The sequence below is a fragment of the Anopheles cruzii genome, chromosome 3 (assembly GCF_943734635.1).
Source record: "Anopheles cruzii chromosome 3, idAnoCruzAS_RS32_06, whole genome shotgun sequence".
NCBI classification, from domain to species: Eukaryota; Metazoa; Arthropoda; class Insecta; order Diptera; family Culicidae; genus Anopheles; species Anopheles cruzii.
The window spans coordinates 40,536,483-40,678,470 of NC_069145.1; the positions used below are offsets into that span (position 1 = coordinate 40,536,483).

At 48.7% G+C, this 141,988-nt stretch overlaps 9 protein-coding genes across 10 annotated transcripts in view; 4 read left to right on the forward strand and 5 right to left on the reverse strand.

The window, feature by feature from the left end:
• Positions 1-5,422: 5,422 nt before the first annotated feature.
• On the forward strand, positions 5,423-14,894 carry LOC128274957 (heat shock protein 70 B2). Of its 2 annotated transcripts, XM_053013312.1 has the most exons (3): positions 5,423-5,448; positions 7,055-7,108; positions 12,986-14,894. In XM_053013312.1, the coding sequence occupies exons 1-3, from the start codon at positions 5,426-5,428 to the stop codon at positions 14,892-14,894; spliced, it is 1,986 nt and encodes a 661-aa protein (XP_052869272.1). In that variant the 5' UTR covers positions 5,423-5,425. The 2 variants fall into 2 exon arrangements, with proteins under 2 accessions (XP_052869272.1, XP_052869271.1); XM_053013311.1 differs by lacking the exons at positions 5,423-5,448; positions 7,055-7,108 and having other exon boundaries at positions 12,975-14,810; positions 14,844-14,894.
• A 622-nt stretch (positions 14,895-15,516) lies between these two features.
• On the reverse strand, positions 15,517-19,971 carry LOC128272837 (CSC1-like protein 1). The gene is made up of 2 exons (XM_053010720.1): positions 19,903-19,971; positions 15,517-18,435 (listed from the first exon to the last, which is right to left on the reverse strand). Exon 2 carries the CDS (start codon positions 18,411-18,413, stop codon positions 16,149-16,151), a length of 2,265 nt encoding a protein of 754 aa, XP_052866680.1. The 5' UTR covers positions 18,414-18,435; positions 19,903-19,971; the 3' UTR covers positions 15,517-16,148.
• Positions 19,972-20,678: 707 nt separating this feature from the next.
• On the reverse strand, positions 20,679-23,063 carry LOC128272317 (ADP-ribosylation factor-related protein 1). Its single transcript, XM_053010103.1, has 4 exons — positions 22,966-23,063; positions 21,407-21,555; positions 20,900-21,324; positions 20,679-20,830 (listed from the first exon to the last, which is right to left on the reverse strand). Exons 2-4 carry the CDS (start codon positions 21,497-21,499, stop codon positions 20,743-20,745), a joined length of 606 nt encoding a protein of 201 aa, XP_052866063.1. The 5' UTR covers positions 21,500-21,555; positions 22,966-23,063; the 3' UTR covers positions 20,679-20,742.
• LOC128272316 (uncharacterized) lies at positions 22,226-23,557 on the reverse strand. The gene is made up of 2 exons (XM_053010101.1): positions 23,197-23,557; positions 22,226-23,120 (listed from the first exon to the last, which is right to left on the reverse strand). Exons 1-2 carry the CDS (start codon positions 23,411-23,413, stop codon positions 22,657-22,659), a joined length of 681 nt encoding a protein of 226 aa, XP_052866061.1. The 5' UTR covers positions 23,414-23,557; the 3' UTR covers positions 22,226-22,656.
• A 1,220-nt stretch (positions 23,558-24,777) lies between these two features.
• On the forward strand, positions 24,778-27,058 carry LOC128273407 (kanadaptin). The gene is made up of 3 exons (XM_053011361.1): positions 24,778-25,825; positions 25,976-26,109; positions 26,183-27,058. The coding sequence occupies exons 1-3, from the start codon at positions 24,778-24,780 to the stop codon at positions 26,987-26,989; spliced, it is 1,989 nt and encodes a 662-aa protein (XP_052867321.1). The 3' UTR covers positions 26,990-27,058.
• Positions 27,059-27,604: 546 nt separating this feature from the next.
• Positions 27,605-44,719, forward strand: LOC128275704 (unc-112-related protein-like). The gene is made up of 7 exons (XM_053014294.1): positions 27,605-27,708; positions 28,612-29,085; positions 38,261-38,409; positions 41,502-41,894; positions 41,991-42,562; positions 42,625-43,315; positions 43,392-44,719. Exons 2-7 carry the CDS (start codon positions 28,959-28,961, stop codon positions 43,590-43,592), a joined length of 2,133 nt encoding a protein of 710 aa, XP_052870254.1. The 5' UTR covers positions 27,605-27,708; positions 28,612-28,958; the 3' UTR covers positions 43,593-44,719.
• Positions 44,720-45,708: 989 nt separating this feature from the next.
• LOC128273501 (uncharacterized) lies at positions 45,709-46,831 on the reverse strand. The gene is made up of 5 exons (XM_053011473.1): positions 46,576-46,831; positions 46,431-46,505; positions 46,294-46,377; positions 46,077-46,227; positions 45,709-45,934 (listed from the first exon to the last, which is right to left on the reverse strand). Exons 1-5 carry the CDS (start codon positions 46,673-46,675, stop codon positions 45,880-45,882), a joined length of 465 nt encoding a protein of 154 aa, XP_052867433.1. The 5' UTR covers positions 46,676-46,831; the 3' UTR covers positions 45,709-45,879.
• A 1,384-nt stretch (positions 46,832-48,215) lies between these two features.
• LOC128271899 (putative mediator of RNA polymerase II transcription subunit 26) lies at positions 48,216-66,138 on the reverse strand. Its single transcript, XM_053009581.1, has 6 exons — positions 66,060-66,138; positions 56,833-57,017; positions 53,617-53,833; positions 52,985-53,545; positions 50,874-51,544; positions 48,216-50,804 (listed from the first exon to the last, which is right to left on the reverse strand). The coding sequence occupies exons 1-6, from the start codon at positions 66,103-66,105 to the stop codon at positions 49,242-49,244; spliced, it is 3,243 nt and encodes a 1,080-aa protein (XP_052865541.1). The 5' UTR covers positions 66,106-66,138; the 3' UTR covers positions 48,216-49,241.
• Positions 66,139-129,191: 63,053 nt separating this feature from the next.
• The window catches only part of LOC128272546 (protein hedgehog), a gene marked incomplete at its 5' end in the record, with an annotated part of 23,088 nt that continues 10,291 nt past the window's right edge, over positions 129,192-141,988 (forward strand). The window contains 2 exons of the mRNA XM_053010372.1: positions 129,192-129,231; positions 132,546-132,853. Coding sequence (XP_052866332.1) covers positions 129,192-129,231; positions 132,546-132,853 — 348 coding nt within the window. The remainder of the gene's footprint in view (positions 129,232-132,545; positions 132,854-141,988) is intronic.

Genomic DNA, 141,988 nt, shown 5'->3' on the forward strand with positions numbered 1-141,988 from the left:
TTGCTGTACTCTCGGATCCAATTGAGCGTGTAAATCACGTCTTGTTATATCACAAGCTTGATCTACTTTCGGAGTAATGACCAGTGTTTTTGTCTCAAGTTTCCCTACATCAGTCTTGGCTACGTCATTTTTACTATATATGGGATGCAAGCTATTGCCAACCTCAGCCTCTGCATTACCCTTGCCATCCGCACTAACTTTTCCCTCGTCAAAATTATTAATAATAGTTTGAACTTTGTTCTTACTATTTGTCATCTGATTTTTTTTGGCCGTCACTATAGCAAACGTCTCAATACTTTCACTGGTCTCGCTCCGTGAAGGCACCTCAATGGCCGCCTTTGATACTGGGGCTCTCAAAGTGGTGATAGTGTTGCGTATAGTTGTCTCCAACTTACGCTCCAATACCACATACAGGTCATTTTTAGAGCCTCAATGCCCTTTTCTAATGCTTTTTCAATCCACCCTTGAATGCCCTTCTCTAATACCTGTTCTATACACTCAATCACCCTTTTTTTAAATCCCTAAGCGGCAAATCACTTGGGTCCTTGCCACCAACCACATCCTTCTCGCCCGGCTTCTTAGGTAACGCATTACATGCTTGCCATTGGCTTGGTCAGGATAGTGCACCGCCGATGAAATTGGCGGCCACACTCACCAGTACATACAACTGGGTCATCACTTATCAAGACGACCTTGGAGCACTTCGCGCACTCCGTCGTCGCATGCAGCAAATCCCGGTCAGTGCGCTCAGTGCCCGGAATCAATCTGTATCCGCACACACACACAGCGTATCACACAGCGAGGTACGCAAGCGCACACACAATAAAACGAAAGCGACCGATCTCTCTAAGTAAGGAGCGCCGCTATCGCTGAGCACAAGTCCCACGATATCACCAATACAGGAGCTTTGCAATGACAAGCACAAATTTGATCCCTGCTAACGCCACCAAGCCGTGTCGCAACAGAAGGCTCAAAACATGAAAAAACCCAGCAACGGGCTGCTCATGATCACCATACACAATGCACAACAATGACTAAACACACAATACACATTTACGGAACAGAACCAAACACGAAATGCGGCACCATCACCGTAAAAAATACAATAAGTCACGAGACACAGACTACGCGTACTGTACTCCCCAACAGTCACTCACTCACAGGTCACAGGTTCTGCAACTGGTTCTTGGGTCTGTTTTCATAAACCCTCCAAAGTAACTGCTTCACGAATTTGTAACTAAAAGGAAGCGTGGAATCCACTGGAAGAGATTGGAAACAGAACGAACAAAAGTTAGGGTCGGTTCTAGAACCGACGAGCGGATTCCAGTTTATTATCTTCAAACACCGTGTAGTTATCGCTGCGGTACTCGTAACCTGGCCCAACCTCCGCACGTCTTCGCTTCGAAGATTACCCCTCCTGGCTCGCACGCCGTTTGTTTGCTTGCTTCTGAGGATACATGCTACGCACAATACGCGAACACCGTTTGTTCCGACGCACTGATTGAATTACACTATCAAGACCAAAAGCACGACTGAACGTTTGAAGACAACCGGAAAAGGGAGAGGTGAACTTACATGAATTTGGTGTTTGTTGCAATTGAGTTTTGCTGGAAGAGCCTGATGGTTGTGAATAGTTAGCGGGCGAAGGGAAATGTCACTTGAATTTGAATTTGCGGTTGGCTCTAACAGTTGTGCAAACATCCCTTTTGTATAGATCGCCCGACATATCCTTCCCGTTCCGTTACACATCGAGTCGCCTTTGGTTAAATTTTCTGGTATACGTTGGGTTGTTTTCGGGTGGTACAGGTTCACGCAGCGCATGTTATTCAGAATCGCGGTCGGTCGCAATAATAGTGAAAACCTATTAGTAAAGGCAGTCATAAAACTAAAACAATTGTGTCGTTTCTTGAGACTAATTATTTTGTCTCCTTGCGGGTTCTCCCATGCACAAGTACCTATGAATGTGTCCGTAACCAACTGCCTTATTGTTCTTCTTATAAGGCACATTTGTTCCTTTTCTTCAATTTCTACTGTTTGTTTTGTTTGGCTTTTTTTGGCTTTTTTGCCTTTTTTTTTGTAGTTCAACCTACCTAAACTACCATCCTTTTTCTTAGACTTTAATTGCTCTATTAGTTTAGCACATAGGATTAAATTACTTTTTTCTGCATGTTTCTGTAGCGTAATAAGCTGTAATATGCTCGTTACTGGTAACTGCAGCTCTGGCTCCGGGGAACCGACTTTGTTAATCAACGGTGGTGGTTGATTCGTTGTTTGGGTGCCACAACTTTTTGTGGCAGCCCCCCAATCACGGTGGCAGGTGCCAAACGGTTCAAACAATCCGTTTCACCAATTTCAATGCCTGATTCGTCATGTTCCATGGGAATAAGCGTCTCTTCGACATTATCATATTGTACTAGGCTGACCGGTGCCAAACGGTTCAAACAATCCGTTTCAACAATTTCAATCCCTGAATTATCATGTTCCGTGGTAGTTTCAATTTCCATCGCCTCAGCCAGCTCCCCCTCCCCTTCGTCCTCTTCTTCGTTCAGGGAAAGCAGAGGGGAGCAAATGGTTGTGGATTCCTCCTTATCGTAATTTGAGATGGCAGTACGCTTCTTGGCTTGCTAAAAGAAACAGAATAAGAATTAGTTAAATTAATAATCATACTGTGGAGCCACACGGCGCGTAACTGTATCACGTAACACGTAGCTTAGTGTCAAATCTGTTACGCGCGTGGATTTGCTTTGGTTTCTTTCGATTCGCGTCCATGTCCAACTGTGTTTATACACTGTTCACTAAAAGAACCACGATTTTCGGGTAGATTTTTGATAAATTAAACAGAGCAAATATCGCAACGTCTCGATCACTGGAAGAAACTCTGCTTTTGCCGCACGAGTACATTTGCACTCAACTGTAACTTTGGAGTAACGGTTAACTACGATTGCTACGATAATCGTTGCTCAGAGTCAAACACATGTCAAACATTTGTAAATTAAATTACTTTAGGAACAATTGTATATTAGTTTAGGAACTTTCGTAAGCTTCCTTATTTTATTTCGAGATTAGCATTGCCAACTGGAAAGCGTTATTGTTGTGAATGGAAAACCTGAAAATTTCCTAACGTTAGTTTTAAATAAACGTACTTGTACGTGTACTCGTACATTGTTCACCGGAGGCTATACAAACTGGGTCTTACGTACTAAGGCCTTAAGTGCTAGGGGCGGCGAAGGCGCGAAAGCGGGAGCGGACGGTGGAGACGGGGAGGAGAAAGTCGAACAGGGAGCTTGCGGCATTGAAAGACCCGATCGCCCGCAGGAATGGGTCGTTAGATCCGAAGCATGACCGGCGGGGGGAATGAGGAACGGGGGTCTGTCGCGAAGGCGACGAGATGGGGCATAGAATGGGAGTGCAGAAAGTAGGGAGGGAGCATCCGTGTTATGGAGCAGGAGGTTGGCGATGAAGAGAGGGATTGTGCAAGAGAGTGGTGGGACACTATTGGAGGTAGCCCCCAACATGCGACAGCGAATGTCGTATGAGGGCAAGGTGGAAGCAGAGGCACCCAGGAGCCCACTAATGGCCAGCCTGGTGAACCGACGTTGCACTTTTTCTAGCCTATCCATAGAGGAAGGCGACGAGGGGGACCGACAACACAGGCGTATTCGAGGACAGGACGGACCCAGCAGCAGAAAAGAGCCCTCAGGCACCATGGATCGCGTATGTCAGGGCGTATGCGACCAATGAGGCCGAGGGTCTTGTTGGCCTTAGCCACAGTAGCTTCGATCTGTGGCGTAAAAGTAAGTGCGCTATCGAGGCACACGCCGAGGTCCTTCAACATGGATGCTCGAGGGAGGGGAGTGTTGAGGAGGGAGTAATCCCAGGATAACGGGGAGCTTAGGCGTGAGAAGGAGATGACGCAGCACTTATTCGCGGACAAGCGGAGGCCATTGGACGAGCACCACACTGAGAACTCGTCAATAGCTCTTTGGAGAGATCGAGCGTCGTCAGGGCTGGAAACAGGGAGGGGAGATCTTGACGTCGTCGGCATACATAAGGTAGCCTTCGGGAGGGAGTACGCCGGAACAGTCGTTTATGAACAGTGAAAAGAGGAGGGGGCTCAGGACGCTGCCTTGAGGTGGTACCCCAGAGGGGATAGAGGACGAAAGAGAAGTGGAGGAAGGGGTCTTGACACAGAAGGAACGTACGGTTAGGGAGGACTGAAACCAGGATAGGAGGGGATCACACACAGACCCATCTGCCGTAGCTTAGCAACCAGTAACCTATGTGAGATGCAGTCGAACGCGGCACTAAAGTCCGTGTAGACTACGTCCACCTGTGAGCCAGAAGCAGCGGCAGGGTAGATGCGTTGCATGAGGGACATAAGGTTAGTCACTGTAGACCGCTTAGACATAAAGCCATGTTGCTTTAGAGCGATGGAAGAAGAAACGAGAGAGAGAAGGTAGGAGTGAACGACTGGTTCCAGGATTATTGACATGGCACAGAGGAGGGAAATACCTTGGTAATTAGAGGTAATGTTGATTTTTGTTGTTATTGTGACGTGCCCTATTTCAATCGCGACCGTCTGTCTACGTTTAGCCTTGCCCCCGAACACAAGCCGAACGCTTCGGTCGTCTCTCGGACCCGCTCGATTTTGGAAGGAGTAGTGGTGATTACTGAGATATCGTCAGCATATGCATTGACCAGGTCGTCCTGATCGCAACAAATGCTTTCGATTTCAGTGATAACGGGATGGAGGTAGAGGACAAACAGGTGCATGGATAGAAGGTCACCGTGTCTGACGGAACGTTGGATGGAAAATGGAGAGGACAGCTGCCCATTCACCAGCAGACGTGAAGAAGACTGCTCCCCAAATAATTTTCCAATCAGCCGCGTTGCATTCAAATTAATAGAAGCAATATTAAATGTAACGTTGCTTAAATTGTTCATCACTAGGCAATTTTAAATCAATAAAGTTACGCGGATAGGAATGAAAGAATCTAGGAGGATAGGAGATAAAGATAGTGGCTTAAGCCTTCGTGTGCTTCGGCGGACAACCAGGCAGCCTCTCCTGCACGTTCGCTTTGACCGTTTTCGACGTGGTAATGATGGTGTTTTTAGTTGGAGCTCTCTGGCTGCGGAACGTGCGTCCGCTTAAGCACACCCGCGTACGAGTTCTCGGCTCTGTTTTGTGCGCATTTGACTCCATGGTGCACTCGTTGCTCACAGGCACGGCAGGTTTTAATTTGGTCGCGGTAACTGACCTGACGGAGTCATTTCGCACCAATAGTGATGTGTGACGGAATAGACTGGCTTCTTACCATCCTCACCACTCTAACTCCTGAGCTACGAGGCTACGAAAGATTGTCTTTCCCTGCGATGGTCGCATCCAAGCGCACCTCCCGCCGAATACATCCCGCAGAAATTGTGAATGGTGTTTATGGTGCAGATACTGTAACAGCTACGCTACGTGCAATTTTGATTTTGTGAATTCCGTTTAGACATTTTTGATGTTAAAGACACGCGATGTTAAAGACACGTCCGTCATCAAATATTTCTATAATAACACAAATAGAAGATGAACGGCAAGCAGCTCAAACGGTGTTGTGCGACACCCCTGCAAGCAGGTCCCCGCGAAGGAAGGACCTCCTAGCTCGCCTCCTGATCGTCAGCAACAGAAAGAGAGGGTCTCCGCTCGTTTTAAGTACTCGAATGATGTTGATTTTGTTGGCCTAATTCGTCCGCTTGTCGGTGGATGGCGGGGATTGGCCTGGGGATTGGATGGCGAGAAAGTCGGTGCCACAAAAGTTCGGGTGGGATTTGTTGCTGGAGCCGATGCGGGTGGTGGGTAGCCCGAGAAAGTCGGTGCCGGAGAAGATCGGGTGGGACAGCTGCAGATAATATCACTAGGTAGATCTCTGTCTGCGTTGGCCTGTACCTTGCATTGTGAAAAGGATGTCAATTCCTTCACCACTCCGACCGAAGTACGGAGCCGGAAAAAAGCCGCAGGGAGACGCCCTATCCGGAGATAGTCGGGGTCGGAGATGATCGGGCGGGAGTTGTTGGTGGTTAACCAACTCCTGATCAGATGGAGGATCTGTCTTGGAAAAAAATTGTTCGTGCAACATTATTATATTATAGAGTTTAAAAAATAATCATTTACCTCTTTGCTGGCGTTCCCTCCGGTGACTTCGGTCGCGTTCTCCAAAGTGGAGGGAAAATTGGTGAATGTGGAGACGGTGTGTGCACAGTAAGTGTGTTGTTTGCCGCTGCGCACAATCTAATAGAAAGAAATTAATAATTCAATTTCAATCTATAATTACACAATTGCATTACCTGTGTCCTTTTGTGGAGGTTTTTTGCTAGTCGTTGGCATTGTTTTTTTTAAACCGACTCCTTACTATCCAACCTTTTTGGTTTTAATGTGTTTGCAGGTTTGTGCTGATGTGTTTCAAGGAACTTTTTGAAGGAAAGTTTGGGAACGGCCAATGACTAAAGGTTTAAAACAAACCAGGGTGCTATAAACCTCATGGTCAAGGCTAGATACCTGGACTACAGCTTGACCCGTGGCAGAGAGAAGTTCTGGCATCCATCAGCAAGGGCAAATGAAAGTACAAGGGAAACACTTCCTCGAGATACAGGAGAAACCATTTCAAATAACCTCTCCAGTCTTTCACAAGAACCGAGCCAAACTAGTGAAAACTCCGTATCTTTCTGTGTGCAAAGTTCAGGATCTGGATCACCACAGAAAGATTCACCGCAAGTTATTCCAAAACTCAAAATAATTCTTGTAATTGGCAATTATAGCCAATACTCAATGCAACACAAAAACAACGATAATAATACATTTGATGACAATTCCGCTGTTTCGAATAATGGAGCTAACAGTCGTCCATCGGGTCCATCACCAGCCACGGTAACGTTACCTCGAAGGACAAGTAATTTGTTTCGGTATTAATAATCAGCCGACATTGACGCCAAACAATGTTCCACTAAGCAGCGATCCAGCCAGATTGTCAGCTGTTCCGGTCGTGTCATTGCAAATGGCGGTTTACGCTAGTGGGTGTTCAGTTGAGGCCGCACCTGATCAGCGAGCTTTTGACACGGGAACCTTCGCAAGGCAACCTCCACCCTATCAGGTTTACTCCGATAGTAGCGAACCATTGCACTTACCTAACTATCAGCTGACGCAAACTGGAGCAAATACGTTTACGATCCAACAGGATTCAACGACAACACCTCGACAGCCGACCACATTTTTGGGAAGACCACCTGCTGCCTTCGACCTTGCCGTCGACAATCGATGAGGGAGTGGAATGATTTTCGACGAATGTCGGGCTGTTGCCTTCATTTACACAGGCGAGCCCAATTCCCTCCATCGCTTCCACTGGCGAAGTGTCCCTCCTGTCGTTGCGTGGACATCTCCAGGCGGTATGCCACGCATTGAAGTCACCCCCCACCACTATCTTGGGGCACCCTCTCAGTGGTATGTCTCCTTAGCATACTCCTGTATTCCATCCAGGCGCGCGTAACAACTGGCATAGGTGATACCACAAACATCCGCCACCACTACTCCGTCTGCTTGGCATCTCACTCGTTGAATTGGCTGCCTGCAACATGCATAAATGACAGAGCCTAAACCGATTGAGGACTTCCACGCTTCCAGCTTTCCCCCCGAGGGAGTCTGCAATCTTCTGTTTCAAGTCCGCACTCTTAACGGTGGGTGGAACTTTGATCAGTATTGCGCCGCGAGCCGTCTTTCGTTCGAACTGCATGACTTCCCTACTCGGGAGGTCCGTTCTGAGCTTCTTGTAGCTCTCTGTGAAGGTGACGTTTTTCGCCAAGGTTACTTTGACAACGTCCTTTCTTGGGCTCTTCCACATCGAAAACCCCTGCTGGTGTTGATGGTGCGGCTGCTGCGACTGATGATGTTGCTGGTGCACCGTCGATGGTGTTAGCGGTGTTATAAGTGTTTATATTCGCGTTGGATAGGGGGTCCGTCTTGATTTCCCGTCTGCCCGTCGGGTCGGGGCTTCGGAGCATTTTATAAATTATGTATCGGGCACTTTACCTTAATCGTCGTCCGATGGCGGCTTAGTGGCGTAGTTTGTCGGCGTCGGCGATTTCGAGGCCCTTTTATGCTGTGGGTTGTTATCGGTATGCATCTCCACCGGAGAATTAGATCGATACCTTTTTAAATCGATCGATACCTTAATCGATTATAAATTGATGCAGAGACCGAGGTTTTGGTATTTGCTGATTGAAGCTCGTACCAGCGCGGTCTCTGCAGGAGCAACCCGTCCAACAACACTTTGTTCAAAGTTTCCTTATGAAGCACGAATCGAAAATCGTGAAAAAACTGTAGTTTCCTTACTAGTGCACTACAAAATACAACGATCAACACTAATGATGCTTATAACAGAGTCAGCACCCATATTGATGCTGATGGTGTCGTGTTACACTACAAAATTGCGGATCACCGGAGCTCTTTGCAGAATTGCGGTACCCTTTTCGCAAACATAATGTAACCTATCTACCAGCTACTTGTCCATATGATGCTTCCCTGCTATTGTGCTTATAAAGTCATAAAATTTGCAGTGTGTCCTGTCCGTCAATTAATTAATAATGGGAACCACCTTAAATACAATTTATGTACAACACAACCTGAAAAATGATTTGTATGCAAATTGATTAACTACAGCCGGTAATAGTAATTAGTAATCGACATCCTAATTGAAAATCCATCCAAGATCAAATTATTTATTATGAGAAAAAATCAACCCTATCCAATTTAATTTATACAATCAGTCATGTGTCATTTATGCAATCAATAGTTTCGAACGAATCACTAATGTAGCTAGATAGGTTATGCCGTAGGCAAACTAGGAAGCGCACCGTAGAAAGAAATGCGAGTTAAAAGTGTATTAGAAAACGTCGGTAGAGGTAATATTCATGGTGATAAAAAACAAGTGAACGTTACGCACACCATCTTTTGAATATTTTATTTATTACAGAAGATTATTACAGAAGATTACAGATGATTACATATATTTCTGAATTATCATAGAAGCTTGCACAAACGTTCAGTTTATTTTTCCTTTTCATCCGTGTAGCTTAACATAAAGTAGTCCGTCAATATTTTGGTGGAACTGATTTGTCGTCACTACGCATTGTGCATTAATATTGTAAAGAAGCTACGCATTGTTAAGCATTAATATTGTTAAGAAGCTACGCATTAATATTGTTAAGAAACCATGTAAAATTTATGATATAAAACACGACATATTTGTAAGACCAAGACAAATATTTACCAATACAAATGTATAATAGATATAAGCTACCCATATAAAATCGGGAAATACGTGACGCCAATACATGAAAACGAAAACTCTTTAGCTGTAAGAGTTAACTCAAATAAACATGTTACTGTTGTCTTTCTTGTGTATAATGTGTGTCTGTGTCAATGTCTTTAATGTATTTTCTTGAGGTAAGTGATTCAAATGATAAGGTTATTTCGTTCAAATAATCGCACTTGTGCATTTTGCTCTCGAAAATAATGTTCTTCTTATTCGGCAACAACCGCTAAGCGGTCTTGGCCTGTACCAAAGACAACCAGACAACCCCCTGTACCAAAGACAACCAAAGACCAGTTGCACGGACCTACCTTGCGGTCTAAGGATCTTGCAAAGCTTTCCAATGTGGAAAACACTTACTTCTTTTCACGATCGGGCGGACTGACGAACCTAACACATCGCTCAATAAGTCCGTAGGATAGCTTATAAAACAACAATATTTTGATATAATTTGTATTTATTCATCAACATAGTCTCCTTTTAAGGCGATACAGTCAGTTCAACGCTTCTCTAACTTTTCGATACCATGTTTGTAGAACGATTTATCTTTCCCTTCAAAATATGCCTCAGTTTCGGCGATGACCTCCTCATTCGATCCAAATCTCTTTCCCTGGAGCATCCTTTTGAGATCCGAGAACCGCCAATAATCGCTGGGGGCCAAATCTGGCGAGTATGGTGGATGGGGCAACAATTCGAAGTGCAATTCATTCATTTTCACCATCGTTTGCATTGACTTGTGACACGGTGCATTGTCTTGATGAAAGAGAATTTTTTTCTTCTTCATGTGCGGTCGTTTTGCGTCGATTTCAGCCTTCAATCGTTCCAACAATGCCATGTAATATTCGCTGTTGATTGTTTTACCTTTCTCAAGATAGTCTATGAACAATATACCATGACTATCCCAGAATACGGAGGCCATAACCTTGCCAGCAGAAGTTTGAGTCTTTGGGCGCTTTGGGCGGCTTTCACCGGCTGGTGTCCACTCAGCCAACTGCCGATTTGACCCAGGAGTGAAGTGGTAGATCCATGTTTCATCCATTGTGACGTAGCGACGAAAGAAATCCTTTTTATCACGGTTAAATAGGGCCAAACATGCCTCAGAATCATCGATTCGTTGTTGTTTTTGGTCCGGTGTTAGTAAACGCGGCACCCATTTCGAACAAAGCTTCCGCATACCCAAATGTTCATGCAAAATGGTAAACACACTGCCTTCTGATATCTTTACGGCTTACGGCCAATCTCCTTCAATTTCAATTTGCGGTCGGATAAGACGATTTTGTGGACTTTTTGTATGTTTTCTTCAGAAACTGCCGAATTTGGGCGACCGGAACGTTCAGCATCATCGGTGTTCGTACGACCACGTTTAAAGTCACCAAACCACTTCTCAACCATTTGCCTCGATGGAGCAGAGTCCGAATAACATTTGTCAAGCCACTGTTTAGTTTGCACGGTATTTTTTCCCATCACAAAGCAATGCTTAATGAGCACATGAAATTCTAATATTTCCATTTTTTTCAATTTACAAAAGTTGATTGAATTGTTCACACTGTAACTTGCTAAATAATAGTCCGAATGTCATGAAACTTTGACAGATATCGTTTGAAGGTTGGTACTATCTAAAAATCATAAGGATTCTGTATTTGTTTCGCCATCTACTAGGTGTATGCATGGAAAATCGGGAACTTAAAAAGATGGCTGTACCTGCCGATTGGGACTTCCCAGTTTTGCTGTTCTTTCATCATTACCTTGTGTTGACATCAGGTAAATGATTTCAGGTCTAAAAAAAAATTATTTCGGTTTGCAACCCATCATTGAAAGGGTTAAACTATGTCAATTTTTGTGCCTGAAAATGACGTTTTGCGGGGATTATTATTTTTCTGCCCCTGTTGAAGAAAACTGCTTCGGAATCGCACCAAATGCTTGTCGGGACTTGTGTTTGGAAGATCACAGTGCTTTAAGGGTTTAAAAACTTTTCAAAATGGCGATTTTGACTTTACAAAAAAAAGCCTTAAAGGACTCCAAAAAACGAACTTTCTGGTGGGACAGAAAGTTGTGGTGTTTCACAAGCTCCTAAAATCTGATGCAAACGTTAATTCCGATCGCTACTGACAACAAATGATCAATTTGAACCATGCATTTATCGAAAAACGACCAAAATGCAATTCTAGGGGGTTCCAATGGGGGCGCCTGGTGGCCCGTGGAAACAAGCACGAGGCCCCCAAAAAACAAAACTGTTTGAGGATACTATCAAATCACTTGGATGGGAGTTGCTATCCCTCCCCGCGTTATTCACCAGACTTGGTTCTTTCCGAATATCATTCATTTTCCTCGATAGGACACGTATTGGCTGAGCAGCTTTTCGTTTTTCTACGAGGAAGTCGAAATTGGATGACTAACTAGTTTACTTAAAAAAAAGAAGAATTCTTTCGCCTGGGAATCCACGATTTAGCAGAGAGATAGGAGAAATGTATAGCTAGCGATGGCACATACTTTGAATAAAATAGAAATTTGCATAAAAATTTTATAAACGTTTTTTGTGTGATAACAAATCCCGATTTTTCATGCATACACCTAGTATATGTCATCCTGCGAACTTATTGAGCGATCTGTTAAGACTTAAATGATGTTACTCGTCGAAGGTTTCAACTTAACAATCAGCACGCATCAACACTTAATCGGTAAGCATGTGTCAAAAGCTTTGTGGCTCAGCGGACCCTGTAAAACATAACACATAACACGTAACAACGAGCGTTTGTTTACAAACGTAAGTAAGTAAGTAAGTATAATGTAAGTTCTTATTTGTGAAGTTTTTTTTTATTTTAACTATAAATTTTTATTATATTGACACATGCTTACCGATTAAGTGTCAAATTTTGTTATGTTATGTTATATGTTATGCATCGTGTGGCCTCCCAGTAAAAGATTAAATAAATCAACATATAATCAGTATGATTTCTAAGCATTATTTGTTTTCATTGAAATATTGGGCTATTGTTAAACTGACCTTCGCTAAAATTTAGAAACAACCGCGCCCTTCAACTTAGTTCCGGAGATCAACTGACGATTGAACGAATATCTATCCTTTACATTCTCGAAACAAAACCAATATCCTCTCCCACACCTTTCCACTTGTCCGTACTTCATCCACACTTCTGAGAGCCGTACTTTCTTCACACACATTTCTCTGAGAAACACTACGGCAATCTAAAGCGTCCAGCAGTTTCCAGACATTTCCACCGCTAAACAATTATCCGAGTAATCTTAACTCGAAAAAGCAGGGACACATGGTTCGCGTGTTTGCTAGAGTTGTCATGCACTTTCTAGAGCGGTACCAGAAGCTGGTCGAACATTCGAGAACGAGAAGCGTTTCATATAAATACCACTGAATCGAGCAGCCACCGTCAGACGCAGTGCAAACAAGCAACGCAACGTTACAAACAAGTTATCGCGCAAGAGAAGTGAAAATACGCAAGTCGTTTAAAGCAATTGTTCTAACGGAAAAGTAAAGTGACGAATTAAGAAGATTCAGGAAATTTGAAAATACCGAGTGCAGAACAGTTCGAGTCGTGATTTCGAAGTTTCGAAGTTTCGTTATTTATTTGGCGATATTACAACAGCGAACCAAACATGCCATCCGCAATCGGAATCGACCTGGGAACCACGTACTCGTGCGTTGGTGTGTTCCAGCATGGAAAGGTTGAAATTATCGCTAACGACCAGGGCAACCGGACGACGCCGAGTTATGTTTCATTCTCGGACACAGAGCGGCTGATCGGCGATGCGGCCAAAAACCAGGTTGCCATGAACCCCACGAACACCGTTTTCGATGCAAAGCGACTGATTGGACGCAAGTTCGACGATCCGAAGATACAGGCCGATATGAAGCACTGGCCCTTTACAGTGGTGAACGATGTCGGCAAACCAAAGATCCGTGTGGAATTCAAGGGTGAGCGCAAGACGTTCGCTCCCGAGGAGATCAGTTCGATGGTGCTGACCAAGATGAAGGAAACCGCTGAGGCGTACCTCGGCCAATCGGTGAAGAACGCGGTCATAACGGTGCCTGCCTACTTCAACGACAGCCAGCGACAGGCAACTAAGGACGCCGGTGCCATCGCCGGTTTGAATGTTTTGCGCATCATTAACGAACCGACGGCTGCAGCCTTGGCGTACGGTTTAGACAAGAACCTGAAGGGTGAGCGCAACGTACTGATCTTCGATTTGGGCGGCGGAACATTCGATGTATCGATCCTGACCATCGACGAGGGATCCCTGTTCGAGGTGCGCGCCACGGCCGGAGATACTCACCTGGGCGGCGAAGACTTCGACAACCGAATGGTGGCCCACTTTAGCGAGGAGTTCAAGAGGAAGTACAAGAAGGATCTATCGAAGAACGCCAGGGCCCTGCGACGACTGCGAACGGCCTGTGAGAGGGCGAAGCGAACGCTGTCCTCAAGTACGGAGGCGACCATCGAGATCGATGCGCTGATGGACGGAATCGATTATTACACAAAGATCAGCCGGGCGCGATTCGAGGAGCTTTGCTCGGATCTGTTCCGTGCGACGCTGCTGCCGGTGGAGAAGGCGCTGTCGGACGCGAAGATGGACAAGGGCGCGATCCACGATATCGTCCTGGTGGGAGGCTCCACTCGCATTCCGAAGGTGCAGTCACTGTTGCAAAACTTCTTCGCCGGCAAGTCGCTGAACCTGTCGATCAATCCCGACGAGGCGGTAGCCTACGGCGCGGCAGTGCAAGCGGCCATTCTCAGCGGTGACAAGAACGAGAAAATCCAGGACGTGCTGCTGGTGGACGTGGCTCCGTTGTCGCTTGGAATCGAAACGGCCGGAGGCGTGATGACCAAGCTGATCGAGCGCAACTCGCGCATCCCTTGCAAACAAACGCAAACCTTCTCGACCTACGCCGACAATCAGCCGGGGGTGTCGATTCAGGTGTTCGAGGGAGAGCGAGCGATGACGAAGGACAACAATCTGCTCGGCCAGTTCGACCTCTCCGGTATTCCACCGGCGCCACGTGGCGTGCCGCAGATTGAGGTGACCTTCGACCTGGACGCCAACGGAATCCTGAACGTGGCAGCGAAGGAAAAGAGTACTGGCAAGGAGAAGAACATCACCATCAAAAACGACAAAGGCCGTCTATCGCAGGCGGACATTGACCGAATGGTGAATGAGGCCGAGAAGTTCCGCGAGGAGGATGAAAGGCAACGGGAGCGCATCGCCGCTCGCAACCAGCTCGAGGCTTACTGCTTTAACCTAAAGCAATCACTGGATTCGCAGGGAACCGGCAGCCGGCTGAGTGATGCCGACCGGCAAACGGTTCGGGACCGATGTGACGAAACCCTGCGATGGATCGACGGCAACAGTATGGCGGAGAAGGAAGAGTTTGAGCACAAGATGCAGGAACTTACGAAGGTCTGCAGTCCCATCATGACCAAACTGCACCAACAGGCGGGTGCTGCGCCCACCAGCTGTGGACAGCAGGCCGGAGGTTTCGGTGGACGATCGGGGCCAACGGTTGAAGAGGTGGACTAATAAGACATTCGGGAAAGATAACATACCAAAGGAGAGATGATTAAGACTTATCTGGTTTTGTAAATAACACTTTTAAATCTTCAATAAACGTTTGAAGACTAAATCTTGGGGTTTTTAAAACATTCCGAATCGAATCGAAAGAAAACTGTTATTCTCAATATTTTGAAAATGACTGTGAAGCGATACATGTTCAGTGAGTAACAGGATTAGTTCATTTAAGTTGAATCGTTGCGGTTGAGACTGTAAAGACGCTATTAAGTTTTATTTGTTTCTTTCGAAGAATCAGGTTGATATTAGTATCGGAAGTTGTGTATAGTAATACTTCTATTTATCATCCAAAACCCAAAAAAAAATTCACTGGAATTTTATAATATACAAGTGTGTATAAAAACGAAAATATTAACCAATGTCTAAACATTCTGACTTTGCAAGGACTCTGAAATTGAGACTTTGTCTTCAAGTACATTCGAGAATATTCAAGTGTAATTTGCGGAAGCTGAAAGTAACGTCCATTTGTGAGCAATGCCAATACACCCAACACCTACGTAACCCAATACATATTGTGTGATGCGATAAATAATCGTGCGAATGGCTTTTGTGGTTAATAACTCTTTTATTAGTGTCCTTAAATAGGGTGTAAATCTCTTACAAATAACATATAAGTTCCGTACAGCATAATCTCCACTAGAAAAAAAAGCCGCTCGGGGGAAAATATAACATTTTGCCCTTTGTAATGTTAGGCTCGCCAGAGTAGATGTAAAAAAATCTGTGGTTCGGTCCAGTAGTGCTTTAAAATGGAGCTCCTTTTAGGAGTTACTAGCTCGTTAGGATACTAGATACACGTGGCTTTGTAGTCACTGGTATAAAACAAACACATCGCCAGTTATCTTCGTCTGGTTGGGACTGTACGAATTGACAGACCCCGTGCGAACAGGAATGGATTGCGTAACGCAGAAATCTGTCTTACAGGCATCCAAATTCTACTCGACGGAACAACTGGCTGTGGTTGCTCGAGCTGCTTGCCGAACGCCTGGGAACAGTTCTGCGAAGCGAAAGCGTACCCGAAATTGCCTGACTTGTAAGGTGATTTAGGTTGCACATTTGGTTTCGATTCGAAGGTTGCGCGGCATAAGACATGGAATACTGCAGTGTACGCCCGCAACTAATCTTAAACATTTAATATCACTTTCAATCATCATCCTGCTAGAGCCTTCCCGGGAAGAACGAGGGACACATTGACAGGGCGAAGACCGTTTACGCGGTCACGCTAAACCCGGCGTCGTCCATCACAATGTTCATGGTGGTGTCGGAACCGTAGCTCAGATGGGACGGACTGTCCGACACCATGCGCCGATTGATCAGTACGTCGGCAACGTAGATCGGGGCGGGCCCATCCGTTTCAACGATGCGCAGCGGCTTGGTAGTGCACCGTTTAATCGGTGACATGCAGGCAAATATGACGAGCGTGAGACAGAGTGCCAGAATCAGTACGACACCGCGCAGCTCAACCCTTCCGGTGCGCACCGTCGCTAGGGCCGCCATAATGAGCAGCAGCAGCACGACCGCAAATTTGGTCATGGTCACGGCGGTGCTGTGGATCTTGCCCCCGCTCCCCTGGCTGATCATGTTGGACGGGGCGAACGCGAAGAACAGATTATGCTTATCGACAAAGTGCTTCAGCGTGATGTAAACCATGGCGAACGGCATGATCAGCGGACAAGCGAGACTGTAGACGGTGCTGGTGGTAAACACCATCACCATCCACGCGTAGTGTATGCCGAACGGGAACGTAATCAGGATCGACTTGCGAATGAATGGTGTTTCGGCGCGGGACTTTGCTGTAGCCAGCTTCCACAGGTAGCAGATGAGATCGGGAAAGCGAATCAGCTCAAGTGCCGTGCCGATGAAGGCGGCGGTGATGATGTAATTGACGAAAAAGGCCCCCTTGTCCGGGAGAAAGATACACTCCCAACGGTACGTTTCGTTCGATTCGATCGTCCACTGCAGCAGCGCCTGGGCACTCGTAAGCCCCAGCGACGGCAGTATCAATATCATGAACAGCAGGTAACCGAACGTTTTGGTCATGATGAGATAGTTCTGCCGCGAGCGTGTCCAGTGTGACAGCCACGTGTCCGAGTACGCCACAATGACGGGCATTAAGGCCGACAGCGACCAGAGCAGCAGCGTCGGCAGGAATTCCGACACCAGTGGACTGATTTTGCTGATCTGCGTCGTGGTGTTCTTCGTCAGCGAAAACGTATCGAGCTGATTGACGATGATGACGGGCGTAGTGAGGAAAAAGAGGAACAGAAAGAGGGCAAAGTTCACTGTCGCCCACTTGCAGTACCACTGAGCGGTGTCGATGTTGAGGTTCTCCCAGAAAATGTCCGACGGTGCCGGGGCAAACGAGAGGTTCCACTCGCGATACGTGCCCGGCTTAAAGTGTAGCATCACGTGCTGCGCTTCGTGGGCCGAGTTGAGCGTCACGAACGCAATACCGAGCGGTTCATTGAGGGCTGACGCCCGCAGTCGCGCAACCTCTCCCGCTAGGCGCGCTTCCACGTCTTTGTAGTACTCGAGCGCGTCCACCTTCTCACAGCTGAAGCAGGACGGTTTCGCTTCGATCGCGTCGCGAGTGCGGTGCGCCTCGCAGTAGATCCTCGCTTCAACAGTGCGCTCGTACTCTTCGGCCGCCTTGATCAAACTCGATATGTTGTACGCCAGCTGAATGTCCTCGATCGTAACGTCCGGGAAGAGCTGCGTGAGGTACGTGCGCACCACCGTTTTGCTACAGTCACCTTGCAAAATATTGGTTGCCATGATCGTGCGCGTCGGAGCCGTCTTGAAGGCATTCCGGCCGGAAGCGCGGCGCATGATGAGCATTACCATTGGCACGTAAGCGATCGCGAACAGGACGTGTGCCCATGTTGACGGCGAGTCGGGCTCGAGGTTCGAGATGGTCGTGTGCCCAAAAGAGTTCTTGTCGCCGCTTAACGTACCGGCAAAGTTGATCGGAAGGATGATGGCGATCGAGATGACGGTCATGATGCCCATCACCAGCATCAGGTGCCGCTGGAATGACAGGTAGTGCACCGCGTCCGGGCCGCTGTGCGTAAGGATTTGCTCCTTGGTCAGCCGAAACGTGGCCACAATCCACGAGAAAAAGCCCCGATCAATGCTAAGACTGTTGAGTGTGTCAGACGTTTCGCTCGCCCCGCTTCCCCCTCCGGGCACATTGCCATGAGCGTAGAAAAGCTGCGTCCAGCGCTTGTTTTCGCCGTGACTGTTGACCAACGCCAGGCGCCCATAGTCCCAGGCCTGCTGGCGCAGCAGCGTGAACAGCAGTATCAGAAAGAACCACGCTATCACGTTCAGCAGCAGCGTTTCCGGGATGCCTTCGTACAGGTTGATGAGAATCTTTGTCTTGTTCAGCACCAGGCACGCATCTCGGTTCGGTGATTCAATAAGCGATAGGTTAGGAAAGTTTGTGTAATCCATTTCGTTCGCCGCAGCTGCCATGCAGACACCACCACACCCGTCGCTAAAAGAAGAAACATGTCGTAATTAGTTGAGGCTTCCACGCTACGGGTTGTCACAGAGTTCTTGCGCGACTCGGCGATAACGGAGAGCGTGCGATACTGCAAACTTCAGGAGACCTGCCCTGTGTCACCTAATGTCGATCTATCGATAACCCATGCGTCGCTGGCCTATCGCGGATCGATGTCGTCAGCTGTACGCAACTACGAGTCGAGCGAAAAAACTCAAGAAGAAAAGAAACTCAAATCAGGGAACGACGTAAGGCCGCAAATTTCGGGTTTGATGTGTCTTTTGCTGTTTGTACTTTTTTCCTCTGTCTGTCTCTTTCCTGTTTTCCTTTCTATAATAACGTGGAAACAAGGGTACGGTCAATGGAAAGTTACATTGAAATGTTGCCGAAAAATGACGAAATGGCCTAAGAAACCGGCAACTATACAAACAGGTGCTGGATGTTCTCTTAATTATCACTGGTATGTGATAGTTTGTAGAACCTGTAATTAAAACAAACGGCACATACGAACGAAACCTGCCAGAAATTTATCTGTACGCGTGTTATTGATCAAGCAGGATTCCATGTTTGTAAAGCGATAAGATTGTGCGATAAATCATCGCTTCTAAATAGCGTAGGACCAATTGCGATTTCGTCGTCTCTTCATGATCGTTTTTTGCTGTTACTATTGTCGTTCACTCGAACGGAAAATGAAAGCGCATAGTTGGTGTCCACCCCGAGTACACAATCATAGTCCAACCATAGCAATTGCTGTTCCCGCGAATTGAAGGCATGAGTCATCGTGCAGCGTTCCGTAGCGCAAGTAGACAACATAACACACATGCACACCACTACCTTCTTTGTATCCTTTCACCGCTTCATAGCTACGATGGACGGAAAGATTGAATCAAGTAATTCAACCGTTCAATCAACGCCGCACTTAGAAAGGGTGGGACATGATAAGCTATGGCGATCTCTCTTTTCTTCGTAGCGTCGAGAGTCATCAATCGAAGCGTCCACTGATGCGGGTTGAATTGAACGCACGACCGTACTGAATGCGCACATTAACAAGGAAACTGTAGTTCAATGCAGAAAGGGAAATAGAAACTGCTTTTCTCCCACAAAAATGACAGTTTATCGCTTATCACACTAACTGACGATCGTTATTAGTGGGTTGAAAAGTGGTTTAAGGTTTTGGATGTATACCTGTTTATGATATAATAGGATCGAACACAAGTTTCAGAGGAAGGCAGCAGAATTATGGTATTAAAAATCGATGCTTTGCCAATTTCCATCACATTTCGCGACAATGTAGCCCCCACCAGAATTCCTTTTCCTTCATTTCCGTCGTATGCTTCGAATTTTTGCTGCTCACTTCTCTTAAGTACACCCATATACCATTTGCTGATTTGGCACAGTTTGGCACGATTTTCTAAATTTCTGAGCCCAGAGCTTCAGGTGGAAAGCGCCACTGACACTTACACGTCTTTCTGTTTTCCTTCGGATTTTCACTGCCTCGGCCGGAGATTCGACGGACGGTCTTTAGCGACTTTTCACAACGAGCACACGGGAACGACCAGGCCGGGCCAATAACTATTTTACTGCAGAGTTGTCTTCCGTCTTCAATAAGCGGAAATACAGCAATTGTCGGTGTACAACTCTTCCTTCTTGTGGCTGATGCTGTTGCTGGCCAATAATCGCTAAAGTTGTTTGATCCCCGTATGTTTTGACTTTCTGCTAGCGTATGACACAAATGACGTAAGGAACAGGGCAAATTTAACGTTTTGAAATTCGGCTCTCATTTAGCTCAGTTTTCGTAGACGAATAAAAGCGAACAGGGATAAACCAATTCGATCAAAGAACTATTTAACTATTTTATTTTATTTAACTATTTATTTTGTATGATTCGTGATGGAAGCACATTAAAAATTAACCGTTGAACCCGCGTTACTCAAGTATGCTAGACTAATGATAAATTGTAATAAACAAAGCCTAACTAAAACGGCATAAGGAGAAAAAGTAGAGGTTTCTGACGGTCATAGAATACAATTTCTTATGATTAAACCAATAAGGTGAAATGGTGTTGATTTATAGTTTTCGTGAAGTTGCTCTCGATAACAATACGCATACAACATCCGCTACAATTCCAAAAATGGCCGTGTATATTCTTACAGCTAGATATTTGGATACCTGAAAACACATATGAAACAGGATTTGTGGATTACATCATCAATTGTTTTTATTGTGGAGCCTGGAACCACATAGCAATCAGACGTGACACAAGATCGAAGTAAACCAGGGTTCCGATGGCGAAAAACATAATCAAGTATCTTCTGTTTTCGGAGGGCGCACAATAGAGTTGCGTTTGATGGATTCGACCAACCATTTGATACCCTCATCGACACCTTCCCTGAAAGACAATGGAAACCAAAATACAATAATCAGCTGTCCTAAATTGTTTGAACGCAGCGCCACATACCCCGTGAGGGCGGAAACGGGCATCACGAGACAATCGCGACGACCGATCAGATGGCCCGACTCTTGAAAGACAGGCTTGATTTCACGTACGCCCATACAATCTGGCAAATCCTGCTTGTTCGCAAGCACCAGCAGCGGAATCCCGGACAAATACTCGCTGCTGATCATACGGTTAAACACCTCGTTTGATTCATTCATACGGATGCGATCATTCGAATCGATCACGTAGATCACAGCGTGGGATTCGGAGTAATACTTATCCCACAATGACTGCAGTTCTTGTTGCCCACCCAAATCCCAGAAGCTCAGCCGTATCCCAGCAATGTCGATCTGCCCAATATTCAGTCCCACGGTGGTTGTAATTTTGCTCGGGTTCATCCCCTTGTAGTTTTTAGTGAACTTTGTCTTTGCTGCTTCCAGGTATGTCTGAAACAAAGGAAGACGAGAAATGCACCAGAGGTATTTCGTATTTTTGGAAGTCTCTGCAGCACCACAGAATCATACAAACCGTTTTGCCAGCATTGTCCAGCCCTAGTATCAGTATGCAATATTCGTCTTTTTGTGTGAGATATTTGTAGAATCCGCTCAAGAGGGTGTACATTTCCGTATGCGTTTGCTGATATCCAAATAGTTTTTTTTAAACGAATAGCTGTCGATCTGCGGAAAACGACAATTTCTTGGATTTATTGTAAAACTTCTCGCGAGCTCTTCCCTGTTGCTGCTGTCGTGTTTTATTTACATATACTTTGTTTTGCTCGATTGTTTTGACAGCTTCAACTGCCACATCTTTGACTGAGTGAAAAAATGAGCTCCTTTAGCTCATTCAAAGGGAATATTTGCAAACCAATGTTATTTGTAATTTTTAGTTTAAAAATTATGAGTGTACCGTCAATGTACAGCATTTATAGACTCACTGTTACCCTTTTCAAAAACTGGCAAACTGTAATAATACTGAAGGATGCGTAAAAACATGTTTAAATACTTAAATTTGTTCTCCACGCGTAGAAATCTTTCTGCGCAAGTTTGGTTTGTATCGTTACTTGGAACACGGTATTGAAGAATGTATTCAAGGGTATTTTTTCTATTCTTTGATAAAAGGGACGCAAACATTACATAACGTGGATACACCGGGAGTTCTTGAAGTAATTTTGGATGTCAAAGGCTTGATGTTGTACATTTCAGCCTTTCGTGAAAGTACAAATGAAAGTACCGATGGCATTAATACTGGAATGAAATTACCGAAATTGTAGGCAAACTGTGCAAAGTTACTTTTAATTAATTGATTTTTAATTTCATCAACTGTACTTATTTCTCAATAACATACGTTCACCATCAGGCATAATTTCAATTTATTTCCTATGGTAAATCCTTCACACCCTCATACTGAAGGTCTTTTCATACTGAAGTGTAAAATTAAGTAAAATTACATGATAAAAAGAAGGAAAGTGTTAAAAATATGCACGATATTAAATGTTCTTCGTACATACCGTAAACCATGCGAATTAAATTATGCTCCAACGCGGTTTTCCTGGCGACTGATGATTCATCAATTTGTCTTTAGTTCAGCTTATGGCGTGATTTTTAAACCACCTTTAACTACTACTTAATCTACATTAATTGGATGCCGGAAATAAAGCATCGAGAAAGCATTAATTTACGAATATGTAGGTGGCGGATAAGGAGCTTAAAATCAGTGATACTGAGTATTGTAAAAGAAATAAAATACGATCCCGTTAGATAAAGGAGCTGCCTAACTTATCAATACAGCATAATAGCGCCTTGCATCTTATCGTCGGTGGCTGGATGTGAGAATTTTTTACGCTCCCAATGCTCTAGACGAGTTGCCAGTATTAGCAATATGAGATTAACGATCACCAAAGCAATGCCGGCGGAAACGAAGTAGAAGCTGGATCCTAGCATCGTCAACCCCGTGCTGTACCAATTGTTGTTGCGATCCTCCAGCAACAGTACGTTATGGGTAAGATAGTTGTAAAACTGCACCAACCAGCAAACGAAAGCGATCGTTTGCGAAATGCCCGCAAGCAAATTACTGACAAACAGTACTACCATCGTTCCGGTTTTCTTTGACGCCGAGGCTGACTTCAGCACAGCACCGATAGCACCGACCACGCCGCCGAGTACGCCTAAACCGGTGCCGACCGCCGCGCCAAGCCAAAGCCAATAGCTCATCACTTCGGGCTCGTTGCGAATCATGGACGGAACTGGAAGTGGTTGGATGATATTATAAAGTTATGAACTAAACGTTGGTACGCTATTCCCCATCCTTCAACAACCTACCATCTATTTTATAGTTGCGCCATCCTAGGCCGACGTTCAAATTTCGGTGGCCGGCAAACAGTCCGAAATTGATCTGACCGATCGACTCTGTGAAATTGTGGCGCTTCGCGGATCCTTGTACCCAATTGTTGGTCGTGAGGCTGGCCACCAGCAATCCAACGATCAAACAGCTTGTGAAAAAAGTCACAAACACGATGCTTCTCGTTTTCAAACTCATCGCTGTTCCTTTTGATCTGCGACAGTTTCTTCAAGGTTATGGCAGCTTTTTTGTAAGTTCAACGTTTTCGATTAACGTTTGTGTAACTCCCATGGATTCAGTTACCACTGGCGTAAGTCTTCCTGGATTGCGTTCTTGACCGTTTCATTTGGTTCCTGTGGGGCACAAAAGGTAGGCAAGAATGTCATTGTAAAAAATCATTCAAAAACATAACCATCGCAACAATAAAACACGTCCCAAAATGTACGAACAAGTAAGTAACATGTTCTGGATTATTTTCCACTGTGGGCACGTCTGGTGAAGCGCTTGTCTTGCCAATGACAAAACAGTGAAAAAACTAAAACAACGCCACACACCTTGAACACGGTTTCACAAATTCTGCAGCACAAGAAGCTCTCGCAAACCAGGACAAACGGCTCGACTGTCTGCTTTTTTTTCTTGTTTCCAAGAGAAATCCTAACGATCTTCGATCTTCACGCGTAGAAAGTGAGATAAAAAAGCATACAGCCACGCATAATCTACACACAAAGCTTATGCATCTGATCAACACTCATTGACACATTTACGATCAACAACAGAAGGTTCGTCTATTGGTCATCAAAATAAACCAAAATCGTATTTTAGCTTCGCAGTACGACATGGCAATGTTCCAGAGAGTGAATAGGTAAATTTTGTTGATGATGCTCACTCTTTGTCACTGATTAAATGTTATTTTGGGCTTCTATCGAACATCGATTGGCCCTAGCGTATTTTGCAATGGCACGATGAGCAGTTTGTTTGGCAGCTTCACAAAACAGCCATCAATGTTCAACCAGTACGGTTTGTTTGGTTTCGGTGTTTTTCCCGTGCTACTTGGAATCTCGATATTGACCGCATCCACTTTTCTAAACGAGTAAGAATTTCTAAAACAACTTGTTGAAAGTTTCACTTTTTCCCATACCTTCTGCAGCATTCAGCGTTTGTCTGCAAGTCTGCACAGCGCAGGACTATGGGAAATTTGTATATAACAGGCGGACATATTTTACTTTAGAAAGAAACTACGGACTTCAACGTTTTTCTTTTCTTTCCGATCTTTTTCAATAAATTCAACATTTTATGTGTAATACACGCGTTCAAGTATAATAAAGAACCTATTGTATTATCATTATTGATCCTCGAAATCATTATTTAAAATCATACAAACTTTTGATAGATACTGTAACTGAACGTCACCATTCGAGCAGTGATCGAGTTTGACTGTTCGAGCAGTGGTCGAGTTTCGTTCGATGTGTCAAAGTTGAATTTAACTGTCAGCAAGCTGCGCTTTGTTTTGCTGCGCTCGTTGCGTCTAATATTTTAATACATTTTCACCGCTGCAGCTGAAAATGAGTGAAAAAGCGGAATTTAAAGTGCCCAAAGCGGATCCGAAGTTATTGGCTAAAAGTAGAAAGCCAGAGCCGGTTCCCACCGTGCCGAAGGCCGGCGACGGGACGTTCGAAGAAAACGCCGCAGAGATTCCTCCCATACCGTATAAGGAACCGAAATGGTCTGGAAAATGTGACTTGGATCGGGATTACAGCTTCGAGGTGGAGAAAAATGGGGTTATTATTGAAAGGGTGCGGCAACTGCAGAACAAAACGTACTGGCTGTTTGGCCGGCTACCAAACTGTGATGTGAACATGGCGCATCCGACGATCTCACGGTATCATGCTGTGCTGCAGTATCGGCCTCCACCGTCGGAAGACGCCGACTCGGAAGGGAACGACGAGCAGGACAGCAAACGACCTATTCATACTACGGTCGAGCCCGGATGGTACTTGTACGACCTGAATAGCACCCATGGCACGTTCCTTAACAAACAGCAAATAAAACCGCGAACATATGTGCGAGTGCGCCCCGGTTACATGATCAGGCTTGGATCGAGCTCACGAACCTACATCCTCGACGGTCCATCGGATGAGGAGGACGAACCGTCTGCCTTGACGATCACGGAGCTGAAGGAGCATACCGCAAAGGTACGAGCATTGCAAGCCGAGATGGCCGAAATTGAGCGCAAGGAGAAGGAACGTTTGGAACGGTTGAAGGAAGAGGAAGGTATCAGCTGGGGGATGGCGGAGGACGCAGACGAGGAAACGGATCTAAATGAAAATCCTTACGCTGCTTCGAACAACGAGGAGCTGTTTTTGGACGATCCGAAGAAAACGCTGCGCGGATACTTCGAACGCGAAGGTTACGAGCTGGAGTACAAACTAGAGGAGGTTTCTTCCGGAACATATAGCTGCAGGGTGGAGCTACCGGTCGACGATGCTGGCGGGCTACCGATTGTTGCCACGGTAACGCACAAAGGCAAGAAGAAGGAGGCTGTTGTGCAGTGTGCCCTTGAGGCGTGTCGCATACTCGACCGCCATGGGTTGCTGCGGCAGGCGAATCATGGTAGGTTTAGCTTCAAACAAAGCTCGGAGAGTAAATAATATTACAAAATTTGCACTGTTCAAGCAACACCTTAAAGTAGGAGGGCTCTTGAGTTGCTTAATCTATACGCCTCGTCAATCGGATTTTGCATTTTATATTATTATTTTTAAGAACCGCGGCGTAGATTCCAAAAGCAGTCGGATTCGGACGATGATGACGACTTTCTCGATCGGACGGGAGCCGTTGAGAAGCGACGCTCACGGAAACAAGCCAAGGATACCCAAATCCGCACGTATGAGGACCTGGTGAGTAAAGCAGGAATTCAGCAGTTCGTACAGAGTCGATGGCATATTTATGTTTGTCCTCTCGTTTGATTAGATACACGAAGAGGCGCAAATTCTGGAACAGCTGGAGAAAATCGAACTACAGATAAACAAGGCGCAGCTAATAACGAAGAAAACGCGGTTGCCCAAAAACGACGATGATGTGGACGATTTTCTGAACAATCTCGTTCAACCGAATGATAAATTCGCAATTCGTCGGCTACGCGTTGAGCAGAAGAATTTACACGAGAACCACGAAAGGGTGAAGAAACTGATCGCTATGGTGAAGCCGATTGATCTGGCCAGTATTGTGAATTCCAAGCAGCCGAGTAGCACCGAGCAGGCAAAGCACAGTGTGTTGCCACTTTTCGGCAAGCGCAACAAGTTGAGCAAAACATTCGGTATTCGCGAATCAAGTATAAAGGCCCAAAAAGATGGCGATGTGGATGGTGGCGAAAGTTCGGGGCGGGAAGCTACTCGGGTCCCCGATGACGATGGTGCATATGGCAGCAGAAAGTCGACAAAATGCACTCCCGCAGCTTCTGCATCCGACGATGCGAAGCAGTCGAAAGCTGATTCGAAACACAGTGCCAAGAAGCGATCTTTAAGTGGCGCCGGTTCCGACGGCGACTCGGATCGTGCACGACAAATGCTTGCAGATGAGATCGATCCCGAAAAAGGCGCCAGCAGTAACAGTAAAAAGAGGCGTTCACGTAATCGGATGCGGGAGAGGGTCAGAGAAAACGTTGACTTTGACGATATGGCAGAGATGGAGAGTGAAGACAAAAACGTCGAATGGGTACCACCATCGGGTCAATCGGGAGATGGCAGAACGTCATTGAACGAAAAATACGGATACTAGTTATCTGGAACATGCTGTAAAAGTAAAATAAAAGTCGCTTTTAACAAACACGCAGTGACCGGCCTCCGAATGTAGCAACATAGAGTGCACCACGTGTGTTGCTCATAAAATGTTGAATTTAATCAAACCACATGCAAAGAAAATCGAAACGTTGAAAAAAGTTCGTAGTTTCTTCCTAAAGTAAAATATGTCTGCCTGTTGCATACAAATTTCCCATAGTGATACGCCAGCATTCCACTACATTAACATTCGGAATCGGACATCGCACCAATACACATAAAAAGCCGCAAAGAATTTAAACACCAAACTTTTTTTTGTAAATTGATTTCACTTTTTCTCAATAGATGGCTCTTTTCAAATTCAAAATTCAGCTATCAATCGAACGACGATAAATACAATGATGCAAAATAACTTTATTCAATCAAAAGTCAAGTCAATCCACAACAAAATTATTTGAAATTAACACAAAAATCAATTGTTATTATCATTATTCTCTCGGTGCCGAAGTTTGTCGAACGCGACACTCAGAGTCAGGTTCGAAGTTTCAAAGTTAGGTTCAACAATCTGTAGGATTCTCAAAACAGTCAGAAAAAAAAATGCCCAGAAACAGAAAAACTTTTGCCCGATTCGGACGCATTTTTAAGTGCGCGTGTGAGAGAATTTCCCGTCGAATTTAACTATTCGGACGTGTTTTCCGGTTCCGGTTGGAAAATAGAACGGTTTGCACACAATTCTAGCGGCACGGTTTGTGTTTTCGTTCGGGGCGTATCCACATTGTTACAGTTGAAAATATTTCCGCGGATTTAGAAAATTGTGTCTCTTCGCGCGGCTGTTGCCGAAAAGTATTACCGTTCGGATCGCGTTTTCAGTGCGTGCGCCCTTTTCTATTTGTTACGAGGCACAATCAGTGGGCTCACAATTTTACCAAAACCATTTTACTTGCGTTTCGGGGCTCGTGTTTCTTTCGCGGTTTTGTTGGTCATTCGGTTCTGTGGCGAAGAAATAGCTTGCGTGGTGCGGTGCGTAGCGCGTTCCGCCACGCTCCCAATCTCTGCGTTTGGTTAAACCGCGAACCGTGACGACCGTGAACCGTTTACAGAACTGCATGGTGTGTGTGTGTGTTGTTGTTTTTTAAACTTATTAGTATTTTTCCCGTATTCCCAGTGTTTGCTATCAGTGCCTGCGTTGCAGGTTTGGTCTCTTCTTTTCATATTGTAAATGATTAATGATCAGGCTATGTCCTGCGCGTATTACGGTTTAGAGCCCAGTTTTCTTATCAGTGCTGCGTAAAGCACAGCGATTTTTGGTGCACTCGAGGCTCACTGCCGGCGTTAATGGTAGCCGTTCACGCATTGGATCATCGCGCGAAGTCCGCGCGGGAAGGGTAATGATTACGTCAACGTTTTGGCCACGCAGTTGTAGGACGCGGCGACCACACGGAACACAAGAAACCATGCTTACGGACACATAGATTGCTAAACGTGTTCCGCAATCGACAAGGAGAGAACTGGAAAACGCACGTCGGAACGCTTGTGAAAACGTTCTACTCCCGTGCGGACTCAGCTTTTCAGATTCAGAGTGTTGAAGGTTTTCAGTAATGTGTAAATTCGTTTCGTTTCCAGCTTACGGTGACCGTGCTTCCTTCGCCAGCACGATAAATCGGTTGCGGTGGCCTTGCAGTGGCAGTTGTGCGTCGTTTGAGAGAAAGTGCCGCGGGGGACGTCCAACCAGAGCGTCCGATCGAGGTGTTTAGGGAAACGAGGCGAAGCGCTTACCAAAACAGAAAGTGTCAAGTAGGAGAAAAGTCCGAAAAAGGCCGGAGATCGGAGAAATTCCCTGGCGAAAAAGTGCGTAGTGGTGTTGCACCGGGTAAAAGTGCAGCAAGGCGTGAAAGCAGTCCAAGACGGGCGTGCCTGATAGATAGAAAGGGCTGCATAGGGGCGGATAGAAAGCACGGCGAAGCACCAGCATGATCCACGTAGGTGACAATACCTGGAACCTGAAGGTCTACATCACCGACCTTCAGGTGCAAAAAACGTTGCGCGTCCGGGGAGATTTGCACATCGGCGGCGTTATGCTGAGGCTCGTCGATCCAGGTAGGTTTTTTGCAGACCGACAAGGGAACCGACAGGGCGATCCAGCGAAGATTAGGGTGATAACGGAGCAAAAACCATATAAAATAGTCAAAACCATTCGACAGAAATTAAAGCCGAAACAGAAAGGGTTACCGAAAGCACTGCTCAACAAACCCATTCATTCGTTTCTCAATCGGGAATCTGGCCCGATTCACATGCGAATCAGCATTCGGTAAAGGACTTGAATGCACTGACATAACTGTTTGATGTATGATTTAAATAACGGGCCGATTCGTTATGATTGTGGTTCTATGGCCAGGCGCCAACAGAGGCCGTTGTTTACACTCGTGACATAGGCGGAGCCACTGCCGCTAATTAAAATGATGATGTTTTGATTGAGTATAAAACATCAATCGCGATCGGCGACCTGTTTCCCCATGGCAGTGCAACGACGAGTGGGACATTTCGACAAAAGTTCACAACGAAGACCAAACGATCGTACGGTACCTCAACGAAAACTGTTCCCATATTGTGCACGGATAATTTGAACCTTATGGGACGATCCTTCCGGCGGTGCATCGCATCGGGTTTTTCCTGATCTCGCCCCAAATTATCCCCCGACGGACGCCATATGTTCGTTAGAACGTTGCGCGACCTCCATTTTTTACGCCCCGCACGCACAAATGCGCAGTGTCCGCGGCCTCAAGGTCCGCGCCACTTGGGAGGTGCGCACCGCGCCCGATGCGCGGCTGCCCACGTGTGTGTGCGATCTCAGTTTTTTGCGATTTCTTTCACCCCGCACACACCAACTCGCGGGGGGGGCGATCTCCCCGACGATAACCCGTTCCGCGGAATGCCGTCAGTGTGTTGCGTGCACAAACAACTCAACACCAACACTGGCAGCGTCTCGACAATGTCAACACCACCACACACTCTGCGGGCGGGCAGGTTTGATGATAAAGCTTGCAAAACACCAATAGCAAGCAACCTGGAATGTGGGCTTTCCTCCGGACTGCGAAAGGTGAAAGAGAGATCGTGCGTCTACAACAACGGGGTGGCCGCAATTCACCCCACCCGGACGGATCTCGTGCGCGGCCGGATGTTGCCGGTGGCCGTCTCGGGCGGCCGGATGTGTGCGCTTTCGGACTCTGACTCATAAAATCGAAAATAATTGTTCAACCGTCTCCGGGTCACTGTAGAAGGGGGACTTGCGGACTTGCGTCATCAGCTGGCGCCCTACGTGATCGCGAATGACGCGGGATCAGGGGGGAAACTTCGACCTCTGGTTCCTCAACCTAACACGTTTACTTCCTTTCATTCAATTACTTGATATTGACAAGTCTTTTGCACGCCCGTTACTGAGCGATCCGCTATTGGTGTCCGAACGAATGGACGTTATGTTAACGTAATTTCTTTTATATCCTCACCCAAAACACTTGTACTATTTGTTAACATCGCTTTAGTCCATTGCACTTTGTTGAATAACTTCTCTCTTGCTCTCTGAAAACATGTTAGGGGGGACCAAAGGCTCCGATTTACTCGCATAAAGGCTCCGCTACTGTGACCAAGAATGTTCTGGGTTCCATCTTTCCAATCATCGTTACACCGAAGGGACACTCATCGGGAGGACATTTTTTAAGCTTCATAATGAAAATATGGTTTCATTAAGCGCGCATCGAGCTAACATAATGTCTTGATATCCGTATTCAAATCGTCGAAAACTGTAATCGAACAATCGAAAGGAATTTGGCTTAATCTACGGAGCCAAACAAAAAACGTTTCTATTTATCTTATGTGTGTTTCGACAAAAAGATTCGTTTCGTGCACGATTCGATCATATCTCAGACGATCGGAGTCAGGTCGACTCGCGCCGAACAGGCGCCTCTGGGGGCCACGTCTAGGGCGCGGGCGCCGTACAACCCGTCGGACGTTCTACGATTCGTTTGGCTCCGTTTCCGATATTTATTAATAGAATATTTTCGTTTATTGAGCCTTGAGGGTGAGACGCGTTTGGGCCGCCGCGGGGATGATGTCTGGTTGGCTTGGCTACCGCGCGCCGTGAAACAAAAAACGCGCACTCACACTAACGAGAGTTGTGCGGGGAGGATACAAAGCCCCGAGAAACAGTATACCGCACCGCACTGAGGCTGGTGCCTTGGCGATGCATGACGCAGCATCAGCAGAAAATCTGGCGAATGCCAAGATACGTTCTACGTACGAGATAAATAGGATGGCAGAATTCAAATGAATCCGAACGCAAGAAACCTGCTGAGGCGGGCGCACGCACACCACGCCATAGTCGCCGTCGCGAAGATAAACAACCGGGGCACACCACCAACACAACGATGCACGAGTGCATCAGATGCTAAGATGCTGTGCAGCGCAGTGTGTGGTTTCCTCGTAACCGACCTTTTGGGAGATTAGTGTTGGTGTGGTGTACCTCTGATGGGACTGACTGGATGCCGATGAACAATTCACGTTCGGCGGCGATCTCTTGGCACCTGATGAGAAACTGATCGATTGTTTGGCGCTGCGAATCAATGTCGAAAGTTATTAAACCGAAAATTAATCAACCGAAAACGAATTTCAAGCCAAACAGGCTAGCCTAGTGTGCAATCTGACTGACAACCGCTTTTAATAAACGAGTCGAGTTGACGAGTAATTGTATCGTCGCGATGTGATTTATCTCAACAGCAGACAGCAGGCGACGTACGCTCAGCGATGCAAAAAGTGGGTTGCACAAGTCGAACTAAAAAAAACGGACAAAAACGTCAGTCGCGGACGCGGTCCGAGGTTCCGATTCCGCGCTAGCGATGCGAAGGCAATCCCGCCGCGGCACACAATCCGCTACGCGCGATGTTTGTTCTTATTTGCCCATCATATTTACCAGATTACCAGCCGGAGCCGTCGCTCTGCACGGACGAGTGAGTAGGTGATGGAGACGATACCGTTGGGTGGTGTGCCGTTTCGCGGGCGCGCGCGACGACGTTGCCTTATAAGGCACTCGTCCTTGGTTTCGTTTTCGTGCTGCCCGTTCTCGCCAGATCGACGCCAACGGGTTAGGTCGGTCTGCTTCGGTTGTGGATGGCGTTGCAGCGGCGCAGCCCTACAACTTCACGCCGGGGGTTTTCATTCTTCTGGGTTGACGGACAAACGGGAATCAAATGGGAGGGAGTGCTCTATATGTTGTATGTTGTTTACGAATACGTTAACACAAAATGTTCACCGCGCCACCCTCGAGAATATCCTCTCGGCGTCTTTTAAAACAAAACACATCATTAACTGTCTCGCTCTTCCCCTAGCTGAACGCCTTCCATATCCGGCCCAGTCCGGCCCATCTATCCGGGCCTCGAGAAATCACGGTTCCTTAACTGTTCAGTAAGTTTGTGTTGGCTGAACTGGTACCGTTCTTCGACGCTGTTGCGATCGAGTTAATACGCGCGGCCTCCTCGCCGCTGTTTGCATGTTGCTTACACCTTGAATGTCGTTCGGCCAGATGCGCCATAAAAACGAAGGCAACATGGAGCACACCGGTGTGTGAGTAGATGTTTGATGTTTCCACATCTGGAACCACACGGGTTCCACGGACCCACGCGCATCCATTGACGCGTACTGCGTATGCTCATACAAATGCGGCCAATGTGTTGGCAGTAGACACAACCTACTAGACGACATGGGAGAACGTGTTGGATTATCTTGTAAAAACCTACTTTTCGAAAGTTCTCACCTTCCTAAACGAATGAGTGCCAGCAAATCCTTTTCTAAGACATAAAATTAAAGTGTACGAACTTGTGCATCTTTTGCTGTTATCACTGCCATAGGAGCTTTAGAATCTCTCCAAGGTTTGGCTTTTCCATAACCAAGGTAACTGCAGCTTTTCGGGTCTAAAACCAACATCATATCGATGTGTTCCCAAAAATCAAAAAGTCTTTTGCTTGTTGACATTTGTATGTAAAACTTATGTAGCCCTACGTAGGACTGCTTACAAGCATTTACTGGACAGACCCGATTAAATGGTGGTTAAAATACCGTAAAACGCTCAATTTCGTACTGAGTGTCATTTTCCAATGGGAGCCACACATGATTTGTGGTTTTCGTTCTGCCCTGTTTTTCGAGGGCCGGCAGCTGCCTGTGGCTTTGGTCCCTCCAACAACGAGCGCTTGCGATTTCCTCAGCCTTCCAATGCGGGTCGTGCACATCTTTCCTCCATTCGAATCCCTGACCAGACCGACCTCAGCTCCGTTGGTGTAGGCAAGGAGGCGGCGGCGGCGGCGGCGGCGGCTATTAGCTAATCAACAAACAGCCGGCCGCTGGTCACATTCCACAATAGCGTGTTCCTTTCGCACATACCGTGTTGGGCGAGAATTTTCTTCGACGCTCCATCCGGCGCGATAGAATGGGGTCCTGCAGCGGGCAGCTTTTGGGCGGATGGGCGTTGTCCACCGTTGACATTGAATAGAAGCGCGAAACGCGTTCGCACGTCATCATCCCTCATTCGGTTTGTCGCATCGCTGGTTCCGTGGTTGGAGAAAATGGGCTAGTAAATGGCGCGTATCTATTTCAACCCGATAAACTCGCCACTAAATGGGTACACCAACGGGCAGACAGGCAGAGTCAGCCTTCAGAACGACACACTTCTGACGGCTGACAACGGGACACCCTCCGTGGCGGTAGAAACGACATTTTATCGTCTCTCTCGATTGTCGCCGAAGGTTACATTTTTTGCTCGGCTTTTTCGACACGGACCGTGCGCTACCTTCGCAATATGGCAACATTGACCTACGGGGATTTCCGATATTGATCGGCAGCAAAAAGGGCCGTCTTCCTGTTGAGAGATGCTAGCGTAGCGGGAAAAGCAGCCGGGCTTAACCGTTACGATGGAGTCGCGATAGATTGAGTGATTAATGTCTAACGGGTGAGTCCGTAAACCCGGTCCTCCCGGGTGTCCTGTTACAGGATGTAACGAGCGTGCACGGATGTGGTCCCCGGTTTTTGTTGCTCCGGTTGCCTGGTACAACTTAATTCGATGCAATTAGCTCTCATTTATTGGTAATAACCTTTCAGCTCAGTGAAACGATTCACAAACCCCGGTTTGATCGGTCGACTGAACTCAATTATCGTTCCGCTGTGAGCGAATAAGTGCCTGGGATGCAATAAGTTCCGAGTACGATGATTGAAGAGGTTTTATTTTTGAGATTTCAAAACGTGAAATATGTTTTGTGTGTAACAAATGGTGAAGGCCAGCGCTAACACAGTCTTGCGCCCTGTAGCCCTGGCCAAACTCCAAGTAACTATAGGTTGGTACTAATATATTACCTTCGCATTTCATAGATGCTTTCCACGTTCACTCCGAACATTCTACCAACTCCTTTGGGTCTATTAATAGCACTAGCGGTGAAGAAAACGCCAGGAGCTTGAGGAATAAAAATCTTCTCTTTCTCAGCGTCCGTGGGGTGCAACCTAAGCTAAGGTTTTCTTCTCAACCCAAGTTTGCCGGGTAAATGAAACGCCAATGTTGAGTGTGTTGTAGCGGTTTTTTTTCGTAAAACAATATCCCCCCCACCGGCAGTCGACCGAGACGGACAATATTAGTCGGCCACACGCCGAAAGCATCAGACGGCGGCTCGGTCAGCATAATTTTTACCAGTTATTCGAATCTCGTAAACAAACGGCGCTGGCAATGGTGGCCGATATTTATAGAACGCGTTCACCGTAAATATGCCAGTACCGCCGACGATCCTGCCCCGATGATCTACACTTTCCAGCCGATTGCTGCGTAGAAAAGATGAAGAATTGCACAAATTTCAAACCATGGTAGCCAAATCCATCAAACACTTGACTCGAGTTGCGAAACCAGTCTCATAAAACCACATAGCGCAAGATGCTAGGCGTCGGTCAGGAAGGAAGGAAGATGTTCAACCGAAGAGAGCCGACTGAAATAATGTGATTCGAGAATCTCTCGTCAGCTTCCACTTAGGGCTGACCGCTTTCGACCTATTTCGGTGGTTGCCGCAGCATGGTGGCCGCATTTCGCTGCCAAAGTTTTGCTGGAATGCGAATAAGAGTTGCAGAATTAATGTATCCGCGCATATCGATGGCCTCTCGAAAGTTGCGCCATTGGAAAGTGTGCGGTAAGCGACCATATTCTCTCTGCCCGAGCGGTCCCGGCCGGGTTTGCTGTGCAGACGCGTCGGTAGATTCCTAGGGTCCTAGGGTGAGGCGCGGCAGGATGAGTGACGTTTACTGCCAGCAGATGGTTTCGGTAAGGTTTCGTTTTCGCACCATCTGCCGGCGGCTCCGGAGTGCGGGTGCCTGTGAGGGGTGTGACACACTGGGCCATTACTGGGCCGCTGCTTTGAATTATGACGTTCCGAAGGTTCGAGATGCATATTTGAGGGAACAAAATGCAGTAGGTTGCTACGAACGAAGCCTGCCAAGCCATTAAATGTGGCCGTTTTGTTGGATTGAATGCCATTTTTGTTTCAGCGAAAGTGGGAGAAAGTGCCCTTAAAGTATTTTGTTTGTGGCTTTTGAGCTTTTGGGATTTCGCTGTGATTCGTGCGTTGCGCTTGCTCTTGAAAAACTGTCATTTAGTTAAGATAAAGGTTTGCCTTATGAGCAGTTTTAGGCATATATTCAGTGGGACTTAATCTCTGTGCAGGAGAAGCTATAAGAAGCTTACGTATCCTATCTTATACAAGACTAGTTCAACTCTGAAAAGTACTGAATTGATTGGGCTGAAACTTTGACTTACTAAAACTAAACTAACTATCTTAAACTACATTACTTCCTGCGTCGGATTGTGGATAGTTTTAAAACTATTCCGATTGTATACATTTATTTACATATAATCGAAAAATCATTAGTTTGGCACAAGAATTGATAAAATTAAATTCCCCCTCTAATGGTTCACCATGGCACATCCACGTACGTGTCTATCCAAACTGTATGTCCTCGGAATGTGCGATATCGATATCGATAGCTCTGGACCATGGTGGTCCAACTCCATGATAAGCAACAATCCTTTGAAAGGCTGGAATTCACTTATCGTTTGTTTGGGATGCCCCGTTTCTGTAATCTTCGATAATGTTCCGGTTGCCATCGTCGTTCCAAAAGTTACAAATTTGGGAAATGCAACTAAAGTTCCTCGTGCGATAGCTAGGTATAAAAGTAGGTTTCTGACCCCCAAGTGTAGTTTATTAACATATTTTGGTCGTAAATCATTAAACTTTCTTGAAGCTTTTTTAAAGTGTCAACTTAAGTTGCAAATGTTTTGTCCAATACAGTATGCGCACTATATACGTATTTTTATCGGTTGCTTATCGACTCCTGTACTTTATTATTACTATTATTATTCTATGATGGCGAAAAGAAGTTTAGCTCCTGAATTTTTGAATAATATGTGAAAATATGAGTACATCTTCTTTTTGAATGGTTCTTTTGAGACGTTGAATATTACGTTGAGGTTCTAAGAGCAAAATTTGGGCGACAAAAAGGACATTTAGATGTAATCTAGAAGACTGGTGCGGCCATTTGTGGCCATAGATCAATTTTGGCACGACAAAAACAAGTTTAAAGTTGGAAGCTTGAAGTTTTCAATTTTGCACACAAATTTCCTTCGTTTTGCTTGGTAATAAAGGAACTAGGGTACATTTTTCAAAATTTATAATCATAAAAACCCAAATTTGAATATTCCAAATGCAGAACTAGGGCTGAGAATCGCACGGTGAAGAATTCACAAGACATCTTACTGTTTTTGAGGTTGTAATATGACAGAACCCTCTAAATATCGCAAGTTAACCAATGAAGAACGTAAATTAGTTATTAATTTGAGTATTAGTGGTAAAAACAATAGGGATATTGTACGAATTTTTGACAAAAGCGAGGAAGCAATCGGTATAATAATCAAGCTGTGTGAAAATGAAGGTCGTGTTGATTATATAAAGCCTGTTGGGCGTAAGAAATCAACACCGAAACGAATTGATAAACGAATAGTGAATATTTCAATTGCAAATCTTCGTCTCTCCGTAAAACATATTCAACAAAAACTTCAATCAGAGGGTAAAGAAGCACTTTCCGAATATGTCATCCGACGTAGGCTAAAGAATGTAGCCAAATCTGGCCACGTAGCTCAAAAATTGCCACATGTAAGCAACGCCAACTTGAAAAGGAGAATGGAATTTTACTCTCAGAATGCTTTGAAACCTGCTTCATTCTGGGAAAAAGTACTCTGGACTGATGAGTCGTTAGTGAGGCGAAACTAGCTAGCCAAGAACATTCAAGAAGCCTGGTCGACAATAACACCAGAGGACTGTAGAAAGTATTGCATGACAATGACACACCCTTTGGCAATATTGTTTAGGCGGAATGCGCGTTTGGCAAAAATTTGTCTCTTGTATCAATCATTCCCAAATATAGGGAAACTATCATTTACACATCTTATAGAATATTTTTGATTGTTATGTGATTGACTAAAGCAAATTTTTCATCCTTGGTTTTTCTCAAATATTTTGTGTTCGGAAACTAAACTTCTTTTCGCCATCCACTGTACGCTGTCAGCTGATAAGTGATTCGAACTACTTACAAATTGTAATTTTTATCGTCCCCGAGTTACAGCACCAGTCCATAAAACCCTGCACTATAGGCGACTATAAAGTCGGTCGATATAGAGGGCTGCTCATATCGAAAACCTCAAATTGTAAAATACCAATCCTACGCACACCAATGGAACGAGCTTTTTCACTTCTCTTCCTTATCATCACGCCCCTTCGGCTTATCAGTTTTTATCAAGCGCATCGCAGTATTGGTTTCCTTGCGTGCGGCCATTCCCCTATCTATGAAAGTGGTATCTGCATACCGCCGTACAGCGTTCACGGCTATCCTTCTCCTGCTGTTTTATGCTGCTGTTACCCTAGAATGGACCCCGAACTCACGCAACACGCAACCGAGCCTCACTTTTTCTAGTTCGTCCGAAGCAAGTTCCGGGGGGCATCTTTTCAGGGCAGACATTCCCTGTTTTCTGATTTATCTATCAAAAAATTGTACGCCTCGGAAGTTCTGTGACACGGCAACATGCCAACTTCTGGGCCGTGGCATTATAAAACAAACCGGACAAATGTAAAATAGAAACTCGAATGCGCCAATCTCCGTTTAGCACTGATTTTGCGTGTGTGTCTGTCTTGCTTCCCTTTTTCAGAAAACCCGAAAGATTGGTCGGACCATGCACTGTGGTGGCCGGTCCGAAACCAGTGGCTGACGCGGACGAAGTCAACCCTCGACCAGGTGGGCCTACACGCCGATGCGCTGCTACACTTCACACCGATGCATAAAACGTTGCGCGTTCAGGTAAGCCTTCCGTATCGGCTAACAAGCGGCTGTTGGAGTGCCCAACTATTCGCCCAATCGATCGCGTAGCCCGGATTGGGTGCCTCGGGCTGCACGGGTACATCCGGCCGTCAACATCCTCGTTCAAGGTGATGTGTTGTGCCAAAAATGGCACCTCACGAACCGTGCGCGCACGGGTCATTGCCGGTCACAGTGAACCACAACGAATTATGCTCGGACCAGTAAACACACGAGCATCGTGATATGAATGAAGAAATAAAGTAACAACAACCCATGTTATGTAAGACGCACCGTCGGATCTCTGCACCATCCGATACGTCCTACATGATCTACGCCACGATGCGGGCCGCTTGCGGTAGGTGCTGATGTCAGGCGTTCCCGTACCGAAATGGAGAATCATAACTTCCTCACGTGGTGGAGCGATGGCTGCCGACCAGCGCCAAAGTGCCGTAGGCCTAACTCCCATCTTTTATTGCCTATTGACCTTTTCGCTCGTGTGGGGCGGCGGTAGCCGCACCACGTGCGGGCAAGATCACCACCAAACTCTCGGCCGTAGCCGTGCGTGATGTGTGCGAGATGTTCAGCTTGGCGCCCGCCCAACGATCCGTAACGGAGACTCTCCATCCGCGCCCCCCGTGTGTTGGCGGGGCACAACAAGTTTTTCGGCCACTAACGCGACGCTAATATAGCGATCGGACTCGTTCGACTTTATTTTTAGGTATGCGAGCTGCCGATCTCGCAACTGGCCGCAGCTCGGTCGCCATTCATTGTTGCAGGCGGTCGGTCGGTCCGCGCGTAGGACGTTGTCTTGCGTGTGTGTAGCGGGGTGTCGATTGAACTGCACCAAAAGTCGAACGTCGCCGGGTCTGGTCGATATACTGCAACGTGGCCCCATCCGGTGGCTACGCGCAATGGCCCCGAACTACCTCCGCACCGGCATTCCAACTCCAGCGGTTCATTAATCTGTGGCCCACGAGAGTGTGGGCCCCCTTGTCGGGAGTTGTCACCTGCGGGACGGAGACTCGCGCGCCAATCGGCTGCCCAAATCGTTACTTTCGCACCGCGGTGACGACAAGCGGCGAGCGAAGTCACCAGCTGCGTAGGTTAGCCAGGGTGAAGGTGCTTACGATCGCGTAGCGAACCGTCCATAACCATATCTGAGTTAGTATCGGGTGTTTGAGCCCACCTCGTACGCCCGCACTCGCGAACTCCTCGCGTGTGTATGTGGCTGACCAATTTGGAGTAGCGTTTTGTCGTCGGTTAGTCGGCACACACCGAGAACATCCGGTCTCGAGACTCCGGTTGGAATGCTTAGTATTGAATCCACTTAGTTTTGCTCAAGGTTTCAACATAGTGCTTCAGACCATCGGGTAGGACTGCATGAAATGGCGTCACCTACTTGGCCGCCGCATGTCGTTTTGCGCAGCACACACCTGTTCTCGTCGTTCACTCGCAGCTCCGGTCTCGATCTGGCCACGAGCCAGCTGGTACGGTGTGTGCGTACTAGGGACAGCAAATCTCGCCTATTCATATCTTCGAATCCCACGATGGACCACAGAAGGTGTGCAGATGACCTACCATCCTGACATTCGCCCAGGTGCCAGGATCTAGGCGGGAAAAAGCGAGCGAGGCCAGAAGTATTAGCGTTACCCGTGCACGTTCTTGAACCAGTGCAGTCACCCACTTGAGACACTTGCCTCGAGCCACGGCACAGTGCACCGCCATTGCGCCAGACGTAGACCTTCATCTTCGTGTCTTCATTTGCGCTGCCCCGCACCTGCTCAATTGGTTCTCCCCGCTGCTAGTGCTGCGTTCCCTCGGAACACTAGCACCTGCAGGTGAACATGGACCGGCGGCTTATCGTTTATCGGGTGGTTCTATTTGTCCACCGTTTATCAGCGGACTCTGGTGTGATAAGTTGTTGGTTTAGTAAGATTAAAACGCCATCCTATCTCGAACCGTGTGTGGTAGAAGCGGATGTCGAGTTCCAGAGGTCGGCGGGATTGAATCGGACCCCGAAAAAACCCACCCAGCAGAATGAAACATTCGTATTCAAATCCTGTGTCCCTTCTGCCTTGCAATTACTTCCAAATACAGTTATACGCAGTTTGATACCAATAGCAAAGACCCGCCATGCCCGAGGCGAATGGAGCCTCGAGCATATTACTCATCCCGTTTTATACCAAGCAAAAAGGATGACTCACAGTGAGCGTAAAGCTTTATCACCATTCCATCACCGGGATACGGTAACTTACACTCCAATTTGGCATGTTTCACACATCTTTCCGCGTATTGCGTGAAATTTTAGAGATGACAAAAGCTAATCGCCTGTTGCGGCTCTAAAAGGTGCATTGGCTGTTTAACGGCCCGACAAATGTGGGCGCCTATCCAAAACGGCTTGTGGACGTTTTTTCCTTGTTTGTTTCGATTTCTACCGTCGTGTTAATTGAATTTTCAGTCGAATTGGACGTACCCGACTCGGTGAGATTGAATATTTAAATATGACTTAAGAAATATGCGTTAAGAAATCAGACAAAGAAATTTTAACATACATTTTTCAAGGACTACACTAGGTGAATTTGTCAGTCTTTTGGGCACCTTCCAGTGGATGGTACATATCTTTCCTAACAGTTCCCGCTCGCGTGACGCTCGCATGTTTTGCTTAATCATAATGCTTGTGCTTCGCGCCCCAGAGAACCTTGAGACTGGAACTGGTTGGCGGCCATAGGCAGCGATGGCAGCCGGGAAATTAATTTAAACAGCTGTGTGTTTCCGTAATGAATCTTAATTGATATGTATACCCAACAGACCAACAGTGTGTCGGTCGCGCCAGTTGTTATCATTGTCACGTTCACAGTGCGTTCAAGAATGCATTATGAGTTAGATAGACACTTGTAGAACGCGTGGCACGAAGCGTGCACGATCGGGGCAATTTTTACTGCTGAGGAATCACAGTCTGGGACCAGTTTTATGCCTTCGGCGTCGCTCGGAATACAGTTTACATGCTAATCAATTGAAGAGGCATTTGTTAGAGGGCTAGACTGCCTTACATGATGAATGACTAACCATTTCTACTCCTTCTACTCCTGCAGATGCCAGACCTGCGTTATCTCGACTGTCGGGTGGATTTCTCGATCAAAACATTCGGTGCCGTGGTGGCGCTTTGTAAAGACCTTGGTATCAGACATCCGGAGGAGCTGTCGCTTTGCAAACCGCTTGAGCCTATGCATTTGAAGAAAAATTACGCCGATCTGGCGAAGAAGAAGATACCGATCGAGCAGAATGGCAATGGGCGCGAGTACATACAGCCGGCGGCCGATACGAACACCTTTATCCCGGTGACGTCCCACAACCTGAACGGCAGCAACGGCAGCCTCGATGGTCCGATGAATCATGGACCGTTCTCTTGTGCTCCGGTTCCAAATTCGAACTTCACGGCCTCGAAACCAGCGCTCCAGAGTACGCCCATCAGTTCACCGACCGGGGTAAATCGAATGCTTCGGACAGAGAAGCATCAGACCATCCTTCCTGACACAAATCACGGTTGCTGATGGCGCTTTGTTTGGTCAACTTTCTTTCAGACTCTCCGACACGGCCACACGAGTTCGGGCTTCAGTGAGTCATCGTCCAGTATTGGTGATCCGACCGATAACCTAGCGTACAGTCCGTGCGCTCCCAGCCCGGAAGCTCGATCCCGGTTGCTGAAACCGAAGTCGCTCGTCGAGCGTGCCCGAATGAACATTGGCTGGCTCGATTCGTCCCTGTCCATCATGGAGCAAGGCATCCGGGAGTTCGAGACGCTCTGTTTGCGTTTCAAGTACTATACGTTCTTTGACCTGAACCCGAAGTACGATCAGGTGCGCATCAACCAGCTGTACGAGCAGGCCAAGTGGCAGCTGTTGAACGAGGAGATCGATTGCACCGAAGAGGAGATGCTGATGTTCGGGGCGTTGCAGCTGCAGGTTAATCTGCAGAACGAAGTGCCGCAACCGGACTCCGGAATCGATACCTCCAGCCTCGACAATGCCGCCGATGACGACGTCGACGCCGCACTTCGCGAGCTTCAGATAACCCTCGAGGGACCAAGCAACGGTGTTAATGCCGGCGACATTACGCATATTCCCGAGCTTACCGATTATCTGCGGTTTTTAAAGTGCGTGTCTTTACACTACCTTCACAAGTCGATTCTTATTAACCTTTTACAACTGTTTGCAGACCCAAAAAGTTCACGCTCAAAGGATACAAACGTTACTGGTTCACGTACAAGGATCTACATTTGCATCTCTACAAATCGCGAGAGGATGCGCGTGCGAATAGCACCCCGCAGGTGACGATCAATTTGCGTGGGTGCGAAGTAACGCCGGAGGTAAACTTGGCGCAGAAAAAGTTCAACATTAAACTGGAGGTGCCGCTGGAGCAGAGCATCAACAGCGAGATGTGGATCCGGTGTGACAACGAGGAACAGTACGCTAAATGGATGGCCGCTTGCCGGTTGGCGTCGAAGGGTCGGTCGTTGGCGGATAGTTCGTACGACAGTGAGGTCGCAAGCATCCGGTCTTTCCTTAGCATGCAAAAACCGGCCCAAGCGCCCGCCATTAACATCAACCCGAGCGCTATGGACCCGAACGAGTACCTGGCGCCAAGGTACGCGAAGAAGCTGAAGAGCAAATCCGTGATGCGCATGCTGGAAGCGCACGCCAACGTGAAAGATTTGCCGCTGATCGAGGCGAAACTGAGCTACATCCGGGCGTGGCAGAGTCTGCCCGAGTTTGGTGTGACACTGTTCGTGATCAAGTTCGACGGACACAAGAAGGAAGAGCTGCTCGGTGTGGCCAGCAACCGTATCATGAAGATGGACATCACGACGGGCGATCATTTGAAAACGTGGCGTTATAATACGATGAAGGTATGCAGAGAAGGTTTTTGGGTGTATTTGAAATGTTTCGAACAGTAACTTGATTCCTTTTTCTTTGCTACCATAGGCTTGGAACGTTAACTGGGAGATCCGATGCATGATGGTACAGTTCCAGGGCGAAAGTGTGGTATTCTCCTGTTTGTCGGCCGATTGTAAAGTCGTACATGAGTTCATCGGGGGCTACATTTTCATGTCAATGCGATCGAAGGAAACCAACCAAACGCTCAACGAGGAACTTTTCCACAAACTCACGGGTGGATGGAACTAGATCCATTTGAACACGCAGTTGCGCACACGCTCGATCGTCCCATCCTTACTTAATACTGTCCATCACGGCCCAGGAAGGGACTAACCAAAAAAGCGAACCAGCACAAAGCGAGCGATGCCCTTTTCACCTTGTGTCCATTTAGTCGAACAATGATTGCGCCAGAGTATACTACTTTGCACGTGTAAAGTTTTGATTTTGTCTTTGATAAATGTAATGTTTTATTATTTTGTAACCATTGTTGTACATAACACAGACCTAGCGGAAGTTGTTTCAAGTGAGCTCCCATGTGACCCTTATCGAAGAGTACCAATTCTTTCCCACGTTCGTTGTCCTGTATGCAATAATGCTTTTTATAGAAAAAAACAAAACCTATTCTGTAACGTAGCAGAAACAAAACCAATTTAGGCCACGGAGCCCACTCGAGGTCGGATAATGCACGGTTAGGGTGAAATTTCTAACTGAACATCCTTTTCATATCCTAAAGTACTTGTTAGGGACTAACTGAATAACGCAAACCGTATGCCTTATTAATAATAGTTAGACGTACACGGTGGTATTTACTCGGTTCTGAAGGTGCATGAACGAGATATGGCCCTCGGAAGTAGATTAAGGTGACGAAACGCGCGTGGTAGGAGTTGACTTACGACAATCGTACAATAGCTGCTGGCGGGACGTGGAAAGCGCTTCGTTTAAGCAGCACCTAAAGTGTCCAAAACAAGGTGCCTCTATTTGAAACTGGAATTCAATTGCACGTGTTAATAAGCAAATGTTATTAGCGAACGCCTGAATGGAGTGTTTTCGTCAGGTCGTTTCGCCCATCGTTTTCTACTTAGCTGTTTGTAATTTTAACCGACGCTAGTTAACAAATGAAAACATTGAACCTTAACGTGAAATGACCCGAACGTAACTGTAATGTTATACAAACTATTTAATTCTCTTCCGTCGGTGTGATATGTGAAGAAGTTGCTTTTCTTTCTTTAGAAAATGATTTTTTAAACGCACCGGCACCTACTAATTTCTGTGTTACTGTCTGGTTGGCGTAAAAGCAATACGATGATCATTTATTTTCCCTAAAGAAAACATTTTAGAACTAATTTTAGCGTTGTACTGATACAATAAATTCGATTAACAAGAAATGCTGCTCAGGTCTGGCGTATCAATGACTCGCACAGAGTGCTTTAGAATTAGGTTCCTCTTTTGCTGTTTAGCAAGTCAGTATCACTGGTTGGGACCGTGGTCCTCTCGATTGGTGTAAAACTTTCTGCTTTCGCTACTTCCAAGGTTGTGAGTTCGTTTAGCTGTTTCATCCTGGTGAAAATCGTACTGATATGTTGGTCAATCATTTGTTTGTTTGCAAGAATCATTTGAGCTACAGAAGGGATGAACATGAAGAATGAACGATTGTAACCGAACATTATACTTGTAAAGGCTGTACTTACTGTTCCGATTGTTGGTAGCGGTCCGGCGTTTGTCCTTAATTTCGCTTCGTTTCTTTCGGCCACGTTTTTGACCTGTTGGTTTTCGAGGAGCTTCATTTGTGGAGCTTGTCGTTCCTATGATTTCAATTTCAATCTCGTAACCTGCTGTTGTTGACGGTCCTCGTTGTGATTGGACACGTAAACAACAATGATCAATGGGAACATTAGCAAACGAAATTAGTTTATCACAATAACCCTTTACCTTGATCCGACATGTTTCTTTCGTTGAGGAATATGTTCAAGCGATCAGTTCAAGCTGAAAATAAAATTCGCCGTGTCAGAAAAACACTGGGCTCCCGCATACTACGAACGTTACGAGCGTTACAGCCCAAGGTTGTTAGAAGATTGTGTGAGCGTTATTTTTAAATGAAAGCGTGATTGCCAACTGACGAAGCGTATTCAAAATAGTTTCAAAAGAAATTTGATTTTGGAGATTTGTGGTTTATGTAAACGGGTAAAACTTTAAAGGTAAATTTAAATAATATTCACTATTATATCAATTTGCAGGGTTTTCGCAGTATTGATTGATAAAATGCTTCTTGATTAATCAAAAACAAAATATGTTAATGCCTTTGTACAAGAATTTGTCAGTAATGGACGAAAAGTACTTTATAATACAAGCCAGAGTTTTTATTAGCACAACTTGAGGACATTAATCCATATTGATGTTATTGATGGTACGAATCGTTTGACCGCAGTATGAAGCCAGCGCTGATGCTTATATTAGTTGAGACGTAACGTCCTCAACATACTTATGTGATTACAGAAATAATGGTCCTTGAAATGATGAGGAGAACTAAACCGAGCGTCTAGGCTGCTGGCCGGTTGATACCAGGTGGTCGGTAGTTAGTGCTGATGACGCGCCTGAAACGATGACGCACCCCAGAGTATGATTAGAGTAGCTAGCGGCACCCCGTGCTTCATGGGGATGGAATAACTGTGGATCATTCAGATGGACCGTGCGGGACTTATCACGATCGAGGGAGACACTGATATGTTTATTTACACGCGATTAGCGGCCGGAATGGCCCAACTCAGGATGGCTCCAGGGGACCGCTTCGGCATGACTCTGGGAAAGAAGAACCTGGTGGCTTCCTTTGCCTGCTCGACGTCATCCATTAGCGGAATGTCGAGACTGTCCTTGGTCAACATCATATCTGTGGCCAAAACGACAAAAGAAACCCACTTTAGAAATGATCCAAGGCATCATTCCGTTCACTTACTTTTGTACTTGTTTACTGTCCGTTTTTCGTTTGGCTCGCCAATCCCGAGGTCCGCAAAGGCCGAGGGTTGCGTTCTGTAGTACACTAACGGAAGTAATCTTATTCACTGAAGCATCTCTTACCGAAACCAAACTTACGGAGCTTGAGAGTCCCAAATGGATCGTCTGCATTCATTCGTTCGAAATCGTCTTCGTTTTTAATTCTTTGCAAATCTAGCGAATAAAAGGAACCCGTCATGCACGGTGCGTGCTTGTTTGATAACCGATTGTAGCAATCCTTCACCTTTGTAGAAGTTGCCATTATCCGGATAGCATTCGGCTAAACACAAAGCCCATAACAGTTGTAATGCTGTTAGCCACAGGTAACGTTTGCAGAGCTCCATTGCCACGGTCCGGTCTTACAATCTTACAATCCGACCACTAATGAGCTCGCTGCCCGCACAGCGCAATTACTACCGCGGTCACACAGTCGGCTGCACTTGGTGTGCTCGAGGTAATAGTTTTCGTTCCCGTGAAGCACTTGGTCCTTTTGCTTGGTCCACCAGAGTCAAAGAGATACTAAGCGCTCCTTGTTCGCCAGGATTCGCTTTAAATACCAACAGGCCGAACGCGAAAGGTTGGTCTTTTGCGTAATCCGACTGACTATCACATCCCGTGGCGTAAGAACAGGACTTGAAATGGTTGTCTGCATTTGACAGCTCACTGGAAAAAAACGTCGTCGAACGTACATTCGTACCGCAATGCAGTGCACGGTGGGTGAGTTTGAAAACCAGCACTTGTTGAATATGGCTCAAAAACATAAAATAAGTCTCTATTCAAACTACAGTGTCTGGTACGGGTACGTTTGGTGATTAATTCCGATAGCAATAATGCTCGATTACGCAGTCTGGCAATGGGCGGGCACATTAAACTACTAACTGGAATCGAATTATTTTCTAATTTCTTTCGCCCACTTACAGTCTGTAGAATTTGATGTGATGTTAGCTTGAGCCTCTTTAGTATTATTGTAATGCTTGAACAAAAATGTTGTAACAATTTGAAGTATTTACAATGTAATTTCCTAGGCTGCACCTAGGAATGTTATTGTAAATGTTGTTACAGAGCAAGGGCGAAGGGCGATTAAAACTATAGTCATCAATGTGTTAATGACTTGCTTCCTGCAAACGGTTCAGGAACAACTGGAACGTAAGGAAATATCGTTAAAATAAAGGAATTGTAGAAGATCTAAGACAAGTATTAAACAATGCTCTTAAATAACACATTCAATTGCCGCTGCAATTATGACGGATCCTTTGGCCAACAAAACTCGTATGCATACTCCCCAGCAACCACTACAACATTATTCATCATACCGTGTTCTTCTCTGACCTTTTCCTCTTCCTATAAGTAAAATTTTCCTTTGAGGAAACATGTTTCGAGTCGACCAGAAAGAATGTTTACAGTTCAAAAATGAGCAGATAATTGAAATTGATGGATAAAAATCGCTGACATTCAAGAGATGATAAAATATAAGGGATAAAGAAGGCGATGTTAGTTTTTGATGTTCCGGATATTTATTTGACAGAATATATTAAGTATCCCTTCCGTTCGTATCATAATCAGCGACCTGCATTTTGTGCAACTCGCAGCGAATTTGCAGTTGCCGGTCGCCAATTCTAGCTGTCACCAACAGTCATTACTATCCCTCAACGGCTCCGCAGGTTCCGTACAATCCGAGCGTGGGACTAAAACCAAACAACATTTTTCTTTCTTGCCAAACAACAACCTATCATCTCGTGATAGTTGGGTGTAATATTTTCAAGTCTAGCCTTCACGAGATTCCACATGCTTGCGAATTTACCGCAGGACTCCATGCTGTTATCAAAAAAATAAAATCCCCCCGTAAAACTATGTTCAATTAGTGACGCACAAATTATGTTATTTGATTAATAAAACAATTTATTTACAACATTCTTTTTCCTCCCGAAGACACCCCGTACTTGACGAACGGTCTGAGCCGTTTCTTTTGAGAATCGAAATACAACTGGTCTGATTGCATACACTGTGTGGTTTATAGCTAATTGATGCACATGCCTTCCAGTCGCATGCAGAGTAGCGTGGCAGTGAGCAAAGACGTGATGTGCAGGGCGTGATGGGATGATTTTGTGCCATTTCGGTCGCTTCTCTGGAGCGTTCGACGAAAACGAAGTGGTAGAAGTCGGTAATGTACATCGAAAAATGAAGTAGAGGATGGAACTGTTCTGGTCAAATGGTCATGATAGAAGATGGACTTTTAAGAGCTCCGTACGAGCTCAAGCGTAGCATGCTTCGACCGCTTGCATGACGGAGTCCTGACCCGGTAACGCAATATATAGAGTGCACTAAGCAAATACTGGCTCCCTGTGCTCGGGGGATAGTGTCACCCGGACGGACTGTCGGCACTGTGTCGTCGGGATCGTCCCCTGTACCGTTCCCGACGCAGCTTCCGGGTCGGCGGGGCAACGATTAAACGCTAATGGCAGTATAATATCTCCGTACTTCCTATCGTCATATCGTATCTTCGGCGTACCTGCCTTGTGCTGGGTCCCGTTCCGGGAAATTGTGTCTTCATCGTCCATTCCCATGCATACACTCGTTCGCTCTCTCTTTTTCTCACAAACACACATACACACGCACACACACACACGAACTAAGTTACTAGCAGTAGCAGCGGCCTGGCGCAAGATCCTGTCGATCTTGCTACGCGCCTAACTAGGGCAACTACATAAACGATTACTCCAATTGTTCCTACGTTGTGTCACACACACGACACACAACCCATCTGGAGACGCCTGGGTACAGAAGTACCTACATCTTCCTCCGGTCGCGTACTGGCACACACACTCTCTCTATCTCGCATACAGACCCAGACCTCCTTCTGTCCTACCCTATCGAGCACCTGCCGGTCGGCCCATCTGGGTCCTGGGTGGCTCAGGTGCGTTTCCGGCCAAAGTCCTCGATGATATCGTACTCGGGCAGGTCCGGACTGCCGGTGTCATAGTAGGCGTAATCGTAGCTCTCGTCCTCCGGTGGTCGCTTGGTGATGGTGGCATTCGGTGGGATCGTCGGAGCCTTCGAGAAGGGCCGTGGCGTCGGGCCGTGGCTCCCTGCGCCCTTCGCGCCGTGCGCCGTCTTCGACCTGACGAGGCCGTCCTTCCGGTGCTTCCCACCGCCAGCGGCGGCTAGATTCTGTTGCGTGACCGGTTCCGTGCCCGACGGCTGCTCCCGGCGGCTGCCGACCGTCGGGCGGACCGAGGACGACGAGAAGAATTCGTTGATGCGGGCCGCGGCTTGGCGGGCCCGCTCCAGGATGAGATCGTTACCGCTGGCCGCAATGTTCTGCGAGTGGGCCGTCCGGAAGATCTCCTCCTCGTCGCTCGACGACAGCGACGCCAGACCGTTCGTGTTCCGGGCGGCAGCGAGGGCGGCGGCCGCCGCCGTCTTCGCCTTCACCCGGTTCCGGTAGAAGTCCTTCTCGTACAGCTCCGGATGGTACTGGCCGTCGTCTTCATCGATGTCGGGCTTGAGCGTCGTCGTCGGCGTGGGAATCACTCCCACGGCCGGTGATTTGGGGTTCGGCGGCTGGAAGAAGCGGTTCGGTGGTGCGATCGTGGCCGCGACCGTGGTGAATGGAGCCCGCGTAGTCGTACTCGTAGTGGACGTGGACGTGCTCGTTACGGGTGGGATTGTCGGGATGTAACCCGCGTACTTCGTCGTCCCTACCGGCTTCTCCGTGGTGACGCGCTCCGTGAACGGTGACTTCTCCAGCCCGATCACGTTCTTCTGGTTGACGAACTGCAGCAGCGCCTTCTTGCTGATGGCGTTCGGCTTGAAGGTCGTCGGATTGTACTGGTCCTTCGGGACGAGGGTCGAAAATTTCTTCACAGTCGACGGCGTCTGACCGTCGTGGGCGGCGCGAGCGATCGACTGGTACCGCTCCTTGGGGACGGCCCGCTGCACCACGGCCGGCGAGGTGGTGATCGGAGCTCCTGTCGTCGTAGCTGGTTGCGCCCCGGACTTGACGGGGGCTACGCCATTGAAGAAGGGATTCACAAACGCAGCCTGCTGCTGCTGCTGCTGCTGCTGGGGCTGTCGCTGACGTTGGGCGGCAAGCGGTGCAAAGGTCGTCGGAGGCGGCACCGGGGTAGTGGTGGTGGTGGTGGTGGAGCTAGTGCGGCTTCCCTGGTACTCGTTGTAGTTGAACTGACTCAAGCGCGCCGGATCGACCAAGTTGAACGCCCGGGACTGTGGCCGGATGCGCTGCGCTTCCTGTGGCGTAGTGACGTTCGCCTCGTCGAACGAACGCTCCGTAGCCGTTCGGGTTTCGCTCGCACTCCGCGGACGGACGGTCGATGTAGGTGCTCCGGCGAAAACCTGGAACGGTCGCGCCGTGCTGGATGCACCGTTCTGTTGTTGGTGACGCTGAGGTTGGGAGTTGAACGAAAACTGCTGCTGCTGCTGCTGCTGCTGTTGCTGCTGCTGCTGCTGCGTCTGCTGCTGTTGCTGCTGCTGTTGCTGCTGCTGCTGGTTGAAATTACTTCGCTCGTACGAAGGAGTGGTCACCGTAATCTTGAACGCGTCCCGCACGGGAGCAGGCGAACTAGTGAACCGCGGAACCTGTTGCGTAGTTGAACTGGTTGTTGGGAAGCTTTGCTGCTGCGGATTGTTGTAGAACGGGTTACCGTTTCTGCTTTGCGTCTGTGGCTGATGCCGAGCGAACGGGGCCGGTGTGGAGACGATGGCGTGCCCGGCAAACGACGGCGACACCGGACCGGCCGGTTGCTGCTGCTGAGGCTTCAGCACCGTGGACGGCTGCTGGCGGAAGTTGGGAATCTTGGGAATGTCCACAAAATCATCCGGAGTAGTCGTCTGCAGCTTTGTCGTTTGCAGCTGCTGCACCTGTTGGGGTCGCTGTTGCTGAGGCTGCACGTTCTGCGTGCGTTGCTGCTGTTGTGACTGTGCAGCAGGCGGCACGGGGGTGACCAGGGCCGCACTCGTCGGTTTCAGCTCACTCCGCAGCGCGTTCACGTTGTGCGCCCGCACACTGCCGCGGCCCCGATTGCGTCCCCGGTTGACGCCTGGTTGCCCCGAAGTTGTACGATTCCCGTGGGCAGTGCCTCGAGAGCCACCCGTAGCCGCGCTCTTACGATAGTGCTCCTCCTCGTAATCCTCCTTGCCGTGGTTGCGGTTGTTGAAGAAGTGCGAGCTGTGGGATCCACGGAAGATCTCGTCGTCTGGCACGGGCGAAAAAAGAAAAAGGGCGAAAGAAAAGGAAAGAACGCGATAGCGGGAGTGGAAACGAAAGAAAGGTTAGTCTATATAAATGCGATGGTGCAGCAAATGTGAGCGATCAGCTTTGGACTGCCAGATGGCAACAGAGATTATGGCGCGACAGCGCTGATGGGTGAGTGGGCGAAATGATGAATGAGTCGGGCGAATCGGACTTCTTCGCCGCGTGCGTAGCTCAAGTCTCGACACAATGTCTCGTCGGTCGGCAACCAGTCCGTCGTCGATCATGTCTGCGTCGGGCGAGCGAGTCGTCTGGGAAGCTGGGACTGGATGAATCTTCTTTTATCCGGAGCTACAACCACCGAGCGGCCTGCGCACCAGAAACAATGTTAATCTCGGTTGCTTTCTGTAACGGTGTGAGACAGGGCTGCATACTATCGCCGCTACTATTCCTTGTCTCGATGGATGAGATTCTTGCTGGTGCTATTGACAGCGGACCTAACCGAGGACTACCGTGGAATTCTATAACGATGAAGCAACAAAGTGACGTCGAACTGACATGCAGAGCAAACTTGATGACCTCACCAATAGCTCTAAGGCAGCAGGTTTGACAGTGAATGTTGCGAAAACTAAGTCAATGGTAGTGGACGCTGACAATTCCTCCAGCTTCACAGTAGCGAGCGGGCAACAAGTTGAGCAGGTGGAAACCTTTCAGTATCTTGGCAGCCAGACAACGCCTGATGAGAGTACCAAGAGAGATATAGCCATGCGGATCAGGAAGGCTAGGGGTGCCTTTGCAGGTCTTCGAAATATCTGGCGCTCAAACCAGATCACTCTGCACACCAAGACCCGGATATTTAACTCTAACGTTAAATCTGTCCTGCTATACGTCTGTGAGACGCGGTGCGTTTCCACAGAAATAACGCAAAAACTGCAAGTCTTCGTCAATCGCTGCTTGCGATACATCATTCGGGCATGGTGGCCTAACAATTGGATATCCAACGAGGAACTCCACCGTCGATGCCAACAGCGACCGATTGAAGCTGAAATCCGGGAACGCAGGTGGAAGTGGATTGGGCACACCTTACGAAGAGGAGCGAACGAGATCTGCAGAGAGGCACTTGACTGGACCCTGCAAAAGCAACGCAGAAGAGCCAGGCCCAGAGGCTCTTGGTGGCGAAGCCTGGCCAACGACATCCGAGCTGTTCCGGACGACAACCTTTCCTGACGCCAAGCAAAGGCGATAGCGGGTAGCCGCCAACAGTGAAGATCTTTCATCTTCATCCCTTTGTCACGCCGATAACACGGCGGACCAGGACCAGTAAGTTTCTGTAACGCTGTGTTTTGTTTTTACGGGTTGAGTTGTTGGTGCTCTATCAACGGGAGCTGGCTGAATGGTGGATGGTAAAGCCTTAAAGGTACTGCTATCAATACTACGTATTTACTGTTGAAGTCATTGGTGGCTCCGCGTTGCTGTGGTTGCTGCTGTTGCTGCTGCTGTTGCTGTGGCTGAGTCGATGGGGTTGGTTGCGCCTGGGCGAAAGCGTTATTCCGGGCGTAGCTGTTGCTGTTTCCGCCAAAGGATGGTGTGGTCGTGCGAATCTCGTCAGCCGCTGGGTGCCGCCGATCGGATGGCGTGGCGGTTGCGGCCACCGCCGTTAGCTGGCGGAAGTGCTGAGCTTGCAGTAGTTGCTGCTGGTTCAACAGCAGCTGGTGATGCTTGTGCTCCACGTGCTTCTGGTGCAGCTTCGCCGAGGGTTGAATGTTTTTGTAGAACCCATTCTCGGCCGGCGTGAACGGCGTTGTGGTGGTAGTAGTGCTGGTAGTGCTCGTGGTGACTACTGGTTGCCGGTAGTATTGCTGCTGCTGCTGCGGTTGCTGCTGTTGCTGCTGTTGCTGTTGCTGGTGTGCCGGTTTCTGTACGCTGGGGATCTGGTTGAAACTCGGAGGCTGTTGCGGTTTGGAGCTCTGGTTAACGATGTACTGCTTGCTTCGACGAGCATCGCCTGGAACGAGAATCGATCGCCAGATCAACAACTCACCCTCTACGGCTTTCTCTCTCTCTGTCGCTACTTACTCGTTTCGGCACGCTGTAAATGGAACGTGGCTTCCTCCTCCTCGGCAAACGGGGCACGCTTGCTCTCGAAGCCCGATCCCAAGCGGTACAGGTCAAAGTTGTCGCTCCCGTAGTACAAGGTGGCCGCCTCGCAGTCGACGTCGCCCCAATCGGCACAGATCTGGGCTTCCTGATCGAAAGCCGTACCATTCGGGCATAGGAAACGGAAATCTTGAATCTGGGACGGACGACGATTGAAGTCGGTGGCGGTGGAAAAAAAAAAAAATGGCGAATGAGCAACAATCCACTCCGACGGTCGGTCGGTCGGTACGAAAAGTTATTAATTGGTGTGAATACTGGAAACGAAACCGAGCGTAACCCTCAGTAGAGTTCAGTTTTTCCCGCCTCAATCCGAAACCTTAAGCAAGCCAGAGGAGCACCTAACAATGGCTCCTGCTCGGCTCCGATCCGATTAGCGAGGTGTGAAGTAAGCCGAGAGGGATCATGTGGTGCAACGGCGGCACAGCGGCTCCCCAGACCCAGCAGTGACCGATCGCAGTGATAACCTTCATAACGGTGGCATGATTTGGCACGCACCGTGCTACGCCATGCCAGCGCCAACTCCCACGGCCACAGACTCGCGGGGGGTGGGTTGGCTTGGATTGTTGGCCCGACGAAGGTTGTACCGGCGACGCAATCACGGCAGGTGTTGCGCTGGCGCCAGACTGGCTGCGCTGGCGCCCGCGGCAGCCTCTGTGTGTTTGTGGGTATGACTTTATGACGGACGAGAGGGAGAATTGTCTCTGTGCATCGGGCCGCCACAGCTTCAGTAGCTCCGGCTCGTGGTGGATGTAGTAATCGCTGTAGAGGGGCGGTTGGCGGTAGCCGGGCGGAAGATAAGATTGGCCCCCGATACCAACGGTGACCGAGGCGGCGCCGGTGTGAATATGATGATTAATTGTTGGGTTTCGGTTGTTTCTCATTTTCGGTTACTAGGGTGTAGCGCGCGGCATGGCGGCATCGGTCTGCGAAGGGGCGACTCTATTGGTTAAGCAATGTATGGTTTTTACGCTGCTTGGCGCTGGGAATTCTTGGGAGCCCCCTCTTGGGCCGTACACTCGACTCGACGCGGGTTGTTGGTTTTTTTCTACCCCAGGGCGGTTCGCAACCCCGACAGCAATCTGCCTAAATTATCATCTATTATTCATTGCACCGTTGATGGATTGTATAATCAATTCCTTCCCGTGGTTAAGCAGGCAGGTGCCCGATGGAAATCACTTCCAACCACCACCCAGGGCCCCGAGGGGGGTTGCGGGTAATTAGTGAAAACTGAAACCCCGCCCGCCTGCGAGAGCTGACGATTGATTGTGATCACCGGTTGATGGTGAGGAAATTTAATTAGAAAGAACAAAAACGGCAGTTTGTTTTTGAAACTCTCTTGAGGATTGGGGTCTGTTGCCCTTAAACTGCTAAGTCTTGGATCTGCGGGGGGTATGGTCAAACATGGATCTTTCTAGACTCTAGATGCTTATGCGCGACCCAGCTGATGTTTTTATGCCCTTTGCCCAACCTTCTTTTGGCTCAACACAGCCAAACTCAGCCAAAAGAAAAACTCGTGGCAAAAGAATTCGAATTCAAACCAGGAATAATACAAGGTGTAATAAAAAAGTAATGATAATTTTGCATTTACGCGGGCTACGTAGGGCGGGCCACGTCAAAATCTTAAATGCGAACACAGCCTGTGCTGACCGTCTACGGTGCTCGAGTGAACGTAGCCCAAGTAGAAGGCAGCGCGTTTTATAAGGTGGAAGTCGATCCGCAGCATACCAACCAAGTCTACGGACAGCGATCCTTGTAAACTTGCGCTATATGGCCTCAATATGAACAATCCAGCACTAGTAGTGCGGATGCCACACAACACAAGCAAACTCGAGTATCGGACGAACAAGAGAACAGTACAAAGCTTTAAGACACATAACGTCGCGGAACTCAGAACTCATACGAATAACAAAACCCATTCTTGGCGACATCTTTCATGGAAAGTCTCGTGTTGCGCTCAACTATCCCGATCACTGAGTTCCGATTTCGAATGATCCTTTCGGCTACCAGCTAAGAATATAAGGATAAGGATAAGGATCAACAGTCAAACGATCGAGGCAGTGTTTGAGAATGGAACTGTGAACGTCAAGCCAAATAATAATAACCGTCTCTAATAATACTAGGTCCGTACCTTACTTAGTGACTGATGGCAACTATAGAACAAATAGTATTCTAATTTCTTGATTTACTTCAGGTGTGTCAGACACTGACCATTTCGCACGAATCGCGCTGGCCTTGAAGGAGTCGACACCCACAGCCGTGCGCAGTGCTATCGAAACAGATCATGCGATCGTCACCACTGAGATCATCTACCGCCCCGTTGACATTTACGGCCGTTCGGGAATGCAACGCCCGTTGTACTTTTCTACGCGGTCGTGCTCCATCAGCCGGGCACACCCATCGATTACGGAGTGTCCTTGACGTGGCTATCCGGTAGTGCCTCGCTGGTCTAGGACTGTCTCTCAAGAACTGTCTATTACCCATTTTTTCGTTACTCACGGAACCCGTTTGCTGTCTGTTACGCGGACGACATTTGGCACCTGGCGTGTAACAGAATTTGATCACACGAAGTGGTAGAAAGTCATCGAACAGCCCTTCCTCGGACTGGGTTGGGTTGAGAGGCACAAGGACGTGCTGGAGCACGCGCGTCTTCAAACAAATCTATTCAAGTGTCCCCTTGGTGGTGGTTATGCCTGCATAGTTCAGCTCCGAGTGGCGCTGTGTAGCAGAGGAGGCGAAAAAACATCGGTAGAAAAGGATGCAGAAAGACAGACGGAGATGTCGTTAGTCCCCACAGTCCGCTTGCAACCTCCGAGATCGCATGCTTCGTCAGCCTGCCGCTGCCTCTAGCGTTGGCTGCCGATCTTGTAAAGGTCACGAGAGTCTCTTGGGAACGGCCCGGGTGCCGTGCCGTGCCGTGCTTGAGGCTGACATGTTACGGTAACGTCCGCACACGCCAGACAGCAAGCAGCGGGAAGCCGGGGGTTGGATAATTTTTACTTGCGGCTTCGGGTTCGCGCTTCGACTAGCGCGAGTATTTTGGGCTATGCCATGGGAGTTGACGGGTCAACTGGGGGTCATGGTTTTCTCTGCTGTCAATCCCCCACATACGGTTCCACACATTCCCGGCGTACTTACACCGACTCCGGCCACCTTGACGCAGACGTGGAACATTTGACACTGGGTTTCCGAGTCCGCGTAGTAGCCGCCGAGTATCTTGTCGCGGCAGGTGAAGCCCGTTTTGGGCATGTTGTCCAGGCTGTAGCGAGGTCCGGGCACGAACTGTCCATCGCTGCTTACGATTGCGGTGGCAACCAGTAGTGCTGCAATTGAGAAACGTTAAGGATGAGTTAGGTAGGTTTGCCTTTCAAGTGATGTGTTTTCACGGGTAATTGCAGCTAACTTCACGATAGGTCCTAGTACTGAATATCAGACTGCTACGACTGCTGTCCAATTTTAGGAATATAGTAAATCAATATCTAATTGTTAGAACTTCTACAGACAAACGATCCAAGGAGTCAAAATCACTAATAGAAATTGGTTTGCAGATGAACCAATGACTCGTATTCGTTGGAATCATTCACATTATGTATTACTGTATCAGCACAGCACAATCGAACTCGAATGGCAGTCAAATTTATGCTCAAGCTTGGTGAACCTTTTATAGGTTGAAAAAATGAGGATGGGTAACAGGCGTGTCCCCTTTCGTTCGTCACCGATCGGTTTGACATTCCGCGCCGGGCGAACATTGAGCTACTTCCAGCCGGTTCCAGACGGCAGCGGAACACTGCTGCCCTAATGTCATGACGCTTTGGCCAAGCTAAACGGTGGGGAACGTTACTCGAAACTCGGGCACGGCCCCCGGGTCTTCCTTTTTTATGTGGCTGTGTTTATGCAAATCGCAGTCGCATCGCGCGCGTAACATTGGCCACCCGTGCTAGTAGAGAGGAGCGCTGTTCGGCTCGAATGACAATGGCGTTGGCTGCGCCATCGTGATTCCAACCTACCGTGGCCCAGAAGGAAGGTTGGGATTGTTGTTTTAGAAACCCTCTTCTCAGCCACCCGAAGCACGGTCCCGTACCTGGCGTTGGCAGTCGATCCTCTCGATCCGATCGGGTGATGGGTCCGCTGATGGCAGCCGTACTGTTACACCGGTGTCTAGGCATCCCTTCCGGTTATCACGATTTTTGTGTAATGACTTCAAACCCATTTCGTGTCCCAGTGAGGGGCCATTGCATATCGGTCGCGACATCTCCATGAAAGTTGACCTTTTTCTTAACCCGCGCGCGCGCCGAGACATGTTTCACGGGCCGGTTTTCCCGGACCCGGACGCTACGGCTGAAGGAATACTCGAGAAACAGATTGTCAACCGAATCGGCACTCCAGTCCTCAATTTGATCGCCTAGACCCAGTCTTCAATGTGATCTCTCGGACACATTGTTGGGTTGATATGCCCCGCTGGAGCGCACTGGACAGCTCTCGCCGCTTCCTTTTCCGTTTATATCTTTTTCGGTCTAACGGAACGGTCAGCCTCCATTCTCCATTGTTGTCGCCGGTTTGGCGGCTGTGTTGTGTAATGTCGCGATGTGTTGATGCGTCCTCCCTGAGGGCTTTACGGCCACGTGCCTCATTATAAGCACCGCGCTACGCCAACCGTTGCAGACGAGATGCGGCGACCGACACTTTATGCGGCAAATTCAGAACTTGGACGCACGGCGATGAGGTAATTTCCACGACCGGTCACCCGCTTATGCTCGCTCACCGAAGGAAGGCTCGCTCGGTGGCAGCATAACCTGCCCCAAACGGGCACCAGCGCCAAGATCATTACCCAATTACAGACAATCGTTTTTGTGGGACACTTTTTCGACGCGTTTCGGCTGAGGGCTCGGTGGAGCAGCTATGGAGCAGCTGTGGAGCTACTTTCATGCACACCCGCATCACTACGACCCGGCCAGGCTGCAGACGGCACACGGCGCATCCATCGCGAATCGAAACACCGCCACTATGCAATGCTCGTAAGCAATTACCGCTGCACTTACACTGATGGCCGATGTGGCCCATAAAGGCATCGCTCACCGCTCCAACGTGTTGCAACATATGACGGTGATGGCGGTGGCTCAGACCGTGGTGGATCTTTGCGATCACACGGAGGAAGGTCAAACGGCCCTACTTTGAGTGCCGAAAATAGCATCAGTACAGTATGATCATCGGGCGACCTGGGGTCGCTTGACGAAACCTCATTCAGGGGTTCCAGCCCGTCTGGTTTGGGTAAAGTGAAGCGTGTTAACCAAACATTTTACTGCTATTCATACGCTAAGTTTTAGCAGATTTGCCTCGTATTTTGCAGAAGTACAATGAACAGCTCACGCGGCAGAGCTTTCGGGTGCGTTCATTGAAAGAATTGTGAAAAACGCAGAACAAATAGGGAACTCTTACGAAGTGTGAACCGATTGATGCTTTCATAGTTTTACGTAGAATTGAGTAACGATCAGCACCTAGCAATGTCAGATTGAGAATATTAAGACTTATTTGGTCATTCTCGTCACGATTTTTATTAGTAAACGATTGTGGTTTTTTGTGGTTTTTTGTGGTTAAGCATATGTGGTTATACAGAAAATGAATAGCGACATAAAGCTGTTAATGCCATGTAACAGGCTTAGTACGTGTTTAGTCGATGATCGTTTTGTCGAAGTTCAAATGGTAAAACTAATCGGAAATGGTCACTCAATGTGAACATAGAACCGGTGAACGTTATCGCAGAGCAAAGAGTATTCGGTCGTAAATCCATCTCTTGACGATTGGTGTCTTTTGCTACCGAGTCAGCCAATGTTTGGCTACAAACCAATTTTATTTATTGAATAAATCACCACCCTACATTGCAAGATATTGTACAAACACACTGGCGGTCATATCGAGAGTAAAGAATCCCGCCAACTTGTGCTCCGATATCAACTTGATTGCAAAAATTTAGTTTACTGATAATACGGTCCCCTTTTGTTTTAACAAATCAAACATATTCTAAAAAACATAAAAAGTAATAAGTGGTGGAAGACCTAATTGGGAATAATTAGATAGCTAGGCTTGTATCAGTTACAGCTCAAACTCAGTTACAACAGTTAGACTTGAAAAGGAATAAATAGTTACATTTTCTTTGTGTATCTATGTATCTATCTTTTGAGCTTAATCTTTTCGATTTCAATTTCACATGTTCAATTAATTTTTTTCATTTTACTTGATTTTCAACATAGAACATAGCGGAAAGCGGTCCTTTTCTAATAAAATATGGAATCAACAATAACCACATAAAGTAATAAGTAAATCTTTGGGCTGCAAAAATACCTCTGGCGCAGTTGTACTTGCGAAAAACATTGTCAAAGCGTTAGGACATTCTTCAAAGTGTTGTCAGTAGAACCAAGTTTTGCTTATTTTTTATTACAGCCGATTTTTCGTACAAACAAACTTGACAAAAACAACAACAAAAAAGTTTACAAATTTTAAAACCTCCTGCATTTGGCCCCAGAAATAAGAACTTTCAATGGCTGTCTTATATTTTAACGTTTACCGTGTACTACCCTTGAGAAGGGTTACAATTTAATCGCCACAACACCCAGTAAGCAATAGGGTCTTAGCAGCAGCGTGTTGGTGCAGTGTATTTTGGTTTACACAGACCGGCTTGAATCATCGAAATTTTTGCGCGCGCTGCAAAGTTTCGAAACCCACTACAATCTTGCGGTGTATGGAATTCCTTCGGGCGGCTGTCAGATTCCAGTCGGCAGCGTCGATGGCGACGATGATTGATGATGACTCGAACGGGTTCGGTTCGATCTGTGATGGACCGTTGTTGGTGGTGCATATTTCACGAACCGTTCGCTCGCCGCCCCTATTCCAGAATGCGCCCCACGGGTCGATCGCCCCAGCAAACAGTGGGCCGTGTGGATCAACTGTGGGCCGGGATACAGCAAAGTCGAGGGACTGCAAATTGAATGATTACGCCGCCGCCGCCGCCACTGCCGTTGGTTGCGAGTGCAAATGCAGGGCGCGACTGGCAGAAATCTGGGAAGCTGCACCATCGGCGGCTCGCGGTAGCGAAAGCGACGACGCTTTTCCAATTACGCCACCGAGCCACCATTGCGCGCCCCATCTCGATTGGGAGCCTGAACTGCATCACGGTGCTACCGGTCGGGGTGGGGGGGCCCACCGGTCCAGCGCGATGATGGATGATGGCCAGTGTTTCGGGTGCTCCGTGCAGCGCAATCGCTGGCGCGCTAAGCCCAAACTGCCGGACTGCCGGCCTGCTTGATCGTCGGTGAGGAAATCCTCTCGCCACAATGGATTGCACCAAGAGCATCACATTTAATTACGGCCCCCCGGGTCATTATGACGGGCGGTGCCGGCTTTGGGCGCTGCGGATCAGCGTAACGCATGTAACGCTTCGCGATCATGGCCAGCAAGGTCACGTTCCGTTCGGTTTCGGGCGTAATTAGCAAAGCAGTAGCGACAGACAGTGCGTCGGGGCCGGTACCAGAAAGCTGTTGGTCAAACATGTTGCCACCACCCCCCACCCGTTGGAGCGCCCGGTATGCCACACCGTGGGAGACATCGGCAGGCCGGTTGCATAACAGCGGCAACCATCAATTGCAGTTCACGAGCATGACGATCACCGTGCCGTGGCTCGGCACCACCGCAGATCTGATAGGCTCGTGATGCCGCCGTTCCAGTGGCAATTCCTAGCCAGCTGGAGAGGTTTCTCATTGGGTCAGGGGTCACGCCACGAGAGCGGTGTATCGTCGGATCCGGCGTCGGACGAGAGTGATGCTTTCACCCTTATCGACCTCCCAGCATTGCATCCCGCCAGACAGCGGTGTTTGTCCGGCCAGGAAGCCGTCGACCTAAGCTGACATCGAATGTGGCAGCCCTCTGTAGGTGGATGGCGTTTCGAGATAAACATTCTACCGTCCCTCTACTGATCGCGATCGCGAAGATTTTATAATATCCTCGCGTTGAACTGGTCTGATTGACGCTCGGTGCGCGGTGGGAAAGATTTGGGTGCCGATATGTTGAAAGCGCTGCGCGCTGTGACCACACTCTTGGGTTGCGTAATCTTCGACTCCAGGCACGTTAGCGGACGCAGAAGAATGCATCGTGCGCTGCCATTCACCCACTTCCGATGGTGGTAATTAGCAGATCCCCTGAAAGCTCCGAAAACTCCGTTCCGATGCTTATCCGTTTGTGGGCCCAGCATCGGTGCCTCAGGTCGGCAGTTTTCTCACACGCATCATATTTGTTTGCCCGCGGAACGATTGGCGCATTGATTAACATAAAATCATTGTCTGTCGTGCCGGTTTTTGCGCTTCCTCGCGCGCCAACCCACCCGATGGTGCGGTGCGTTGTTTGCTAACGAGGTCAATTATGCAACCTGTGGCTTGGCGTCGATCGGAAGTAGGATTTTGGTGGTGCGCTCGCTGTTGTGCCCGCTCGGCATGGGGCTTGAAAAATTAACGATTCACGGTAAAATAATGAAAACGAGAAAAAACACGGGAAATCGCAGTACTAATTGTAACGAGGTGCCGTGAAGAATTGACGCATGTTATGCGAAAAACGGTGAATGGGGCACCGGAAATCGTTGCTCGAGCCCGGGGCCGAAGAGCGCAGTGAATTAGGTTTTTAAAATGCCTTTTTTGGAATAAATAATTCATTTTTAATGATGGTCGAGGCGGAATTATGGATCAAATTGAATCAATCATTTCGGAGCGCAGCGTTGCGGGGAAAAAACATAAGCGGCGAGGTTTAGGCTGCTCTGCGAGGTTTTTTGTACCACAAAAACCGAATCATCTTGCTCGTCGTCCGATGCAAATCTTCGGTAATACTTTTGGTAATTTCACGAAACGAGTTACATCTCTTGATTATTTTAATCTCATCTAGAGATGTTGATGAATGTGGAACACATCGATAAAACAATGTTTAATGCAAATGCATTATGTTCATGGTATTATAGGCCCCAAATGTCGCATACTAGTCATTTCATTTGGTTTCGTTTTAAAGTGTGTAAAGTTGCTGTTGGCAAAGTTGAATAATGCACGCGCAACTGTCCAATAATTTTACTGGCAATTCTTTAGAGACTTCACACATTCTTTATTGTTCCTTTGAATCTTTCATGGCCATTCTTTAGCCTAGGATAATTTATACACCTTAACTTGTGTAGTTTTTATTGAACATTAATTTTATTCGAAAGGAATTTAAACGGAAAATGTATTTTAGTATTGAACGTTGTCTGACAGCAATAAACTTCTCTCAGGGAAAAGACTTTTAGAAAAGGGACGTAACATTATTTGATAAAGTTATTTGCTGCGAACCCTAGCCATTTAACTTTAGCCATACTGTGCGGTGTCAGCCCGCAATTTGTTTTGCAACCATCTGAGGGTTACAAAAACTGTTTAAGGTTGTTTTTATAAGAGTCCCAAACAAACCAGGAAAGTCTTGCGCGTTTTTTTATAACGGTTGTCGTCATAACACTTAAACCAACAACACTACTTGGGCTTTTGGATCACACGTTTTTAGACATTCCAAAACTTACATTACTATTGAAACTATTTCCCATATTCGCCTCGTTCCATCTCCGTGTAATTTAAGATGAAGGGCCGCCGTGTGCGCCGCGTTCGGCTGCGAGTTCTTCGCAATCCACTTCGCAAATATTCCGTTGGTTGGGCTTCTCGTACGCTTACGACTGCCACGTGTGCCACCAAAAATCGAAGCCCAAAAATGGGCGCCTGGTGGAAAATTAGGCGCAAACGGCGATGCCGAAACCGTTGATGATGACTCACTTAAATTGCGTCTACGTCGCACTTCAATTGCGGTCGCAGTGCGCGGGAAGCGCGTTAGGAAACATAGGGCGGCGGAGGGACGGACACCAATTTGAGGCTCCCGAATGGACGGCCGGTGGAACCTTCTGCAACGTTTCTGCAACGAACATTGCATCCACCCACACACACACCCAGCATAAGCGCCGGGCAAATCGGGAGATCTTCGAGTACATTGTAGACTCCGGCTCGGTTGCTTCATCCCTACATGTAGCAGTGGGTGACGGTAATAAGGAGCGCCAAGAGAGCACGGAGGAAAATGCCCTTCCAGGGGGGAGGAAAATTAACCCCGTCGTTCCCCCTCCTCCCCAAAATGGCCGGCCCGAGTCGCCGGACGCGATCAGCTTAGAAGCGGGCTGCAGACCGAAGAGACCGAAATGATGCCACGATCATAATGGCCCTTCGCTGGCAACATTACATGCAGCCGGCAACGATTTTGTTGTGATCCCGCAACTCGGATTACTTGTTGCGGGTCGGCCCGGTCGAGACAATTACGCGCGGGACTGATATTTGCTTGGCGCGGCTTGAGGCCCGCGGCGCTCAAGGTTAGGATCGCGACACGCGAATAAGAAGATGCTAAAGTTCAGCTGTTCGCGCCACACGATACGCCACATCGCACAGACGTCCGAGCCAGGTCTTCCTCTACGATTGCTCAACCGGTGGGTTAGTGCGCTTCGGAACTTCGAAGACGCTGGCCAGCGTCTTCTTTCCACTCTAGGGGGGGTGCCTTCGCAATAATGAGGCGCAAGAATTTTTCTCACGGCTCCGTGTCATTTGCGAGGTGTATGAACGCCAACGCACGGGCCGACCGGCGGGCTGCCCCGTTTGTGATCGTCGGCACGATCGATTTTCGTGCAGAGCCACGTCTGCCGATGAAGCCACGAGCAAAGGTCGCGGCGAAGGTGTCAAAAGCCCGCTGGCACTCTATCTTCTTCGGAGGCAGCCACGTCCGATTGGGGTTTATGGCCGGCCATCGGCTCCGAAAATGGACCCACAAAACAGGATTCGCGCCGCGCCGAATCGAGTCGAATGCGGTTCAAGGTTGGACCGCCCGGCCCTCCCTGCCCATTTGAGGCGATGTTTTCGCCCGAGCGAGGATTACAAGGTCCGTCTAAGCAGCGCACTCCGGTTCCGATTTTGATGGGGCGCGTAATTGTTGGCAATGAAAAGCAGTGGCGCAGTAAACCGGTGGCCGGATGCAGGTTTCCTGTAGTGACCCGCCACCGCGTGGCTCGTCCGTAGTCCGCGAAGGCATCCTCAGCTCAGTTATGCGTAAATTGGGTTGCGAATCTCATAAAGAGCTCATCAACATTGTTGCGTCAATACTAAAACTAGTCGAACGGGCTGCCGCTTAATATTGGCCGGCGGGAAGTTCTCTAATGAGGCAACGCTTCGGAGTTGTTAAACTCGCACTTTGTCTATCACCAGGATTCAGTTCTGAGTAACTAATTTAAATTGATTAGTTAAGTAGGTTTTTAAAATACTGATATGTGGTTGGTATATCGTAAATTAATTTGCTTGTGGCATTTGCTCCATCACACAAAACACACCGTCTATTTATGCTTTGACTTCATCCAATCCAACTTATCCAATCAACCATTGCTCGTTTGCGGATTTTATTTTTTAATAGAGGAACAAGCAACAAACTATCCTGAGTCGCGATAACGTGACACAAATCTGTCCCAAATAACGTGCCAATAACATTACCATAAGCCAGCCACGCACACACACATGCGGTTTCTTACCGTCGTCAATTAATGTCCTGCCCACACCGGGCGATAGGTGTGGTGCTGATGGGAGCCGCGTCTTTGCATCATTCCCGGCATTTTCCGGTAACCGCCAAATCGAATGGGATGGTGCATTTGCATATTCACCAACGTCGTCGGGTCGTTTGGCAACGGTGCTTTCAGTCATCCACCGGGTTCGAAATGCCAGGGTGACGTCGAAAATCGAATGATGAAATTGGTCGTGATCATAAAGTGGTGGTCGCACGAACGCCTCGATTAAAGGATTGTGCGCTAGTCTTCGGAAGACACGCAGATGCACCAAAGCTCAGACGGGGTTAGGTACGTTCCGGATACCCTGGAGCTATAATTGACACCGATGTCAATTATGTCAATTACTAATTAGGGCACCATTTCTTTAATTGGGCTAACAATGACTTGTCGGGTTAGGAAGTGACTTGATGCAATGTTCTCAAATAGATAATTCCCTGAGCAACAGTAATGCAGAATAAACTGTTATTACGATTATTGGCAATGTTTCAAATCCATCAAATGTTCTGTACAAGCCTTAGATATTCTTGCTCAGTTCTAGCTTCTTGCAAAATACATTAATTGTAATATTAAACGATACGGGGAAAGATTTAATTTACAGCACACCAAAATGGCCCAATATTTATAAGGCCCAATGTTTGTGGCTTTTTTTTTAAATCCTTAATTATCTCGCAGTTATTGAGTGAGTTGCTTCTAAGCAGTGACATCCCGACAGCTATACTTGATCACTTACCCGCGCAAAGTGTAAGCTGCTTCATCAGCTCCATGTTGAATGCCATTGCAGATCACCTCTAGCAGATCACCTGCAGTCCAATGGGCTCACTACTGCCAAGTGTCGCGCTACTGGGGCCGCTACTTCTAATGAGTTTAATGAGTTCACCGATGCTTTCTAACCCTACGCTGCGACACGACAGTCAACATCTAACACTTTAAGCACGCTTTACAGCACAGCCAATTTCCGGACTTCAGCACTTCACCACACCACACATTAGCACGATCGAGGGGTTCCACAGGGGTTTTGCCCTCGGTATTGGCGACTTAACTTCACGGAAACACTTCGTCACTAGCAGCTGGGCCTAGATCACAAGAACTAGAAACAAAAACCTATAAAAACATACAATTAGAGACCAAGAAGTGGGAATCAACAACGGGCTGTCGCCAACAACAACAACGTTTTGGTACACGCGCGATAGAATACATCAACAAAACAGGCTCGATGTCCACCCGACCGGATCTAGAACCGTTCCGTCTGCTTCGTAAATCAAAACTGAACCGTCAGCGAGATTTGGGGACGGCAACCAGACACCAGGTACACCACCATGCCCCGGACACGCACCGCAACCGACTCCCGCCCCGTGCCGGTCAAGTATTTTCCTACGCGAGCTAATGTCGGAAAATTCACACTCGACTGTGGGCGAGAATTTTCTTCACCCCTTCGACCGGCACCGTGTCCGCCAATAGCGTGGGAACACGTGCGTGGCGGGCGTTGCGCTTTGGTTTGGAGAATCCTGATAAATTGAGTGGCGGCACTAGGACCGGCTGGGAACGTGGCTCTACCCCCAACTGTTGCACTCGGTACCACCGCGCAGAGTCTCTGGCGATTGTTTTACCACCAGCAAGCCACCTGGGGGTAAGCTTTGGGCGCACATTGGTCACACACTGCGCGCAGAAATAGGCACCAAACGGCGCTGGTTCCAGGTGCACCGATTGCACAAGTCCGGACGGAGCCACACGCGCTTGAACAGAGAACACACGCTCGAACAGAGCCACTTTAACGGAGAACACGCGCTTCGGGCGCGCTTCCAGAACACTCCACGAACGGCTACGCTACGCCACGGTCGTACCGAAGTCTCCGGGGGTCCAAGACACTGTGTCTGCGGGATCCGCATCCGTGGAACGCCGGTCTGCTGTCGGGCTCGACTTCACTTTCCTGCGGCTGGCATCGAAGTGATGCGAGCTGAAAAATGAAAGGAAGAGTTAAGAGATGGACCGCGCGAAGATGCCAGATCGGGAGTTCGGGAGTGGGGGCCGAGGCTTGGATCTTCGCTTCGGCTTTGCCTTGCGTCACCGCGCACCGCACGCGCCGCGAGTCGTGCCGTCGCGGCTCCCCTCTGCGGTGTTTGTGTACGGTACGGGTTGCGTGGCACCATGGGAACCCACCGATGACTGGGGGGCTGGCCGAAGATCTTCACACCGCCGAGCCGAGTGGATCGTCTTCTCTGGCCGCACTCTTGGAGCCCCGCATAGCGCACCCAGCATGAAGCACGGGCCGCCGGCAGCAGCAGCAGCCTATTGCAAACGGCCTCGAGCCGGGCCGCGAGGGTTCTTTCTTGAAGATCGGCGATCAAGTCTCCCACAGAGAGGCACATAGTTGGGCAGACTTCTAACTAGTAACATCGTGGCACTCGCGCTTCAGAACATCGGGCATCCTGCTGCGGCGTCATCGCGATGGACGGCACGGCAAGACACGACTCCGTATCCGTATCTTCGAAGGGATGCGCCGTCAGCATCGCGATTAGCGACAATTGTTGCCGTTTTATGTTAGCGTAGTAAGCTGCGAGAGTTCAGAAAGTAGCGTCAAGAAGCGTCCCGATGGCAGTAAACCAAGTAGACCAAGTCACCGATCCAAGTAATCCTAGTAGTCGAAGTAGTCCAAATCACCCAAAGTTCACAGAGTGTTTGAAGATGGACGATATAGTGGATAGTAAGTGAGTACAGCAATGTACAGGGTTATTTATTTTCTATTTTTAAAAAAGAACGCCAAACACATTAAAAATTGAATTTTTAATGCAACATTTTTTTTATCATAAAGTTTGTACTTTCCCATTATATCGTTCAGATGGTCATCTCGGAACCTCGGGACTTATTGGCAGCAGTCGATTCTGATAAGATAATTTTCAATGCCTGTTTTGCACATTTCGGGAGTTACATCGGCCATAACTTGGCGAATGTTATTATTCAAATGTCCCAAAGTTGCGAGCTTGTCAGCATAAACACGATCTTTTGCGTAGCCCCACAAAAAAACGTCCAACGGTGTAAAATCGCATGATCTTGGTAAGGCCAATTGTCATCATCTGGCTTGTTGCCTCGTCTTGCTGAGACCACATATCTTTTAAGTCCATATCTTCAATTGTAGTCTATAAAACTATTTTCAACTAATGGATTCTAAATTCAAATAATGGATGGATTCAACTAAAAGTTTGACTCTTGGATTGACAGGTATATGGGAAATCTGTAATTTGGCAGCCCTGTCATTTCAAACCTACAAAATAAATATCCCTATAGTAGTAGTAGTAGTAATAGTAGTAGTAGACAGTAGTACTATATGGTTTTTCAGTCACGGAACGTTGGTCTTCTGAGAGGCTGACTCTACTTATTCTAGATATTGCTATCTAGCGACGGTTTTACGACCCAAAGTCAACCCCTTAAATCTCGGTGTACAATCGTTAGCTTCCCGAAAATTCGTTCCCCAAAAACACGTTGTTCGCTGTGGAGAGTCATCACTCATTGCATAACCCCACTTTCACCGCACGGTTCTCAAAACGGACCGGGATCCACGGTGCAGCTTCATTACCTTCCGTTGGGGCAGGAGTTGATAAAAAAATGAACGAATTCATGCGACAACAATCACGGCTCTGTTTCTAGGCGCCGTAAAAAGGCGCCATAAAGCGCCGCTTCCGCAACTCCCCGAGCACGGAAAAGACACATCTTCGGCTTCGGCCGCTCTGCCCGCGAATCTTCGCCAGTGAAACGGACAAAAAGCATCGATCCAAAGCAACGGTACGATACGGTACCACGTCCCCGCGGCGCAGCGTGGTGGCGCGGTCCGCAACAATGCACGGTTTGACATTTATTTTCTAGCTCCACTGCGCCGGATTGGTGGGTCCACCAGCACGCCAGCCAACATATTCAACCTTTTCCGTCCGTTAAACGGGGGTACGTGGCCCCGCAAAGTACGGCCGAAGTCATAACCTTAAAATGTCGTTTCCGACGGCAGCGAGGAGAGGATTCGTTGGCCCCCGGAAGACCGGGCACGGTGCCACCGCCGTCTGCCGGCGATCTTCTGCCGCGGCGGGGGTCAGGTTTCGGTTAAACGGTTTGACGACATTTCAGTGGCCGTTCGGTCGTAAAGGGCTTCTTGGGTCGGCTTCGGTGGGTGGATTCGGTACGTCGGCCGGCTGGTCGGCCGGCGAGGCGCTCTCGATCGGAAGGTCGGAACCGACCGAGAGCAGACAGTCCCTTGGCTGGGAGGAAGCTGGTAGTAGTAGAATCAAAAGTGAAAACCGAGCCGCCATGATAGGCGGGCGCATTTGATTGATGTTGGAAAGTGGCCACAGAGTCTCGGAGTTCTCGAAGATCTCCTTTTTCCCACGCGCGCGCTCGGCTCTCATCCGAACCAGCCTTGACATTCGTGCGGCGGTCGGACCCCGGTGGACTGGCTAACGGGGGAGCCCACTTTCCCGAAATAATAATCGGTCTTAAGGGTACGCAAATTGGAGGCTATCATTTCATCATCATCATCATCAGCGCCATCGTCGGAGTGATGATTTGTTTTAATTGGCAGGAAAAGTGTTTTGTTTTCAGGCCGGCCGGCCGGCCGTGGTCGGGCAGTTGTCGTTGGCCGCGCGCGGTGTTTCCTGCAACGAGCATCATAACGCAATTACGAGCCCCCCCCTCCCGTACCGGGGGGTTATGCCGTTGGCCGGTTTGGGGCGGTTTTAGGACGGGGGTTCTTGTCAGGAGGGGATCTTCATAGGAGTGGGCCAACAGCACTCGCGGCTTTGGAGTTTGGTTTTCTTCGAGTGTTCTGACGGTGGTCACGGCGTTTCGCCGAAGGACGATCGAATCGGATCGATGTCGGCTCCATTGCTACGAAGGGGCAGTCGACATTAAGGGACGTTCTCTACTTGACACTGCATGTTGACACTCGGCACGTTACAGCAATATTAGGGTTCCTAAATCCCAAGGTAAAACTTTGGACGACCAGTTTTATGGGAAAGTTAGGGATAAATATTGTTTTGTAACTGTTTAAGCTAGGGTAGGCTTGTAGGCTATCGGAAGATAGTAAACATATACGAACTAACACTAATGGTTACAGTTTATAGTCGACCGCATCCCGAAAGCGGCTAGTATTTGGAAACTAACGTCGGGCCAACATGTTGCTGCGGCAATTTCTTTTTGTTTTTCTTTTGTTCTGGCCCAAAAGTGTCTCGAAAAAGTTTTTCCCGAGAATGTTATCCATGTTGATACAGAGCGAATTGTTACCTTTTTATCTCATTGCCAAAGCCCGCCCATTACCTTTTTATCCGTAAACAACCACCGAGAGGTCCCGGTTTGCCACAGAGACAATTTCAATCTACTGTTGCTTCCTGTAACAATGTGGTTTTATCGTATATTTGTGGGCAATCGTTTTTCGGAATTAAAACTGTTTCGTAAATACAGCAACTTCAATTTCTCTAATTCGTATTGCAAGCTTCAAATGCCGGAAACATATGAATGCATAAATAAAAAATAATATGATTGAGTAGCTGTTGTTGTTGACATTATCAAACTAATTAACACATTGCACTAAACGTTAATTTTATTTGTGGGATAGTTCCGAAAGCGTTCGAAAAGGGAATGTTCGAATGTAAAATTTAGTGTAACAACTTTCGCATCTGCTGGATGTTTTGCATGGAGCGATTCACTCTGAGCACCGTTCCAATCGCTAACCTCTTGCCTGGTGCACTCTGACACAGCGTGGTTCGAACCGACTTCCGTGGCCGGGACCGAAATGCACAGCCCCGTGGTCTCTTCCCTTCGGCCAAACGGCAGCCATTTAAGGCTCGAGTTAATTTGACTTTAATGGCACGGTGTGCCACTCTGCGGTGCGCGGTGGGATAATCCGGTTCGTAAATTAGTCATTAATTTTCGATCCACTCCGAACTGGAGAACTGGAGTTGACTCGTGACGTACCTAGCTAGCTGACTCCATTTAAACCGGCGAGTAACGGCGGGAACCAATCGATCCCGGTGTTGGGTGTTATCGTTCGACACGGGCAGATGTGCTGCTCCTTTGTGGACGAGAGAACGTGATCTATGTTGCCGCTCGAAAGTTGGCGGGAAATGTTTGATGGTGGGCAACAAAATGTCTCAACCTTTTCGGACTGCGGGAAAGCACTATAAGAGTGGCGAATGTGTGGCGAAGTATTGAAAATCACCATAACTAGTAATTGATGTGATCATATTGACAAAAAAGTTTGACAACAAAATAGGTCTGGTTCGCAATTTGCCCAACAATCCAAACATTAGCAGGGTGGTGGAAGTCAACTCTGATGCACGACCGGGGTCGCGGGATTTGTGGGGTTCCAGATCTGACAGAAAAGTAGAGAAATGCGGCCAAATGGCACGCTGAAAAGGTGGCTTCGGTGTGTACACGGGCACGACCGGCAAAAGAGAAGACGATTATGCCCATGTTGGGCCCAGCCTGCAGTCGAAATGTGAAATTAAATTCATGTCGCCATTGATGGTGAATTAATTTATCCCAAAAACTGCCACATTCCGTTCCTTTCCTGCGTCGGTGTTAACCTTTTCTTCACCGCATCTTGTGTGTTTGTCAGCATGGCTGTTGGCTACAGTAGCAAAAAGCCCGTCGCGACGAAAGACTCGTCTCGCACTACTATTATTGACTATTGCCTAATGGCCTTTTTTATGAGCTCCAAACTCTTTTTATGGCCGCCAAACAAATACCTCCCGAGTTATTCGCACTTCAATTCATCATTTTCTGCTGCGCCGGTTTTGGTAGTCTAAGCTGAATGCCAAGGAATACCGGACAAGAAAGCGGGATCTTTTTTTTTTGTGTGTCATTGTTACGACACATAGGTGGATGTGAGAAATTTTATAGTCATCTTTGGCGACGGTCATATTATGCAAATCGATGCTATGGTCACGGGCACTTTGTTTCGGGAAAGGCGGCATTTTACTGACCCGAAATCGTTCTTTTGTGCCGAGTCGATTGTTCAAAGTGCCATAAACTTTGAATGATTCGTGTACTTCGTCAAACACATGTTAATCCCAGAGTCGGTTGTGCGGTTTGATGAATAACCACAATTGTTTAAATTAATTATGCTGAACGAAAATTGACCTATAATTTTATGCACCCAACGTGTGTTAAGTCTAACGTAACCAGAGATTTTCTTCATTTTTTTTCAATGCGAGTATGTGTTTGAGTATAACCTTTTATTGGAATATCCCTTGGCAATAGATCATGCAACTGACTGACTTTAGTGCTTTGCTACCGAAACTTTGTGCAGTTACTTACTGAAAATTTGTAATTACTTATCAAATTATGAAGTTTCCTTGTAATTGCGATAATCAAAAACATCCATACGAAGCTTTCTTTGAATCGAAAATTTTTGGTAACTAATCCTTTGTTTTACATTTTATTCATAGTAAACCGAAAACACTTCTATTTCCGGTGGAGGAATCAGAATGATATTTTGAAAACTTATAAATAAAGGAGCGAACTACGCAGTGTTAAACATTCGCTACTAAAACAATATAAATAAATTTAGAAATGACAAAAAGCCTATAGTAAAGGGGATATTTTGTATTATAAATGTTACCCACAAAAGGTTCAAAAGGGATAATTCGAAAACCATTTCGAATATTTGTAGTTGAAAAGTAGAAACATTTTACATGTTATTGACTCGATTCTTTAATGTAAAACCAGTATGGAATCATTTGAAAACTGGTGACCACATGGATGTTTCTGGTACTTTTAGGCATCATGCATCATCTCATGAAAATTCTAATAAGACAGAAAAGCGATAAACACTCACAAAATAACGAAAAAGCACAGTCAATAGTGTTAAGAAAAAGCTTTACAAGCTTGACTTAACAGCTGTCTAAACTATAAATTAAATAAAAATTAACAGACAGAACAGGACCGAAAACGCGTTAAGATGTTCGAGCATTAACAGTAACATACCCTCATCGTTACATAAGGATCGAGCATGAGCTTCGTTTCTTGTTTGATGTTCCGGGGACCAATATGAGCCGCTTGCGTTAGCTCTGCAAAGCACTGCTCTGGAGCCCAGGATTAGTAACAGTGCAGACAAACCCCGAATTTACTACAAACCCCCTCACGTGTTATGTTGCAGTGAGGGAGTTTCTCCGGCAAAGGACAAACAATTGCAGCGTTACGTTTATAATTATTTCGTTGATTGTTTTTTTTGCGTTTGCTTGGCTGTGTTTTAGACACCGACGGCCAACGGTCACAGATATCGGTGCGCATAACCAACGCCATCGCCATCGACGCCCGAAAGGATAACTATGGGGTGGTGCTCGGGCCCGTAACCTGTTGCGTAAATCACCTTCGCGATGGGGCGTGCATACTTGCGGGACTCAACGTGTTTGAAAAGCCGCCTAAAATGTTGTCCACTCCTTGTCCGCACCCGCCCCCTCCCGGGATGAACTTCCCGGGCGGTCTGTGGTGGGCTGTGAAAAAATGGAAAATGGCCCGCGCGCTGGCGCAACACCTTTCCTTTTTGGCGCCAAATTGCCGCTGACGGGCGCGATTTGGATGCGGGAAGTTGCACCATTGCATGATCGACAATTGTGATCCGTGACAGGGCGGACGCGGGTCACCACGCCCATCACCCGCCACCCACCGAAATGGAGAGTCGCGGTCAGAGAGCGCGTCACGGGAAACGACGACAGAACGAAAGGAAAAGTGGCGTGAAAAGTGTGTCGACACTCGTGGCCCACATTCGCCGCCGAAGCGCGTTTTTGCCAGCCTCCCCCTGCGCTCCCCATCGAGGGCCACCCTCTCCCCGCTCGGAGGGCAGCTGTCTAGAATTGGATCACTGTGGAGGGCCTTGCATAATTAGCGATTCAATTCCGCGCGCCATCTCAACGTTTACACTCGCCGGCTGGCCCACAATGGGAACGAACGAAATCGGCCAGCCGGGACGGCCGGCCCCGGGGCCAGTCGGTCAGTCGAGCAGGAAGAGGGTCGCTTCTTCTCGCCGGGTCGCGAGCCCCCGCCCGGGGGTGAGGCAACAGTCTTTGTGCGCGGCCGAAGGCAGATCCGCGATCTGCCGGCCGCGGGGGCCGCGTTGCATAACCGGAGCACCTGAGCCCCGAGCTCTCGGACCTGCGGAGGGAACCAGGGGACGATACGATACACGCCACGAGGTGAGCTAAATGAAAGCGTTACAAGAAAAGCATCTTCAAACGGACGCCGTGTTTAGGGAAGAAGATTCTGCGACCGTCAATGGCCGTGTTGCTTCGTGTTATGTGCGGTGCCTTCTTGCGAGGTGTTTGGCGAATGGGGCATCTTTGGGTTGTCCCAAAAGCAGTGCAACATTTTTTCTTCTCTACACAAGGAGGCTTAACTTTTGACTCATATCCTTGATATTGCCATTCATACATTAATCATAAGTAATGCGGTAAATGTATGTTTTTTATTGAAAGAAACGAAGCACGTCATCAAAGGTTGTGCATTTTCGTTTAAATAAAGCTTTTATTTTCTTTTACTGCTTTTCTGGCACTTCTGACTGTTCTTCCTCAACGTCTGGTTTTTGCAGAAAAATTTGGGTTGGTCCTACCTACTAACATATATTTTTTTTAACAAATAGCTTTAGTAGACATCTTAATTTCATTTCTAAATTATTCAACCAAGCAAAATTGAGAAGTATTTTATTAGCGGCCGAGCTATCTCTAAATCGTACATGTCTCATATATTAACCTATTTAAACCGATAGTTAGTAGTGGCTTAACGCAGTGTACTGTTGATAAAATGAATTTGAATTTTTTAAACTCCGAAAAAGGTCATGATAGGGAATCGGCCTAACTATTGGATCAACCCATCAACGCCACATCGTGTAATTGTTATGATCAAACGATCTGCGTTCAAAGCCCAAATCAACCCCGTCCCAGGAGGAAGAAAGCTAAATCGGTTGAAAATGCGGCGTTTATTTTGTGTTAGGCGCAACCTTCTCCCTCTCGCACTCGCTCTGTCTCGTTTCTCCGTTGACACTCTGTTGGTTCGTGTTTAGCGTCTTCCCATTTGCTGCTTTCGTCCGCGTTTACTTTCGGAAAAAAGGTGCACTCGTGCTGTTTACATGGTTTCACATTTTTGGCCATTGTAGCACCTTTTTCTTTGTTTCTATCTCTCTCTGTCTTTGCTCGGGCCGTCTCTCTCGCTCTCTGTGTTACCAGACAGCAGCCCGGCCAAAGTATGCTGTCGAGGAGGAAAAGATGCTTTAATGTTGACTAATCAACACGGGCACGACGTTAGACGGCGAGTGCAGGTGCGGACCGTTCGTACCCACGCTCCTTCCAGTCGCGGCAGCCTCCTTACGTTCCGCGTACCGGTCGAGCCACCAAGTAGCCCTTTTTCCATGGCGAGAAAAATTTCGTGAATTTGGTGCCAAAACACAGTGAATCTCGGTGCCACTCCGTGCGAGTGAGATAGAGAGAACGAGAAGCAATGGATTGGTGGTCCTATTAACAGCGCGCCGACGGCACCAGTTGTTGCTCCATTTTGTGAGAACTTTCGCAGAATCACCAAGAAAGTGGGTCATTTCCGCAGCCGATGTTGGGAGAAGAATTTTTTGTTGGATTCCGGCTACAGCCGTCGGGTGTCGAATTATCCGAAAAGGGCCCATTTTGTCTCAGGTCGCAGGTACGGTGTACCGTTGCTAGAACCAGGTCGGCTTGAACGGGGGGCTAGACTATTCGCATGCCCGATGCAATGTGGAATGCGGAAACATAATTGCAGCTTTGTCTATAGTTTCCCTTGCCGCTGTGGCTGAGGCAAATGTGATCAGCCAAAGTGGAGACCTGAAAAGTGAACGAAAAAGGGGGCCTTACAAAATTGAAATATTATCGTGTTAAATGGATGCTATTTTAGTACATTGATTTTTACTTAATTTCCTTTTATTTTCATACAAATTAGTAAATATGGCCTTGTCTTATGTATGAACATAATTTTTTTCACATTGATTTACTCCATTTAAAATTGTTCGGTTACTTAATTTCCAAATATTGTGTTTTTTAAATTCATTTTGATTTTCGATACTTTGAATTATTATTTTTTAAATCTCTTTGCTGCTTCAGTAACGGTTGTGTCAATTTTGTTTTTGTTTTAATATTGAAGTGTAAATTTGCGCATAGAAATATGTATGGCAGTTTGACTATAAATAGCATAACGCAGTATTATAAAATACTATAGACACGACATGTCATTGATGAATGTGAAGATTTGAATGAATCGACGGTAACACATGGGCTAATAAGTCTGAAAGATGACACACTGATGGCGTTAACTTTTCCAATTCCAGATGTTTGCTATAAAGTAGAATGAGAATAAACAACCGACGCCTCTCAACATGTTCACCGTGATGATAATAATTGACTTCCGTCCTTCAGGAATACAGCTAATCTTGAAGAATGTGTTTGTTCTAAACGATCTTTTAGACATATGATTGATTTTATGGTCATGAAAATAGAAACAAAATAGAAGAGAAAAGGCTACATGTGATAATGCTTTCGCACTGGTTCCAGAGCTATGTGAATAAGTGCACAAAATTGAACTTAAATTGAAACAAATATCACATTAAAGTTTCGTTAATAATGTATGCAGCCGATAACTGCAGGATATTGTTGGTATCTAATATATATATATGTGTGTGTGTGTGTGTGTTAAACTCCCAAAACTAAGCACAGTTACGTCTGCCGTGTCCGCTGGTGGTTTTAATAGGCGGTGCATTTTGGTCTCGTTTGAAAATGCGTTTGCCATTGAATGCTGATTGCTTCACACAAATAATATTCGCCGATTGTTTGGCAACTTCGGCATCCACTGGGACCGGGAAAAGGGGAGGCAGTAAAAAAAAACGGAACAAAATTCGCGAACAGCCTTCCGAATGATTACCGGACGAAAACGGTTTCCCAGCTAACGACCACGAGTTATATGCGAGTATTTGAATGATCCATTTTCCCGGTAAACCGCTCCAACTGCGGCCTGCTGATCGCTCGGCAAATGGGCTTTCATTTCACCGTTGTAGTTGTGGTGATGGTCCTCCATGTGGTCTTTTTTTTTGTTCGTTGAGCTCTTTCACTGCATCACCGCCGTTTGATGTCGTTGCCCGTAAACATAATCCGCAACGAAAACAACTATCGCGCGGACCACCCCGGGCCAGGAACGCCTTCGGACGATGTCATTTTACGAGCGTCTCAGTCAGTCATTAAGGCGGCGAAATTTTCCACCACCCGCGCCGGACCGCCGTGGGAGTGTGGGAAAATGGGGCTCCCAATGTTGGCGAACCGCAACCAGGCAGCCAGCGGCGACGGTCGGCGACGATCCAGTCTAGGGCTCGTCTTCGAGCTCCAGTTTGTTGTCGAGCGTGTGGGTAGCTCCACGTTTCGCCATTTTCATCGCCTTCGTAGACAGCATTTTTTTGTTTACACGCCTTCTTCGGGCTTCTAGGCCCGCGTTCCTGTGTCCTGCCCCACACTATCAGCTGTCCACATTTTTCAACACGGTCCGCCCGCGTGTGAGGTAATAGCGGTAGCCGTGAAGCCGAACATTACCCGACGAACGAACGTCGTCAGAATATGGAAATAACAGGGGTCCCGCCAATGTTTGGCGAGTGTTTGGCGATCGGCTCGACTGCCTCGGCGGCGCAGGTTACAACAACCCCTCGTCGCCGCCTCCTTCATTGACTTCTTCGCTTCCTTGGTCCTGGTTGTTCAATTTTCACTTAATTCAGCGCTACTCTCCAGTCCGTCGTCGTCAGAGTCCCGCCACCCGAAAGGTGTCGATGGCATGACGCTCGCGACTAATGACTATCATTACTGAGCCCTGAGCCACCGGCCCCAGGAAGAGCATCACAGCACACCGCGGGCGTTGTGTGCCTTTCGGTCTCGGCGGTGCTAATGCTCGACACGCCGTTAAAAGATTATGCATTCCAGAATAGGCCACCGTCGTCGTCGGTGGCCCAAATCGGTCCCCAAAGGCTGGGGCTGACATTTCGCACTGTAGCCACAGTCGGCCCCGGAAGTTCACTCACACGGCGGGAGGTTGATCCCGGAAATTACGTTAGGTTGGCACATCGGGCCGCGATGAGTCGCAAACACGCGATGGAACGTCCCAATGGATTGGATGGCGGATGGCTGGCGCAAATCATTCGATTTGATTTGATCGTTTCCAGCATTAATTGTTGTTGCTACTGCAGGGAGTCCCGCTACCGTGGTTCACACTGTTTGTGTCGATCTGTGTGTGGCTGGCAGGTGTACGTAATTTTCGCCAATGAATTGGTAATCAATTAAATAATTCATTTACAAATTTGCTTCATAAAGATAACCGAAGCCGTCCGAATACAACAATAATAAAGGACGATAATCTTAATCGCTTTATTTTGTGTCAGTTGTGAATTATTAGTTGCCCTTTTGGTAACAAGCCTTATTTTGGTTTTGGTTTAGTTGCCATTAAAAATGTGAAAATGTGTGAAAGCTGAACTTGAAACACAGCGACAGTCATGCAATACTAAATGTTGTTTTGAATTACAATGTACAAACGATCCTTGCAGTTACTCATCCAAACTGCAGCTTGGACACTTCGGCTCTCCGGCCTTCCCGATATCTTTCTTAATTATTTTGAAGACATTTGCATTGCCTAAGTGCTAGTCACAACATCAAATAATGTAACCATTTCATCAAAGAGTTCGTTATTTATTTTATTACATACGGCGGTGTTGGTTATCAGTGCTGCTCAGTTTATCAACATCCAGTATCAGGAGCATGTCTGTGTCCTCGATTTATTAAGGCAGTGGCTCCGGCAAAATCGATGTAATATGACATTAAAACACAGCTAGCATTTTACACACGGCGAACGATGTGATAGTCATTTTTAATTGCTTCATCTCGGCGTTTTATGTCCACTGCTACGCGCGACCCATCATTTTGTTGGGCTCGTGTCATTTAAGATATAAGCCAATAACGCTTCAATAAGCACCGTCTCTGCGACGAGCAAAAGCCGGGCTCATCGGCATGTTTGAATTATGTTGCCGCTGCATGCATAAACCCGATCTTACAGCCTTACGGTGAACGTCTCGCGTAAAAACGACCCATCCTCTCGCCGGCGTCGGTAGCCTGAATGGCGGCGCACGTTACGATGAGGACACTCGTCCGGCGACCCGGCCGCTCGCACGATAATTTAAACGCCCGCCGTCGCTGTGCACCACCAATTTGCGCCAGTGACCCACCAACCAAGTGCGGGGTGCAAGTGCAGCCGGGAGACGGGCGAGTGCATCTTGGCGACAGTGCATCATTAGCCGGCGGTGCCGTAATAACTTCATCCCTTCAACCCAACTCAAAGGAAGGGTTTCTCTTTCATCGATCGGATCATCGATGGTCCTTTTGCCGGTGAAGGGCGATGGGATGGGAGTTCTAGCCTTACATAACGGGCAGCGGGTTCGATTGGACAATCGATTGGATGTACAGCAACAGTCCGAGGGACATCACAACGCACTGCCACTGCCATTCAGACGGATGATAAAATGCTTACCGGGGGCTAAGGTAAGTGCTTACTCTGCGGAATGTTCGAAGCGGGTAGTTATGTAAGACTCCGCTGGTCTTTTTCATTACACCTAGAATGCGTTTTGGGCGAGTTCAATTGCTCAGAGATACCGGCGGTAATCGCTTCCACTTGGAAGCCATGCAACGTAGCGGAATGGGTCCATTTCAAAGACCGCTAATGCCATGCCATTCGTCGCCTAGTGACCCAATGACCGAGTCGCTGGTGCGGTGGCATGCACTGCCACCGTCCATTACGTTCCTGTGGGCAGTAAATGATGAACTTCACAAGAGCCATTCGTCCATCGCCATCGTTGGGTGCGGGAGGATGCAACACTTTTAATACACTTTTAATTGCTCTTGTCACAAATTTCAACACACCGGTCATAATAAACAAAGCATTGTATCTGCGTGCTGCAGAAAAAAATCTGAAAAGCAAGCGGAATGTTCCGCCGGTGGCCGGCTAGACGAATGGGTGTCGGTGTTCTCCCACCGCACCACTACTACTGGGCGATTGTCAAAGCAAGCCGCATGCAGATTTTATTCAAATTCAACCCATACAAACTGGACCGATCGCCGCAAGGTAACAGAAACACTCTTCTCTGCCTCTCTCTCTCTCTCTCTCTCTCTCTCTCTCTCTCTCTCTATCTATCTCTGGGGGGAAGACATTACCCAGCGCCTACACACGCCACGTTCTTAGTAGTGAAAAACCGACCGACGACGCTGGAAGCCGAACAAAAGACTTCAACGAGCTGCAAAATTAAGCGACGAACGGCGCACTTCACATGCGCCGCTTTCGAGGCCGAAATGGGCCTGGAATGTGCTGATTATTTTGTCACTTGAGGGTAAGTATGCTTGCCGTAGGAGGACCGCTTACCGGCCCGGTGTGTGACACCCTTTTCTTCATCGTTTCGCCTCCACCGGTCCCTCGTGCAGTTTCTTATGAATGGGGCTCGATCATGTGGGCTCCCGACCCTGACGAGGTGATGGCAAATTGGTGGTGATATTTTCAGAGCAATGAGGCGCTTGGAAAAGTTATCGGCCAAAAATTGTAAAAAACCAACAGAAAAATCAACCGAAAACGGAGGCGGTATTGCGCGGTGGTCACTCGCAATTAGTGCCGGCGTACCGCGGAGGCTCGTCTCAACGTTTGTGTGACGGACGGATATAGGTTCATAAATCGGCCCCCCGGGGAAGGTTTGGGGCGTATGTGGGCAGGGTCACACTTTACGGAATTTCACGCACCGCGTCCGCCAAATTCGGTTCGCTGGCGCGGTTTTTCTTCAAATAGATTTTACTTTTCCCACCCTAATTTCGGTCGCGCGAAAAGCGGCGATACACGCAGCGCCCCTAGCGGTGCGGTCAGATTGATGGAATGTCAAGCAAGAAAGGGAGAACGAAACGAAAGGAATACAATGCCTCGCGGGTCGGCCCCTTTTTCGAGTGTGCAGTTTTCTGATGCAACTTCGCGGCGCGGCTTGTTGACTTGATGGCAGCTGACGGCACGCGCACGTTGATGGCAATCGGGGGCCTGAAATGATCATCACCTTTAGGCGCGCGCGCGTCCGCCCGTTCAGCGGATCAAACTAGATCGGATCCGATCCGACCCGGCTGACAGTTTGCCGATTTCGAAAGAACGCTCGCCCGTTGAACTCGGTAGCCGCCAGGGCCACCCGGTGACGACACTCGGGCGGCCCGAAAGTACGCACTTTCGGGGGGTTGCTGTTTCGTCGGTGTATTTTTGCATAATTTACGGGAGCGCGATTTCGATTGCGTGGCGTGAAAGGTCGCGCGATCGGTTTGATGACCAACGGTGATCAATTAGGGGAGGCTTCAAAACCGGTGCTTGCGGCCGGGAAAAGAAGATGCTCCGAGTAGTGGCCCCATTCGGGTGCATTGCGGGCGGCAACTTCGTGAGCACAAGGCACACTGGCCGGTCAACAATTAGCCCGGCCTTTCGGAGGCAACCCGGCGCAACAGCGAAACCTACCAATCATCCCGGCCCCGGCCGGGGCCACAGTAATCGATCATCGCCTGGCCCGGCCTGGCGATATCCAGGAAGCGCCGCTACGATCGTGACCGGACAGCCTCCCGAAATCACCGAGGTTGAAGATCGACCGATGCCGAAGTGCGTTCAGAAGCGCAGACCGAAATCCCACTGAAGATGATTGCGCCGACGAGCGTTACGTTTCGCCGTAACGTTTTTTTTATCGCAACCCATATCGGGCCCGCTGATATGCGCGACATTTGAACCCCCTTTCCTTTCGCTTGTGCACTCGAGAGCATCGAGAGCGTCCCAAGAATGCCGACATTACGACACGGCAGCGAAAGGACAAATTTGCCACTCACCCGCGGCGCTTCGAATCGCGTTGCGATCTTCGGCTTCAGATCTGGCATCTCGGGCCAGGACAATTGGAGTGTGCCAGCACGGAGAACGCACGGCAGAGCGGCACTGAAACACAGATGTACACCGGGGAGACCTTCAGAACCGGAGCAACTCTCGCCTGAACTCTCGACCCGCTCGATCGCGGGGGGGGGGGGGGAGCTCATCGCGCGGCGGTGCGTCGGTGACGGTGTCGATCTTGTTTTTCTCCCCCGGGTTCCTTCTTAGATCAGCCACAGACCTCAACCTCGGAGTCGCGGAGTGCGCTAAACGGTGGCAGACGTTAGGGGTTTTGAAAGTTTCACGGTAAAGATCACCACCACGCGCTACGACACGCGCGGGGGCCCTTAGGAGACCTGGTTCTGGCCTGATTTATGACGCTCGCTGCCTGTCGCTACCGTCTCGCTACGGTCCTTTCCCTTTTTTCCGACTGACATTTTATTGATCATTTGTAAGAGAACAACGCGCACATTTCCGCGCGTTGCTATGAACGATTCCGCCGGCAGACGATTATTTGCCGCCGCGCGCTCGCGCTCTGTCGCAACCGCAAGGTGAGAAGGTCAGGGGATGAGCTGAGCGCCCTAGAACGGTGAAGGAGGACGGACCCGTGTTTGCGTAGAACGGTGCGCTAGTTTGGAGATCAGCGTTTGGCATCGGCTTAGCAAAGAAGTTGCGATAAGTGACAGACCACGCAGTTGTGTGTTGACTAAATGGCATCGCAGCTACTATCCTAACTGTTGATATAGCAAAGCTTCTATGTAGGAAAAGTGTTTCCCTTCATTTAAAGTAATAGTGATTAGACTGATGACTGGCTGATCCTGCACCAAAGATTGTTATTTTTTCAACAGGATATGTTCCATTTCCTTCGAACTACGATATGTGATTCGTTGGTAGATCGTTCGTCTTAATAATCGGTCCAAATAGCCGCAAATATTCTATTTTGAAAAGTACACGTCAAATCGAAAGTAAGTTCTCATTTAAACGGTAAAATTTAAGTTGATAATACGGGGTTTCCATTTGGTTATAAAAAGAAAACGGTTGAATATTTTTCGATGCTTGAACATTTATTTGAAAGGTTGATTCTTTTTTTAAATGAAAAACAATGTTCGGTAAAATATCCACCACGACTGGCTTGGCAGTAGCTCATTCGGTCGACCTATTTTTGACTACATTTTTGATTGTATCTGGTCCTATTTCGGCAATAGCAACTTGAACTCTGATTTTGAGGTTGTCAATAGTTGCTGGTTTGTTCGCATAACATAAATACCGATTGTGGCTGTCGCTGTATGGCACGAAGCGCCGTTCTGTTGAAACCAAATGCCGTCCAAGTTCTCAGCTTCAATTTCGCCGAAAAACCAATCAGCCAATATCAGCACCAAACAGTCACTCGTTGAGGATGCATTGGCTTCTCTTGCACGATATGTGGGTTTTCCGAACCACAATACTGCTTATTAACATAGACAACGAAGGGGAAATGAGCTTCAATGAAATGTGCTTTTCACGAATGAGTTGACGACCTACTACTTTGGAAATAAAAATTTCTATATTTTCCAATAATAAATAGTTTATTAAATGAAAATTAAGCAATGAAACATTTAATGAAACAACACGCGAGGGTCCCCCTGTCGGGGTGACAGGGGGTCCAACGGAGAAAGCGGATGAAGTGGAAAGTGAACGCGGAAGTGAACTATTCTGAAAGGGTGATGCGAGGCGACTGACTAGTTTGTTTCCGTGACTCCGTGGCCAGAGTTTCGTTGGTTCTTCCCGAAGTTTGTAGAATATTGTGCGTTTTTTTGGAGCTGTCAGTGAAATAGCACGGTCGGTAAGGTTGGGTTTATTTCTTCATGCTGCAAGTGGGTTCGCCACACATATTTCATGCATACAAGGGGCCGACTATTTATCCATGTTAAGCATCGGTCGTTAATTCAGTAATGATGTGAATTCAGTAAGTATTTAGTTTAATCAAACCATAATTCCAGGAAATCTTACTTCCCATTAGCAGCATCTCTAGCCACACGCTTTAGTAACCTATCGTACGCGGACCCAAACCCGGTTGATGAAATGCAAATGCAAGCAAAACAAACATCGGAGCATCGGCTTCAAAAGTTCCATCCCAAGTTCTGTGCCTGTGCCAGTTGCGAATTGTGCCAGACTACGGAGTAACGGCCCAACGTTCATTTTCCCCACTGCCCAAAGACGAACCATTCGAACGCTTGGTCGCAACATTTAAATCGCGCCAGTCACGTAAGATCATCGCGATGGGCATGAGCGCGGCGCGGCCACAAATCAAAAGATGGCAAACGCAAAAGCACAATTAATTGCTTTGCATTGCTCCAGTCGCCGGTTTGATCGACGGTTTTCGGTTTCGTATTTGCGTTCGTTGGTCGTTTACTAGCGTTTCTGTTTTTCGCGTTGCGATTTTACTCCGCAAAGTTGGTCGGCCTTTATTGTTGCCCTGTTGTGGCGCATTTTCTCAGGCGACCCAACTCCCGGCGCGCAGGTGGCTTCGCGGCATAAAGATTGGGAGTTACGTGCTTTGGTCGTATTTTCGGCGAGAGCGCTTTGCTTTGTTTTCGGCGAGTGCGCGTTGCTTTGCGCTGTCCGAAAATCAGGAAAGATTCACAAACCTAAAGTGCGCGACACGCCGGCATAAGTAATTACCTAAGATCGGCCAATGACGCAAGTTGCAGTCGCCCCCAAAAACGCCACGCTTCGGAATTCATCGGAGTTTTGATGCAGATCACTTGGTGGTAGCTACTTCTAGGACTCGAGGATAAAACATTGGCCCGCCAGCATGGGGCAGTGATCTTTTATTCACCACCCATGCGGTGTCTTGCGGTGACCGACGCCAAACCGGTGAGTGCCAAGTGTGGGTCACCATTATCGTCGCGCGAGAGGTTAATTGAATGAACTTTTCGCACAGGATACAGGGCCACCGGGGCACGTAAATGCCATCACCGCATGGCGTGGTTTTTTTGTGGTTAAGACTTCCACAAAAAAGGGGGGAGAACCAAAACCTACGGCCATCAGCGGTGAACGCTGCGGCAGCATAACAAGAAGCTTTTCCACTCGACCGCCAATGCGTCTAACCTTCACACGTGTGTGTGTGGCGCACACGCGTACCACCGGAGCCAGGACAAATGTTAATGGAGGATCCTCGTTTGATTGGCCTTTCAGAAAAAGGGCACGATGAATTAGACGGGTGCGCGATGGTCTGCGTCGCCGTGGGGCGATGTCGACCACTATGGCACGTATGGGCGGTCACAATAAGCGGCAAGAATCCGGTACTAATCGTCTTCCTTTGTGAGGACCTTTCAGAGTGGTTTGAATGCCACCGTGGGATCCTTTCGGCTCGAGCCAGCAGCTCATTAGCCCTGTCACACACGCCTAATGATGGGATTAGTTTACCGGTCCGTTGGTCTTTTTTCGATGCGACTTATTGGCGTGATTGAGGTGGTGATTAAACTTCGTCCGCATTCTACTTTTAATCCTCATCTGCTCGACCTTCATCTTCACGATCACGTGTCCCGTAAGGTGTCACCATCGAGTGATTTATTTTTAGTTCTGCGCTTCGGTTGTTTTATGCTTCAGATGTTTGTTTATGTTGTTGAGACACAAAGCAACCCCATTTTACCATACGGCTGCCACGGCATGACGAGCTCCGTTCGAATGCGGCCCCATTTTGGCCACTATGTAAAATTCGACAGGCAAAAACATTATCATGGAGCGTTACATAACCGGTCGAAGCGGTCGAAGATCATCGCGAACGGGTCGCCCGGTTTGCCACATGTTTGCTCGCGTGATGAATCGTTTCTAATGACAGCGAAATCTTCTTCAATCTGCCGTCTTCTCGCTGTCCGACGGCTGTCACGCGTGAATAAAATAAAATCAACATAATCGCAACAGAAACACACCTAGGAGGACCGGGGCTCTCGGTGAGTATGTGACCCAGCACACCCCGATCGGGTACCGACCTTTGGTGCCTCATCTTCCAGTGGGCAGGCTAATTTTCTCGGCCGAACTCTCGAGCCCGGGGCCAGGGGCCCGCTAGCACACAACTATTGTGCACCGAGCTGCCCAACACGTCGCCGTTGGAGGGCTCGCCGATGTGATTTATGAACCGTCAAAAATGGCGCTCAAATGTCACACAGCGTCTGGGGGGCTTGAAGGGGTGAGCCTCCTTTGGATAGGCCCACTACTAACAGTATCATGAAATTGGGGCTCTATTGAAACAACCTTGAATTGTTCACCAGCGGAGGTCCCGAATGCAAATTGGGCAGCGGTATGAAATTAAGCAGCTTCTTGTTTCGCCAGTTTTTTGGGGGCCACCTCAGTCTACCCGCCGGGGGATCGTAAGCTCTTAATCGTTCCTTTCCAAGACTGACCCGGCACCGATTGCTACACACGCACGCACACGGTAGCTGTGCGTTTTGCGAATTAATTTTATCTTATTAATTCTCTCGGTGCCTCTGTTTGTTGTGCTGTGGTGATCGAGATGATGCTTCAGCCTTTCACCGAAAGCGTCTTCAGCGCCAGTGGCAACGTGTGCCTGTGAGGTAATACATACTTTCGCCCAACGGTGAGCATAACGCTGAGCACTGATGGCCGCGCGTGTGGCGTTTAAAGCGGCAACGTTGAGAAACATCGTTTAATTAGGCTAAGATCTGATCGTCGGCGCTTCTGTTTGCTTTCGACGGGGGTTTCTTTTTCTGGGCAGCATAATAAACAGCATTTTATTCATTTTTTTTCTTTCGACACGATGTATTTTGTAAAAAGCTATTATGTAGAATTTATCAGCGTCGATGTGTAGACAGTTCCAAGGCTGCCTGCACTCGGTATGCGCCTGTACGATTGAAAGTTCGGTAGCGAAGGATAATAGGCTGTACATTGTTCTGCGGAAAAGACTTGATTTCGTGATAGGTTAACGTATTCGGTTGGTGAATGAGTCCTTGATCTAAACTTCAAAAACTGTGTTTTAGAGACTTTTTTATAACGAATCAAACTATTCATACGATATTTTCTCGTACAATATCTGTTTATTGCTCAAAGTCGATATTGTCTCCTTGGACCCATGCACTGTAACTCACTTGTGCCAACGCTTTATCCATTCAACGCTTATCCGCGCTTTATCTAGTTATTGGGAAAACGTTTTGGAAACTTATTTGAAGTGATGTCGGGGATTCGCCAAACCACTGCGTGGGGCCCGACTTAGACTATATTTTAGCCTTGGGCCACATTTCCCTTTGCCCACAACATAACTTCTGAATTCATCAGACATAGATCCAATGGGTTTTTCTATGTTGCTCAATTTGATGTCCAAAGGAAGCTGATAAAAGATGCTCATAAGCGATTAGATCGGAAGTGGCCAAACTACCCACGGATGACATTCGTGCAGCAAACAATTCACTTTTGAGTCAGGTGTCATGAGAAGGTCATGTGTCAAGAGAAGCGTTAGTCACATCAAGCCAAAGCGAAAAACCAATGCTCGTGGACAGTTGTTGCACACTTTTGTGTCGTGAGTCATTGAAACATAAACTTCCAACAGGAAGGAAGTTATGAGCACTTTTTGTTTCAGTTGTTAATCATCAAAGATACACGATTTGAAGATCAAATTCTACGATCATTACCCATTCTCAGTTGTTTTATATGTCCTTGTTCATAGATGATGATGATAAGTCCCACCGCTCATCCCTGCATAGGTTTGAGAGGGACGGATTTATCTACAGATAGTCATAACAATAATAGCAAAAGCAGCGTGAGGGGGCATGGCAGGGACCACTCTCCGGAGTGCAGAAGGTTTTTCTTGCTCTGCTTGTAGTCCACACCTCCAGTTACCATTGGTTGATAATGTGGTGTCTCTATAAGGCACAAGAACTGATCATCTGCTGTAAGCTAACTGATACCAATCATTCTATTCATACATAATCCCCACAACTTCTTCAGTTACGCGCGCGTGTCTCAAATCCGTCTCAAATCCGTGTAGTCTCTTCTATTATAATTTTAAATTTTTTGTATTTACTTTTTATCAATAAATTTTTCTCTCATTATCATCATAAGGTTCACATATCAGATTATATTTCTAGAATGAAAGTCGGGGTACAAGTATCAAGCCAACGCCAATAACCAAGCTAAAGAACCTTTTTTCGATTTTTCTACCCTGAAAAATTCAAAACAATTTAAGGGAGAAAATCATCAACAGTCGATATTGGTGTACAACGTCAATGAAAAGACGATTGAGCTTAAAAGCATACAAAGAAGGAGCAAGTGATTGCTAAACACTCAGCCAAACGCCTCTTTGGCCCATGGGATACTTTGGCTACGAAAAAAGAAATAACCGCTTTGACCATGAATTGCCGTCAGATTCGTCTAACGGCCCCTTTCGGAGTGCAACTGTACACAGGCGAACATTGAATTGATCAAAATAACTTCCCCACTGGCCAAATCAAGCAACGCGCACAAAAATGGTTTCCAACAACTCGCCGTCAATTAGCGGGCAAACAAAAGGATTACCCTCTAGGTGGACGGAGTGGAACCGTTTCCACACTCCACTCACACTGTACACTGCACTGCGCTCCGCCGGCCCTTCCCATCCGATTCGATTCCGAAGTATTTTTGGCGATGACGATGCGCGGGTGATGATTTAATGCGTGTTATTATTTTATTACGCAAAATAAGTGCAATCGGTACGCTGCTTTCCCACGCCCTTGAGCAGGAAAATGCTAGGAAACTGCCCGCTGTCACACGCTTTTCCTTCGCGCCGATTTGCTGACGATTGCTAAAAAAAAGCTAAAATTGACGTAGGTTTTCCTCGCGAGCATTATAATGTGGGTCGCGCTTTGAGAGAGAGACAGAGAGACTAAACCGAAATGTTGTTTCTATGTTGAATTTATGTCGTGCTCCCGATGCGCAGCCGGACGAGTGTCAGGTTTTAGGGCCCATTTGTTCAGCATCTAGGTTTGCGGGTTTCCATCCCCAAAACGGGGCCTCACTTTACCGTAAAGTGAAGCAAAACCCGAATGATCGAACAATTTGTGTCATCGGCCATAATTGCGCACAGATCGGGGCTGCACGATAGGTGCATCGCGTCCGAATCGGTTCCGATCCAACAAAACACGTGTGTGTCGTAAGGGCCAGAAATATGCCGACGGCAGGGGGCCTTGTGCAGTGGCGTGATGGTGACATTAAGCAAAAAAAAAAAAAATGTTGCCGATGATGAGCACCTGGGGTGAGCACGCTGACCATTTGCGATGTGATGACACATATCCTCCGGGGCTTTCGCGTAAGAAGATGCGTGGATACGCAATGCGCGAAGCATGCGCTAGGAATGCGGTGGTTTCGTTTTTTTGGGTGAGTGTTACGTTCTTTCCCCCCCATCTTGTTGGCCTTTTAATACGTTACAAAATGGTTTCGGTCACTTTTTTGGGGGACAGGATTTGGCAGGAATGCCGGTGTCGGTTTCAAGCGGGCGCAGCGAATTAAGGCTCACAGATTGGTCACTCGCCGCGCCACGCCGGGTAGCGTTGGCCATAAATAATGTGTTTTCTCTTGCACAGCAATTGACCCGCAACGCGCGAAGGGTTCAACTTGAGGTAAGTACGTCTGGCCGAACGTACGACGACAAGGCCGGCACCGACACAGTTGAGACGAAAAATTGTTTTTAATTCCGAGACCTGCGCGAAAGTAATCGACAGCGACAAACTGTGGGGTTTTTTTTTTGCGCTGTACGCTCCGTTCAACCTTCACTACAGGAGGTCCGGCCCGGCGAAGAGGGCCCAGTGTGTACTCAGGGGGGGCGCGGGAACCGAAGAATCCGAAGGTCTACGTAATCGATCTCCGCTCGGAGCATCTTCGGGTGGCTCTTAATCAAGGTGTACACTGCCTCCCGTCTGCTGTATGGTAATGTTTTAGAGGGTCGTAGTCCTTAATTTTAACCACATGGGGTCCGATGCTGCAGCTGGTTCGTTCATTGTCACATAAGTACTGGTGCATCGGATGCTGCAAGCTCGGCCACTAGATTTTGTTTCACAATTACCACTCACTGTCGGTGATAATATTCACTGGCCTTTAAGAAACCAGAAAGTAGTCCATTAGTCCAAAGTAGTCCAAACCATTTTTTAGAATTTGAGACATGTAGTTTAGTTACCATTTAGTTGATTTATTCGTTTGTTTACTTCTTTCTCTTTGTTTTTCTTTATTGTATTGTAATTTGTGAATGTATTCATTACTTTTGTATTTATTTTTCATGACTAAACGTTATTTTGTATTTAGTTGTTTTAACGATGATACGTAAAGCATAAAACCTTGTAAAACATTATAATACAACTAGAAGAGTGCATATAGCGGTAGCATCGTCTCATCACAGAGCCAGCCTTGCCAGATTTGATTTAGTGCCAATTAAAATTACACTATTTTGAGTACTTCAAAAATACCCATAAAGAATTGCATACCTTCGAAAGAAAATTACATAATCGTAAACATTTATCCCTTAACCTGCCTTCAGCAACAGACTATAACTATCTGCACGTCCATGAGTGGGTTGGAACGTAGATAAATGCCGTTCAGTTTTATGGCGTTGCATTTCTGTGCCTATTCGCTGCCTCTAGGCTCGCTTCTGGTCAACTGCTGTGCTCCTCGCGCGCCACGCCACGAAGCAGAAGGTGGATCGGTGGGTACCAAAGATTACATTCCAGACACTATCCGTGGCTCGAAGCGCCGTAAAGTGGCGATCGTCGGCCGGTGATTGCGTCACCGAATTGAAGTGACGAACCCTTCGACGCGGTGCGGCCTCAACTCGTTGCAAAACGGGCAGATGAGCACCAGTCAAGCCGGTGTGGGTCCGCGCATAACCCGTTGGCCCCTCGGCGTGGATGATTCAATTTCCAGCACCATGCCGTTTTAGGCCGCCTGGCGACGAATCAATTCGATTCAATTCCAGCACCGACCCAGACCAACACCAAGAGTGGGTACCTTTCCTGGTTGAGGATCCAAAAACCGAGTTTAGCTGAAGCTACCGAAACGGCACCTGATGGACCCAGGCATGCTCTACGCGGGATTAAAATGACGTGGTGCGCGTGACATGCGACGACAATATAGTGCAATGCGCAAGTGACCACCGGTCGCAGTGACGAGAATCGAGAACGAGTGACAGTTCAGCGTGACCACACGATTGCGGCCGTCGCCGATGATCGTCATGATGGTGCCGTGGTTCGCGGTCCTTTGTATGGGAAGGAAGGAACAAGAATCTGCGATATAGGACTCGATAGGAGACACTGTGTCAGTAGGCCAGGTTTACAGCTTAGAGTGCCGCCGGTGACAGGGTCACAAGCATGCAGCAGGATACTCGCCTCGAACGTCCCACAACGGCGCACGCTCGTGTGACCGCATTGCACCGAAACGCAGGTTGATTGATGAAGCTTCTGGTTTGGTCCGGTACCACTTCGGGATCAGGCACCCTGTTTGTTTGTGAGTGTACGCCACCCATTTGCGAACACCAGCAGAGCCCTCTCTGCCCACTCCGACGGTGAGGGATAGGTGATGAGCAGGCAGACCCCGGACATGCGAAGAGCGATGCATGTTTTGACATTTGCTCACGGGCTCGAGGAGGCGGGTTGAATAATTTTTCATCCTCGCGGTGCTCTCTCACGGTCTCCGGCCATCCTGCGCACAGCATGATAATCGACCGGCGAGTGACCACATTGCGGCCGCCGGGAATCTTCGTCGCTACTCGCCCAGCAAATTTGTTATTAACGCCGTGGCTAATCGAAGCGAAAGCCCGTCCCGTCGAGGGTGAGAAACGCTTGACATACGACCGCACAAATATTGCATTTTATTAAAACATCCCGATTCGCGGGCCCGTCGAAGGATGGGTCTTGTCGCCACAAAAGGTTATGAAATGTTTCCTTTTTGTGTTGATTACTATTTGCTACTGCATTTGTCATCAACTTTCAAGCAAAAGCAATCAAACCGCGGTCCTCACTCTTCATTTAGTGACTCGAACAGTATCGGGACAAGACGGTTTTGCAACGCGCAGCACTGCGGCAGACGGACAGACCGGCGGGTTTTGTTGCACACCTTCTTCGGGGCAGCAACAATTGGCTCAGTTAATTACGGCAGCCGGCTGGACCCGGTGGCGCGAGGGCGTACCGAATGGCCCGTTGAATGCGGACCACACCGGAAACCAATCTGCAATCTGCTTTTGGGGCCGCCCGAACGCGATGGTGCAATTTCCGGCAATTCTTCGCCACCATCCACCGTCTGGTGGCAATACCTGATCGGTGCAGGTCTACTAGCGGCGAACCTTTCTCCTGCGAGAAGTGGTAACACATTTTAGGAGGAGAAAAAACCGATGTTTAAGTCATCGAGCGGTAGGAAAAAGTTAAGGCCGATGCGTAATCCCAGCTTTTTCGAGGCCCAAAGTCCGGCGATCCGGACGTTTCCATCGTCCGGACTACACTTTCGTTCGTTTCGGACTACACGTTTACAACCGTTCAGCGTCGTTGAAGAGGAACTCGATCGATCAGACGCATCAGGTCGAGCATCGCATCCAAAGCGTAGCTGGAATGGCTAGCAAACCCGAAGGCAGGTGAAATAAAATCGACTACGGAATCGTCGAAAGTCGAAAGACATCCACAGCCCGGTCGTAATGGTACTCGTCGTAAGATCACACCAGGAGCCGACCGGAGGTCCAACGCCAAATGCCAACGCGGCCCATCTCGCCCCGATGTGTGATCTTCTTTGGCGCGCGCTCAGCGTACATATAAACATAAAACCATACCGAAGCCTCACGGCAACATTCGGCGCTCGGCTTCGTTTGGCTTTGACTGAAATGTCAAGGATTCTGGACGTGACGGTCCGTGGGAGATATAATCGGATCGAGAGCCGGTGCGGCGAGCGGCTCAGTCGGTGATGTTAAAAACTCCACCGCCGCCGCCGATCAGAATAAGATGCGGCCGGTCGGAGCTAATTAATACTAGTCCGGACGGCGATCGGAATGCGATGGGCAGCCTGGTGAAAGGATGGTTCGGAGATCGATCGTACTTGACTGGCGGTTCCGTCAGCGCGGGATGAACGAATTTTCACGCACCATTCTTCGACCAAACCATCGATCGACCGAAGACGGCGGCGGGGGCCGGAGTCGTAAATCGTGCATCAGCCCCGAGATCTATTGCCTGCACTCTAATCAAATTGCTGATGCTAATCGGACTGATAATTCGATCGGTTTCGTCATCGACGATGATGCGTGGCATTCTCTAAAAATATCGACCACATGAGACCGATTCGCCGGTATAAACGGTGATCGTAAGTCAACCGGTGAAGATCACGACGATTGAACACCGAGAAAAAGGGAGAAATAGAGATAGAAGGTTTGGGTTTCGAGTCGGAGGTCGAACCGAATGCTTTCGCCGGATTCGCCAAATGCCGACGAATGGCGCTTGAAAGTACGCTGGATCACGGTGCGACGATAAAAACCAAAAAAATGAAAAATGAAATGAAATAGAAAGGTAATTGGATAATCAATTTCACGTTCATAAATTATACTACCGCCAACAGTGAACGTATTTTTCATGTCACATTTTGAATGTTATTTCTTTTTAAGTGACTCAAACTGTTGCATTGGTTCGCAAATCAAACGCTGGGAATTGATAAAGTGCCAAATGGTTGAGCGCCAGGCCCGTTTTACTTTCAAAGCGATCCGTTACATAGTCGATTAGACCCTCTCTCTGCCCCCCCCCCCCCTCTCTCTCTCTCTCTCGGGCGCTGGATTGTTACAACCTCCATTGGTCTGGGATGGTTGCTGAACGCAACTGAAGAAGACGCTCCTGTAGTAGGGAACACCCGCACCCATAATCTAACGACCGCGCCGTGACTGGCACGATTCTGTGATACTGTTCCTGCTGATCACCGTTGAGCATGGCAAGGTAGCATTAAACGTGGAGTGTGTCCCACAGTTCGCCGTAATGGTGGTTGCATTCGATTGAAAGTGAAAGGGTCCACAAGGCACACAAGGCGCCGCAGAAAGATGCATCAAACTGGAAACTGCAGCAACTGCAGTTTCGGTCGCAACGAGAAAATGTGTGACGCATGGCAACATATTTTATGCTGCTACACGGGGTGGCCTGCCGAGAACCCAGGCTGGTGGTCAGTCGGCAAGTTATGGGTCACGTGCGGTGCGATGATCATGACGTATCGCCGCGAGCCATCGCCATCCTCGATGACGATCTGATGGCATTCTGGTGAAGTTTGATTAGATTTTTGCGCCATCGAGATCGATGGTGCATCAGTTGAGTTGTCGTCAGTAGATGATCGTGTTTCAATTAAAATCACATGCAGGTAAAGACTTTATCTGATGAGTTCATTTAACGAATCAAAGTATCGAATAAGCACTGCCGATGTGAGAGTCTTCTAATGCCATAGGCTTAAGGTAATCCAAGGTCTAAGCCTTAGGGCACTTCCATTGAGCTTTACGTCACTTATATTGCCATCTTCACTACAAGCCAGACAACTATCATCGAAAGTAACGTAAGCTATAGCTTGGGTGATGCATTATGGTCTTCGGAAAATGTCTTATCCTTGTCGTTTGCATCATCTTTCAACACATTTAGACACGTTTGTTTGTCAGAATGTTTTTTTTTATTTTTGAGCAAGTCATGATTACATATTACCAAATAAATAAATGGTTAATAAGTTACTAAACTAAGAAAGTTACCTATTAAAACAGATAATTTAGAATCGTTTCAAAAGAGACGAATTGAAATCACCTGGCAAATGTTGCCATTGAGACAAAAAGATAAAAAAATAGAAATCATTTGATAATCTTTGAAGCAGATGGTTGAGAACACTATCAGGAGTTTTGAACGAAGATGACATTGCGACAATTTTCTAAAATTAAAATCTTTTGGTTTCGTTTTGGTACTAGCATCTTCCGGTCAACACAATATGTAATACCGATAAGAACGAAGTGAAATAAGCAAAGGTTTCAACCTTATTTTACAGAGACATAGCTTTTAGTTAAAATAAACCAAGAAATTTCCTAACACACAAAAATGCTATGCATGTATGAAAATTGTTAAGAAACTTGGTAAGTCTTAAAAAGTATAATGTTCTGTGGATAAACACTGCAAGTTGTTTTACCGTTAGTTTTGGCAAAGTTGTATGATTGAGATAAAGAGAAGATATTTGATGCCCAAATATTTTTTGAAAACATTTAAAACCATCCTTATTGTTACTGATCAGTATCCCGAAAAGGCTTTACTAAGCCAAAATGAAAATAGGTTACATTTAAAGAAATCTTAAACCATATTTCTATCCTATTTCATTTAAATTAAACTAATCCTCGTACGCTTCGGTCGGTATCATTTTCCCTCGACCGGTAGCAGTTAAAACGGTTTTGCATATGAAGTAAGATCATTTCAAGATGAGCCGGTTTAGCCCACTGACCGCTTAATTCTGCCACCAACTCGTTCGTTGAGATGCAATTTTTTATATTTTAAATTAAAACTGCGGCTGCTAATGTGCGCAACATGCGCAACGCCACGCTTTGCCTACGGGAACCGAACCGAGCCCGTGGCGTTTGGCGCAAGTGCGTTGAATTGCGCAACACCCGGTACCCGGCGCTGATGGAACAGTACATCAACAACAGCTCGGAAACCAAACTTTTGCGTTGACCCCTGACATCCGAGGCTCGCAAGGCGATCGCAATCGCTGCTGACCACGCACGATGGTCAATTTAATTAGCCTCACCGCTTAACGACCCCATTAAACCGTGGCTCACTCACGTGGCGGTTGCTTCTTGGTCGGGAGGGTCTCAGTTGCTGTCGTTACGCGGCTCATATCTCGCGAGGTGTTACTTTGGTGCGGGACAGATGTTTTGCTTTCGCCACCTAGCACCCGCGCCAGATAGCCACTAGCCAGATCACGATTTATCACTCCAGCCAGCCAGGCCCAGCATGTTTTGCGACGCGACGTGCTCGACCAAGGACCATTAAACTCGCCATTCGGTCGCCGGGGTTTTGGAACGAAAACAAAAATGACAACGACGAAAATGAATTCGAAACTGACCAACGAATTGTCGCACGTACGTGTGGCAGAGTTTTGTTAACTTTCGTTTCGAGCGTCGTTTCCTCTTCTACTCCTCAGATCGATCACCATCCGATCCACACATGCACCCACAGCGTCGCAGTCCTCGTTAGCGAAAGGTTAGCGAAAGACTGCAGGAGGAGGCCCTCTAGCTGCCCCCGGGGCGGCGGCCCGAGATGAGGCACGACGATGGGCGTGAAATGTGATTTGTGCGCACGATGCGCCAGCGACAACAACCCGAGTACTGCCGGCCGACTGCGCCACCGACAACCGCGCAATGCGAGGTTCGTCACTTACGCCCCGTCGAAATCTATCGATTACCTTTCCCATTTTTTTTCACATCCAGCCACCAGCCGGCCGCCAAAGTAATTGACGTGAATGGGTGGTTCACGGCAGATACGGCCGAGGAAGCCGCGGGCAAATTGAGGGAGAGGTCGCCACCTCGTGTTGCATCACCGCGCGCGACGCTCGTCGTCGATGACCCGAAAATCCTATACCACGTATATGTGCGCCCTCGCACACACACACACACCCAGTGATGGGTCAGTTTGATACTTTCGATACTTTCGGCAGATTCCAACGGATTCTGCTCGATCGAAATGAACGCCGGCATCGACGGCAACGGAAATGGGGCCCCAGATCGATGCCCGTAGCGCACGAGGCGGTGGCTTATGTGGCTCAGGAATGTATGCAGCGCCTCCATGTGTGTGTGGTCTGGTAGGTGTGAACCCCGCGCATGTAACCGGCGGAACCACCCATTCGCGATTGCAGTAATTGCAGCGGCCAACCCAAGCGTTCCCGCCGAGGTCGCGCCCGGGGAGCCTACTGGGAGCCTACACGGAATGGCGCACGCTGCGGTTTGGCACGGTTTTGTGTTTCTATTTCGGATTGTTGCTCATATTTCGATTAAAAGGTTAAATTATTCGAAAGCCACCCCCGGCGTTGAGGGGGCGTTCGGTCGGTCGTGCAGCGTGGTGCGGCCAGGAAACCGTGACAGGTGTGCGCATGTGAGAAGGGTTCGTGTGTGCGGCGGTTTGGCAGAACATTATTATGACAAACCACCGCTTATCCGGTGGAATCGCTGGCGGTTGAAATGCCAAGCGGTGCGGGCAGAAGTTACCCAAAAAGAATTATTCATTGTACAGCAAAAGCAAGGCGGAGTGGGGGCTCTGCCGACGCCATCCATTTCCCACCATCAAATGTCGCCGAGCTCGGGTCATAAAGGTGACGCCTGCGGTTCGATTTGTTTCAAACAACGAATACTACTATGGAGCACCATATTATGATTTTAAAATATCTGTCTGTTCCTTCGTTTCTATGAAATACTGAAATACTGAAATATTGAATACTCCTAATATAGGCGTTGGCCTTCGCCCTCGATTAGAATATTTTGCGTGGTTTGTCATCAGCAAACAATGGCACATATTTTCAATAAAGTAGAATTTATTATTTTAATGCAATTAACGTGCTTTTGTGTAGAAATTCTAATTCATAGGTATACGACGGCTGTTCAAAATTTTTTGCGACCTTTGAACTTCTGCGGGCTACGTATATCCGATTTTCGATCGTATCGATCGAAACGTAGCTAAGCGTCGTCCTTTCATGCTTACATTTAGTTTCCGGAACAAGAAAAAGTCACAGGGGGTCAGATCTGGAGAATACGGTAGCTTTGGTATCATTAGTGTGTTGTTTTAGGCAAAAAATCGCGCAGAAACCACGATGTGTTAGCAGGAGCGCAATTTTGGTTTTCTCACAAATCCGGGCGTTTGTCACGGATTGCTTCGGACGAATTGCGCAAAACTTGCAGAAAATATTCTTTATTGACCGTTCTATTTTTTGGGTAACAACTCATGATGCATCACGACCTTGCAATTGACGAAAATTGTAAGCAAAACTGTTCACATTCGACCAAACTTGGCTCTTCGACAATCACATCTTCTTGGCCCTCTGATTTTTTTTTTTTATTACCGATAAGTGCTGTTTTGGTCTTAAGAGCTTCACCATAAGCCACAGTCAATATTCGTAATGCATCCGCGCTCTTAACTTCATTTTTCACACAAAATTTGATTAAGATTCTTTGCCATTCATTTTTTGGAATAGACAAATATCGACGATGATCCAAAATACGTTCAAGCAAAACGGCTGTAAGAAATTGACTGATTATTCAAAATGGCCGAACTTTTTACCATAAGTAACTGACATGTGTAGCAACCTAACGTGGCGCAGAAATCGGATATACGTAGCCCGCGGAAATTCAATTGTCGCAAAAGTTTTTGAACACTCTCGTATATTGCATAAGCATGAGATAAATTGATAATAAATTATATTGGCGACAAAAATGGTGTAAACGAATCCAGCACATTAATGGGTTGTACTAAAGAGTATTTTTACTATCTTTAAATCTTGTTCATTATTTTAAATGTATTTCCGTTTTTCAAGTGAATGCGATCACCCATCGCACACAAAACTTACATAAATGCTGTCTTGTTCGTGTTGTCTAAACAGACACTACGTGCTGTCTAATTTTAGCCTCTAGTTTTGTGCCGTGTCTGCGCAGTATTTTGTGCTCCCTCGCATGAATGATGGTAGAATTGGGCCTAATGCCACCCTTCGTGGTCGCAGCTTGTTTCCGATTAATCTATCGCACCGCTTCATTATGGACGCCTCGACCACAGCGCTTTCTTCGCACGTCGCCAAACGCCGCCCTGAGCCGGCGGCCACAAATAACCATAATTCAGTGAGCAAGAAACACAAAAATCATCTCCCAAGACGGACCTCCGGGCGGCGGACTAATGGTGCCGGTTGCCTGCTACTGCTGCCACCGTTTCGTCGACATTCTCCAAAAATATCGAGGACTGCCACGAGCAGTCCTAATGGCGGGACGACGAACAAGCGCTCTGCTGACTCGAACTCACCGTCACCAGCCGGAAGGTATCAATTTGGTGCCAAAATCGATCGTGCCGATCGGTAGGACACGTTTGTCGACACGACTAACCGATAGTGTTCGCCACCGCGTGTTGCATCCATTTTTCAGGCCCATCGAAGCCGAGGCCGGAAACTGCCGGGGTGCCAATCGGTGACAGTTAAATGATAGACGGCATATTTGCTGCTCGATCCCCAGCACGCGATCGTGATCGTGCCGTGAGGCAGACAAATTGTTGTGAAGCGCAGAAAAAAAAAACATAGGTTCCGAGGTGTTCAGAGTCAGCCCGCGGCCCAACGCAACAGACGGGGCGTCCGTTGGCCGATACGCTGATGTCATACGTGATGGGGTCGGCAAAAATTCCTGTTCCGACTGTTTTCCATGGACGTTTGAGTTTTCTCCAAAATTGCTTGGCAAACGAAAATACACCAAAACGGCCGGACACATTCCATGGGAACGCAAACTTGGTCTAGGATGGATGGGACAGTTCATGGGACAGTTTAAATTAATTTTAAAAGCATGGAAAAAAACCAACACCTGTCACCTCATTAGGCAACCTCATTTTCATTGGCATTAAAAAGTGGAGCCTCACTTTTACTTTCCCAAGGCGACCATAAGGAGCGAGCGATCGGAAGGCATAGCACCGCTGACACGGCACGGGACGGATGAGCTGACGGGCTGAATGGGCGATCAATCACTTGGCCGGCCGATCGCTCGGCGGGCTGTGGGATTCGTGCGATCGCTAATGAAGTGAAATGTAAAAGGGTTAATAAAATATTTGTGCATGAAATGCCACGGGCCGGCCGGGTGACAATACGGAGAAGACCCGTTTTAGGTTGGCCGCTGGATAGTGGCTAAAATTTGTTTCGCAACATGCGAATGCCAGATGCTGAGAATGGGGCAGCAAACGACTGCCAAACGTTAAGTCTGGAAAAGTGAAAACTATTTTTTTTAATTGTTACTTTTGAAATTGCCGCCCGGTGGAGTACAACAACGGTAATGCTACGACGAACGCCAGGATTCTATTGGAGCGTTTTTAGTAATTAGTTCCTGCGTTCCATAATTTTATTCTTTCTGCAGTAAAAAACAATTGTTTTAAATATTGGTAGCTTATAATCTTTCAAAACATTAGAAAACATTATAACATTTCGTCACAAAAAGAGTCGTTTTCGCGCGTCACTTTTTCAACGAGTCCTCGTTTAATCAAACCACAGAAGTGTGACAGAAATACGACGAACGAAATGTGCTTCATTTTAATGACAATCAACTGACTGACTTTAGTTTTATATTGATGACTTCATTTAACAAATAAATTAGGACATGTGCTAATGTACAATTTAAACATTTACTATTGCGAAAGGGATGACAGTGAACTGTCAACGGTGAAGTAGTCGACAACGTAGAAAGTGAGCATGAGCATGTAGTTTTGTAAAACTGGAACGTTACATGCGAAATGCGATGAGTAACAACAATGAAAACCTCCAATCTTCAGTCCTTACCAATACTACGAATACTCGTATTTAGTGAGTGACAGTTAAAATAGAGTCTTTCTATTGTTATTTTTAGTGTTATACACATACTACCTTAAACAGGTACTTTAATAGCGTACTGAAGGTGGCAAAAGAGCGCCCAAAATTCATCGACGGCTTGTATACGAACCATACAGCCATCGGACGAGAGACCCCCACACCGAATTCCGAAGAGACGCACCAGGGAGAAGTACTCATGATAGGGTAAAAAAATTGTATAACCAATTGTGTGACCCTTCTTGCGGCGTAAACCTATGTTTAGCTGCCATCCTATGATGTAGCAGCACCTGGGACACATCAGTTGGTTCGATCACTGCCAACGAGTTATCACGCTGAAGGTAATGTGTCGACCCTTTACTCTTCTTTTGCGTGGCTGATGTCAAATTTTGCCCCTATCGGACGATCGATCTGCGATGGCCAGCAGTACGTTCTGTTACCTCATGGCAACGGGTGTTTTTTTTATCTAATCACGTGATGAGGTGAGGAGCTGCTGTAGCTGCTCATCAAAGGGTGGCAAAGTTTATCTAAACACCCAATCGTTTGTACAATTTGGCTTTTGCTGGTCACCGTGTCATCACCATAATTTCGTGACACCAAGGAATGTTCCGAACGGAGTGCGATCGTTAAAATATTCATCCAAAAACAAAGCACCAACTTTTACCGGCGCCGCCAAGAACAGATAACACAGATGGCGGAGACGCCTTTTACTTTCGCCAGCCGTTCCGTAAGTGCTCAGCATGCCGCTGGCCACGTGTCATTCATTTGCGACAAAATATGCAGTTTTCTTTGTTGCGAACATAATGGTTTAAATGTGACGCTAAAGTTTTGGAACATCGCGTGCCGCAATCTCTCACGACACTGCGGCGGCGTAGTAATGGAGGAAGAAAGGTGGACAACCCCGGGATTTTCGCCTCCAACCTCGCCTGGGATGGGTGGGTGGACCACAAACCACAGCATAAACAGTACAAATCACCACTATTTCCATTTGTAATGAAAATTTACAATCAAAACTATTTACGTTCCGAACCCCCGGGGATCTGGACGCTGTCGACACTGTCGCGGAGAAGAAAGCAAAGTCATCCGTCAGTTGGTCGGATGACTCAAAACCGGGCCTCCCAACCGGCCCGAGTCCAGTGGTCCCCGGCAGCAGCCCTGGAAGTCCACCGAAAGGCCACATTACGTAGACCGTGGCCGGTCTCCGGTCGACCCGCGGTCCTATAATTATCACATCGCTATTATTCAACTCTCTCTCTTTGGCCGGGCCAGTGGCGCCCCCGAAAACTTCCTGAGTCCATCTCGCGTCCGAGCCCGACTTTCGCCCACCGCCGCGAAGGTGGGTTCCGACCTCGTGGCCGTCCGAAAACTACGACTCATTTTCAGATGAAGAATAGGTTGCCTCCCGAGAAAGCCTGGCAGTGGAGGAGGTAATGTCTTATCGACCGGTGGCCATCTTACGGCGGCCATCCTCAGGCGCCCGAATCCGACTACGTTTTCTGCGTTTAGGTTTAGTTCGGTTTTGAGACGCGATTAGGGACGACTGAAAGCAATTTATGTGCGGGAGGTGCGGGAAAATTACCCCGTGGGAGCACCGAGAGTTGGGTGCTGACCCTAGTTCGGCCCGCATGAGGTTACACAATCTTATGGTCTCCGACGTCACAAGACCTAACCCTAACGAACGAAACCGAAGATGGCCCACGGAACATCAATTTTGCATGCTCCAGTGTGCCAATCCTCCATGGTTAGGACTCCCAAAGCCCAGCAGAACGAGTCTGGGCGCCCTTGAACTCACGCCATTCACCCAGAGGGAAAGTACCATACTGGAGGTTTCGAGGAGAATCCTGTAGGTGACTTCTTCACCTGAATTCCCCATTTTGGGGGCTACCAAAATGCCTGACCTTGCTCGACCCGTGGCCGGGCAGTCGTGCAGTCGTACGAAGTCACGCATAACGCACCGCTGCCTTCATGGCCTACATGTAAATCGTAAAGTTCTCATCGCTTAGATCCGTGCGCACGAAAGCGAAAACCATTTCCGACCCATAAAACAGACCCCCACAAGTGTGTCTTCCGTAACCTTGGGCATTAGCGCCAAGAAGGTAGCGCCGGACGGATGATGAGTTTAATTGCTGCTCTCGCTCTTTCGGGTCCAAAAGAACTCCAGTCCAGCGTTGATTGAGCCGAACTACTGCCGCGAAAGAACTGACCCACAAAGCTGAACGACGACGTGTAAAGCGCGGCGTGTATTGTTTGGCATCTCTGATGGAGATTAGATTCGAGCATTAAGCGCCTCGGGGTCAGCCATTGAGAACCCCAGTGTTTGTGGCGGTGCATGTTCTTTGCTGCCTACTATCGTGCATCATTAGATAGCACTGCCAGCACCGCCAACCGTTAATTGGAGACGTCTATTTGTAGTCCTCTCGTCATTTGGATCCGGCAGAGGTTAGATCTTTGGTCTAACGACTAGCTCGTCTTTGACCACACCAACCACAACACGGCCGCATCCGGACGCCTTGTGCGCGCCCAGATTATGGTCTCGCTTCTGGCGGGTCTCGGAACGGGCTTCAAATTAACAATGCAAATTCCGCACTCCATTCTGGCCGCCGCCACCACCATATGATAGGGTGCAGCTTGCAGTGGTGGCCGTTAATTTGGCACACAATTTGAGGTTCTATTTGCGCACCCACACAGAACGGGCCTCCGGCGGTGGAGGAGAATTACAAGGCGGCACCAGAAGAAGGGTGCCCGCACCGCCGCCATTTCGACCCAATTCGGGTGTTTTTGTCGGAGTCACACGCTCGCAGTGCTTACCCTGTTTACGATCAACCACTCAACCACAGTCGGGGGCTGTTACTCTATGAAACCATGTGGTTAACTCCACCGGCAAGGGACACATCAAACCCGGGGACCCAGAAATTGGGATAAGAATGGGCGCACTCGGCGAGGTGTGTGTTTTGTCGTTTCGTTTCTGAGGCCTGCGATGTTGGTACACTCATTTCTCAAGAGCATAATTCATGGCCCGTCGTTGCTCGCGGTCGGTGGGACGGTGGGTGGTTGGTGTGCGAAATTGGTCGCTTAGCCCGGTACAGGGTGGATCATCGGTAGGATCTTAATTAAATCTACCGACGACTAATGCCTGCGATGAATATGCAACGGCGTCTCTTGCAGGGGTTGTTAAGTTGACGTGTGGTGGGTTTGAACGAGGGTTCCAAATACCCACATCGGTGTCTGCCTAAGGTTAACCTAATCGTTCTCAATAGGTTTGTGCGGGTTTGGGGGTTTCCACATCTCGTCAAGAAATTCTAACGACAGAAATAGGAAGCGCTAAGGTGAGGACGATATACGGAGGACTAATCTTGGTGGCATACTTTGCGGAGAGTTTCATAAAACGTTCTAAATTTCGACCATGATCTAAGCCCTCAGATTATGTGTTGTAAATTATCATAAATTTGCTACGTTCCCCTGGGAACTCGGGTGATTTTATGAGGTTTTTTTTATTCAAATTGCCAAAAACCTAATATAATGTTATGGATCGAAAGTCATTCGGAGAATGATGAAAACTCTGGTGATTGTAGGGTTTTTACCACAAAAAATAATAGAAGTATTGACCGAGTGTTTATTAGTATAGCTTTTTGCCAAGTCTTTGCCCATTGCTTAGCCATCGAGCTCAGTTTATAGTTTTAAGTTTAAGTGAAAAAAGTGTCAAAGTGAGGCCAAAGTAAAGCGATAGATGATGTGAATTCCTTTTATTAACAAAGACCCATAACGCTCCAAAAATTTACAGACTTTTTTTACAATGTCTATCGTATTAATGCTGTATCAGATTCAATGGCACTCTGAACAAAATGTTGCTTGGGAAATGTTATTACATGCAGTGCATGATTCCGATTCCGTATTGTTTGACCCGCGTTTATAGCGATTTTCGAAGAACTGCTCAAAAAGATATCAAATTCCTATAGAATTCTCGTTTTACGCATAAAATAAACGAGCACCACCGTTTCCGGTTTGTTGGCAACTGCTCTTGATTTTGACAGTTCTACAACAACAGAGAAAAATGGATCGCAGCGAGAAAAGAAAAAAACTTAAATGTCTTAAATGACAAAACAATTGGAGCAATTTAATGAGCAAAATTGAAACGGATTATCTTGAAGTTTCAAATTTTACTCAAGAAAACTCTGCAGCAGATGCGATTAAAGCGAATACGTATAGTTGTAGGTGCTAAGTATGACCGGTTTTAGCGTAACAGATGGCCAAATCTGGAGCACGGTGTTCACTCCGGTTCGCTGTCCTTCTCAGCCCGGGGTCACCGTTAAACTGGAGCAATAAAACTCCAAACGCACCGCCGAGTGGACGGCATATAATTTAAATCCAGCACACGAGCCCCACGAGATCGATAATTGCCATTGATTAATGGCTTCGACGTGGTGCCATCGATGGTGGCGCGTTCGGCAGATGTCATGTTTGTCATTCACTTCAGTGTGTTGTTCTCCGACGATGGTCCTCCGATGGTCCTCCGATGGTTAAAGTCTCCGACGACCTTCCGGTCGGTACAGGGCTCTTTCGGAGAGCAATCTCGTTCCGATGGGATCAGCTTAGCCAAAAAAGAATAAGGTCTAGTGTCACTGTGTTCCCATCCCGCCGAAGTGAGTGAGCCTGCACGGGGCCTCGTATAGTTTATGGCCGATACATTCAATTCTGCTGTGAGTGCGACAGTCTTAAAGCAACTTTTTGCTGGCCTCTGACACGGGCCGCTAATGGCGATGTGGTATCTGTAACCGGATTAATACCTTCCCTCCGAGTCACTTGGCTGCGCACTTGTCACGCTCGTTAATGACTTGACGATCGTTCAAGCCGTTCGGTCGAAAAGCCCCGAACGCGGTGATGCATCGATTGTCAATGTCAATCGACAAAAGGCACGGAGGTTCAGGCTTTCAAAGGCGTCAGCCAACGGTCAGGTCTTGGAATCGGAACGGAAACGCGGTGACTGTTCTGTGGGAAGGATTGTGATCGCCAATTTTATTACCACTGTCCTCAACGTGGGTCCGGTAATTAAAGGTGACTTCCGTTCGGTGGGGTCTTCGAGTGATCTGTGCCAAAATTGGATCGGCTGGCTCGAGAGTCTTGCGTTTGGTTCCAAACATAATACGTTTCAGACGTCGAACTATCTACACGATACGATCGTTATCGGATCACCAGAAACGGTGCCGATAGAAGTTGTTGTAAGTTATGGTATTTTAACGTGCTTTCTGATCAAAAGAGCTCAATAAAAATGAAAATAAATCAATTACTGAAAGTTTAGTGAAAATATACACATTGATGTTTCAAAACATGAGTAGCAAAATGTTTGCACTATTCGAGTTCTATCAACGAATTGAATTGAAACTTTGATTCAGATTCAGATTGAATAAGCAAAAGAGTGCATCGAAGATATGAATTGTACTTTCTAGCATAAGTATAAAAGCCTGTGTGTTATCAAATAAATGTCTCTCTAGTATCTCCACTTAATGATTTGTAGTAAACCGAGTCAACAAGGAAAGAATGGCTCAAAATTTAAATTTGAATTAGCACGATCACCGATTAAGCGACATGAAATATTTCATTTCTCTGTTGGGTATGATTCTTGAGAGAGAGCTTGCGTACTTTGTCATCTAGATGTCGCTGCACAAAAGCTTGTAACATTTTTATAAGCTCCCAATTGGTCTTTTATTAGGTGAAGCAGAAAGTATGATGAAAATTTATACTACTATTGTATTAATTTTTTTGTATTATATAAAATATAATACAAAAATTGAAACAAATATAAAATATAGAGTTTAACAACTGCACGTTGCACAACAACAACTGCAATCTACCTGCACAACAACAACTGCAGGTAGATAAGTTTTCTAAAATTCATCTAATTTTAATGCATCAACCATACTGATGGTGTAAAATACATCAGAACCGTTGGTTTTGATATGACAAATTTGACAGTTACTTCCCAATTCTTCCCACAAATTTTGTTGCTATTACTTTGGACTTTGCCTCAGGATGCAAGAGCTATCAAAATGCCAATTCTTATTGTTTAACTCGAATTTGGACGTATTGTTTTAATGTATTAAGAATAGTATTCCACCTTCAAAGTGGCTTTACAGGAAGTTCTGGTAGCGCCAGTTCCTATCATTAAACCCACCCAGGAGCAACGTGGATCTGTGGAGCCGTTTTTCGGCCGTCATGATCACAGTTGGGCAAATACCAATAGACAAAATGAGGAGAAGTAGAAATCGAGCTTCGATCACTGGCTGTCACTCGATCCGGCTTAAAACATAAAACTTACTCCCGGGGCCCAAAAAAACAACAAGCAGCAAAGAAACACTAGAACATAGCGCAGGAAAGGCAACAACAAAAATTGGACAAAAAGTTGGCAAAGCACACCCCGAGCTGGCGAATGCGCCGCGTTCTGCTTATCGCGAAACTCAAACGAAGCGGCGCACCGGAGCCGGAGCAGCTCTTCCGGCGCAAGGGCCCGCCATCTGCATCGCCGCGGGAGTGACAAGGACGGCGCGATGCGATCATGCTGCACTGGTTTTCCGGCCGCACAACCCCCGCCCGCGGGGATCCGCGGGCTCGCTCGACACGCGGTTGAATGTAGAAGGGAAGCCACCAAAGCCCTCTCGAAACGGTACGAGTGACAACGAGGATCGCGTGCAGCGAGAACGGACAGGAGAGGGAAAAAGAGCAAACGAAAGAGAGAGAGAAGGAAAGAGAATGGGCCAAAATCCCATAATCATTGCACATTTCCCATGATCGTTAACTGGACCCGTCCGATCGTCATCACCTCCTAAACGGGCTCCGTTCACAGGGCCCACCGCGGTGGCGGAGGCTGGCCACAGGTCTCGGGCGGCGGGGTGCGAGAAGCCGGTTTCGCGCGTGCCTGTATGTGTGTGGTCCTGTCAGTCCGATCGCCGCTCGATCGCGCGCCCGCCGCCGCCGCCCGTCGGTTCGGGTTTTTTGATCGGTTTCGCCTCTTTTCGTTTCCCACTTCTTCGGACATCTCGTTCTCTCTGTTTCTTTCTTTGGGCAGCTTCTTCAGCGGCCAAGGGAGTCTCGGTTTCATCGGCCCCGCGCTCGTTTCCTTCGGCCGTTCAGGTCTCTTCTCCTAGAGTTACCCAACGCTTCCCACGGCATTTGATGGGAGCCCGTGTGCGCGTTAGATCAGGGGCACCATCACCGCCTCTCCCTTTTCCTTCCCCTTCTCTCCCCCCCTCTCTTGCTCTCTTTCTCTCTCTTTCATTGTGTGCTTTCAAAATATTTTAAATTGAATATTAGTGTTGTTGTGTGAGGTGAAGAATGGGAAACATGAAACAGCAGGAACACCTCCTGGATCCCGGGCTTGGTTGAGGGTGGATGAGAGGTGGGCCCGGGTCGGTCAGGACGATGGAAGACAACCAAAGCCAAAACAACAGCAACAACCACTGCAACAGCAACAACGTCGGCAGCATGCAAGCATATCGGTCGGCAGCATGCAAGCACGGCGCGACCTGCGCAGCAGTAGCGGCACCCAAGCTCTTTAGCTCTTTAGGATGCCAGTGAGAGAGAGATAGAAAGAGGGAAAGAGGGAGAGAGAGAGAGAGAGAGATCAGGAGAAGGAATAAGAGAGAGAAAGCGACGGTGATAGAAAGCATCTGTGGTGCCGGTGATGCTGGGCAAGCGAAACAACGGCAACGGCAAAGACACAGCCACAAAACAGCAACAAACCGAAACCGAAAAAGACACGGCTGAACAACAAGTGAAAGAAAAACAATAAAAAAGGCAACAAACTACACCAACAACAGCACACAGACGCAGCGCACAACGGGTGGGAACAAAGAGTACAGGAAGAAGAAGAAGAACAGCAAGAGAGAAAAGCAAAAAAGGCGAACACAAAACACAAACACCAGTAGAAAACACAAGTACAAAAAAAGGCACAACAAGGAAAAAATGTTCCGAGGAAAAGAACCGCGAGGAGATCAGTGACCGGAACCGGGTCGGAGCGTGTGGCGGTCCGCTGGGTCTGGGGCTGCGGTTAGGCAAGGGGGGCGGAGGAGAGGAGCAAAACATGCTAAATGATACACCACAACGGAGGCCGCCGCCGCCGCCGCCACGCCGTGGCCGGGGGTGGAACGAAAAGTGCATCCTTCGTGCGTGATCGGGCACGACGGCGGCGACTCCTTTCTTAGCGACACACACTCCTTTTAGGGGCGCGATGGCACCCGCTAATGGGAGCGCGCGCTTTATCTTAAATAACCGCTAACTGGCCGCTGCTAATAGACGCTGTTTGTCACCTACTCGCAATAGAAGCACAGAAGCGTTCCCGACAGGCGCTCGGTACGAAGTGAGCCTCTATCGGAAGCCAGAGAGTTAGCAGAGGTAAGTTACAGTAGGATCAAGTCAAACGATGATAGACAATAAAATTGTAAAATAAATATATAAATGTAAATGAAAACTAAAATTGATCTAAAACAGCTCAATGAGTCATCTTGAGTAAGATTAAAAATCAAAGCGAAAAGTAGAGAACAACACAAATAACAAGAGAAGATATTAATAAAAATGTAAAATATATAAAATATAGAAGCAAAATGAAAGATTACACTCGCAACAAAACGCAACATTATAGGACAACAATTAACAATAATCAACCACTTGAATAAGATGAAATATTAGTAAGCGCATCAAAAGCACTAAAAACGAAAAAAAAAAACATGTCAACATAACAAACAAAACGCGAAAGATAAACATATATTTATATAGAAACCAAAAGAATATCACCAACCAGTGGACAACTAACTCAAATTGGTATCCGTAGGAGTAGAAGCCAACCAATAGATCAGCCCACTGAGCTGAATGTGAAACTTTTCGTCCCACAACGTCTACGCTCCGTCCGCCTGGGAGTGTCTCCGTCGGAAGTCGTCTGAAGTCACAGGTCCCCAGCGGAGTGCGCCGTGCGCCCGCGAAACTCCGAGCGTTTGATCGATCTTCCCGATCTACCGTCGACGGCCGGCCCTTCGGGCACCGAGCTCCGAGGTAAACCTGCTCCAGCTCCGCCGAAGTCTCCAATGGGCCGGAGTTTGCTAGAGACGCGTCTCTGGAAGGGGGTCAGTCGGGTCAGTGTGCGCGATCGGTACGAGATTCGTTTCTGGCGAATCGCTTATCCTCGCATCCTGGGCTGGGCCGGCTACGGGCGACCTGGTCGCTGAACGCTCCCGATCCACCGAGCCCTTCTGGAAGCGTGTTCCGCTTTGGGGAACACTCTTTTCGGGAAGCTTTTTGGGGCAGATACCTGCCAACCGGGCGCGCCGCAAAGAGCGCTCTGAGTCTGAGGATGGGCAGGGCCTCCGCATCCCGGGACCCAGCTCTTTCCAGGCTTCCCTCCTCCTCCGCCAGACACACCTAAACGGCTCTCGTTCGCTCGCTCGCAGCGAAGGTGAAACATTCTTGGCGTTGGCCTTTAAGGTGTTTTATTTATGAACTTTTAAATGAGCATCGATGCGGTTAGTTAAGCGAAAGGCCTTTATATACCGTTTCTTCCCGGGTCGGCTTTCCCACCCGTAACCACCAGCACCAGCGCCCAGCACCGGTTCCCCTGGTGGTGTTGCCTGGTTTTTTCACTTTCCAAGGCCCGCCCCGAAAGGTTCCGTTGCCGTTCCTCGCATCTGAAATCTCACACCCGAAACATGCTCCTTAACTGATTATTACCTGGTTTCACTTTGCGTGTCGTTCCCCCGCCGCCGGCTATTCTACTTCTTCTGGCTCTCTCTCGTTCTCTGTCTCTCTCGCGCGTGTTGCTGCTCGAAAACCTGCCGCATGTTTGCGGGGCCGGCGGCAACACCGGTCCGTGCCGTTCCCAGTCTTTAATAAGGTAATTGATTTTCGGACGAACATCCTTGCGTCTAGGGTCTCGGCAGGCTCGATCTCGAGCGTTCGGTTGGCGTGTTGGCGAAACGATTTCCTTTTTAATTTGCTACCTGGCGCCCTCGTTCGGTGCAGTTCGGAATGTTTTTTTTTTCGGGCGAGGACGTGCGGTGCGCGTTGGTGGGGTGTCCTGGCAAGATCTTGAATGAAGCGCGGTGTTTGGGATATGCCCGAACGCATTATCTGGAGCATGATTCCACGGCTACGGTGAACAGTCGTTTAATATTGAAACACGGCACTGGTCGTCACGATAGCTTCTCGAAGATCTGAAAGGAAGGTCCGTGGCGCTCGAGTACTCCCGGTACCGTATCTTCCCTGGGATTCTAGGTGCCTTTTCTCAAATGTTACCGACAATGGTCGAAACGTGCCCATCATGATACTGTGATCTATCACAGCATTAATAGCATTGGTAGCAGCACACCTGTCAAAGTGACAGTTAGTTGACGAATTCAATCCACACACACGCCGGTTGGTCTCTTTCCCAACTGCTGTTTTGTGAGGTCCAGAGAGGCGCTGGAATGCAGGGCCATAAGCCGTGCTTTCCTACGTCTGACAGTGCACCTCGACCAACGCTTAAGGGGGTGCGTGTCAAAACATTGATACACAGAACGTATCGACACCATTTTTCCCATCACCGGACCACAATGGCCCTGGCCGTCCCATTAATTGCCCTCCTTACCCTCGCAGTGGACACCTTGCCCGGACTGGCCGGGTCCCGTTTCCGTTTCCTAGGGGTCTGGTTTTTTGCGTCGCTGTCACGGGGTCCGCAGCAGGCAAAAACAGCGGGCCAGTGTTTCGGGCTCGCCCATCGAGAATGTGTCAAAATAGACGCCACGTCGGGGCGGCAAACTGTCAAAGGCGGCGCACGCAAATCATTGATCGCCGCCTGCCCCGGTGGTCCTGTCAGGTATCCTGCCTGCCGGAGGTCCATTACGTTTTTCGCCGACATTTTTTTCCACCTTTCCGCCTGGTGTCCGCCTGGTTGCTCTTTGTGTTGCCACACTAGCGTCCCGCTAGCGTGGGCCCTAGTTTCTCCACCTTCGCTGCGTTCGGTGCCGGTGTTTGATTTTCGTCGGTGCCGTTGTTTACGTCTAGGGTCGTCCCAGGACCCTCCGGGGCCGCAGGATGTTGGCGTTGGTTTAAGCAGACCCGGCCCGACCCGGCATCGGCCCGACCCCGAAACCGCAGGCATCCTGCCTACACGATGGAGTCCACGGCGGTCAAGCCTGGCGGTCCCTCGAAGCCCTGGCCGGACCCTAATTGGGGTTAAATATTGTCATTCGCAGGACCCAGGGGTTCGCTCGGCTCGCGTCTAGTCATCTTTGCCGACCCTCACCAAAGGCCGAGTCGCACCCGACTTCCTTCGCGCCGCGTAAGGCTTCGTTGCTTCCTGTGCGGTTTGCCGCGCCCAGGAACACTGCGAGTCTTGCACAGGACTTTATGGCTTTATGGCTTGGCGATGAGGATGGCGTGGACTTTTTGCGGATGGCAAGAATTTGGACCCAGTCCGTCCGTCGAGCGGAAACCACATTTCTGGACGCGGCAGGTCACGCGTGGGCCGACGTCTAGAGCCGCCGTCGAGGTCCATGGAGCAGGTCTGGACCCTGGCCCAGGCGGTCGTGGCTAATGTGTTAACAAGAAACATCTCCCAACAAGGCCTTAAACGGACCGCACAATTTAAATCAATTTTGAATTCCAATCCAAAAGGTGGGCCATTTTATTGGCTCATTTTTCTTCGTTCCCCGCCGATGGCCGGACGCCAGTGAAAGCGCGGGCCCCCGGGGGGTTCCAGGCCAAGAAGTGTGGCGGTTAACGGCCATTCATAACGCCGAAAGGAGCGCAAGAGAGTGAGAGAGAGAGAAGGAATGGAACAAAACGAAAGCCCTATCGCGCGAGGAGCGTCCGGTTGGGACTTGGTTTACGATCGGCATCAAGTTTTCAGATGAAATCGGGTTTCTTTTCGGTGTTTTTTGTTTCTTCGGCGAGTCGAGAATGAGCGAGACAGGGCATCTGGCCTGTCTTTCACTCTTTGCCACGACGCGTCCGTGTAGTTAAAGGTGCTCATCCGCACGCCCGTGGCGAGTTTATGGCCGGCGAATGGCCGATTAGAATAGGATTTAGGCAAAAGTCGAGCGTTCACAGCTCCAGCCTGGTCGCAACGGGAGCCACGGCTGTGAAGAGTGCTGCGAAGTGGGGAACTCTGGGTCTTGGACAACTTAAAACCGACCACAAAGTCCACAAATGGATTAATTCACAAATTCGAGCAATTTCGAGCAGTTAACAAAATGAATATTTGGCAATAAAGAAGCCAATAAACGTGAGTAATTCCACTAAATGTAGTACTAATTATTGAAAGTATGATCTTTTCCAGGATTTCGCTTAGTGCCCTGGCCCAAAGGGTTTATGGCTTATCCAAGAGATCGTCTCAGTATTGATTGCATATCAAATTCATATCAAAATTAGAATGACGTTGACCAACGAAACTATTTCAGATACTAAGTACTGTTCCAACATTCGTTCATCGTTAAGTCCGTTTAAGGCACCGCACTTGGTAGGGTTCTCGAATTTATTCTACGAACTCTGCTCACGGAATTGTGTCCATTGCGTGTTGACCCACTGTCTCTGCTACGTTTTGTTCCATTTTTTTTTGTCTTGGCGGACTATGAAGCCGGAGAAAAGTGTTTGCCTTCTTCTTCCCGAAACCGAACGAAAAAAGAACGATCTCAACGACGACGACGAATGCTCGTTACGGTTTGTTTCACGGCGTCCATTTGCCCACACACTGACACTAAACGATTACTAATAAAGCTCACGGGTTTTATGATTATTTTATTTAAATTATCCATATATTTAATAACAAACTCCCCCCAAGGGCGATCTGGACCGCCGCGAGCTCTGCTCCATTGGCGGCGTCTTCCGGGGAATGTGTGAATGTGTTAGCATAACAAATTCTTCCCGGTCGGGGCCAGATCGGGAAGCGATCGAATCGCTGTGGCGATATGGCGCGGCGACAACGACGATGACAAGGCGGCACCGATGTTTACAAATATTTATGGCACAATACGGCTTTTTGGGTAGGGAAAGGGAAAAAAAAAGTGCGATCGATCCGGGACCCGTACGTCGGGCTTCCAGGTGCCCACAAAACCGGCTGGCCTACGTCCGGACGGTCCCTCGGGGCACCTGGATCCGCTGGCCCTGGCTAGCCAATTGTGCCCGGGGAAGGAAACGGCAATTCGATAGGCTGACGAGATAACAATACGATCAAAATTAGAGCTCAACGACAGGACCAGGACACGATGCTCGGTTTTCTGCCCACTGCCATTCTCGCCCGGGGGCAACTCATCAATCCGTTTGACATCCGATTTGTGGTCGGTCACCCGAATTGGCCACCACAAACACAAACAACACAAACACAACGGCCCTAGAAAGAAGGGATGCGAAACAATGCGAACAATCACGGATCCATTTCTCCCGTTTCGGGTTCGGGCCGGTGCGATAGAATGGCCCCGGAACGGGTCCTCAACTCCCGGGAGGGGTGTCTGCACGGCACGGCAGGAAATTACCAGGAATTAGGAAGTCATTGATGCCGCCTCCTGTCACTTTCGCGCCCCGGCGACAGTGCTTAGGCCGTGGCTTAGGAAGCCGAAGGAACTGCTGAATGGCACAGTTCGCAATGGCACTTCTTGGAATGTGCATCACGAAAGTAGGCAGCAGATGACGACGGCGGCTGCTGAAGAGGCCTGCGTTGGCACAATGGCCGATACGGCGGATGCGTCGAACTGTTGTCAAACACTGGCCGGTCGGGTTGGTTGGAAAGTACAATTTATGAGCCCCGGTCCCAGTGGAGCACAAAATCAACAATCACTCCCAGGGTAAGGTCCTAATTGCTGACGGGCTACGCTGGCCCCGGGCCATTACGGCAGTTTCAGCAACGTTGCTGGTCTTCGTTTGCTGCACTCTGTGGCTTCTTTGGCTGGGTGCCCTTCTATTTCTGTCGCAAGAGCATCTTTGCTGGGCTACAAATAGGAATCTTTATTAACATTATGTTTATTAGCATTAACTTTGTGAAATTACCGTTAACCGTGATTTTCAGATTGGCTTTCGAAACAGACGAGGTATTACAGTCAAAAGGAAAAGAGTGCGGCATGTGGAACTAGTCTACTAGCATTTCTTCACAGTAAAACGAACGCAATGCAACGCAATGACTTCACAGTTGTTGTTTGTATTTTTTAAATTATAAATGTTTGTTTAAGTAATGAAAGTAGAAAAATATAGACAAAAGATTGATCTGATAGCCACAGTTCAATGTGTTCGAAATGCATGGCCAAAGCAGAAGAAAAATGTGTGCTTCATTGCCTATACTGTTGAAGAACCAATGTCACTGGCGAATTTATTATTTAAAATTTTTGTAAAATCACTGTTCTAGTTTTGATTATTTATTAATTTAATTATTTATTTATTTATTTATTCCTTTGTTTGTTTAAAAATATAGCAAACAGACTGGTTGATAACTATAGAAATATGTGAATAATAACTAACAACTGATCTCAGTTGACGGAAACGGACCCTAGGCTTAGGGCCTTAGGAATCAGTGACTCAAGAAGTGACAATGGAGACTTGAAAGAAGAAAACCTTCGACACTGACTAAGGGAGATATTTCAGTTACGGCTATTTTTCAAGAGTTAATAGCGAGTCATTCGGTGAGAATTCCGAGCAATTCAGGGTGACGTTTCCAACATTGAGCAGAAGCGAAAAAGTGATATTGGGCACGAAGTTAGAAGTGAGTCAATATGGCAAGTATTCGTCTACGATGCTCGAGCGATCGTAGGCCAAGTGGAATGCAGCACGTTTTCCAGTGAGGTAATTGATCAACGGCGTCCCAGTCGAGTTGGCGAGAGTCCAAAACGATTTGACAACAGTCGGAAAGGGCTAGACCTGGCTTGAGTTCGACTGTTGAGTCCTGAAGTTCAAATAACTTTAAATAACGAACTACTGAAATACTTTTGATCCTCTCTGCAACTAATTCGTGTAAGTCAGAATTAATTCGCACTCCGTCGTAGTCCATTCGGCGTACAGCTCGGAACATTACAAACAGTCGTCAGCAGAATGAAATGGTAGGTGTTAGTCACCTTTACCGGCAGATCCTTCTCACTCGAGCTGGCCGGTTCGGTATCTCGCATAACAATTAATCCTGCACACGGCCAGTCAGGTGCGAGATGCGCTACCTCGGAACCGGTGGGAAGTACACGGGGGTCCACAACCGCCCGTGCCAACGGATCTAGCCTACCGCAGCCAGTTAGCCACTCGACCGGCGTCGACGGCTTCTTCGGTGAGCTAATTTCCCGTCACCCGACCCGACCCGCGAGCACGGCCGTTAGAAGACGGGTGTGACGAGGGCGGCCCAGGACGCCCAGGCGGCTCTCAAGTGTCAATAAGCGTCGGTCAAGTCGCGCCGGAGATAAGATGTTGTCACCGTCACCCGGGGGTGTCGAGTGAACAACAAAGCGGCCCCGGAGTAGGGACCCCGGAGTGACACTTTACGCCGCTTGGTAGCCTCTCGGCCGGCTCGGTCGATCGCCATTAGGCCGCCACCGAAAAATGTCGGTGGATCGGTGGGGCCGGATCGGTGGGGGGAAGAAGCTTTCGAAGATCGTCGCCTTCGCCGTAAAGGGCAGCATAAGGCAACCACCGAAAAGACTATTAATAGGCGACCAAATTCGGGCCCGGCCTGCCTTCTAAGCCCACAACGAAGCAGAGAAGCTGGAGCTGTTGGATTTTGGGGAGAGAGAGAGAGAGGGAGAGAGGGCACGAAGAGGCACCGAAATACCTCACACATAGTTTTATAACGCCGCTCGACGCGGACCTCTAGAGGGTCCCGTGTTTGTTTATCTTGGTTTACTTTTATGCCTCCTTATGGGCTCGAGGAGCCGATCACTCCACCCGAGGCCGGCAACACACCCTTGTTGTTGTGTCCGCCGCCCTTCCCGCACCGACCCCGGCCCCGGCCAGGCACCGTTCGGAGCCCATTCATCCCGCTGATGGGATGTTGATGCTGGCCATTCTACTCCTAAATGCTCGCTACTTATGTGCTTCTTCGTCCGACTTCGCTGCTGCTGCTGCTGCTGGCGGGCGGGTAGTCGGCGATAGGGGTTTTATTGTTATTGTTAGTTCGTTCCTTTTCTTCCCGTTGTTGTTCTTTCGGTCGATCGGTCGGTCGGTCGGTCGGTTTTATTGTCCGCTCGGTAGGCGCTTTCCGTCGCTCGCTCACTGCCTCGGCGTGTCCTGCGTGAACCGCAGATCCTGATTGATGTTTTGCGCCACTCGCGCCACGGCTCGGCAATGGAGTCCAGGAGTCAGCGGCCCGGTAAGTTAAGCTTTAATTTATTGCCTTTGGGGGCCACAGCAGGTTGGCCACGCCGTGTGCACATGATCGGGATCGGGCTTGCTGGTGGGGAAGGATTTTCATCGACGAATTTTGCACCAATTTTGCTGCCAACCTGCGTGGTGGTAAGTGAGTGGTGCGTTACGGGCTTTACAGGGCTCGGAGTCACCTCCGGGCTACGGACTATGCTACGGATGCGGGTGTTCGATGATCGGGAAAGCAAAACTGTTCGGAACCTGGCCGGAGAACAAGTGTACCCTAGAAGGCCACCATAGAGTACCCCGGGATGAGGGCAAAAGACACAGGGAAAGAGCAGGCAGCATGAGCAGAGCGTCTTGGAGATGAAAAGAAAACGCCGAAACGCACCGAGATCCCGAGACCCAAGCTCACCCTTGAGGTGCTTCCAGTCGGCAAATGTATGCCACCTCCAGCAGCGGTGTAACGGATCCCGCCAGGCAGCCAAGCAGGCAGGCAGCTGTGTCCACCTCGGCATTCCAGCGACGGATGGCCGGGACGAACCGCGCCGGGAACCGCAAGATTCGTATCAATTTGTTTTCCTTCCCCGGGTACCGGGCCATGCATTGCTGTGTCGCCCTCGTTTGAAGCCCGGGCGGTCCCCTTCTGGCCCCGGGCAACGTCACCTCCGGAGACTCCGGTGGCTTTTCATTGACTTTCAATAGGATTACGGCCAAGAAGCCGCTGGCGGCCGATCGGCTTTTCAAGCCTCTGCAGGCCCAGGAGAGAGCTCCGGCCGATCCCGAGGACCCACCCAGGAAGGTTGCTTCTGTTTTGCGGCTAGTTCAAGGAGACGCCTCCCTGAGCGCACCGTGGCAGCTGGTTGGCAGGCGGTCGACGACGGCGGTAGTGTGTGTGTGTGTGTTGGCTCACACCTGCGCCACTGCAAACAACTCATTAAGGAGTTTGAGGAGGAAAACACACACACACCGGTCGCTTTTCCTGCGCGAACCGGCGATCGCGGGATGCGCGGACGTGTGAGGCCGTCCTTGTGCTAACCACCGAACAAGCAACCCGCTCGCCTGCGTTGCGCTTCTCACGTCTATTAGGCGCGCTGGGCCGCCTGGGAAAACTGACGGTTCAAGGTGGGGAATCGCAGCTTCCAACGCAAAGGAAATGTGTCCAAATTGAACGGAAGTATCGAGACTTTTCCACTCGCTCTCGGTGAAGCGCTATTTTTATGGGACTTCTTTTTCTGGGGAAACCAAGAAAAAGTGTATTCCAAGCCCCGTGTATTTTTGTGAGGAATTATGCCGAAAAGCGGGTTCCTCGCTGACTGTGGCGTTGTAGTCTTTCGAGCACTGTTTCGCCCAAAAGTATGCAAAACAGCCGAAAGTAAACAGATTCAAATATCACAGGAAAATCGTACCCTATTCGCATAATGAAAACTAGAATCTATCAAAAGCCTTTGTTTTACAATGTACCTCAATAATTTTGGAAGCTGCAAGCCTGAGCAGTGCCCGACTAGCCCGAAACATGTGTGCAGTACCCATGATGTAATGAAGTTCGGTGATTAAAGTTCGCTTAAGAACACTGTCTCCAAAGCCGTGCGAAAAGAGGAGGCAACCGAATACTGTGAACTTTGAATACTTTTGAGGCTTTGAACAAATACAGACACAAAACGGTTGCATTTTCGGTTGCCAATATCGAGACCTTTACTACATACTGTTAGGACTCTAATGATAAGACCCTTGGGGTTCCGCAAGGTAGTGTTCTTGGGCCACAGTCTACGTCTAGTAAAACGTCAAGTTTTGTCCGCGAAGTCAACTGACATCCGGTTGTCTGTTGTCATCAACCAGAAACGTATCGATAGAGTATCCGCGATGAAATATCTGGGAGTAGTTTTGGATGATAGAATGAACTTTGGACCAGTTGTACATGTTGATAGTCTCGCCGCACTTTGATTTCTGTGCCTCTATTTTGTTCCTTGGAAATTAAACAAAACTTCAACGGTTGCAGAGACTGCGACTCTACTCTACTCTACTCTAGTATAATACTCTACTCATCGTATAATTCGAGTAACGTATGCCACAGGTTGCTAGTTATTCAATATGGTCTTCATTTGGCTAATCAATTTTGATCCATTTCCGAATTTTGAGCTATTAGCTAGTGGTTTTTTTTAATCTCTCAAGAACGGGCTGGGCCGTGTTTATTATTAGATACTAGTTGAACTCATGTGAAATCATTTGGAACCATTTGGTCGAAGAATAACGCGTGATTCGCAGAATCGTCTCGGTCGAGACCAACAAACGAGTGTGCGGATGTGACAGTGCAAAAGGCGCAGTGCCAAAATAAATACACAAATAAACTGAACGAAACAGTTCATGTGACACTTGGCCTCTCGGCATCTCACACGCGAGCTATGTAGTAAACAATAGAACGCGAGCGCACGTCTCATGTTTGTTTACTGGTTTTGGCACCCTCAACGAGAATGCTCGATTTACGTCAAGAGCCAGCGCCATTCGTCCGGTACCTCGAGCAAACTCTGGCCGATTGTTTATGGTTACCGCGACATAGATTACACCGCACCGTTCGATCGTCGTCGGTCCGGTGTTTACGTTACCGTCTTTCATACACATCTTAATGCGTTCTGTGACATTTCGTAACGTTTCATCATCCAAACGTAGCTCGAACTTGAAAAAGATCGCCTCGATCAGTGATACGCTTAGGAATAGACTTGCACGGATCCGATCGGCGTCTGTGGCCCTCGTTTCGGGTTTTAGTTTTTATTACTTTATCTTTTCTTTTTGCGGTTTTGTTTCCGAACCGTCGGTCTCGGGTTGTCGTCGGTCCGGCTGGACCGGCGCGACGGTTCCGGTGATCCGGCGGCGGGAGGGCCATTTGAAGCTCTCGTTACGCCAGGGCCACCCGGGCCATGGCGGCGTCAACCATGCGCATCGATTACCGGACAAATATTGACCGGCGCGCGGCTCCGGGGCCGCGTTTTTCTTTCCTTTGTTTATCATAGCCCATCTCAAGTGGAGAGGCGCAATCGGTTTGCGGACATGCGTTGTGGCGCGTTTGCCTTCACGCCACAGCGGCTTCGTCGGTGGCGCGGCAAACCCGGACCCGGAGGCGCTGATAGGTGGGTGCCCGGTCGCCCGGCACCGATTCGAATCCGATCGGTGCACTTTCGGTCGGATGTTTCGGCCCGCCACAGCGACCGCCAGTTTTTGGCGACACACCTGTCGGAGCGAACCCGAACGGGATTAAAGCAAAATTATATTGCATTGTACTGTATTATGTCCAACTCGTCTGTCTAACTGACCTAAAATAGTCCAAGGATTAAGCGTTCATTATCCATTAAGGATAATGTGAATTTTTAACTACCGAATACTTGACTTTTAAAATGTCAAACTTGGTTCTGGAAATCGTAAATATTTAGTAAAAATTTTGACATTTACGAAATGGAACGCTATATGCTTGCAGAAAATCGGGAAATAGTAAAAGCTTATTTCCAAAGTGATGAGACAGCCACAATCGTTATTTTGCGTGGATCCCCTTCGGAATCCAAACACTAGATGGACCACCCGTGGGATGGTCCGGAAGTTCCGACATCAAGAACGTGTAATAGTTAATCTATTAAATTGGCGTGGCGTAGGTTTCAGTCGTCGATTCAAACGAGTTGGAGGATCAAACGACGCCGGCATGTTCAAATCTCTTACTAGTCTGGATAACGATCTAGCCATGTCTTATCAGCGAGCGTTAGACGAAGCGTTTAAAGAACATATCCAGTCCAGGAGCTCTCTAGTTCAGCGTGACTCAAGGAAGCCATGGGCCGCTGTCGTGCAAATGCGAAGACACAGACAATTTCGGAGACAAATAGAACACCTACAGGGTGCGTATTTACGACAGGGGATATTTAAATGTTGCATAACTCCGCCACCTGTCAGTCGAATTTTACAAATCCGCTAGATTTTGAAACGTGAGTTTATGCCGTTTTAGTCATGAATCGAATTAAGCAAAACAGCGGGTTAAAATTGTAGCGCTCTACATTGAAAATAATCGTTAAACTGTGAAAACTGTGAGTGCTTATTGTTGCTGAATGTCTTCTTGCTTTTTGTGTGTTTTATGGAGGCGGTCATTTGAACGATATTATATTCTGAGTAAATTAACAATAAACGGCATTTTACACTCTAAATAAATCTTGTTCATTTGCCAAATTTAACTGTAAAACGGCGGAGTTATTCAAAATTTAAATATCCCCTGTCGTGAATACGCACCCTGTACAACGAGGTTGAATAATAACTTGGATAGGGCACGGACTCAACACGATCGAGAACGATTCGAGCCGTGGATTGCCTTCCGTGCCCAGTTTGTTACCCACTGTATCCTTGCGTGCGTGCGTTCGTGCGTGTGTTTGCTTGACTCGAACCTTCGCGCTCGACCGCCACAGGGTGCGCTGCGCCCGAAAAGATCACTCCCAGGGCACGATCGCTACGCGATCTTGAATGTGTAGTCGATCATAAAATTCCGCCGAGGCGTCGAAGCTCATCCACTCCAACGCAGCGAGCCCGATCTCGAGCTCTGCCTTTCGGATGGGACCCCCGGGGTGGAAATTATCACGTCATTTCCTCCCCCGGGGCCGCGAACATTGCAAGCAGTAAGTCGCGATCGGTGGCTCCTGCAGCGCGCAGCGAAGAACATGCGCAGCAGCCGGCCAGCCCGGCTCGTCAAATGCGCTGGCCCGGCGCACCGGGGCGGTCATAAATATTTGTAGTAATGTGATGATGACTAATTTGTATGGCCGGGTCCGGAGCGTTGTCGTAAAAAATAAATCCCAAACGCTGGCTTGACCGCTTGACTCTCGCCGGTCTCGCTCTCTCTCTCTCCCTCAATGCTTTGCTACACCTTCGCCAACGCCTCCTGGTCAGGCATTATCGGATCGTTTTCGCCGCTTTTGGCAACAGGAGTGACAGGTTTCAAATTGGTTACGACAAACAACGCGCAACACCGGACAGAGGCTGGCAGCGGCAACCCACACGAACACGTCCTCCTCGTCGGCGTCTGCTGAGCCTCGTGGCAGCCGCGTGGGCTTTGCGGTCCAGACCAGACCACAGACCAAACAGATCCAGAGGACCAACAGTTTGTCCGATTCTGACACATTACCGACTTCCGAATGCGGCGAGCTAAGGGCATAAGGCCCGAAAGGCGGGCTGGTGGTGGCTCGAGGATTAAAACTCGACATCCAGCGGCCCTCGGCCGACATCGGAATCAATTTGAAAACGATGAACTCCCGGGCCCAGGAGAGTAAATCAAAGCGAGCCCAGCAAGAGCAAACGTGTGTTACGTGTTATGATGACTCGCACTTGCACAGCTAACGCGCGGGACGAGAGCGACAGAGAGAGGGAGAGGGAGAGGGAGAGAACAGGGGTGTGCAACAGACGGCGAAAAGATCAAGACAAATATTATGGGAATTAATAATAAATCACGCCGAGGCGCATCGCCGGGCCGATTTCCCCGGGGGCTCCTCGGACGATCGGGATAAGTGATGAGTGAAGACCTGCCTAAGTGGAGACCACCAGAAGAAGGAACATAGCCGGGCGGGTTGAAGTGGCTGGCCGGTTTCCTAGAACTCTCCACGGCTGGCCGTTCTCCCGACGCTACTTTCCCCAAGCGGCCAAGGGAAGTGTTGAGCGCCTTCGAAAGAAACGGAACACAAGGATTTGGGGATCGATTGCCCCGATCGATTCCCCAAATAAGGTGCCCTTGGTTGCAGTATGCAGAACCACGTTTGGCGGACTTCGCAAGGCTTGATCCGTTACGTCAGAGACCAGACCAGAAAGCCGCGGACCACCGACCACCGCAGGGGCCCAGGAATGCGCCCGAATGCGCACTGGAATCTCGCCGTCGCCGCCGCTGCAGGAAGGTCACACCGGGAAAGACGGACCGGGAAAGACGGACACACACCAAGATGAAGACCGGCGAGCCGACGAGCGAGCCGTTGCGACGAATGCGCTGCACCCGCAGAGCCCGGTGGGTATATACCAAACACATTATGATAAGATTGATTAACAAATCGTGTTTGTGTGTTTATACGTTTGACTGGTTTCGGGACGCCTTTCGGGCGTGCGACTTGGCGGAGTCTGCTTCGACTGCTTCGCCTGGCCAGCCGTTCGTTGATCGGCGAACGATTGTAAATCTGATCGTTTGCTCCTTCAGGTCGTGGGATGGAGACTGCTGCAGCAGCAGCAGGCTTCGGCCGGACACAGCACGAAGGCACGAAGATAAAACGTCAACGACAAATGCCGACGTGTCGGCTGCCTGCCTCTCTCGACGACGGCGAATGGTGGTGGGATGGCATTAAAATTGGTAGGTACGTGGTGGTGCGATCAGAGCAGTTGATATAATTCCAATTAATTTAATAGTGTAATAAATTAGATAGCCGCTTCAATATTTCATCTCCGGCGCAGGGTTAAGCCGAGCTTACCTCCGAGCAGATACCGCGAGTGCTCCGAGTGCGATAGGACGATTTGGCTTCGCGGCTCCTGTGCCGATCCGGAACCAGGCACCAGGAACCCAGCCCAGGACGACCCGGGGGCGAACGTTCCCTGAAACCGCTCGGTGGGACTCCCGGGTTCGAGTTCGAGGACTCGAACGAGGCCAGATGGCAGCTAGGCGGTCGCAGGTGCACCCGAGCGCTGGTCGAGTGTGTGTGTGTGTGTGTGTGTGTGTGTGTGTGTGTGCGGTGCTACCAGGAGGTCCGGCAGCGCCACTCCGGATGGAATCGGTCACAATGTAATTCTACGGCCATCAGGTATCATCGAGCAGCCACTTCGAGGTGCGCCGAGTACTTGACAAATGCCCTCAAGGGTCGCCACTCCTGGGTCGTCGTTCATTAATAAGTAACCCAAACGGATCGTCTCTTCTTTCTCTTTCTCTAGCTGGTGTCGAAGGGCCCGTCGAAGGGTTGCTCAAGTGCGAACGAAACACGTAAGGTGAAAACGACAATTACTATTAAACTAAACTCATTCTGACTTCAGCCGCGCTAAGTGGCGCTTGTTTATTTATGGAAATTCAAACAACGCCTCGCTGGAGGGCAGGGAGGGATTCTTCGGCCTAAGCGGGGGGGCGAGGTACTAGATTCGACGCGCGCTGCCTACCATCGAAAGCCATCGCCACCGCCACGGAACACGTTCCGGTATTTGTTCCGGATTGCACATTCCATGTGCATGGTCGGCCCGACTGGAGCCTACCCCCAGGAGAACCGGTCTGGGGCGAGCTGGTGGAAGGTGTTAGGGGAGGGCGGTCACAGTGCGAGCTTCTGTCACACTTAAGCAAACACACACATTCCGGTATGCAAATCGGGGGCCCCGGTGGAGGGCAATAAATTAATAGCCGGTGCGATGAACCGAACCGAACCGACGAAGATTAATGTGCGACGGAGCATGCTGGAGCATGATGTCGTATGGTTGGTCTAACCTGTCCTGCGCTGGGGCTGGGGCTTATGCTACTTTCGCCGCAGTAACGAGCGGCACCGGCACGGCACCGATCGGTTGGACCTAATGGGCTAGTATTTGAAGATAGTTCGAGAAGAGCTTAAGAAGCGTATCTTACTGCCAACACTGACAAGCTGTCAGATAAGCCACACATAGGACGTCGAGTCCGAGGCTACACAGCTTTAGATAAAATGGGTTAACTAAATCATTTTAATAACTAAGCATATAGTTCTTGGAGTCCGATTTGTGGTCTTCCTACGAGACTTGATCGTTTATGTGCGAAACATTGTCTAGGTCCAGCGTTGTCTTGTAATCCAACCCGGTTCCAAAAAAAAAATCCCCGGTAGCGTTGCCACTGCTTCGAGTTCCCCATTCGGAAGCAGGCTCCCAGGTCCCAGGTCTGGCTCTTTTGAGGCATCCAGACGTGATGGTGCTGCTGATCGTACCGGTGCCATTTGGACAGTAAAGCTGGACGTCAGGCGACGGACGTCCAATTCGTCTCCATCATGACGACCGGATACACTTGTCCAGTGGCAGCGATTATCGTGCCAGCTTCTGAAACCTGTATCAACCCCTCCCAGAACGTGACCTTTCGGTGCTCTTGGGAACTGTCAAGTCGGTGGTGCCTCTCTCTATGGTTTTCTGGCGAATTAAAGCTCAAAGTAAACCGGAGCAGCAACGGATGGTCTTGACTGGACAACTTGCAGAGCGACTGAGCAGAAAGAGAAAGAGAAAGAGTGGGACATGGGACACATCCCGCCAGGTCTGAGCAGATTATATGCTCCTCAGCGTTGCGATTACTGGTCGACGGATATGTGTCCGCCAGTTGACCCACAAGACCAGAGCTGTGTGTCTGAATGTGTCTCGTAACGACTACGACCGGTGACCTTGTTGGGCACCTTGGGCTACCCAGCAGTGCCCCGGGTCCCCGGGATGGCCATAAACGGAAGGAAGGATCCCCATGTGAGAGCAGAACGAACCCGGGAAATGGCCATCCTTGAAACGTGGAGTGGTCGGGACGTGTAAAGCCATTACACCGGAGCCCGTTAACGGTAGCCATTTGTTGTTGCTGGCGTTCTGGAAAATGGGTTCCCGGCCGAGGACCACGGCCGCCGAACAGTAACCGATTCCGGGAAGAGGCCGGAGTCGGTGAAGGAGCGCGCTCGGAGCTCGTTTGTTGATATATTGCTGCCCCGGTCTAACGATGTGCTCCTTTCGACACACCCAATCCCGGGTGTGTTTCGACACGGCCCATTCCCTGGCCTGGCCAAAAGTCTGTCTCGGACCGGACTGGGATTGAGAAATGTTACATTGCCATATCGAATTGCCGTATTGCCGCTTTTGTTGCTCCTCCAGGAGCTTTCCGACACTGGAAGCTCCCTGAAAGACCCAAAAGGAGAGGCTTCCAAGAGGCTTTCCGAATGCCCGTATGCAGATTTTCGGACACTCGACCCCGACGAAAAGTCCAGTTAGCCCGCTTGCCCCGGGCCGTAAATTATCTCCGTTCGCGAATCTTAACCCCAAAGGCAGGAGACGGAGCGAGACGGAGGCCCTGTCCAGTGGCCGAAAAATGCGCCATCCACCCGCCTAAACGAGTTTTTACGATCGCGAGCCTTAAGCCGTCGGTCGGTAGCCGGCGATCGCGATACCCAGCCTGGGAGTTGGGATGATTTGTTTTCTTTTTTTACAGACCACAGACCTGTGTCTGTGTTTCTTTTTGGGTAGAGAGCGTGAAGTAATGAAGTGCAATTTTGTTGCGACCAACTACCAACTTCTTGGTGATCAACTGCCGACCGTAGAGAAGTTACTGAAAGGCGGAATGATGGTCATCAAGGTACCCAGGTAGCGTGCCATTGTGTCATAACTCCACTCGCGGCGAATGATATTGGATTTAACTGTCATCCAAGTCCGAGGTCCGACGCCCCAACCCACCGAGGGCTCTCTGGAAACCTCGAACGGACACAGGACACTTTTCGGGACACGGTCCGGACTGCGCCGTTATCTTGATTTGATTAATTTTTATGATTTCGCTAATTTGAATATAATTCGTATCGAGTGACACACACATCGATCGGGAGGCCCCCGGGGGCCCATTAGTCTTTTCGGGCCGTTCTTTCTTTTCCACACTTTGCCGGCGCGAACCCGGGAGACCCGGTTGCGCCGGCGGGAGCCTCGCGTAACCCAACTCGCGTCCGACACCGCCCAGCCGTGGAACCGTGAGGTGGTAGCCCGATAATTTATTGGGACCATTTAGCGGCGAGCAAATTAGCGAGCTGTGAAGCTCGCGGTGTGCGCTGCGAATGGGACGAGAAATGCGATACTTTTTCCTCGCCGAGGCGGAAAGTGCACTCTCGCCGCCGTGCGTTTGTTTGTTTGTGCAGCTTGACATTATTCCAATTCTACATGCCACAGATGTGGCGACCGCAAACAGCGACCGTAACTTGCAGCGTTTGTGTCCGGGAATCGAGTAGCTCAGGTCCCGCCGCGCCTCTAGCCGGTGGTTTCCGTTATCTCGGTGGCTCGGTTCCGCCATGACGTCTACGGCTGCGCATCCATCGATGACGGGACGTGGAATGGACGGGCCATTGCCGGTGCGCCATACTCGAGAATTCATTGAACTCGCGGGCGCTTATCGTGGGTCTGCTGTGGTCACCAGAAAGGCCGGCTGGTCGCTATTGTTCCCTGAAGGTATTTCCGGCCCGCGAGGACGTGGCGTTTGTCATCCGGGGGTTTCCGGGAACGGAGTGCCCGGAGGAATTCGCTGATATCATTGACAGCTCGCACCGCACGGGCACGTACCTTAATCGCGCTCACGTCACACCGGCCAACGGGCCATCCGGTGAGTGTTGTGTAATCTCCCGCAGGGTGTGCCCGGTACGTGCCACTCGAGAGGTATCGGAGCCCCGATTGCGGCCAATCCGATTGCTGGGCGCTTATCCGATTGTGGGGCGCAAAAATCCCAGTCCAAGTGTCGAAGCGCCGTCTGCCACCGACTGCTGATGGATGTGGACTGCCGAATAGTAGGTCAAGGAACTTAAGGGAGATTATGGAACGCACGTGGGTAGAAGAAGGGCAGGCAGCCACAACACTGCGGTGTCGATGTAGTAAACAGATGTGATAGAAGCGCGTTTGTTTACTTAACGGCATCGGTCGGTTAAGAGTCGACCTATATTTGACCTGTGCGAAAGTCGATACAACAAGCGTCCATAGTGTGGCCTCCGAATTTTGGCCCAATTTTGTACCAGGCTGTTCAAAAAGGTTTGCGCTTCGATAAGAAAAACTCAATTTTATGGGTTTAAAATTTTTTAGCATATTGTTAGCGGAGGCACTTATTGTGCGCACAGCTTTCTGAAACCCAATACTTCAGTCAAAATGCTGCTTGCATTGCCCAATGAGATGCCTAGGACTTCTACTAAATCCTATTTAGTCATTCGAAGATTTTCCAACACGATATCCTGTATTTTTCCTACGATGTCAGGTGTTGTTACTGGTTTTAGACGACCTTGACTTGGATCGTTTTGAAGGCTTGCACGACCACGTTTAAATTCAGCAACCCAGCTTTTAAGTGCAATAATTGAAAGCGGAAAGTCCTTACACTTTCTGTGTACTTTACAGTCAGAAAGTGTACTTTACACATATGTGCATAAATTACCTTTAATTGTAAACCTTCCAAAAATATAAATTCAATCACTGCACAATACTTGATTTTTTCCATTGTAAAAAATACTATGACACGTCGATATTAAATGGGTACACGTACACAAAGAATGAGTTGACAGGTTGAAATGAAACTTGACATACGTTTTTATGAAGACATAACAACATAAATTGTTATTGAACCGCAAAATGTATTGAACAAGCTTATTTATTTATTTACTTAATTATTTATTTGTTTATAAATTTTACATTTGTTTATTTATTTATTTATTTTTTTATTTTTTTATGAATTTTTTTTATTTATTTTTTTATTTACTTGGTCCGGAGTTACTATATATACGCCTAAGTATAGCCCTATGCTGTACGATGGCGTGTAGCTTAAAAATATAAATATGAGTACAGTAAAATACCATCATGAGAACCATCCGAAATGATGAGTAATGAAACCATAGACAAGCCAAAGTTTGGAAACCCCCGAGACATGTTTCCATTATTGCACAGTTTGTTAACAATGGCAGAGGCTGTTAACAATGTTCAAACAAATACCACCTGAGCTACCCTTATTTTTCGTACTGAAGGTGACTACCGGTTTCTGTAAAAGCTCTATCAATAATAAATAACAAATAATGTGAATGTGGATGATTAATCAGTTGTGAGTACATTCACTTCACCTATCAAATCATGTGAAGTGTGCCCTTATCAGTTTTGTAGGTGTGCGACTCACTTGAATTTCCCACACACGGGTTGTGTGAAATACACGCCTTGTGATCGCTTCTCTCTCTCTCTCTCCGGTCCATTGTAGGTCTCTCGAAAATCACCTTCACTTTTTGAAAACGCCACTTTTCCGCTGACGGTGGCAATGACGATGACGTTGAACGACGATGATCCTCACCGGAAGCCATTGATGTGCTTCACACTGAGCCAAACCTCCTGGTCCCGGTACTTGGTTGGATCTTCACCACCACCACCACCTTCATCATCATCATCATCATCATCATTATCGGCGTCATCTGCGCAGCGTCATCATAATCGGTATCAGACGATGGCTGCCAGCGCGGGCGCGCCAATTTCGTGAGGCGAGATTCCGATTCCGGTGAATGTCGGGAGATCGAGATCACGCTCCTGGAGCAGGAGCGAGACGGAACGACCGGCCAACGGCTGGGCCGGAGCGGGACAGGAGAACGCGCGCAAAACCTCATTTATATAAATGATTAGTTTCGGAAAGGGCGGGATTTGAGGTATTTCGCCGTCTTCTTCGCTTCCCGCGCTTCGGAGTTCGGTTTCTTTGCTTTTGCGCGCCCCGCCGTTCGTCGTGTCCTCTCTTTCGCACGCACCACCGCCTATCATGTCATCCCGTGTGCGTCGTCGTGGTCCTCTTTCTTTGCCCTATCCTCGCCGTGCGTGTGTGTGTGTGCGAGTTTGGGACCCCTCTCCGGAGTGTGTCTTGCCGCGACGCAAAGACCCCACTCGACCGACCCTTGCGAAAGCTTCCACCATTCGCAACCCTCGTCCGAAGACTGGGTTGGCAAGCTTTTATGTAGAGGATCACTCCCTCACACACACACACGCGACCGAGAACCACCAATACCAGCACGGAAACGAAAAGGTGGTTTTGTGTTCGAGCCGAACTAGAAAATCGAAAGATGGACCACTAAAACTCCTGGGCTCGACACACAACCTGCACAACAACCCCACCGGGGGTGGATGCGGGGTGATGCTCGGGTGATCGATAATGGTGGGGGTGGGGGAGCCGGGCACAGCACCACACAGCGGAATGGAATGTTGATGGGCGCTGACCGCTCGACGATCGGCGAACACATTCACATTTTCTCTTCTCGAAGCCGTAGGACCCGCCAAGGTGCGTCCATGGAGGCTGTGTGAGACGTGTTGAGAGTTACATAAAGTTGCGCACTGACAGTAGGACACTGACTCGTGATAACGATTGCCCGCCAGTAGTCCAATGTGGAACATCTCATCCAGAGAAACGCCAGCTTCCGGCTCCCTATATCCGACGCATATGTCAGAAGTCGATTCCGGAGTCGCTTATCACTTGGTCAAACCGTTTCTCGGCGTTGCGAAAGCGACTAGCGTTTAACTAAACGTTGAAGCACGTTTGGACGAAAGCCCGACCAGATTTAACAAGAATCATCCAGAGAGTCATCGATCGACCAGTTTCGATTGGCGCCAACCAACGAAGGAATGTCGCGACACAATCCGAGTGAGTCGGATTCCATACTTCAGTTCTCAGACATGGCCAACTAAATTATGATCCGTTCGTTTAGGACTCCTTTTTCAATTGTTGCTCTTGTGAAAGGGTATGAGGTGCTCCATCCATTGTTTGGATTCCGAAGACGGGGCGCAAAATATCGATTTTGGCTGTCAGACCACTTTGGAAATAAGTTTTTAATATTTTCCAATTTCCACCAAGCGTAGAGCGTCCCATTTGGTAAATATCAAGGTTTTTACTAAATGTTCCCTATTTTCAAAATGAAGTTTGACATTTTTTTAAAGTCAAGTAATCGGTAGCTTAAAATCACTTGTCACACTTGTTGATTCACTCTGCACAAAGGTGCTCCTACCAAAGTTAGTCGTTCGTAATGGGTTAGTCTTTCCGAAGAGATTGGGGCCCCTTAGAACAATAGCAACAAGACTCCCGGCATACTATCGGCGGCCATTGTTCTCCCACAGGGAGTCTGGGAGAAACCGCAACGGCAGCAGGAAGCGTTCGTTATCGCGAAAACTCGCTTCGGCGAACAGAACGGCGAACACATTCCGTTCATTCACTGGAAAGTGGAAAGATTACCAGTTTCGCCCTCTCGTTCCCTCTCTTTCTCTCTGTCTCACTCTCTCTCTGTCCAGCATGCGCATCAGCAAAAGGGTTCCATTCTAAACCATCATTCGTCATCAGCAGCAGGCGAGTTTTCCATGGTGAGTAAAGCTCACCCCGTGCTCACCATCGTGAAAGTTTATCTTAGTGTTGGTAAGCCGCACACCAAAAACAGTCTCACTTCTCACACGGTGACGACGGTGACTCAACGGGGCGATAGGGGTGAGTTGTTCGCCCCCGACCGCTCCGATTGTCTCGCTCTGTCTCCGTGTCGGTGAGAGATAGATAGAAAGAGCTCGGATATGTCGAAAGCTCTGCCGAAAACCACACACACACACACGGGCGCACACGGACCCACTTTCGCCGCTACCCCGTTCATTGGTCATTCGACCACGTTGTCCTCTCTGTCCCGCGCTTTCCCACTCTCTCTGCTGGCCTATGGTGAGCTTTCCAACCCTCGGAGATCGCGCTCCCCGACGAAGAACGACCGCCGAGACGACGGAGAAGAAGAAGCGCACCACCTTTGGCTCTTTCCGCCCGGGACTGCCGGTCGTCCCGGTCGCACCTCGCCACACGCCGTCTCGCTCGCACACCGCTCGGATCGGATCGGATCGGCCCCGGTGCGCGGCGGTCGAAAATTGGAAACTGCGGCACTACTTAGTTCTAATTTAGTGCTAGTCGAATTACCATCGACTCCATCCCATCGGCTCCCGGTGAACATCCTCTCGATCCGCGCGCTCTCGATACTCGATATCCGATCCACCCGTCTGTGGTGTGTGTGTGTGTGCCGTTAGTGTGCAGGCGAATTATTCCTGAATTCCTTGACGATTTGAATTCCTCCTGGCCGTGGTGGCGAATTCTCTCGGCAAACAATAGAGGACCGGGCAGCTACGTGTGGTTAAGCATTGTGTCTGTGTGCACGACAGTGTGTGTGTGTGTGTGGCTGTTGGGTTGGCCAGAGTTGGTTGCGATGAGGATGAGTGCGATTTGTTTTGCCATTTCTTGACGACGACGTTGACGCGCGAGCGACAAGTGGTTCCGCCAACGCAATCGACGCATCTCCCCGAGGCGGCCACCGTTTTCGGGGTGTGTCTGTGTGTGTGTGCTTGGGTGGCTCTCTAGTGTTTTGTGATTTTTTCGCCACGAGCCAAGTGCCGCGAGTGGGGCTTGAGATGTACCGGAAGAGTGACGGGCCGCGCCCGGTCCGGGTCGGGTGTGCGCTGTGCAGTGACGGGCGAGGCGGCGAGGCCATGGGCCACGGCCACGGCACGGCCGGCCGCCGGCCCAGAACGCAATCAACGGCGGCGGGGGCCGCCGAACCCCCCGCGCGAGGGGTGAGTGAGCCGGCGGAGGAGGGCCAGCCCGGTGGCTTCAGCGCGACAGATTTATCCGCCTCCGTGGCGGTGGTCACGACGGGGCCATGTGACGGGGCGGGTGATACGGTGCAGTGGTGCGGGGCGGGCCGTCCGTCAGCTCGTCGGCCCGCGTGGCCCGCCGGCGCCCGAGTGGCCCGCGGCCTGCGGAGGACGGTGTTAGTGTTGGTGGTGGTGCTCCTACTCTACATGCTGCCAGCGGTCCGGGCGTGCGGTCCGGGCCGCGGGATCGGCGGGCCGCGCCGTACCCGGAAGCTGCTCCCGCTCGTCTTCAAGCAGCACGTCCCGAACGTGAGCGAAAACTCGCTGTCCGCGGCCGGCATGCAGGAGGGTTCGATCTCCCGCAACGACAGCCGGTTCCGGAGCCTCGAGACCAACTACAACAAGGACATAATCTTCAAGGACGAGGAGGGCACCGGGGCCGACCGGGTGATGACGCAGGTTGGTAGTACGACCGTGTTACGACCTTTCTCTCCGATCGCCATGGCACGCGACCTCGAGGCCCGAGGAATCCCAACTCCCGGACTCCAGGGATTGCCCGGGGTCGCCCGGCGGGGTCCTGCTATATGGGCCACCATAAACCGATCCGATCCGAGGCAATCTGCCTAACTTCTGTATTTATCGTTTTACGGGCCAAGGCCACGCGGAAGCTGGTGGACCGTGGAGGTCACTGGTTTGCTGGCTTCGCACTGGTTGATGACTTCTCGGGATGTCAACTATTTAGAAGAGAAAACTATTTCGCCCACAGCTCGAGACAGTCGAAGCTGGAACTGTCGCACAGAACCTTAACAGCCCCAGCATGCACATGGACTCTGCCCAAAACATGTCTCAGGTGTAATCCCTGATCCGGTCGTGTCCGATTGGAAGACGCACAAATTGAACTTAGACCCTTTTTGTGGAGAGATAAAAGAGAAGCCCCTACTAACATATGGGCTGAAAAGTCCCGAGACTAAGGCAGAAAACGTGTTTTTTGTGATAAAATGGCTTTTATTCATTAACGTAATCTCGATCAAGAGTCACACAACCATTCCAGCACCACTTTAACATTTCTATACCACTTTTGTAGAACGATCTATATCTTTTGCCGCAAAATAGACCACAGTTTCAGCGTTAAGTTGTTTATTCGAGCCAAATTTCTGACCGGCGACCATTTGTTTGAGGTCTGCAGAACAGTCAGAAGTCGCTGGGAGCCAAATCTCGAGAATACGGTGTTCGAAAGCTATGTGATTCGAAGTTCAATTCATGTAATTTCAGTTCAATTATTTTGATTGTTGATTGTTGATTTGATTATTTTCAGTTCAATTACTTGTAATACGGTGTCTTGACGAAATAACATTTCTTTTATTTCTATTTCGTCATATGCGGTGGGTTCTTTGCAATTTCGACCTACAAATGTGCTCCAAACAGACTATATAATATTCACTATTGATGGTATTTCCATTCTCAAGATAATCGATTAATATTACACCACGAGCTTCACCAGCTGCACTTCACAATCAGATGACAATCGTTTTGATTCCGGAGTCAACTGATGGATTCATGTTTGTTATGTTTAAACATGGCCAAGCACTGCTAAGAATCATCGACAAGTTCTTGTTTTTGGTCAACAGTGACAACAAACAACGTTCAATAGATCTTTGTCATAGTCAAATGCAGTAGGGACAGAGTTGAGTTGGTGGACGAAGACACTTGACCGCGAAGGAAGTCTTCACTGCAGACCAATCATAATCCTATCAGGTAATCTGGTCCAGTCTGGTCTGTCCGATTCCGATCCGTTGCCTTTCCGTGGAGTAACCACACGGTGACGTCACTAGTACACAGGAGTGTTCGAGGAGTGTGATTGCCTCCAGTGGGAATTCCCGAGTATCGCTGGACCCGAGACTGTCCAGGGATCCACCGGGGAACATTACCTTTCGCAGGGAAGTAACTCTCTAGGTGTCTGCCCTACTCAGGGCTTAGGCCCTAGGGGCTCCTGATGGTGACACATTCCCAGCCCAGCGGCACTATATGTTATGGCACTCTCCGGGCTGAGAGGCGACCGACGTCACCTAGTCCACGCCGCCGAATGCCGTTATCGATCGACCACCGGTCGGCCGCGCCGTCTGATAAGCCCACGGGGTACCAGGTTGCAGTTTCTTTCCGACTCAATCGGACGCGACCTCATTTCTCGACCATATTTATTTTTGTTGCCGCTTGAGCTTTTGTTGTGGAAACTTCGCGTATCGCGCGAAGGCATTCCATCAGGCCAGGTCCGGGTCCGGGAATGCAATTAGCAGCGTAGGCCAGGTTTTATCGGGGCCGAATCGCTCGCGGACCGAACCCCGAAAAATGAAGGGCTGCGCCACACTTCGGTGAGGCTAATCTAATCGGGGATCGGGCCCGGACACTCTAGGGAGGCAGGCAAACGGCACGCCGGTTTAAGCACCGTCGGCGGCACACAAATTACGTAGATTGCAACAATGGCATAACGCACGGAGGCATAAAGAAGAGGTAATAAAATGCAAGAAGAAGTAATAAAACAAAACACACACACACCCGGCGAGGCGCAGCGGAACAAATGCGGCATTACGCAGCGACGGGGACAGAGCCCTTGTGGGGCTTAAGGGAGGCTTGTAGCGTAAATTATCGAGCGGATTATCCGGCCAGGAGGCCGATGATCGGTGACGACACCCTGACACAGCACTCTCTCTGCCCGTGCGACCCAATCTGGTCTATTGCATTCCGTGCACCGTCGTCCGGGGACCAGGAACGCTCCGGTTGACAGCCAGAGCTCCTGGCATCTGCGTTCCGTCAGCGAATTAGATTCGCGCATCTCGCTATTGCGCAGTCCGGACGACGATGACGATGTGCTGAATCGATCGAAACCATCCGCCACCACGCTTGTGGAGTGGGGGCGGGGGAGGTCTCTAATCGCGGGCCCTTTCGCTCTGTTTGTTTACATTGTGCGCTCCGCTCGGGAAAGTGTCACCGGGCGATCTTCGAAGAGCATCGCGTCTGGCAATCGTCAACGGGGCCCGAGACAATAATCGACCGGGTCTCGCCGCGAAGGGGCTACGGCCGGCCTGTGGGCACCCGAGGAAGTAATGTAAATAAATTATGAAAATTAAATTAAAAATCCACCCGCCTTCGACACACACACACAGACATGATGCAGGCGACACTCTCGGCGACGGACTCGGCGGTCCCGGTTCGTCGGATCGATCGCTTCTCTGGGTGATATTAAAAGTCACACCTCCGGTCCGCGCGGTCCACATAGCGGACACCCCCCTCGGACCGCACCTCCCGCCTTCGGACCGCACCCAGCAGGCCGTTTAAGTAAATCTTAAGCTCTTAAGCTTAAACAAATCAAGCGCGAAGAAACAACAAACCAACGACGACGGCAACGGTGATGGCGGGATGGTAGTGAGCCGGGGGATGGTGGTGGTTCCAGCTTTCTCTGCCCCCGGATCCGTGTGCTACCTCTCTCCGGCTTGGCCGCGCGGGAGATAAAATATTTAATCATTCCACAAACTAAATAATCGTCCAAGGGGGACCGATCGGCGCGGGAAAGTGGAAAAGCTTTTAAAAGGCCCCGCGCTGGCTCCGTGGTCGTGGCCACACATTACTATAAACACCTTCGCACCAGGGGTCCCTGCGCCGTTCGCGGCCGTCGAGGGCCCAGCGCCGCCAACAATGGCGACAGCGTCAGGAAGAAAGAAGGGTAAAAACGGAAAAACACTTGTAGCGTGCGATGTTAACAAGCCTGCGCTGTCAAACAATCCGCACCAGTCCCCCTTTATCCTTCTCTTCCACCGTCTTTCTCTCTCTGAGCGATCTCGAGGATCTCGTTACCAATTTGTTGGCCCCACTGCTGCTGCTGCTGCCGCCGCCGCCGCTGGTCCGGTACATTATTTGACAAGCGTAATTAAAACAGGGTCTCCCCCCCGCGAACCCCGTTCTCCCCGACATCATTCCTCCCGAAAAAGGCGGCCATCGGCTCGAGAAACAATAACGGTGGCGGCGGCGGCGTCGGTGATATCGGTGGTTCAGAACATAAATATTTAGCTGTCACTTTTGACAGCTGCGCGATAATGTCAAATATTTGCGCGATGCACCGAGCGTGCGCCATTGTGTGTGTGTGTGTGTGTGTGTGTGTGTGTGTGCTTGACAGATTTGGGATTTATTGTTTCACCGCGTTCCACCCCGCGTTCCCGGTTGTTTTTCTCCCTCTGGTTTGTGACACTTTTGTGACACCCGTGTGATAGATTGTGCGCGGGCCGAACGGGTACTTGGTGGCCCGCTTTTCACACCACTTGAGCGATTCGTTGTGGCGGCGGCGGCACCGACAGATGTCCGGCCTGATGGTATCTGTCGGGCCGCCGGTATCTCTGCCCTGTGAGCTTCACTTTCGGTGACCCCGTTGCACCCCGGGAGGAGGGTGCGATTTATTAGCGCAATTAGAATCAGAACCGCCCCGAGCCCCGAGTTTAGCGACCGACTTGTCATAGATTAACACCCGGCCCCCGCGGAGGGTTATTGGCGGATTGGATTGACGGAAGCACGTCATCGGCGATGATCTCCGGCCCCGAGCCGGCCACTCCGTGACCAATGGCGGCCGAGGGAGGTTATAGTGGGTGGTGAGGCTCCTTCCCGCAGGTCTAATGTGAGGAGTCGTAAAACTTGAGACGGGGCCAGTGGAGCTAAAATACCACTTGGGCTTCTCGAAGCCAGTTCTCCCCTGTCCTGTCCTGTGGCCAATTTGGCGATTCCCGGTGACCCCGTTTCGCACCTCACCCCCTCGGGGGCGTCACCTGGGATTAGCTGGGGCTCCTTGACGATCCATTGCGATGGGGAAATCGGGAGATTGGAGCCGCACCGAGGGCTTAGGGCTTCCCTCCAGGAACCCCGGGGTAGCCTCCGGCACCGTAATGTGCCGTAAGCCGGTGTTTAGTCAGCTCCAGCCAGCCAGCCAGCTAGCAGTCGATGAGAAATCGTTCAGTTCCAATCAATTACGGAATTTATGGCACCCCGGCCACCACTGGCCGGTTTCGACTTGCGCCGCACGCTCGCACCTCGCTGTGGGCTGGAGCGCTTTCGGAGTTCGCGGTGATTTTTATGGACCCTCTCGCCTGGCCGGGAGCATTTGTTTGGCCGACAGAGGGCCGGTACCTGTCGTAAACCTATAAGAGGAATTAGTTAATACGGTTGTAAAAGTCGCTCCAAAGTCGGCCGGAGTTCGTCTAAAGACCCACTCCGGCTCCGGAGCTCCAACTCCTCGTCGGCCACCGTCAAACATCGCGGGCCCTTCGGTCGGGCCGGGCACTTTATAAGGCGCTAATTAGGAGTGTGTTGAAGTTGTTTGGAAGCTTTGGAACTCGCTGAAGACGCCCACCGAGCTGTGGCTTCCGCAAGCCAAGGGGCCCAATTTGACGCTGGCTGGAGAGCTTTCGATTCGCCTCCTGTCCGAATTGCGACCGTTCCGCGACTCGGAATGTCGGCACGGTGGGTACGGTAAATGCGCGCTCGAAATGATAATGATCGGGCCATAAAAGCGAAAACGAGCAACCAAAACAAACGTCCCGTAAAACGATAAACCGCGATGCGTACGCGCGGCCCACACTGTGGCGGATCATAAACGAAAGCCGCGAGCGCGGACGAGCCGAGCCGAGCAACCCCTTTTGTGGTACAAAGTTGGTTTAAGTTTCCCGGAACGGTTTTTGGGAAGATCAATTCCCCCGACCAAGAGGGAATCCGGGACCTCAGAAAGCTGTTTGACGCCCTGTTTGAGTTGGGGATGCTCTCAGTACTCAGGACTGGATCGGTCCACACGCTGGAAACATCAAACGCGAAAAGTCATTCACAATTTCGAATGGACTCGCTTTGCTGGGATCATCTCCCGAGCGAAAGATGGCGATCACTGTAAGGTCAAGACACAGACAGAGAGAGAGGCACGTCGCTATTGACATCGCAACATCGCAACATCGCAACTTCAAAGTCAATTGGAGCACCAGCGAACCAGCGAACGAATGAAAGTTGCCAGACAAACCAAACTGGCTGGCTTATGGTTGGGATTCAATCGAAGGAGCCAGAAACCGAAGGGTAACCGCAACCGGAGATGGCCCTCAGCAGATCGCTTCGGTCTCGGTCGATCGTGTAAGTGACCTTTTCGATGTTCGGAGTAGGTGGCTACGGGTATCATCAGCCTTGTGCGTTCGAGGCTGAGTGGAAGAAGCACTGCGCCCGTTCCCGAGAGTTAGCCACAAAGAAAAAGCAAGGTCCGCGTGTATGGGCACCGTGTGAACACCGCGGACGGAATCGATCGTCCACCAACAGATTTTTAGTGTAACGGATTTTTTCTTCAATGGGCACAGCCCAACTTCTTCTCGTTGTTGTTGTATTATTGCAGAGACTTTTGGCGCAGGGCTTCATTCGTCTCTTAGTTGGCCGTTGTGGTCTGTATTTGAAATTGTTGCTGGTTGGAGTTTATACGAAAGTATTTAGATTTGGGTGTATAGTCCGGTTGTTATGAGGAAATTCAGCAGTTTACGCTCTGGGTTAGGATGCTTCGAGAGTACTTGAGATATGTCTTTGTCTATTTTATAGCAGTCCAGAAGGATGTGGGCTACTGTGATGGTAACTCCACAGAATTGACTTATGTCGGAGTAGATTTGTCTTGTGGGAATAGCTTCTTCTCACTACATTGAAATAGTATAAATAATCTCGATGGTGCTTAAGCGTGATTGCCTTAAAGTTTCTACAAAACCTAACCCCAACCCCTAATTGTTCACAATTATTAACCTAATGAAAAGGACCCACTACCTAACACTTAAACCTACACATAAGTGGATCTTAAAACTAGGTGGTACGGTATTTCAAAACGGAACTAACGGCAGAGTTCACAGAAAACTATGAAGAACGCAAACAAATACTACAGTGGCCAACAAATAACGGGAACCATTTTCCTTCGACTATGGTGTTGTGGTGCATCATGGATTCTTTCCAACCGCCCAAACTGCTAACAAAGAGTAAGCTATTTGACTGCTGAGTGAGTAGTGCTCTGGTCCAAAAACGACAATTCTCGGTTCAACTTCCTCGTGCCTTTTTGACGTCACATTTTCATGATCATTTCGTGATCTTTCGTCAGAAACTCGACACAGATCGTTTCGCAATCGCCGCAGTGACCTGACTCAGCATCAGGCGGCTTGTGGCTATACGCTTAACTCTACAGATCGATCCGTGGACTCCTTTTAGTCAGTCAATACTTGAGATAGGAGTCGAAACGCAGAATGTGTTACAGTCTATTCTTAAAATGAACTTTTTGGATGGTTTGGAAATTTGGTACAAATGGAGACAATCTATGCAACAGAGTATGGAATTACTTTAAAGGTGATTGCATAGATTTAGAAAAACATACAAAGAATTGTTGAGGCGAATTTACATTTTTCGCTGTTGTCCAGTCACATAAAAGTCAAGTTCCGACGATGCACTGTTGTGAGACAAATGAGCTGGTGGGTTGATCACCGAAGACGATTGACAACGCGTTTGTGCGTTTCAGTATTGCGTGTCTTGTATATTCGCCCACAACTCATTAATAACGGAGATCCTCATGTAACTACTGGTCTTGTGAGACTTTCCAAAAGTAAACGCTTGTCCGCTGCGTGCGATATATTTTTTTGTGACGTTAGTGCGTCCCCAGATATGGTGTGATGTCGTACACTTGCCATGTGTACCTGCACCGCGCGATTTGTGGTCCACGCGTTCGTAATGATCTCGCAGCACTAACAACAACAAAAAACCCGACACACTTGGACCCGGTCGACCGATTTGTCACGGGAGATCATCGCGGACGACGTGGCGCGCGAGCGAATCGGTTTCGCAAATCGTGATTCTGAGCCGATTAAACCGCTACTCTACGGCCGACCCCATCGGCCTCTCAGGACCGAACGACTGCACAAAGCGCACCGACTAAAGCGGAGTGTCGAACATTTATTGGTGACATTAAACCCCCACACAAGTCCTGTCGCTCGGAACACATGTAACTACACGAGCCGGCGCGCTATCTGCGGCGGTGGCGAAACAATTCAGCGTTAAGCGCGGCAGTTGTGGCCACCGTCGCGGTCGCACTGGTCCCGTTGTGTCCCCCCGGACGGTTGCACCTTCTCGCTGCTCGCAATGGCCAATGGGTTGTCTCATAAATAAGACTTAAATAGAACCAGTGCCCGCCGTGTCGGTGCAATTGACCATCGGCCATTCCCATCTCTCTCTCTCTCTCTCATACACACAAGCAAGTGACCAAGTGTGCCAAGTGTTTGTGTGTTGGTTATGTTGCGCATTGTTTGATTGCGCATAACTTGAGTGGTTTGAGGGAGGAAGCAACAACAAAAAAAGTGACGGCCAAAGACAAAGTGGGACCTCTGATCCGGATGACGTTCGTTCACCTTGCTCGGTGGGGGCACCTTGGTTTTGGGGGCACCGGAAAACCAGAGAGAAGGGGGTTATCGAAAGGCCATCCTGTGTGTTGTTGTGTGACCACAAAAATGTGTCGCATTCCTTGGGCCCCCTTGGTTCGATCCTTCAGCCGGCGGGGGGACTCTTGGGAACTGTCGATAGGTCGGTGCGTGTGCGGCTGTATCGATATCCCGGGACCCGGGAGGTCGGGTATCGTATTACATCCTCCGGATACTGATCCTCCGCTGAAACCGTGCTCCTCGGTTCTAAGGATTCCCGGGTTCCTCCGGTCCGAGGTCCGGAATCGGCAGTCAAGCGAAAAGCGGGCACCCTAACCTGCCTCAAGTCGAGGCGAGTCGAGTCCCGGGCCGCGACTCGGCGACTCCGGAGGTCGGCCGGCCGACAGGCGAGAGCCGGGCTGGGTGATGGAGACCAGAGATCAATCCATCGATCATCATCCGGTCGCACCGGGTGCTGCTGCTCAGTTGGAAACCTGATCTCGCTCGCCACCGCAGCCGCCACCGCCACCGAAGCCGAGACTCGCTTCCTCGAGATTGTAATCTCCGATACCCGTTAGGTGCGCTCGATGATTAACTCCTGGTACCGCAACCGCCTGACGGTCGACGGACTCCCCGGGCGAACTACGCCACTCCACGCCGAGATTACAATTTAATCACAATCTTCCAATCTGGCCACTTCCCTTCGAAGCAGGCTGATAGTATTTCCTGCTCGGCACTCCACGCTCCGGCTCAGGCCACGGCCCGCGTCCGGAAGCGTGCAGGAGCTAACAGCTCTTCAGCTGCATGGCCCGAAACCGAGGCAAGGCGACGGCAATTATGACAAGCGCGTGATTGAGTAACGTTTGTTGGGCGTGCGCAACGTCGCCGCTAATCCCGTCCGAGGCCCGAGTGCGAAGGTGCCCGGTCTCGATGACAGCACTTACCACAGCCACTTCGGGACAATGGGCCCCGAGATGTTCCGGGGCCTCCCAGGCACAAGTTGCGGAGTTGCGCAGAGGTCCCTCGGTGCTGCTGAACTTGAAATGACAAACCTAAGTGAGTTATATTAATGCGCTGTAATTTAATACTTATCTCTTTTTAATTCGTCGCCCGCTTTGCCGCCGTCCTCCCTTCTGGACGACCCGTGCGA

Excerpts from the sequence above, each read along its gene's own strand:
- LOC128275704 (XM_053014294.1), top strand. The coding sequence starts at position 28,959 with ATGATCCACGTAGGTGACAATACCTGGAACCTGAAGGTCTACATCACC. Across the intron at positions 38,410-41,501 it reads ATAAAACGTTGCGCGTTCAG|ATGCCAGACCTGCGTTATCT; the intron begins GTAAGCCTTCCG and ends CTACTCCTGCAG. Across the intron at positions 42,563-42,624 it reads GATTATCTGCGGTTTTTAAA|ACCCAAAAAGTTCACGCTCA; the intron begins GTGCGTGTCTTT and ends AACTGTTTGCAG.
- LOC128273407 (XM_053011361.1), top strand. The coding sequence starts at position 24,778 with ATGAGTGAAAAAGCGGAATTTAAAGTGCCCAAAGCGGATCCGAAGTTA. Across the intron at positions 25,826-25,975 it reads GCTGCGGCAGGCGAATCATG|AACCGCGGCGTAGATTCCAA; the intron begins GTAGGTTTAGCT and ends ATTATTTTTAAG. Across the intron at positions 26,110-26,182 it reads TCCGCACGTATGAGGACCTG|ATACACGAAGAGGCGCAAAT; the intron begins GTGAGTAAAGCA and ends TCGTTTGATTAG.
- LOC128272317 (XM_053010103.1), bottom strand. The coding sequence starts at position 21,499 with ATGTACACCCTCTTGAGCGGATTCTACAAATATCTCACACAAAAAGAC. Across the intron at positions 21,325-21,406 it reads TGGACAATGCTGGCAAAACG|ACATACCTGGAAGCAGCAAA; the intron begins GTTTGTATGATT and ends CCTTTGTTTCAG. Across the intron at positions 20,831-20,899 it reads CCCGTTTCCGCCCTCACGGG|GGAAGGTGTCGATGAGGGTA; the intron begins GTATGTGGCGCT and ends ATTGTCTTTCAG.
- LOC128274957 (XM_053013312.1), top strand. The coding sequence starts at position 5,426 with ATGGTGTTTATGGTGCAGATACT. Across the intron at positions 5,449-7,054 it reads GTGTTTATGGTGCAGATACT|TGGGTGTTCAGTTGAGGCCG; the intron begins GTAACAGCTACG and ends GGTTTACGCTAG. Across the intron at positions 7,109-12,985 it reads GCTTTTGACACGGGAACCTT|AATCGGAATCGACCTGGGAA; the intron begins CGCAAGGCAACC and ends CATGCCATCCGC.
- LOC128273501 (XM_053011473.1), bottom strand. The coding sequence starts at position 46,675 with ATGGAGCTCTGCAAACGTTACCTGTGGCTAACAGCATTACAACTGTTA. Across the intron at positions 46,378-46,430 it reads ATTTGGGACTCTCAAGCTCC|TGTACTACAGAACGCAACCC; the intron begins GTAAGTTTGGTT and ends TACTTCCGTTAG. Across the intron at positions 46,228-46,293 it reads GACAGTAAACAAGTACAAAA|ATATGATGTTGACCAAGGAC; the intron begins GTAAGTGAACGG and ends TTTTGGCCACAG.
- LOC128272837 (XM_053010720.1), bottom strand. The coding sequence starts at position 18,413 with ATGGCAGCTGCGGCGAACGAAATGGATTACACAAACTTTCCTAACCTA.
- LOC128272316 (XM_053010101.1), bottom strand. The coding sequence starts at position 23,413 with ATGAGTTTGAAAACGAGAAGCATCGTGTTTGTGACTTTTTTCACAAGC. Across the intron at positions 23,121-23,196 it reads GCGCAACTATAAAATAGATG|TTCCGTCCATGATTCGCAAC; the intron begins GTAGGTTGTTGA and ends AACCACTTCCAG.
- LOC128271899 (XM_053009581.1), bottom strand. The coding sequence starts at position 66,105 with ATGGCATTCAACATGGAGCTGATGAAGCAGCTTACACTTTGCGCGG. Across the intron at positions 53,546-53,616 it reads TTTACAGCGTGCCGAAACGA|GCGATGCTCGTCGAAGCAAG; the intron begins GTAAGTAGCGAC and ends TTCTCGTTCCAG. Across the intron at positions 50,805-50,873 it reads GGGACGCGTTCAAGATTACG|CAGACGCAGCAGCAGCAGCA; the intron begins GTGACCACTCCT and ends CAGCAACAGCAG.